Source organism: Lytechinus pictus, chromosome 8 (assembly GCF_037042905.1).
Source record: "Lytechinus pictus isolate F3 Inbred chromosome 8, Lp3.0, whole genome shotgun sequence".
NCBI lineage: Eukaryota > Metazoa > Echinodermata > Echinoidea > Temnopleuroida > Toxopneustidae > Lytechinus > Lytechinus pictus.
In genome coordinates, this window is record NC_087252.1 from 8423023 (window position 1) to 8567201 (window position 144179).

Consider the following 144179-nt stretch of genomic DNA (forward strand, 5'->3'; position numbering starts at 1 on the left):
ATTGATACCGCTAAAGAAGATTTCTTGAAAGATAAGTTAGGTTCGTGTTATGTCAAGGAGGTATATCAGATCATTCATTCACTTTTGAACAAGAAGTCAAATCAACTTCCCTTATATGAATCTGCAGCCAGATTAGCTCATCAATTCTCTTCGTTTTTTGTCAACAAGATAAGGAGAATAAGAGCTGAACTTGATGCATGTACTCTACCTGTTAACATTCAGTTTATTGATATTGAAAACCAAACTATTCCACTTTTCACAGAATTTCAGGTGCTTTCTCAGTCAAATGTATCCAGAATCATTATGTCTTCTGCTACTAAATCCTCTCGTCTTGACCCCATTCCTACATGGATTTTGAAAGAAAACATTGTTCATTTATTACCATTGCCCACAAATGTAATCAATCAATCTCTTTCCACAGTATTTTCCCTGATCAAGCACATTCAGCAATCATCAAACCTTTTTTGAAGAAATCAGGGCTGGATGTAAATGATATCAGTAATTATAGACCGGTCTCAAACTTATCATTTCTAGGTAAACTCATCGAGAAGGCAGCATGTACTCAACTAGCTGATCATATTGAATCTAATAATATTCTTGATCCTCTCCAATCTGCCTATAGGTCAGGTCACAGCAATGAGTCTGCTCTGATCAAAGTAAAAAATGACATCATGTTTTCTCTAGACTCTAATAATGTAGTTTTCATGGTGCTGTTAAATTTATCTGCCGCGTTTGATACAATAGATCATAACATTTTCATATCCCGGTTATTCAATAGAATAGGCATTAGGTCCACAGTCTTATCCTGGTTCCAATCATACCTGTCTGGATGGACTTCGCAAGTTGATATTGATGGCACATTGTCAAATCCCATAACTCTAGAATTTGGACTCCCTCAGGGGTCAATAGTCGGACCCATAGGTTACTCAATATATACTCTTCAGTTGGTGATATCATCCGAAATCACTGTATCAATTATCATTTTTACGCTGATGACATACAATTATATGTTTCTTTTGATCCGAAGACTCCTGGAGCTCTCAATAATGCACTGGTTAAACTCCAGAATTGTATATCAGATATAAGACAGTGGATGATAGTGAATAAACTAAAACTTAATGATAATAAAACTGATTTTTTTGTTGCGGCCTCTACTTATAACTTGCGCAATCTTCCAAATGTTCAACTTGATGTTGATGGTACACTCATTAGACCATCAGAAAAAATACGAAACCTTGGTGTCATATTTGATTCCCGCATGTCAATGTCGTACCATATATCTCATATCTGTAGCACAGTCACTTTTTATTTTAGGAATATTTCTAGAATCAGAAGGTTTATTGACCAGTCTGCCTGTCACAATGCTGTTCGTTCATTGGTTCTGTCTCGTATTGATTATTGCAATGGGCTCCTTTCTACAATTCCCTCTAATCAATTAGCCCGTGTTCAACGACTACAAAAATTGGGCGGCACGATTAATCTTACAGGTTTCCCGGGATCATCCTTCCCAACCACTCTTTAATTCTCTTCACTGGCTTCCTTTTAAACAGAGAATTACATTCAAATTACTCTTGATTGTCTACAAAACACTGAATAAACAGGCTCCACAGTATTTAAGTAACTGCTTGAATCTGTATACACCAACTAGAGCTCTTAGATCGGCCAGTGATCACCTTCGCCTCACATATTCATTAACTCGTACATTAGCTGGTGACAGAACTTTTACGGTGTCGGCTTCAAAATCCTGGAACAACCTGCCACTAATAATTAGACAGTCTCCATCAATAGCAATCTTCAAAAAGTCATTAAAAACACATCTCTTTCATACTTTGTAGTTTTTAGAATATTACATCTTATTAATTACACTTAATTTTTTCTTGTATTATGATCACAAATTATGTTATTTATGCATTGTAAGCGCTTTGGGCCTAATGGGAAAAACGCAGTACAAATGATAAGTAATAATAATAATAATAATAATGTGCTTAGGTGTAATTCTCACAAAATACGCAAGCGCTTGGCGCTCGCACGTACACACTTCATGAATTCCAAAAGATAGTCCTTAAAATGTCTCTTTTTAGGGTCAAGTGATACAAAAAATTTCAGCTCGCGCTTCGCGGTCGCATTGTTTGTTTTGTGAGACAGGTACGTATCATGATTACAAAACTTTGCTTATAATGTCCCTTTTTAGGACTGAATATCAAACATTTTCAGCTCGCGCTTCGCGGTCGCATTATTTGATCACTAAGATAAATATCTGTTTAATGGCACAGTCCTTTAAATGTCTCTATTAGGTCAGTATACCTGGCAATTGAGCGCGCGCCCACAATGACTCAACATTTTTGCTGGTGCCCCCCCCCCCCCATTGCCGTGACCCACGGTACGGCTCTGTTAGCAGTAGCACTCTTGAAATTTTAGTTGAGACATCTTGCACAGAAGGTCAATTAAAAATTCACAAGTCTTTGATTTTGATATTATTAATGCATAGGGTATATCTTTATACTGCAAGTTAGCAACTACGGCACACTAACCTTTCTATTTTGATCCAAAATGTTTATTTTTACAGTGAAAATATCTTTTTATATCTTTGTATAATTTACCTTAAAGTATTCGCCAAATGACACTTAGTTTTTCAATTCTAAAAAAATCAAAATCCTTTAGCATGTCATTATTGTGGGGGGGGGGGGGGACATCCCCCATCAGATTCCCCCTGTGCTCATTTTGGTGCTGTCACGCCAAATTTAGTTGGCAAATTCAGCTGGTACACCCCCAACAAAATGCTTCTGGCTACGGCCCTGGGATGGAAAGCTAACACAGTGTTTAAAAGGGGATAGAGTAGTGTATGTAGATCATCTATAGATGATACATACACTGTGTTAGCTTTCCATCCACTCTCAACCTGAAATGAACAGGACCGTGTATTTTGCATTTTCTATTTTCTAACTCTCCAAGAATAACACTTTCGTGTAATGATAATGGGATATCTTACCCGAGTTGCAGTCTCATTATCGTAAGCTAAGAATGGGTTTCTATCAAACACCTGCACTACCGATCCTCGAACTTCGAGGCCTTGGGTTATAAGTTTTTTTTTAATCTACACAAAAAAAAATACAAGCGCCTACCATTTCGGGATTATTAAGTGCATCATACCAGTCGTCTATAACACGATGGAGAAAAGTATCAATTTTTTTCATGATTTACAAAACGTGAATAGGGTGACCCGTTTTTAGGTCTAAATCTCTTTTATTTCCCGCTCTCACATTGTTTAGTTATATGCCTATCCTGCCCATGATTACAAAATATGCTTCAAATTTCCATTTCAATTTTTCGCTTTATTTGATTATTGATGGCTAACAGCAAACAGTCTTCAACAGGTCCCTTTTCGATCAATTATATACGTATTTTGTTCAGGATTACAAACATTGCCCAGAATGTTCGATTTTCAGGACAAGGTACATAATTAAAAAACATTAGCTCACGCTTCGCGCTCGAACTATCTAAATATGGCTTTTGAGATTACGATGTTTTATAAGAATAAAGCAAAGAAGTGACTGTTACGAAGAAACAAACAAAAATCATCTTTGAGTGGCCGATCGAGGAAAATATGGGTGAAAAACTTCTCCCCCCTTAATAGCGAAAGCTGGATCCACCCCTGAATTTAGGCCTACTTAGGCACCCCCAGCCAAAAAAATCGTTCCCAGGGCCCTGTCCGGTTTCGGATATTTATCCTTTTATGCTTTTTGTTATATCCGTCATAATAATGACACGTGATTGGTTTAAATCCCGTCATGTGACTAAAGATAGTACCAACTAACGACATAATGGGCCAAAAATGCGATGAATCCTCACATCTTCTGTCACGAGCCGGTGTCATAGGATTTTTGGCCCGGGTACCGGCGGTCCAAAACGGCTAGTTGATTAGTACCGCCAGTACAAAAAATGACTGGTTGAAATTTTTGCCGAAACGACAGGAGAGCCGCCGTTTCGTTCCGTATTCGTCAGAATGTAGTAAATGTAGTAAATATATTCTATAAATATCTGCTTTGGTGAAATGTTTCAATATATATATTGGTGTGATTTTTAATGTAATTTAATCCCAATTATTTACATAATTCGGTCTAAAATTAAAAATGTTGGTACATCTAGATAAGAGATACTTCAGCCTCGTACGTTAGGTACCGGTATCTTTTTTGCGCACGCGCAGCGCTGCACTGCTTGGACAGTTGATTGACACGATACGACGCGGCCCGGTACCGCACTGTACTGTGTTAACGAGTGCCTATCCCTTAAGTTACCCTTCTTAAATGCCCGACCAGTGCCCGATTTCCTCTTACTGTTCTGAGAACTCTTATACAAGTGCATGTTTTATTTTTAAAAAATAATTTCAAAATGTTATGCCCCCATCACTTGCCCCTTTTCATATGCAGAGTGCCCCTTTTTACCTTTGATCAAGCGCCCCATTTGAATATGTCGTTATTCTAATAAATGCCTCTTTTCTTTTCTAGATTGTTCAAAATGTGCAGTTTGTTAAGGTAAAGTATTTGCTATTAGCGCACTCCTATGCAGGGGCACCTGAACTGGGAAAAGGCCCCCCCCCTGTGTGTCTACAAGGGGCATTAGAATTTTGACCTTAGGGTGCCCTGGGGTAGGCAAGGTGTTGAACATAATCTGTTTTCACCCAACCCCTTTTGACAATTGAGCTTAATTAGAGCTTAATTTAAAAAAAGTGCACCATATCGCATTCCAAAATATTTTTGGAAGTTTGGCCAAAATTGAACACAAATTGAGGTTTTATTACAGAATGAGCTAAATCCAAAACAATTTTATTCTAAAAGGAGCTAAATCCACTATTTACCCATAGGGGTAAATTAAAAAAAAAACTTGATTTACTAAAAATCGCTTTATATGGATATAGCTCCTTTTGCAATAAACCAGGGATGTGTTAGGAATGGCATGGACCAACGAACGTAGAGGGCAGCAACACACAAGCGTGTTGCTCTAAGGAAGGTCAACTCGATACGCGCATGCAGCTGAGCTGCGCGCATATTTTATTGTTCATGCCAACGAAATCAAATGCCGATCAAATACAACAACAAATTAGTAGCGATCAAGAAACGAATATGAAAGAATATGACTACAACAATATTAAAGATAACTTTAAAAATATGTTGAGGAATATACATAAATATGAAAACATACTTTGATATTTAAAACTTTCCAAATATAAGTATCAGGAAACTAAAATCATTGCCAAATCGGTGATTGTTGTTATCAGCGATTTCACCAGACGGCTGTATTAGGTGATTTGCGTCGAGACGATTTTGTGACCACTCGCAAAGCATTTCGGGATTGAATATAACCACCTTATTTTCTCTGAGCTCTTCGCTGAACCCATCTACACAGTGCAGCTGCAGCGCAGCGCGCAGCCAATGCAATGCATCCGATGCATGGGTTGTTTTTTCGCCGTCCATGCCATGGTCTCGGACTCAGAGTTGAAATTTAGATCCGGATTTCGGGGATACAGCGCCTTTATTTCAGATTTATAGACTTAAAAGTCAAATGACATTTAAAATTTGAAATCTAACCTTGAACAATCATCGTTGATAAACATCAGCCCTGAAGCCATTACACTTCAAATCAGGCCAGGCAAATTAGACGTCATTGGGATAAGTTGCTAGATCTATGACGAGTCGCCTGAAGCCCCAGCGCATCATCAACGTCACTAGCTAGCTGCGCGACCGGCCCAGACTCGGCGCACCCAGGCCAGAAAATGACCTCGATTATTACGGTGGTTGTCTATGCATTTATTAGTGGTGCAGCGAAATTCAGCAGAAGAAAATAAGAGATATGAGGTATCCTCGTTACAGACTTAATATTCCAAAATTAGGAAAAATGTCAAAATCATGATTATTTAAGCTAAATATTTTCTTTAAAAATAAAAGTAATATTTTTAATATTTATACCCAGAATATCCGATCTAATAATTGTTCATTAAAAAATATTTGAAATTAACAAATGAAAAAAAATCAACTCGACAAATTTCCCAAAACCCCACCTTATTTTTTAAAGTGGTCACAAAATTCGAGCGGAGTTGACCTTCCTTAGAGCAACACGCTTGTGTGTTGCTGCCCTCTACGTTCGTTGGCATGGACCTATGAAGAGATGGACGATTAACGCGAGCAATTCTTTGGTCCAATGATAGTCACCGTCGCCTGGTTATGCGCATCTTAATGAGAACATACAGGTGTTGTAACAATAGTAATTACCATGACTACCAAGACGTATCTGATCACCCAAAGACGGAACAGTTTCCCGGGGACCGTTTCATCAACATTTTTGTCTGACAAGTTGTCAGATCTGACATCTTTTCTTGATTCTGATTGGCTGAGAGGCACTGTTACTATAGTAACTGTCGGATAAAATGGGAATTGTCGGATAAAACTTCCGACAAGTACTTTCATGAAACGCTCCCCAGGTCTTGATTTTTGTTGGCTCGATTCGAGCGGTAGAGAGCGGACGTGTTTCTTTGTGCTCCCGAAATTTGCCGATTTTTCTGCGGATTGGATTGTTCAATGATATTGATTTTGGAATCATCTTGTTCAGGATTTTCTAGTCAATCTACTCCATATAAATTTTCTTCATTAAAAGAGAGTCTTGGCAGGATTTATGTCGATTTTCTTGAATTTTTGGACATTTTCTCCGAAAAAGGTTTTTTGAACTTGCGTCTTCTTGGTCTGCGTATGTAAACAAGTGTAAACAAGTGTTACTGTGTACGCGACATCCTGCGCCCAACTTCTCTACGTGGTCCCACTCGTGCATTTAAGAGTTGGTCTATTGAGCCTGAAGCGGAACCTTTTATCAAGTCAATCAAGCACAAGTTCTTTGATGAATGAATTGGATCCCCACTTCTAGCCTTCATCAGACTCGAGTCCATCACATGAGTAAGACACAGGGGAGTGAGTACATAAAACAATATTAATATTAGCAAGTTTTGATTTTCAGTCTTACTTGGTCTAAGATTAATAAGAGTAAGACTTATGATTTTTGTCACCCTTCATCCTTCAAATCATTTGCTTATGCTAGTATTGTCTAACGTTACTCATCCTTTCTTTTCCTTCATCCTTAATCATCCTCCATCGCTTCAGTGTCATCCCTATCATCCTTTTCGTTTGCACTCATCGCTTATTTATTTTCGTCACACTGCTTATTAACTGTCTAACGTTACACCCTACTTCGCTAAACTTCATCTTGATAACATTTATTCTATCGCTGTCAGTGGGCTGGAAGATTTTTCAACATTCTCACCTTACATCCTTCAATTTTAATCTATGATTTTTTCATCACCATCGCCTTCATCCTATTATTTTGTTCATTATCCAGCCTTTCTCCTCACCTATCCTGCAGCTACAGCTCACTTGTTATTAGAAATAGAATCTTATTCTTAATCATAGTGATTATTGGTTTTGTTGTTGTCATTATTTTATTTCTTCCTACTTCGTTGAATTTCTTTCATTTGTTGAGATAAATTTGTTAATTTATGATATGACCATGGCTTCGTGTATATTAAGTGATGTAAATATGGGTAGTTTTAATAGGAAAGGTGAAAAACAAATTGCAGTTACCCTACCACACCCACTATTTGAGAATCTTCAGAATCTAGCCATCCTTGCTTCAACCCAGAAAGGGGGCATCAACCCACAACATATGTCTGTCCTAACACAAGGGGTTAATAGCAAAGGGATTGCAAAAATTACCATCGAAACTTACAATAAACTCGTTAATGGGAGGCGAGGCAAACAGAAGAAATTAACCATCACTTTCTTTGGAGCAACTAGCAGGTTACTAGTAAGAGGAAAGCAGACACAGCTGATTCCAGAGCTGTTATCAAAAATTATTAACATGGATGATTCTGACCTTCAAGTAGACATGACTGATGTGAAAACAACTCTAGAAGAGATTAAAAGGAGACTAGACCTGCTCTCCAAGATGACTCCCATGAAGCGGAATGGGTGCGATTGCAAAAGAAAAGGAAAGGCTACATGTACATGTCCAGTTTGCGATACTCATGCCTGTACAGAGACTATTCTTTGTGCCACCTGCAACAGATGGCTACATTTCGAATGCACTCTCTTGTCTCGACAAGACTTGACCCACCTTCTAGGTATGGATGATATTGATTACATCTGTGCAGATTGCAGATTCCAGGAAGATATACCTATGAAGCTGTCTACAACACCTACACCATCTCATGAAAGTCAGGTTTCTCAAGAAGCAAACTGTGCTATTTGCAATACACCAAACTCTGAAAACTCTGTTGAATGTCAAGATTGCTGCAAGTGGTTTCACCAACGTTGCCTCCCTACCAGAGCAGTTAATGACAACTCGATCATCTGCACCTCCTGTAGTATTGTGAATCCTCCAACCGTGAGCATGGAGACTCCAGAGGTTTTGGAAGAAGAATCTTCTTGTACTCCTGACTCAGTTCCTACTGCTGACCAGTCCCCCTCCATCATTTCTCCAGTAGAGCAGTTAGAGCCAGAAGGGGAAAAATTACTCAAGAAGAGTAATAATGCCAATCAAAGTCAAGACTCTTTGGATTCTACAAGACCTCAAAGTTCAGAGATCACTTACTAGCCTGACCATTAGCGAAAATGAGAGTCTTCACAGGCAGATGGGGGAGTCTACCAGAGAAATCAAGCAGTTACAAGATCTGCGTTTTAATGATCAGAATCTACTTAAACAGAAAGATCACTACATTCATAAATTAGAGAAGGCTATAAAGGATCGGGATGATACAGTGTATGACTTACAACTTCAACTCGACTTCATGTATGCACAGTGCCTGCAACAAGGAGTTGATCTTATGATGAACGGGAATCCTCCCTTGCAACATACTTCAAAGTCAACTTCAAGAGTCATAAATGAGCCTAAAGGTCTGATGAAAAGGAACACATCTAATACAAGAGATAGAATACCCACTAGGAACTCATTTTCTCCTTTGATTGATGAATGCTTCTTACCTGACTATACCAGCTCAGACAATGCTCCTAACTATGATACTAGTATTCAGGCTCAACCACCCTTCAGTGTGAAAAAGAAACACCCAGAATTTATCAGAAGGAAACCAAACCATTCATATGTCAGCAAAGGAATGAATAATAATAATAGGAAGAATCAAAACTCCAAGTTTCACTCAAATGAAAGAAGGCAAACTATAAACTGCTGTAAACTATAATGATCAATGGCCAGCCCGAACAAGCTATGTAACATCTAAAACTGAACGGGATACAGCAAGAGAGATAAATGACAAGCAGGCACAGTTTGTATCTTATGCAGACAAGGTTAAATGTGGTCAAGAGCAAAGTTACTTTCGTCATAATACTAATGATTCAGATCTACCTCAGAGAAGAAGAAATAGTAACAGCCAATACCACACCTCTAGGCCCCTCAGCCCAATTTCTCATCAAGAATGCCTTGAACTCCAACAACCCAGGAAACAACAGGATAACAGCACCACGAAAGATAGATCATCGGTCACTCAAGTACTGAATCAGGAGGCCTCCAAGCTTACACCTTGATTAAGCAACAGGATTTTCGACAGGGCCGAGCCTCCACCGCCGACCACAAAACTCTAATGGAGGACACTTACCAGGCAGTGATGTATACAATCAATCTTCTGGCACTACCCCTATCCACTACGGACCCTGTCATTCGCCAAGCACTGAGAGCCCAACACCAACAAATACTGCACTTAACCTCCACAAGCCTCCAATTACTAGAAAACAACAAGGAAAACAACTAAGAATGGGAACCTTCAACTGCAGGGGGCACAATTCAACATTGCTTTCATATCACGTCTTTTAGAAGAATTGGATATCCTATTAATTCAAGAACACTGGCTTTATCATTGGGACCTTAATGAGCTTACTATTATCAATGATAACTTCCAAGTCTTTAGTATATCACAGCAAAATAACTCATCATTACCACTACCAAGAAGGAGAGCAAAGGGAGGAGTAGCTACATTCATCAGAACATCAAGCTCTTGGAAAGCAACAAAGATAGAATCTCAATCGCAAAGATTAGTCATTCAATAAGCCTTCAAACTCGCATTTAATTATCTGCAATGGATACTTTCCGTGTGATGTTGATGCAAATAGTATTTCTGAGTATCATCATATGCTCTCTACCATATCCCACATCGAAACAACCCATAAAGAGGCCCCGATTATACTTGGTGGAGATCTGAATGCTGATCTGACAAATGCATCGTGTAAGAAACCTACAAAGCGTATTCTAAAGGAATTTCTAATTAGTGAGAACATGATTAACTTATCATCTCTCCAAAATAACAATGAGCTATACACCTTCCAATCAGATGATGGTTTACGACAATCATACATTGATGACTTCATAATTCCTGCAAAACTCGAAAACTGCTTATCTGACCTTCGTATTCAGCATGATGACCCTCTAAACACCTCTGACCACACACCGGTTAAAGTGACATTTTCACTACCACTTTTAGCCAATTATCAAGTAAATCATGATATACCTGATCGCAAAGCTGAAGGATCTGGAAAGTCTATACTTCGTCCTAAGATATCTTGGCATCAGTGCAGTGCTGACCAGCTGCACCTTCTCTATACTCTTCCTATGGAACAAATATCAAAGAACCTTTTCTATAATCTTCCTGCAATGTGTTTGGATCCGACTCAAATCGACTTACTGCTTGATCAACTTAGCGAAGAAATGTTGAAGGTATCACTAGCTCTACCACACTCAAAGGGCCGTCAGAAAAGAAAAAAGGAAAGGGAAAAGAGAGTGGACTAAAAAGGTAGAGGCATGTTATAAACAATCTCAATATTATTGGCGTCTCTGGAGGGCCAGCGGAAAACCAAAAGGCAAGGACCCTCTCTGGATCAAGCATGTATATACAAAACGTCTATTTAGAAGTAGCATCAGGCAAGCACGCAGGATGTATCACAATAACCTCCTTTCAGAAATTGAGGATGCTAAAGGTAGCAATGATAAACTCTTCTATAGGCTTGTCAAAAGCACTAAAGGATCTCGATCCACTGATACACTGTCCTATAGGGGTACAACGTATGAAGGAGAGGCAGTTTTAGATGGCTTCAACTCACATTTCTCAGATCTTGCTAAACCGGATTATATGAGTGCCTCTTCTCTGCCTGAAATGGATGAATCTATTCCCACTCGCCCGTTCCAGGACAATTTGAATCAACCACTTCAACCCTCGACTTAAAAAGATCTAGATGAAGTTATTAACTCTCTCAAGAAACAAAAAGCTGCAGGACCTGATAATATATATCCTGAGCATCTTATATATCTTGGCCCAATAGCTCGGAAATTACTTCTCGCCCTCTTCAATCGATGTATATCCCTAAAGTATATTCCTGAATCTTTGAAGTCCGGCCTTATAGTCCCAGTTCACAAAGGAAAGGGAAAAGATGTAAAAGATCCTTCTAACTACCGAGGCATAACAGTTTCTTCAACAATTGGTAAAGTTTTGGAAATGCTCATCAAAACTCAACTTCAAATTCCACTCGCAATAAATGATGTCCTAGACCAGTTACAATTTGGATTCCAGAAAGGCAAATCTTGCCTCCTTACTGCATCTTCACTGGAATTAATAGTCCAACTGAACTCTGCCAAGAAATGTACAACATATCTTGCTCTTCTCGACGCACAGAAAGCATTTGACATCGTTTGGCATAAAGGCCTATTTTCTAAGCTTCGAAACCTAGGCCTCCATGAATCCCTGTTATCTACACTGGAAGAGTTCTACAACGGAAGTACCAGTAGAGTCATGTGGGAAGGAAAAGTCAGCTCTCCTTTTCAAATCCTTCAAGGTGTAAAACAGGGAAGTGTGCTCTCTCCCACCTTATATAACGTTTTCATCGATGGCCTGATCAAATCACTAAGAAACGCTTGTCTTGGATGCTCTATTAATGGTTGCTACATGGGAGTGATAGTACTAGCAGATGACGTTGCTCTAATCAGTACATGCCCCCGAGAACTCCAATCAATGCTGGACCTCACCTTCTCTTATTCCCGTGCTTGGAGATATAAAATTAATCCACAAAAAAGTGCCGTAGTAGTAATAAACAAAAAAGCATCAACCAGTGTAAGTTCGGTCGAGTGGAAAATGGGAGGAATGACGATCAAGGAAAGCAGAGAGCACCCACACCTTGGCATAGTAAAAAGCAATTGTAATATTGATCATACCAATAACATCATTTCAAAGGGATATAACACCTTCTTCTCTCTCACTGGAACCAAGCAAGGAACTCTACGCCTGCTACCACCAATATGTACTCATCTTTGGAAAATGTTCTGCATTCCAAGAATGCTATATGGGATTCAGATTATTCAACTTACCAACTACATGCTGTCCCGTCTAAACAAGGCTCAAACATTTCTTTTCAAAAGAGTGCTTGGTTTGCCAAGGAGTGCGGCGGACGAAATTGTTTATTTATTGCTCGATATCCTCCCAATGGATAAGCAAATTGACTATGAAATTCTTCTCTTACTTGGGCAATATGCAAGCCTTTCAGACGAGCGCACCGATAGAAGAATCCTGTTGAATGGTATAGCATACAATACACCTTTGGTAAGCTGGATAAAAATCCTCAATAGTTATGAGCTTCCAAGTCTCACTAACATCCTTAGAGACCGCATTCCATATAAAGTATGGAAGAAGCTAGCACTGGGAAAAAATTATAAACAACACTATGCTGCCCTTGAAATTGCAATTGCTAAAAAATCTTCTCTAAGTCTATGGTCGGGCATGACCCAACGTGATAAAAATAATTATTAACCAAAGCAAGTCTCCAGCCCTCTTCTGATGGAAGCTATGTCCATCAGAGCTCAATTATCCTGCAGTACATACCCAACGAATAGAAGGTTATTCTCTCTGAATCAAAGTACCACAAAGTCCTGCAAGTTCTGCCACTCCGAACTGGAAAGTGTTGTACATTTTGTTGGAGAATGCCCAGTGTTTAGCACATACAGGAAAACACTTCTAAACTTAATAAAAGAAGACGAGGAACTGAAGTATTTTTCTGTGCATTTCAATGATCAAGAACCTCAACAATTCACCACTTCCGTCCTGTTTCTTCCTGACGTCGAATTAGCAGATTCCTCCAGAAACGACCTAAACCTACTTGTCTTAAATTTCTTGCATAAGATTCACCTCTCTCGGTCTACCTTACTCTCGACAAAATATGTAACGCTAATATTAATGCAGTATTAAACTGCGGATCTCCGATACAGCGGAGGAAGGATACAGAAGAAGAAGAAGATACCCTGTTTCAGCATGTGTCTTTCAGTCAACATGCTTCATATTTGGAGCAGCAAACTTGAAAAGCAGACGATCTTTATGATATAAAATATGATATTATTCGATCCGTTAACTACCGCTCACACATAAGGACCTCAATAACATTGAGCGATACACGATCTATAAATGTTGTGTACCACGTATATCTGGAATATTATGGAGAAACTTGGGGAAATTAAATTTTAAATGGCAAACAATCAATCACAATATTGCCTCTATATTACAATATGAAGACATTTCCCCAAATAAAACACATGGACCTAAGATTACCAAAGGTAAAAAAGCACTGCACATCGATTTTCCATGATTTAAGTGATTTGTTGTCTATTGCGCATATAATTTGTGAAATATAAATGTCCAGTCACGAACTGCTTCCGTCCCTTCTCACGGTGACGATCTTGGGACCAAAGAAGACTAGTATGAAGAGAATGTTATTCAGAGGACACTTACAGTCACCTGTTAGTGAATTCATTAAGTAAGCGATGAATGTCCATCTCTTCATAGGTCCATGATGAAACCCACGGGTGTTTTGTATTCAATGTGGCGTGCCGATGTTAACCCTTCGGATCATAATGGATTATGCCGGAGCGAAATATCATTTACGCTTTTTTTTCTCTAAAAGCATTGTTTTTCATCATCTCTTTTGAAAATTTCAAATTATTCCAACTTCTTCCAAAATTGATAAATTTCAGCATTTTCCGACAATTTGTGCTGTATTAAAGCTCACTCATTGTGAAAAATATATGATTGTAAACATATTTTGTATTACAATTTATCCGTGGTCATGTGTCATGTGTGTGTTTATGAGATAATTAGCTTTTAATATTACTCAAATTATGGTGATTTTTGTTCGCTGATGCCAATTATACGTTCTAATGCATTAAAGAACTGCACCAGCCAAATAAAAATCCGAATCTCTCTTGTTGCTAAGAGAAACTGTCGGTAAATGAAAATGCCTGTATTGTTGAAACACCTGAAAAGACATTCACATGTTTAAAGACAATATCCTGTCGTCGGCTCGTCAGATGGGGTTAAAGCAGGCTGGTACTAAAGCGAAAAGATAATTCCTATCCTTCCTAACACATCCTTGGTCTGAATATTACGTCAAAATGTATACATCACAATTATATATTTTTTAATTGAACAGTCAACATTTTGCTCGCAGCTTAAAAAAAATGCGTGGTACGCCATGTCTGGCCCAAACTTTTGCCTCATTGCGCCACTGGGGTAGATAGTATAATATTTTTTTTAAATTGTTCTTCATTTTTTAAGTGCGCTTTTTGCCTTTTTCCCCTGTGTCCCTCTCCCACTTTAAGATTCGCCCCGCCGCTCCTTATTTTTCCTCTGTCTTCACATTTCTATATTTTTGGTAAAATATATAGCGTGAAAAATGACTTGCGGACAGAACGTCGCTGGTGTTTCATACTTCATTGATCAGTGAAATGACAATACAAATCTTGTAGCTTCTTTCTTGTGCCAAGCTTTGATCGAAAGCTTAGTGCAATTAAAGTGATATTAAGAAGCTACATAGGCGACGGAAGCGGGGATGGGGGGGGGGGGGGTGGGGGAGCGAGGGTCCTGTCCCCCTAAATTTGAGTTTGTTTGTTTGTTTGTTTTTTTGCTTGTCAATTTCGTTTCTGGTGGACCGCCCTAAAATTGTTTAAAATCGTTATGGTCCCCCCTAAAATTTTGTTCACCTTTTTTTTGCTTGTCAAATTTTTTCCTGTGTCCAACCATAAATTCCAGGTAGACCCCCCCTAATTTTTTTTGGCTTCCGCCGCCAATGAGAAGCTATACGAGCAATTTTGAGTCATTCCTTCACTTCTAAATAATATATATATATATGTGTGAAGTTGTACATGTACTACAGCTTTGGCAACTCTTTTATTTAAATATTGTGTGAAAGAAATGGATGAAGAGAACAATGGTAGGCGTAGCTTAAATCAAGGTTCCCCAGAGCTATCTACCCTTTGGAAAAATTGGTGATGCCGAAAAAATGTCTCTGCCGGGAATCGAACCCGGGCCCCCAGCTTTGAACGCCGGTGCCTTAACCACTAGACCACAGAGACGGGTTAGTGGCTAGGGCGACCCCGATACGATTGACCGTCAGATAGACAGATTTTCGACACCATACCAATTATATTTTCCTTTGTCGGGTGAAGGTGGGTTATGAACAATGACAAGCCGCCATGCCTCAGCTGGATCAAAGCTATTGCTCTGATACAGTACACGTATGGGAGAAAGTATACAAATGTGTGAAGTTGTACATGTACTACAGCTTTGGCAACTCTTTTATTTAAATATTGTGTGAAAGAAATGGATGAAGAGAACAATGGTAGGCGTAGCTTAAATCAAGGTTCCCCAGAGCTATCTACCCTTTGGAAAAATTGGTGATGCCGAAAAAATGTCTCTGCCGGGAATCGAACCCGGGCCCCCAGCTTTGAACGCCGGTGCCTTAACCACTAGACCACAGAGGGCGACCCCGATACGATATTGGTATGGTGTCGAAAATCTGTCTATCTGACGGTCAATCGTATCGGGGTCGCCCTAGCCACTAACCCGTCTCTGTGGTCTAGTGGTTAAGGCACCGGCGTTCAAAGCTGGGGGCCCGGGTTCGATTCCCGGCAGAGACATTTTTTCGGCATCACCAATTTTTCCAAAGGGTAGATAGCTCTGGGGAACCTTGATTTAAGCTACGCCTACCATTGTTCTCTTCATCCATTTCTTTCACACTATATATATATATATATATATATATATATATATATATAGGGCCTACATGTGTGTTATAAAATGCCAGCCAGGTGCGGATCCAGGAATTTCCTGGGGGGCACTTTAGTCCAGAAAAAAATTGACAGGCAAAAATTAAAAAAAGGGTTAGCACTTGCACATATACGGTACTTTCGATTTTTTTGGCTCTCAAAAGGGGGGAGGCATGAGCCGGGTGTGCCCACCCCCCCCCCCCGGATCCGTGCCAAAGCACCCCCACCCTCGAGCTTAAGGTCAGTTTGGTGGCGCGCCCATACACGCTCTTTTATTATTTCATCTCCCCCTCTTTTCCCCCTTCATTCCCCCCTTATTCCCTCTTCCTTCTTTCCTTTTCTCATACAGGCTACGTTTCGGCCATTTTTTGCGATCTCTTCTTCCTACGTTTTTTTTTCTCCCTCTTATTTTCATATATTTTCTCCTTTCTTTACTACCCGGGTCCCGTGCCCCAACCACCCTCAAAAAAAAAAAAAAATATATATATATATATGCGCATAGTGTGTGTCTCATTGAGGTGTCACTGAGAGTTCCCTGTGTTTTTGGCAGCCTCATTGTTGGACTTAGTTTTCTTGTATTGATACATTCATTTTGATTTCTACTTGGTTACTTTGGGGGTTCGAATAGTATGCATCAGTGTTTACCCCCCCCCCATCACCATAGTCTCAAATCTCATCCTATTTCTTGCTTGGTTATGAAGACAAAGAGAAACCAGCCATATTGGTGGATATAAGTTCACACCCCGAATAGCCCAGGCGCACAAAGGGAGCACGCAATGTTAATTTTGGGCGTCATGGCTGCACAAAGCAGCCGTCCCCGGATGTTTAATTACATGTAATTGGAAGAGTGCTAAAAAATGCATACGACTCTTTAAATAACTTGAGATTCTCGAATCGGCAACTGTATCTGTTCTGTGGGTGTGTTTGACTTGGATGAGACAATTGGTTGAAAAGGACGACTGGAATATCACATTCTTGCTGTAGGGGTGATAATGGTGCATGAACAGCGTATCGGAACAAATCGCCTGGTCGGAACAAATCGACTATGACGATCGCATCACACAACAAAACCCGGTACCAATCGACGGATAATAGAGCCGTCGATTAGTACCTCCGGCCCCGATCGACTGGCCGGTCCAAATTTCGTATGAAACCGGCCCCGATCGACTGGCCGGTCCAAATTTTCTATGACACCGGATATTAGTAACATTTGATATCCACGTAAACGAAGTGATCAATCACCTTTATCAAATTTTATTATTTTATTTTTACTCGAAGACCGGGTCACCTTAATGTTATTCATTCTAGTCAAGTAGAACAACAACATGACCGTCAAGTTGGGTACATTATGCAATTTATTTTAAAGACAGTTGTAGTATAGGGTGTCTACTTCAATAATCCGAAGGGTGTGACTTGGGCACAATTTGACATTGTTTTTAAATTGACGTCATAAGCCACGTCCAATTTTTTACATATACCTCTTAAAATTGATTTTCATATTTTACGAAACAAACATGTCATGTTTAGTATCATATTAAAGCTAATGTAAGAATTAAATACAAATATATGGACCACTGGGCATTTAAATCACGCGTATGTCAGTTAAAGATCATAAAAAGTCAAAATGCATTGCAAATGTAAGTAATACATATAAGGCGAAAAATATCATGTTTTAGATAAAAAATAAGTTAGGTATCTTATGTATTTTTTTGCTGAAACTTCAGTTGAGGGTGCGCATATTAATAATCCGATTGGTGCGACCTTGGAATCTTGAGTAATGTTATTTATGTGACGTCATAAACCACTAACCTTCTTACATTCCTCTTAATGGTTAATTTTCTATTCAGCGGAATAAAAATATCATTTTTTATATCAAATTATAGCAAATGCAAAATCAAATCCATATACATGTATAGGAATCACAAGGCATTTATATTGCGTCCAGACCAATTAAAGGTCATTTAAGGTAATGAAAGTTCAAGTTAGGTCACAAATGTAAGCAATGCAATGTTTGAAATATCATGTTTGGAATACAAACAAGTTGAGTATTAAATGTATTCTTAGCTGATAGTTATGATGAGGATGTGTATATTCATAATCTGACAGGGGCTACTTTGGTACCCTTGGGGCAACGTCATTTTTTGACGTCATAAACCACACCATCCTTTTCACATATGTCAACCTCTTAATTATGATTTTCAGTATCTCGTTTCTAATGTAAGGAATATACATATCATGTTTGTATCAAATTAAAGCTTGACATTTTGTATAAATGTAAATTGAATTTACATTAATACATAAACAAAACACATTTCAAGGTCATCTTTAGGTCATTTTAGCTCATTGAAGGTCCAATGAAGGTGGGAGTTTATCAGTACTTAAAAAGTGTAATATTTTTTGTATATAAAACAAATTATGGAGGGGGGGATTCCTTTGTTTTTATTGAGTATAGATTGGAGAAAAAATGAAGCTAGTCTCACCACTTTCGAATTTCGTTTCAGAAAAACACAAAGGAGTGCATGAAATGGATCTTAGAACTGACGGACCCTTTTCTGAGTTAATGCTCTTCTTTAATGGCTGCATCTGAAATCCTGCCTCCACCAATCGCTGTTCTTTGGATTTTGCTTTGTACCTCTCCATTTCTTGTTTCAGTTCTTCCAAAATTTGTTCCAGTTTTATCTGGTTTTTCTCGTACTTTCCTGGTATAAAATGATAAGAGTACAATGAGAAATAATTTGAACTACAATACATACAACACCGTCGAGGTAAAATAGGAAATAAATTACACCCAATGGCTCAGAGATAGATCCCCTAGCTTATTGAAAAAAGTGATAGGTGTTAATACCTGCAGTGACAAATAAGACTTTCCTGACAGATGGTAGACGTTGATGCAGGGTCAGCCGAATTTTTGGCAAATTAGTGCCATGGCTACAATTAAGGAATTACAATTATTATTTTCACTAATATCAATATTTTTTATCATGGTATCCCTCGTAAGCTACAGGAGGATATTTCGGTCGTCACGGTTATAAGTCCGGAGGGTTGTGGAGGGGGTGGGGGAGGGCACTCAGGCCTATATGCATGTATGCGACCTCTATGGCCCATATTTCTCGTTCCAGCTGCTCTCAAATATATTCTTGTCTTCTTTTTCATAAGTCTACTTGGCGATATATCTCGCGATCTCAACAAGGCGACCGGGGGGGGGGGGGGGGGGGTCATCCTTCACATGGCCTCCTACGCACCCGCGTCCAGAAAAAGCGTCGAAAAGGGTCCCATTTCAGGCACTCGGGCGGCGTCGACGTCTTTGGCAAAAGGGTTGCATTTTAGCACCATTCGCTGGTAAATCGCCTGTAAGGGTAGCATTTTCTGTCTTTCTTCACGCCATTTTGGGTTGCTAATTTGGTTGTGAAAATTACGCCGGCGCGGCCAGCGCAGCACTTGATTTACCCCCGTACAGTCCTCCTGGCTCTATACTACTAGGCATGCACGCGTTACCCACAGGTATAACATCGATTTTGATGTTTGCGCCACTTATACCCTATTTACACTCACACGCTTTTGAATCGGCTCGCGGTTCTGAACCACGAGCCGATGCAGCATTGGCTTTTTCATAGCGTGTAAACGCGAGTAACTTTCATCGGCTCGCGGATCAGAACCGGCAAATTGCACCACCAAAGTAGCAGGTTGTGAACCGCGAGCCGATGCAGAACCGGCTTTTTTACTACGTGTAAACAGAAAGCCGATTCTGCATCGGCAATTAGTGCGCATTTCATTTACTTTACCATTGTGACGTAATTGTAAGCGCACTGATCCAGCGTTGTCTTTATTATGACGTATATCGTTGGTGTGCGTATCATTTCATGTTTTTGCATCGGCTCGCGGTTCTGAACCGCGAGCTGTAACAACGTGTAAACGCAAACCAAAACCGAACCAAAAGCCGATCAAGTGTAAACACGGTATACCGGTATGTAAAAAAAACGCGTGTGCCCGCGTCTTGCTAGATTCATATCGGGGGAGCGTTTCATCAACATTTATGTCCGACAAGTTGTCAGATCTGACAACTTTCCCCGATTCTGATTGGCTGAGAGGTACTGTTGCTATGGTAATTGTCGGATAAAACAGGACTTGTCGGATAAAATCCTTTCATGAAACGCTCCCCGGGCCAGCGCAAGCTAGCTGCGGGCGCGGGGAGCTTCGGCGGGGCAGCATAATGGCTCCGCACCGATCGAGCTCACAGGTCTGCCCGGCGGCTGCGCCGGCTGAGCATGCTGAGTAGATAACGACGGGCGCCCTCTGGAGCGAGAAATCACAAATTTGAGGGTCTCTGAAACGGGAAAAAATAAGAATGTCCATGGCTTTCTGAATTAGTGATGCTGTAGAAAATTAGGCTGAAAATGTGGGTCTCAACCGCGGCACGTACGTATCATACATTTATACTGAGTATCCCCCCGGGCACTCAAAAAGGGGAAAGGGTTGATGCAAGGATACTGAATACCCTCCCATTTTGTAAAACGAGAGCGGAAACAAGAATTTTGTTTATCAACTGTAATCTGCTTTTTTAAACCAGCTTTACATCGTCAGGATAAACTTCTCTTAGAGCATGCTTACCACGTGATAACCTGTAGCACATCCTGCACATTAGTAACACCAGTACTATAGTGATCATAATGAAGAGTACGAGGAGAACGTATGAAGCAACTGCGGCACTACTCAGAATTACCGACCCATCAGGCGCTAAACATGAAAGGGGAAAACATGGATTAGTTAAACCCGGGGGCCGTTTAAAAAAAGCTGTGCGTAAATTAAGAGTGACTTTGCTCAGAAGTGTGGTTTAACATTTTAGATTATGTGCTCATTGCTTTAAAGTCAGTATCCAAGTCCTCTCCTGCTTAATGGCACCAACTTTTAAAATCGGAGAAATCTTTGATTTCTTCATTTGAACTCTATTATACTATATAAACCCCTCAAAAGGGTTTGGAAATCTGAGTTTGGCCATTAATTTCTCCCAACTCCCAAGTTAACACAATTCATATTTGACATCATTTAAAATATCATTTAATTCTCTTTAGAATGGTACCATGCTTGTTATGACCATGCCATTACAAAAGAGCAGGATTCAAAAGTGTTGGATTAAGTCTGAATTGAAAAGCTGCAAAACGAGCAGAAATAGTCATGAAGGGTCAATACAGAACATGATTTTTTTGTCTGTGTCAATATATACAGTGCGTCCAAAAAAAAACTATATACTTTTGAAATAGCTGCCAAATAAAAAATGTAGCTCTTTGGGGGAAAAGATGGAAAGCCGATAAAGTCAACTTTCAAATGACACCAACAAGTTGGAAAACTATTTATGCTTAAGCGAGCACTGCCCACTGAAACAAAGGGTATGAAAATTAGGGTGGGCTGGAATTAGCCTTCCAATTTATGTCAGTTTTTGAGAGGCGAATCCTTTCGAATATGCAAAGTTAAGGGCGTTGTGATAAATTAATGATCGACCCTGACCAGTTTTGGTTGGTTAAGCAAATTTTATGAATTATTAAATTGAACTTTAATGCATGAGTGAACAAAAATTACACTTTTTTGGCAGCATTTCAACTTTATCATTTGGATCTCTTTTGGGGCAGCATTTCAACTTTATCATGTGGATCTCAGCAATGTGTTCATGGGAGTCGGGAGAATACGGGGTGAGATAGGATTTAAGTGGGAGAAGTAGGTTAATGGAATTAGGGTAAACAGAACATTCCGCCCCCGCCCCCGCCCCCTCCCTTTTTCCCGCCCCGCCCACCCCTCCTGTTTAGAGACTGATGGCTATTGTCATGTACGCAAAGTCGAGAGCAGAATGTTGATTTAATGATTAATTCTGAATTGGGGCATCAACTTTTCCCTATCATTTAATCAACAATTTATCAATAAATCAACTCATTCAATGTGCAATGTGTTCAATCAAACATTCAGTTTTTTCAATAAATTATTTCCTTAATCATCATAATCATAAAATTTCTTGGTAATCATTCAATAAAAAAACTGACCATCAGCCACCGGTCACTTGGCAATTAAGTTTTGAATAGGCTTTTTTCAATCCAGGAAGTGAGACAGAGAGAGGGGGGGGGGGGGGCGCTGGGAAATGGAGGTGGAGAGGAGAGGGTACATATGACTTTTAATTTGTAAAAAGACAAAAAGAAGAGGATTGCCCTTTTAACCAAGTCTTAGCATATCTCGCCCTCTTGCTTGTAAAATGTACCATTACATTACTCTGACTCTCACGAAGACACAAAATTTTCTGAGGTCCACAAGATGAAAATGCTACACTTAAATTACAAGTGCTGTTCACTCATGCATTACATTTCAATTTAGTAACTCCTGAAATTTGCCTAGAAAAACCAAATGTGATCTCACTCATTAATTTAGCTTAGCAAGTTCCAAAGGACTAACTACTCAAAACAAGTGGAATGCCTCTGGCCGTCTCACCTGCATCACGCGATTCAATATAGCAGCAGTGCTGATTTTGAAAACTACTGGAGCGTTGTGGCCCGGTGGATTAGTCTTCGGACTTTGAAACAGAGGGTCGTGGGTTCGAATCCCAGCCATGGCGTAATTTCCTTCGGCAAGAAACTGATCCACAATGTGCTGCACTCAACCCAGGTGAGGTAAATGGGTACCGGTAGGAAGTAATTCCTTAAAAAGCTGTGTGCGCTATGAACGCCTAGCTTAGCCGGGTAATATAGGAGCGCCTTGAGCACCTAACAAGGTGGATATGTGCGCAATATAAATACCCTATATTATTATTATTATAACTCGCACAAGATGTTCAGTGATACTTGGTTACTCTTATTTCCACGTTTTATGAACTAGACCAATACACTTATAGAGATATGATGGCAATTCAACAAATACTGTACCCCCAACGTGGCCAAAGTTCTTTGACCTTACATGACCTTTGACCTTGATCATGTGACCTGAAACTCGCACAGGATGTTCAGTGATACTTGATTACTATTATGTCCAAGTTTTATGAACTAGACTAACACACTTTCAAATTTATGGCTGTAATTCAACAAATACCCCAATTTGGCCAAAGTTCATTGACCCTAAATGACCTTTGACCTTGATCATGTGACCTGAAACTTGCACAGGATGTTCAGTAATACTTGATTACTATTATGTCCAAGTTTCATGAATCAGATCCATAAACTTTCAAAGTTATGATGGTAATTCAACAGATACCCCCAATTCGGCCAAAGTTCATTGACCCTAAATGACCTTTGACCTTGGTCATGTGACGTGAAACTCATGCAGGATGTTTAGTGATACTTGATTAACTTTATGTATAAGTTTCATGAACTAGGTCCATATATTTTCTAAGTTATGATGACATTTCAAAAACTTAACCTTAGGTTAAGATTTTGATGTTGATTCCCCCAACATGGTCTAAGTTCATTGACCCTAAATGACCTTTGACCTTGGTCATGTGACATGAAACTCAGGCAGGATGTTCAGTAATACTTGATTAACCTTATGGCCAAGTTTCATGAACTAGGTCCATATACTTTCTAAGTTATGCTGTCATTTCAAAAACTTAACCTCAGGTTAAGATTTGGTGTTGACGCCGCCGCCGCCGTCGCCGTCGCCGCCGCCGTCGCCGTCGGAAAAGCGGCGCCTATAGTCTCACTCTGCTATGCAGGTGAGACAAAAACTGTAAGGCTTATTCCTGCCCAGCCTAGCCGAGCTTAGTCTCTCAAGAAAAAGAGAAGCGGGGGAGGGGGGGGGTGGGGTGACATGGAGAGACGGGGTTGCTAAATGTTCTGCTGACCTTTATCCCACCAACGTTCTTCACATCCTGCTTCACCTACCTTAGTCATATTACCCCCTCTTCTCCTGACTGTCATGAACACATTGTTGAGATCCACATGATAAAGACAAAATGCTGCACAAAGAATTTCAATTCCTGATCACTCATGCATTAAATTTCAATTTAGTAATGCATTAAATTTACACAAACAACAAACTGATCACAACTGATCTTTAATTCACCAAATAACCCTCAACTTTGCAAGTACCAAACAAACAAACCTGAAAGAAATTAGAAGGCTAATTCCGGCCCACCCTAATTTCCATACCCTTTGTTTAAGTGGGCAGTGCTCACTCAAGCATGAATAGTTTTCCAACTTTTTGGTATCATTTGAATGTTGACTTTATTGGCTTTCCATATCTATAAGTCTTTTCCCCAAAAGTGCTACATTTCTTATTTGGCAGCCATTTCAAAAGTGTATAGTTTTTTTGGGGGACTCACTGTAGAGATGAGAATCCATTCAAGTCCCTGCTTCTTCATTTTTTATGTTTTGTCGTGGTTTATGTAGTGATGGTTTGTTTGTTTGTTTGTTATGTGTTTGATTGTGGAGAGGTGTGCTTGATTCCATGTTAATGTTAAGGTGCATGAAAACAAAAGAAACCGCTGAGAGACCCACTCATCACCACGGAAAAAAGAACAGTGACTTTCAATATTGTGTCATTTTGCAACTTTTGAATTTTGACCTTGCCCCACATTTCAAGGCACTGTTTGTACATGTGAATCATAATCATATCATGTAAAATACAATTTTAAAGATAATTAAATGATCTATTCATTGATATTAATTACAAATTGATATTTACTAAAACCGAGGAGGGATTATCGATCAAAGTCAGATTTCCAAACTTTTTTTGAGGAGTTTATGTGTAGCTTAGAAATGCATACGTTTTAATATTATATACACGTATTCAGAAGAATCTTGTTCTGTAATTTATCTAACTGTTACTCGTAATAACAACGAATAGAAAGGGTACACCACGTTGAATAATGTGATTTGAATACAGAAAAATGAGACAAACAGAATATTGACAATTTGATCAAAATCGGACAAGGAATAACAAAGTTATGGCATTTAAAAAATTTGCTTTATTTTGGTGAGAGTTCTAGCATGCCCTCATGAATATTCAGTGAGCAAAGTGATGATGTCATATCTCTACTTGTTATTTTTGTCTCGTCTGCATAGTACTCATTTTCACTTTGTAATTTTACCGGATTCTTTTTGAGATATCGAAAATTATACATTTTTGGAAAAGTTATTGTATAAGGAATCAGAAAAAAATATAATTTGCACCGATACCTATATGGCCGCCATCTTGGATTTTTTACAAAATGGCTGCTAAAAACAGGGTTTTCAAAAATATCTCGGCTCCTAAGTAACCTATAATAATGACTTGGCACCTAAACCACCATTTATGGGTTCATTATTTTTTAAATCATTTTAATGATATTTTTTGTCTTTCCCTGAGTATTTCCGGAATCAAACATACATGAAAGTCCAATTTAAGTGTTGCAAATTAAGCGACCTGAACATACCTTTCAGTAAGGGAAATGTTAAACCAAATTTTACACCAGCCCCCAACCCTCCTTTTCCTACGCTGTCTGCGCAGCCAGATATGCTTAGCTGTGTGTGTGATGATTTGGGCGGGGAGGTGCCTTCCAGTGTTAAGGAGAAGATTTGGAAAGGTGAATTTGTAGAGTTAGGTGGATTACTAAAAAGGGAAAGCTTAAGTGAGGAAAGTTCCCAGTTGCAGGCCTTCAGCCTTTGTGCCACCGGGTCCGCTTTAATGCTTCGCCCCCAAAGCAAGGCTCCGGTGATCGCCAGCATAGAACAGTGGACATCTGCGTTCATTATTTACGCGTCTATATACTTGGAGCGACACTGTATGCGTGCGCGCGAGCTCCTCAAGTATATGGATATCGTTCGCTCTATTGTGCGTTTTGGGGGTTTCAATTGGCGGGCCTATGACATTCAATTTCGGTTACGTCAGGCCCGTCATCCACATCGTTCCTGGGCTGTCATAGACACCGAGCTATGGCTGACAGTAGCTTCGACGCCCGGTCGAGCAGCGTTTTCGTCTTTTGGGGGTAACCAGCCCTTTCGGCCATACGACCGGTCGTTTCGGCGGGGTAGTTTCCCATCCTCAGGATATGCAAACAGACAAGGGGCAATTCGGGCCCCTGGCGCCGCGCCTGCCCCCTTCCGCTCCTCACCAGTCTGTTTCGCCTTTAACGCTGGATCATGCCAACGCACCGCCTGTCGTTATGCTCACCGGTGCGGAAAATGCTCCTCAGCAGCGCATGGCTCACACGCCTGCAACTCTGCCGCTGCAATCGCCAAACAGAAGCCTAGCTCCAACTCCAATTAAACTTGGCAGCATGCTCCCATTTCTTAGACGGCACCATAATCAACATAATGCAGCTTTTCTGATTTCTGGTTTTAGGTTGGGTTTTTCATTGGGTTTCACAGGCGAGCGTCGCTCTGTGTTCTCGCGTAATTTGAAATCTGCTAGGGAGCATAGGGACATGCTGTTGGAGAAAGTTGGTAAGGAAGTTAGTTTAGGGAGAATGTCAGGTCCTTTCCAAGACCCGCCTTTCGATAACTTTCGCTGCTCCCCGGTAGGGCTCGTCCCCAAGCGAAATCCGGGAGAATTCCGTCTAATTCAGCATCTATCTTCTCCTCGGGGGGCTTCGGTTAATGACCACATTGATTCCGATTTATGTTCCGTGAATTACACTTCATTTGACAAGGCGGTTGATCTCGTTGCTCGCTTGGGAGCTAGTGCTCTCATGGGAAAAACCGATATAAAATCCGCTTTTCGCTTACTACCAGTGAATCCCTCCGATTTTGACCTTCTGGGGTTTTGCATTGATGGCGCGTATTACTTTGATAAATGCTTGCCAATGGGCTGCTCAATTTCATGTGCCCATTTTGAGCGTTTTAGCACTTTTCTTGAGTCATGTTGCCGTGAAATTGCGAATTCAGAGCAAATTTTGCATTATTTGGATGATTTCTTTTTCGTTGGCGCAACACGGCAGGAATGTCGTTCCTTGATGTATCATTTTAAGGCGATGTGCGAGGTTTTTGGCGTCCCGATAGCGGAGGAGAAGACTGAGGGGCCCGTTCCCACTATCATATTTTTAGGGCTTGAAATCGACGCGGTTGAGCAGAGAGTTCGGGTACCCAAGGAGAAAGTAAACGTGTTACAGGCAATGCTCATTGATTTTGTTAAGAAAGATAAGCTCTCGTTGCGGCAGTTGCAGTCGCTAATTGGCAGCCTTAATTTCGTGTGTAAAGCCGTGGCTCCCGGAAGAGCCTTCCTAAGGAGACTTATCGATCTTACTAAAGGGGTCCGCACCCCAAACCACCGGATAAGGCTTTCACGCGGCGCAAAAGAGGACATGCAGGCCTGGCTTACGTTTCTGTCCGATTTCAATGGCACAGTTATGTTTTCACACTCAACATGGGTAACTAATGCTCATTTTCAGTTCTTTACTGACGCTGCGGGTAGCATTGGCTTTGGTATATCCTTCCAGGATAAGTGGGCTCAAGGGAAATGGCCAGCTGAAATACTGGAGAAGAATTATTCCATCGCTTTTCTAGAGCTTTTCCCAATAGTAGTCGGTATACGTATGTGGGGGGCTCTTCTAGCTAATTCTAAGGTCTTATTTTGGTCAGATAATCAAACAGTTGTTCATGTTGTTAATTCCTTAACTTCGAAATGTCCTAGTGTAATGAAACTGGTTCGCTTGCTTGTAGTTCTTTGTTTGGATCATAATATTATGTTCAAAGCACGTTACGTGCCAGGCTCTCGCAATGAAAAGGCTGATGCCCTCTCTCGTTTTCAGATGGACAGGTTTCGCAGGTTAGCACCAGGCGCAGATCTGGCTGGCAGCAAGCTTCCCGCCCATCTTTGGAGCAGCTTCATATAGAGAGAGAGCATCTGTTGTTTTCTTCGCGGGCGCCCGGCACTCATCATACTTATAGGAACGCTTGGTCTGTGTTTAAGCAGTTTCGGCTGCAATATCATTATGATATAAGTATACGTCCTGACGTTGAGCAGGTCGCTCAATTTATTGCTTATCTCTCCTGGAATGGGTATGCGGGGGCAACAATAAGTACATATATATCAGGCCTGGCTTTTACGATGCAAACATTGGGTTGGCCTGATGTGACTGACGCGTTTGTAATCCGGCGGCTGGTAGACGGGTGCAGGCGGAAAAATGCTCGCCGTGATACCCGGTGTCCCATAACCCTGCCTATTCTCAAATCCATCCTAAATTCATTGACTCACGTATGCGTTAATACGTATGATCTGGCATTGTTTCGGGCTGCCTTTCTAATCGCTTTCTTTGGTTTTCTTCGAGTAGGGGAGTTCACGTCTCGATCTAGACATGAACCCGTTCCTTTATCAGAAAAAGATGTTATTATTCAAGGGATGGGTAATCAAGCAAAATTGCGCATTGTGATTGCGAGGTCTAAAACAGATCAAACTGGACGTGGATGCTCGATTTTAATTCCACAGAATGTTGTTTCGTATTTATGCCCACTTCGCGCTGTAAATGATTACCTCGCTCTGCGGAGCTCGGTCGGCTCTGCCTTTTTCCGTCACTTTGACTCGTCACCCCTAACGAGGCACCAATTTGGCCAAGTTTTAAAGCGGGCCATTAGTTTTTGCGGGCTACCCGTTGCTCATTTCTCTTCCCATTCTTTCCGTATTGGGGCGGCAACTTCTGCAGCCATGGCAGGTGTTCCCGATGTTTGCATTCAAAATATGGGGCGCTGGGCTTCCAACACACACAGATTGTATATTCGACAACCTCTCCCCCCTTAATTTAAGCAATTTTGCCAGTTATTTATCACCCTTCTATGTTTAATACCAGTTTGTGCACAATTTAATATCGACCTAATGTTTATTTGTTTTTGTTTTTTGACAACCCCTAACGAGCAGTAAATATTAACCTTACTCTCTCTCTCTCTCTCGCTTGTTGCCATGGTGACGCAATGGTTATCTTACCCGTTAATAGTTCCATGGGCGCAGGCAGAATTGCTCGCCCACTGTTAGTAGATTGTGGTCTTTGCTACACTTATCGTGTTAATGGTAACTATGTACCCCCCCCCCCCTTTTTAGAATGTACAATTGGTGCCGCTGTTTCTTTCCTTTTCTCTCTTCCATGTGCAGTTATTTGGAGTCTCAACGTGGGTTGTGTCAGCATTCCACGGAATCGTAAGAGAGGAAGGGGACAATTCACGTTTCGCTGACGCGGGCAGTCCCGCTCTAGTTGGGGGCGGGCCCTCACTACTCGGCACGTGGCCGGGTCCTAAAACTCAATACATCCGCGAACAGGAGAACACTTGATTTCTTTGTCGCGGAGCGAAATCACTAGAGTAACAGCTGTTTTACCTCCGTCGAGGACTCGCTGGCTCGGACGTCGCGAACAGTTGGAACTTTTTTATGAGCAGATGTTATGACCCGAATACCTTATCCAGAACTCACACGTGGTATCATCAGATCTCACGTCCTTACTACAAACTTCACTATTTAGTTACTAAGCCCCCCCCCCCCCCGCCTCTCCTTTATCTTAGGGCACTAGACTCTTCGCAAGTGGACTGAATGAGCATGAATCCTCCTAGATGGTTTAATTGTGCGTCCCTGTTCGTTTAATGCACCCCCCCCTTTTCCCAGCTTCTTAGCGTGGACATTGTAAATACAGCATGGTTTGAACTATTGGCATCATATTGTGTTGTGGCGGCGGGCTGACGATGAGTCATCCCGTTTGGCGGCATTCCATTTTTTGCCACAACACATTATGATTCTTCACTTATTTTGGGCTTCCTGAGATAATATTTTTCATTTATTTAGACCAATTTCGTATATTCCACTCCTCATGTTATAATGTGAACGGGGCTTGGTTCGTCACCCGATTTGGATGAGGCCACCAGCGAATTCCATTTCGGACCGAACATTAACGTTGCCTCGTTCACATTCTAGTTCAGGGCCGTTGGTGGGGCTTCTGAGCACTAGTTTCTGTTTTAAAAGTTTTCCTGCATAAGCTCGTGTTGCAAACGGGAATCTTTGCTTCGTAGCTTTGCAGATGGAATTTTACGTTGCCCACATTTGGCCAACATGACAAACTGGTGTCTTTGTCATGAATGTGGATGGACTGTTTTAATTGTCAATTGAGGAGATTGGTTTAATAACTTTAATTTTTCGCATATGACACATCTCAGGAGGCTTTACGTTTATATTATTATGTTTTGATTGTTGCATTATATTATGTTGGCTTTATTTGACAACACATCATTTTACATTTTGGTATACATCATTTGGAAGATGCTTTTCAGAAACAATTTTTATTAAACTCCACGGAAAATGCATTTACTCGCCTCTCGTGTATTTTGTCTGGGTTGAGATAATACCTCTTAACGCGCGAAGCGAGTTAATGAGAGGTTATCTCAGGTCAGACTAGCTGGACAACAACATAGCCCGCCAGCGGTACGTAACAGGTGTTTTACAAGGAAGGGGTCTGGTCAGGCGAATTCCTTTGCCCTGGCGGAGATATGTTGCGATGCCAAATATGGTATTTTGTCGGACTTCACGAGGAGGCGTGGCCAAAAAATGTTGCGTTGCGAATTTTGGTATTTTTCGGACATTACAAGGAGGCGTGGCTAAAAATGCTACGTCGCGTTAGCTGACGTGGTAATTTCGGGAGGGGGCAAAAGCCAATTTCTAACAAGTTAGCATTCTTCTTCGTGGAGTCGATTTGAAAGCATCTTCCATCTCAATTCACCTGTCTTGTGCAACATACTTCCTGTATTTTTCCCTCCTCCATCCCCTTGTCACCCCCACTAATTTTCAACGTCAAGATGTTTTGTTTCATGTTATTCATTCTAACCTGAATGTGAGCTTCGGGCCTTAAGCCTGGTCGCACACCCAAAGTGGGCCGCAAGGTAATTCCATCCAACCTGTTCACCTAATTTTGGATACCTTTTTGTATTTTACTTTGGTTTACCAGTTTAGTTAATTTATCATCAGGTGTTCAGGGGGGTGTTTTCGCCCTTGCTGGAGCTCGGCCTTTTCCTATCACATTATGATTCTTCACTTATTTTGGGCTTCCTGAGATAATATTTTTCATTTATTTAGACCAATTTCGTATATTCCACTCCTCATGTTATAATGTGAACGGGGCTTGGTTCGTCACCCGATTTGGATGAGGCCACCAGCGAATTCCATTTCGGACCGAACATTAACGTTGCCTCGTTCACATTCTAGTTCAGGGCCGTTGGTGGGGCTTCTGAGCACTAGTTTCTGTTTTAAAAGTTTTCCTGCATAAGCTCGTGTTGCAAACGGGAATCTTTGCTTCGTAGCTTTGCAGATGGAATTTTACGTTGCCCACATTTGGCCAACATGACAAACTGGTGTCTTTGTCATGAATGTGGATGGACTGTTTTAATTGTCAATTGAGGAGATTGGTTTAATAACTTTAATTTTTCGCATATGACACATCTCAGGAGGCTTTACGTTTATATTATTATGTTTTGATTGTTGCATTATATTATGTTGGCTTTATTTGACAACACATCATTTTACATTTTGGTATACATCATTTGGAAGATGCTTTTCAGAAACAATTTTTATTAAACTCCACGGAAAATGCATTTACTCGCCTCTCGTGTATTTTGTCTGGGTTGAGATAAATACCTGTTAACGCTTCGAACGTAACTTTCGTTGATGATACATTGTTCACTGCGTCCCCTGTAGCTTGACATGAATAGTAATAGTCAAACCCGGACTTGGGAATCTGTCATACGACACAAGTAAAATAGAGTTCATTTCCTCACGTAGTATAATTATCACGATTATAAGAGTATGTTTTAAATTAATTGCAGAACTTGATAATATTCATGGGTAATAAACAAAATACAATATCAAGTTTTAGAATATCAAACAAAGTATCGTAAACAGGGAAACTATTTTAGGTCCTGAACTATAGTAAATGCGAAAAATTGCAAATTAGCAATACTATCCCAAGCTAATGTTTCGGTTTTTGCATTGGGTCGGCCGTACATAAAATTAACTTCTTTTAGGCTGCTACCCTTTCAGTATAATACTTCATTTATGTCCATGTCTGATTTATTTAATGTTTGTACTATTTATATTGTTTTTATACTGAGAAAAACAAATTGAATTGAATTGCATTGAATAATCAGTAAATGCTATATAGTTAGTGGAAAGAAATTTGAAATGAATGATATTTTAAAGAAATTTGAATTAAAGCCATGATGCTGAATAAAAAATTATCACTTTGAAACTCATTTTGTGTGTGAAAAAAAAACTCATGCAGTTTGTCAGGGCTCAAATTATTTCTAAAATTGGCCCTTGGCAAGCTTGAACTTACTTTAGAAACAAAATTACGCAACGATTATAAGTTCAATCTGGTAATTTGGTCCGATTTGCAAGTTTCAATTTATAAGGAACATTTGACATTATTAATTGCTCAAAGTTTCGTTTGCTATTTTTAAACCCTAGTCTTATAAATTTACCAAACGGTTAGGAAAAATCGCACACCATCCCTGAGTTTAAACGATCAAGGTATAAAACCGTAATTTGAGCATCTTCCCCGACCTCCATTTTCATGAATTGTATCTGTTCATGTCCATGAACATGATTACCTCGGACTGTCGGAGAAATGAATTCTTACGTCAATTTGGGTCCAGAAAATCGGAAACACTATAGAAAATATTGATCAGTCGATGCGACATCTAGACATGATCATAATTTGTCACCGTTGAAATAAATGTGAGGGGAAGATGAAAACTGTGTTAAAAAGGTTAAAAACCCGTGTTGTTATTACGCATACTATGCTTTGTTTGATTTAGTAATAATAATTCATTTTACAGACACTTCATTAAAGCCGCATAGCTTCTATCCGGATGAGCCTACTTCTATCTGTCAAACTTTTATCATGGACATAAACTACTTTAATTCTAGATCACAAACAACTGTCATGATAGAAAAGAGAATAACCTTAAGAATTGACGCAACATCGTACAGTCCGTCCTTCTCAACAATTAGTGGACCCAAAGCTTGTTCCATCACTCTGTCGTCACTCCTCACCCATGCCATGTTTACTAAAGGACGTACATCGGAAACTTCACAAGCGAACAGCACTTCTTCAGGAGGATCGGTAGGAACATTGTATGTACATTCTCCCGGTATAAAGGTGTTACAAGGGTAAATTCTTGGTCCAATGGAGTCTGCCAAAACTGTCAATAATCATGAAAATTACAAAGTATAGCAGAAATTTATTTGGGTTTATACGCATATCATGGTAATACAAGACCGTATGAATACAAAAATGAATTGATATAATTCAATCAAGTTTGTAGGCCTAACAATTGTTTTATCAGAAATATCATCTAAACAAAACAAAGTAATCGGAAGTACACGTTTAAGAAATGAGAATCTCCACACAAGCCCCATTATCATGATTTGGTCACACTGAAACTTTCATTCAGATTTACCTATGATTCTCAGGTCTGTGTAGCCCCGTGTCGTTTCCCCCGTCTGAGGAACAACGACACAAGAATAGGTGGTCTCGTCCGCAATGGAGACCTCACTTATCAGAAGTGTGTAGTCTTCCGTGATTCTGAACCTCTCTATCCCTGGCACAGGATCAGACATTCCCAGGTATTCCCTGGCAACAAGTTCGGCGTCATCATCAGGAGCTCCGGTGGAGTTGTGCTTGTACCAGTAGACGGCATGAGCAGAATCTGTGAAACTGCAGATCAGTGACGCATTTCTGCCACGCACTACATTCACTGATCTCTCAGTGTGAAGTTCGAATGCTATAAAAAAAGATAAAAACAATGCAACTTTGATAACAGGTTGTTTTTCGGAATATTCGTACAATGCACTGTGGAAAACCGTTTAAATTGTGAATACTGGCGCAGTCACATTGGTTGCAGGTTGTTGGTTATGAGTGGTTGGTTATTGGAAACATCCCTGGTTTTTAAACAAGATTATAGCATATGGTAGCAAACTTTTTTTTACCATAAAATAAATCAAGCACAATAGGTACACTACTGCTGTAAAGTACTTTTTTCATGAATTTCTTTAGTATGTTTTCTTATTTTTTTTTTTTACTTGTTGGGAGAATCCTTACTAGGCCTACGTGTAAGTCTTCATCTCTACTCCGATAAATTCTATTTCAATTTTTATGGGGCCTATTATGATTATTGAATCATACTTTTAAAGAAGTTTAACGGGGTCAAGTCCACCTTTTGAAAACAAAAAAATATTTGAATCAATAGAATAAAATAAATCAAGCCTAAAGCTGACAAATTAATCAAAATGGGATTAAAAAAATAAGTTATATTTAGATTTTCGCATATTTATCGCAAAAGAGTTACATGCACAACTTAAATATATGTAAATCCTAGGTAAATTACCGTTATAATATCGATACATAAATTAACCTAAGTGAAACTAAACAAATCCTTTATTTCTATAGACTACAGGATAAGTAGTGAAAAGCATTGTGGCATTAAAAATAATAAGAATAATATATTCATTAGTTTTACTATTATTACTATCATTAATATGTATATATATATATATATATATATATATATATATATATTATATATATAATAATAATGTGTGAAGTTATACATGTACAACAGCTTTGGCAACACTTTTATTTAATTATTGTGTGAAAGAAATGGATGAAGAGAACAATGGTAGGCGTAGCTTAAAATCAAGGTTCCCCGAAGCTATCTACCCTTTGAAAAAAATTGGGTGATGCCGAAAAAATGTCTCTGCCGGGAATCGAACCCGGGCCCCCAGCTTTGAACGCCGGTGCCTTAACCACTAGACCATATAATAATAATAGCATATATACTATATGAATGTATATATATATATATATATATATATATGTGTGTGTGTGTGTGTGTGTGTGTAAAGTTATTCATGTACAACAGCTTTTGGCAACTCTTTTTTAATTTAAATATTGTAAAGAAATGGATGAAGAGAACAAAGGTAAGCGTAGCTTAAATCAAGGTTCCCCAGAGCTATCTACCCTTTGGAAAAACTGGTGATGCCGAAAAAATGTCTCTGCCGGGAATCGAACCCGGGCTTCCAGCTTTGAACGCCGGTGCCTTAACCACTATACCACAGTCTATATATATATATATATATATATAGGGTTTAGTTGCAAAATGGGTTAGGTCCATATTGGACCATTCCGAGAAAAACCATGTATTTTATTATCACTTATTGCAATATTCTTATTTGAAACTTAATAATTGTCATGATGTACTACCCTTTTATGTGAACATAAAATTGGGTATAAAAGAAATCTACCTGTCTTCAATTTTTTTCTATATATTAAAAAAAAAATCATTGTGGGCCTAATCCCTTTTGCAAGCAAACTGAAATGAATCCAATCTCTTGATTAAAAAGGTGATTTTCCTCTACCATTTCATTCACGTTTTCATTTGAATTTCAAATTTTCTTTCAGAGTGACTAAAAACTTAGAGCTAAAGAGATAGAAAACAATGAAATCTATGAAAAATGGACTTAACCCTATTGACAAATGAGTTCTTCAGAAGAATTTGGTTGCAAAAGGGGTTAGGTCCACTCCAAGAAAAACATTTTTTGTTGTTGCATATTGCAATATTCTTATATTCTTCTTATTCTTATGCGAAAATGAATTTTCATGATACCCTACCATGAGAACATACAATTGGGTATAAAAGAAATCTAGTCTTTTCCAAAAGAAATATGTGTGGGTCTAACCCCTTTTGCAAGTAAACTGAAAAGGACCTAACCCCTTTTGAAAAAAAAGTTATTTTTCTTTGCCATTATAGTTTCTTTTTTTTAATAAGAATTTCATGTTTTCTTTGGTATCATCTTATAGAGCTTCTATATATATCTACAAATTGAGACATAAATTTCAAATTTCATGAAAAATGGACCTAAGTAAGTAACCCCTTTTGCAAGTGAGCTCTTCATATATATATATATATATATATATATATATATATATATATATATATATATACACACAGACATATATACTTTTTTGTGGGGGCGATTTAAACTCTTTAGGAAATTTTATGTTTTAATGTTTAATAAAAGTAATATTAATATTTGGCATTCATAGCGCCATCTAGTTTAACCTATAAAAATAGATAGATGGATAAATAAATTAGTAAAACTCACAAACATACATTCAGGCACAGTAGTTTTAAAACCTAAATTGAGCAACGATATACATAAAAACTACAATTATACATTAACAACATATTAAACATTATCAGCAAATGGAATTTGAAAAAGAAAATCCGATACATAGTCCTAAACGTTACAAAAAAGTGCTCATCTGTCGTTGCATACTTCACTTGGATATAAATAAGTATATATAAAAAAAAGCAGATGCGCACATGGACATCATCAAAATGTAATATTAACATAAACACAATCCCAAAAAGATCGGCCAATCTCACCTCATAAGGGCACACCTATCCCCGCACCCAGACACAAACACATACAATAAAAAGGCATGCTAAATAATGTGCATAGGGCTGCATAACATCGAACCGATATTTTACGCCATATACAAAAAAAAACCCAGAAAATAAAAGGTAATGTCCTGTATTAAGAATTGCACGCCATTGCTGGAATGAGTTTGAATGGAATAATATTTAAGGTAACGTAATTATTTCGTAATGAAAAGTTGCAGCATATTCTAATTGAATTGAATTGAATAGGATTGGTATGGTTTATTGAAACAAATATCAAACAGGCAGCTCGCAGGCTGAAAATGTTCAATTTACAAACAAAAATCAACAGAGATAGTAAAATTATACAATGGGGAGAGATATAACATAAATCAAATTAACATTGATAAAATGCCAAATGCAAATTATGGAAATAGCAATAAATCAACTTTCTAGTATAATGTTTGAATTAAAATAAAGAAACCAACAAATAGGGCTAAAAGAACAACAATGAACAAAAGCAGAAAAATAGTTGTGTCGTTGACGTAAAAGTCAAGTGATTGAAATTTAAATAAAGCAAGTCTGTTGCGTACACAAAACAATCAATATTTGTTCAGGCCAAAATAATATGAAAAGAAACAGTAAACCTATGTGCAGCAAGGTGTCAAGGTTAAAGAAAATTCGACAAATTTTAACTGTTTCGAAATATTGCAAATTAATTGACAGATAAATAGGATTGAACATGGGATGACAATTAACTTAAGTACAGTATAATTAAACAAAATAAGAAAATGTCCCAGGATGTAAATATGTTTTATACAGAAATCAACATAATATTTATTTTCAAATAATGAACGATGAATTATTAAAGTGACTGATATTGTGACAATATGTGTCAATTATTGCACAAATATAACAAAATTACGGAGAGAGTAATAGAAAGTTAAAACACACAAAAATAGAGTGGAAAGCATTATCAAATTTCATTGTCCAGACATCATATATTTCAAGATTTTCAAAGGTTTGCGTTGAGTAGTCTTATCGCAGATGGTATTGTCGACGAACGGTAACGGGCCGTCCTGCACAGAGGGGTATCCAAGTGGTGAGAATAACGTAGACATCGAGATGACACTCCGCTGCGCAGGGGCGGAAGGAAATATCGATGCCGAGGGGAGGTCAGCAAACCCTTGGCAAAGGTAAGCAGCAACTGTTCGTAACGCTCGGACAGACGACTGATACCAAGTCTATTCAAAGCGTGTTCGTAGCAGACATATTGATCTCTCAGGATGATACGACATACACGCTTTTGGATCTTTTCGATGTCATTAGCTTGATTCGTTGTTATGCGTGTGGACCACAATGGGGATGCATATTCTAATATCGGACGGATGTAAGTGGAATATATATTCACTAGGTCGTGCATCGAGACTGACGCTATTTTTGCGTGTGTCGGATGTTGCACCCCAATTTGTCGCCGCTCATAGTACACAGCTCCTCGTCATAATATTTAAGGTTACCAAAAATTTTCTGTAGAATCTGATTTTTTGTACTATTTCCCCTATTTTGAGGGTACTGAACATGAATCTGCTTGTTGCCAAATTTATAAATGCCGTCTTCGACCGTTGCCATGGCAACGGATTAATTTCTCAAAAATAGCATGTTTTCCCCTGTAAATGGTAGATAAACATGATATAAAATAGCAAATATATTAATTCAAGGTTCCAACTAGATACAAATGAAATTCAAAATATTTAGGATCATTAAAATGGTTTCAATTTGCCAGTTGCCATGGTAACGGCTCATTTTTCCTCCAAAAAATTTTGATTTAAAGTTGTAGAATGTTTTTTGTTTCATTTTCCCTGTGTTTAAGGTGTTAAACATAGGAGTGTTTTTTGCTAAATGTATAAATACACTCTCATTCCATTGCCATGTCAACCAAATAATACCTAATTTGGTAAAAAAAAAAAGAAATAATATGGTATAAAAAGACAATGGCGAGAAATACAATAAAAGCGACCTACATGTATTGTAAACTACATGCGTTGGGTTTTTCCCACTCATTTACTACAAAAACTACATAAGTGTTATGCATGAGTTTATTGGAATGATAGGAATTGATGTTGCCTTGACAATGCTTGAATTGAAAGATAAATATCAATATTGCAAATTGGCCGTTGCCATGGTAACAGCTTATTTTTTTTCTCAGAAAAGTATACAATTGATAACAAATATTGTAGAATCTGAATTTTCTTTCAATTCCCCTAATTATATGATGCTAGTTCTATATGTGCTTGTTGCTAAATGTATAAATACCATCTTAGGCAATTGCCATGGCAACCAAATAACATGGGGGAGATAATGGTGAAAATACCATGAAAATCACAATGTACATGCGCAAGGTTTGAACCATTAAATATTGAACAAAAAATACAATAAGTGGTCTGCATGAGTTCATTAGAAATAAAAGAACTGCTGTTGTCTTGGTATCACTTGCATTTAATATAAATATAAATATGAATGTTGCAAACCTCCCATTGCCATGGTAACATTTCCCCTAATTTTAGGGTGCTCAACATACGTATGCTTGTTAATGTAAAAATACTCTCTCTGGCCATTTTCAATTTAGAATTAAATCCAATCCACATAACATGTACTCAAATAAATTATCAAATTACACTCATTTTAATGCTGGACAATTTTTGAAGAAAAATTGTACTTATTCTGCATGAAATCCAGTATTGTAACTCCAAAATGACCGCAGATAGTCATTTTGAGTTTAGTGATTTTGGGGGATTTGTGCTTAAAAGTGTTCAATATAATAATAGGGGGGGGGGCATACACTTGATGAATGAAAATTTTAAATCTATGTCAGGAGGAAAAATGGTCGCGACCTCCTAATCTGAGATTATTGCCAGAACCAAATTGGCAGGTGGTGTCCATTTTGGAAAAGTAAATTTAGAAATGTTTTCATAATTTTGGAAATATATTTCAACAAAATATTTGATAATCATTAAATATAATTAATCATATTGCACAAGTTTCAGGTCATATGATTAAGGTCTGAGGTATTTTACGATCACCAAAATTTGACCATGTTGTATTATCATCCTTGAATCTCATCAAGTTTCTGAAAAGGCAAACCTTTCAGAGTGCGTACATAAATCTATTTCAAGAAAATTGGACATAAAGGTATTCAACTATCATATCATTGTGCATGAGTTTCAGGTTAAAGTTAATGAACTTTGACTGTACTGTGGTATCAGCATCAAAAACTTTACTTAGGTTTATTCATTTTCAAGATAATTAGATACCATGTCACTAGGTGTAGGTCAAGGGTTTTTTGAGGTAAAAAAAAAACCCTTAGGATTCTATTATTAAATGAATAGGTTTTTCATGAAAGTCCCACATTTAGTCTACATTAAAATAAATACATACATTTTAACATTTATAGCACTTCATGTAAACATGCTCAAAGCACTTTCCAATATAATTGTGGGGGGGGGGGGTGTCGTGGTCTAGTGGTTAAGACTCTTTTTAATCTGAGGGATATGGGTTCGATTCCCAGCCAGGGTGTGTTTTCCTTCAGTAAGAAATTTATCCATATTGTGCTGCACTCAAGCCAGATGAGGTAAATTGGTACCTGCAGGAAGTACATGTAAGTCCTTAAAAAGGTGTGAGCACCGGATGTGGTAGTCTAGCTTAGCCGGGGTAAAATAGGAGCACTATACAAATCCTATATTGTGTTATTTATTATTATAAAAATGAATAATTCTACTTTTCAAGTGCTTCAATACATAAAGTTGGTGTTACAAATAAAATGCATAGGTTTGTAAGCTTTAAAAAAACCAATTGTACAGAAGGACATGTACGGATTTTGAATATTGGGACCAGTGAAACTTATGCACTGTTGACCTAAGTTGGGGGATAGAAAAAGGTCTGTAAACAAAAACCCAGCATGAAATGTATTGTGGTGTCAGGTTATTAATGGACAAGTAAACAAAGCAATACTTTACTAATTCTGTTTTTGACCAGTAGCAAGTAAATCTCTTTGAACTAAGGAAACACATGATCTTACTCTCTGGCCGTTGAAATGGTACCAACTGCTCGATTCTGAATGTGCTGTAGTGACTATTATCTAGGCGGCTGAACACCAGTTCAAAGTCTCCCCAAGTGGTTATAAATATGAAGTAAAAAGTAAAGGTCCCAGTACAAAACCCTGAGGAACGCCATATTGCAACCCATGACCCTTTTTTTCTTAATGGCTACCGACCGCGATTCGTTTTATTAAAGGAAAGGTCAGTATGTCAAAGGTAGTTCAGATTTTGATTTCTTGACTCTAAAACCCCAAATAAATATTTTGAACAACCCTCTATCAAAATGGAATCACCCCCTAAAATTGTCATTTTTCAAAATGACAGACAGCTGTCAGTTTGAATTTTTCATGGCGGTAATCTCTGATTATGCGGTCAAGTTTAGGTCAGTTAACTGTGTGGACTTAAGATTTTAATTTCCTAACCTCAAAAATCCCCATGTTGCTATTTTAAAAAGCTCATTTATAGCACAAATCAACCCAAATTCCTTTTTTTTTCAAACTGGCCACCAGCAGCCACTCTGGATATTTTGATTATACTATAGTCAATCTCTGTTCAGGAGGTCAAGATCACTTCAACTCATCAAATAGACTTGAGATTTTGATTTTCTTTTCCCCTACAAAACTCATTATTTATATTTTTATCAGCTTTATAGCGAAATCCACCCAAATTTTTTTTTTTTAATGGTTTCCGGCAGCCATTTCAAAGTTTTTATACGAATTTCATGGTCAATTTTTCTTCATACAATTAATTGTCCAGAAACACATTATACATGAATGTGATTGGCAAATTTATTTTATCCCATTAACCTTTAGCTTTAAAATATAGACATTTGTGTCCCTTAAATTGGCAGCCACCTTGGAGTTTGAAGTTGGGGGTAATTCAATTCAGCAAATAGATGTCACATGTCAATCTCTTGAAAACTACCCCTAAATCAATATTTCTGTCAGATTACTAGGCCAAATGGCCCAAAATATTCTCAAAATGGTCTCTAGCTGAATTCTCCCTAATTTCACAAACCCTTAGAAAAATTGGCATACTGGTTATTTTTTTATAAAATTTATTAGAGCACAAATGGTCAAAAACAGATCTTTACACTCCAAATTCCTCACTTGAACCTAGGAAGTGATTCGCTAGGTCCATAGGAGAGCTTGTGCGTCACAGACTGTAGATGGTTGGACCATAGGGTGACCCTTTGATTGTGCGCAGAGCCATCAAGGGATTCAGTCGAGTGAAGGAAGCTACATCTTGTTTTGAGTCTCTTTTTGGCAGGTTCATTGTTAAAGAGTGGATGAAGAGGGTGATCTTCTTGCTTGTTTTTTCCACCTACATGTATCTGCTGATGTGTGGATGGGCAATACCACACAGTAGGTAGAGATCATCTGCTCTTGTTTTGTCGCAGCCAGTAATTGCTCTGCAAGCAGTATTCAGGTCTACATCAATCTTTGCAGCATGTGATGACCTAAAACGGATGGGGACTGCATACTCAGCAGTCAAGTAGCATACAGCAAGAGCTGTCGCACGGATGGTTTTGGCATCTGTTCCAATTTTATGTTGGCAAGCTTCTTCAGGATGCTGTTCCTTGCTCCAACTTCAGCCTTTGTATTGGAAACATGGTCTTTGTAGGTAAGGGAACTGTCTAGGGTGACATCAAGGTATATTGGCTTACTGGTGTGTTCCAACCATTTTCTATACCATCTATACCTTAATTACTGGTCTGCATCTCTGTTTTTTAGGTGAAAAGCACTGAGTTGGGTTTTTTCTGGATTTGCCCAGAGATGATTTGCAGTGTAGTAAGGAGTCAGGCCTACCAGAGCATTGCTGAGTGCTTTTTCATCTCTTCAAAGGACTACATTGTATTTATGTGAAGCAATGCAAATGTCATCAGCATACAGGTAGCTCTCATTATTTGCTAGATTGACTGGTCATTTGCGTAGATGCTAGAGAGTGGGACGATGATGCTTCCTTGTGGGAGACCTTTTGTGTGTCAGCCATCTGCTACTGGAACCACTGAGATTCACAAAAACTGCTGATTTGAGAGCATGATCTGAATCATCTGTGTCAGCTTAAGCCTTCCTTTGTCATCTCAAAGACTTTCCTTGTGAGTATTCGATGATTGTGTCATAAGCTGCAATGAGGTCAACAAAGGCTGCTCCAGTTATCAACCCTTTCTCGAAGCCATCTTCAATGTACTGTGCCAGATTCAGCAGTTGACTAGTACAGGACTTTCCTGGCCTCAATCATCCTGTTCTGGAATGAGGAGCTCATCCACCAAGGGAGCGATGTGGTTGAGTAGGAGCCTTTCAAAGATCTTGTATGTGTGACAAAGCAGAGATATGGGCCTGTGGCTCTTTGCGTTGGCTGGTTTTTTGCCTGGCTTAAGTAAGGCAACTACCCTTGATTTCCTCCATAAGTTTGGCATTGTGCTTTCACAGAGACAGTAGGTTAGCATGTCAAGCAGCCGTTGGCGTGCAACAGGTCCAAGATGTTTCATCTGCTCACAGATCGAGGACATCATCCAATCCAGCTGCCTTGCTGATCTTCATTACTTTGATAGCATTGCACAAGGCGTTCATGCTGAAAGGTCTTGTGAACTCAGATGACTCTTGGCAGACTGTCCGCACACTTTTAGGTTGGATCTTCGCGGGTGATTATGAGGGTTACCTTGGCTGTTCACTAGAAGCTGGTTGGCTACTTGGCCGGTGGTAACTTGGGACCTAGATTGGGACTTTGTAGAGTCATTCCCAAGGATCCAAATCTGGTGTTTCTGCCGGCCCTGAGTATAGCTTGTACGGCATTCTTGTGGAATATTCTTCCTTGATGATTTCTTCAGCAGCTCTAAAAATATGTCGAAATGAGTAGGGAGTGCAGGGAGGTTCTGAAGATATGTATCCAGATCGAAGGCAAACTGCTCACAGTTTACTTTCTTCAGGTCGAAAAGTCTGCAGAAGGGAACTTTGCGAGGAGTGATGTTTACCATGGCATCAGGCCATTTGCAACATTGATATTTATTCTATAAAATCAAATCAATTAACCACTACCAAAGCAGCAGCAACAAGAATATCAATGTTTAGCAACCTACGTGTATACTTTGGCGGAAATGAAAGAAAAATCGGACTGTACATATTTTTATTAAAACTTTTTTGGTGTAAAATGAGCCGTTACCATGACAACAGGCCATTTGCAACATTGATATTTATTAGTAAAATCAAGTGTTGCCAAGGGAACATCAATTTTTATTATTCTAATGAATTCATGCAGAATACTTACGTAATTTTGGTTTTGTTTTTGGTTTTGGTCATGTAGATTAGTTCATTTTTACTGTACATCGCACCATTACCTTTTTTAACATGTTATTTTTTACCAAATAAGCTGGTATTTGGTTGCCATGGCAATTGTCTGAGATGGTACTTACATATTTACCAACAATCATATTTATTATTAGCAACCAAAACTTAGCGGAAATGAACCAAAAAAAATGTGACTCTATATGTTTTTATCATTTTTTTTCTTTTCTGAGAAAAATAAGATGTTGCCATGGCAACGGGTCATTTGCAATATTGATATTTATCTTTAAATTCAAGCATTCTCAAGGCAACATCAATCCCTATCATTCCAATAAACTCATTCATTACACTTACTGTAGTTTTTGTTCTAAATGCGTGGGAAAGACCCAACGCATGTCGATTAGGTCACTTTTATTGTATTTCTCGCCATTGTCTTTTTTTACCATGTTATTTCTTTTCTTTTAAACCAAATTAGGTATTATTTGGTTGCCATGGCAATGGAATGAGAGTGTATTTATACATTGAGCAAAAACCACTCCCTATGTTTAACACCCTAAACGCAGGGAAAATGAAAAAAAAAGACAGATTCTACAACTTTAAATATTTTTTTAAACTTTTCTGGAGGAAATAAGAGCCGTTACCATGGCAACGGGCCAATTGGAACCAATTTGATGATCTTATATATTTTTGAATTTCATTTGTATTTAATTGGAACCTTGAAATCAATCTATTGGCTAATTCATATCATGTTTATCTACCATTTACAGGGGAACACATGCTATTTTTTTTTTCGAAATTAATCCGTTGCCATGGCAACGGTCGAAGGAGGCATTTATAAATTTGGCAACAAGCAGATTCGTATTCAGCACCCTAAAAATAGGGGGATAAGCAAAAAAAAATCAGGTTCTACAGAAAATTTTTGGAATTCTTACTACTTGCCGCCTACTATCAGTTTGTGCAAACAAACAAAATAGGTCATGCAATTAGACCATTTGGCTGTTAGACGAATTTCAGTGGCGGATCCAGGGGGTGGCGCAGGGGGCGCCCCCCCCCCAATATTTGAGCGGCGCCAAAGGCGCCGCCTAAAAATAAAAATTAAAAGAAAGAAAAGGCGCTGCTTGAAAAAATAAAAATAAAGGAAAGAAAAGAAAAGGCGCCGCTTAAAAAAAATTATACACTGATATAATATTAGCAACAGTAAGGAAAGACTATCCCCCACCAAAGCACAATCATATCATCTTCCTTTTTTTTTATACCCTTTTCCCAACAACTTCGCCGGTTAAAAATAGTCAGCAGTGCGCTGTCTGCATATAACTGGCGCCAATCAAGAATAATCAGCGTCACCTTAATCTAAATCGGCGCCGGACAAGAATAATCAGCGCCATTTGGTTATAAATCGGCGCTGCCAGAGTCTTAACCGGCGCCGATAAAGAATAATCAGCTCCACCTAATAAAATCTAAATAGGCGCCGGACAAGAATAATCAGCACCACCTGGTTAAAAATCGGCGCCAGTCGATTATGAATTGCCGCTGCCCGAATCTTACATGACGTCGGTAAAAATAATCAGCACTACTTGTTCTAAATCGGCGCCGGTCAAGAATAATCAGCGTCCCCTGGTTCCAATAAATTGGCGCCGGTAGAATAATGAAGAAGGTCCTATTGGCAACCAAATCTAGATCGGCGCCGGTCAAGAATGATCAGCGGCACCTGGTTATACATTTTATTGTTGAATGGTCATAACAAAGGCATGTCCTTACAGAGTGGACTGGGGCGGGGCAGTTGCCCACAGATGTCATGAAATCTATAATTTGATATTTAAAAAAATCCCAAAATCATACAAAAGCGTAGAGAAAATCCTTTAATTTTGATCTTATTTTCCAATGCTTTAATACAAAAAAAAGGTCAGTCACTTTTCTTCTTTACACATTCCACACTGTGCCACCTCTATGGCCTTTTGTGTAAGACAGTTACTATAGTGTTTTATGAAGATGATTCGATATTTTAGTCCAAAACTTTGCTAAAACCCGTTGCTAGTACCGGGAGTGTATAATTTCGCAACCAGACGTATATTCGTTAGACCTTAAACCACTAAATATCATTTCAATGTATAAATACAGTTTGTCAGTACCTTTGTTTCAACGTTTAAATGTTTACGCCACAAAATTTGATTTATTTTCATCTTCCATTATGTTAAAGGTCAAGTCCATTAAAAAAAAATGTTGATTTTAATCAATAGAGAAAAATCAGGCAAGCACAATGCTGAAAATTACATCAAAATCCGATGGAAAATAAGAAAGTTATGACATTTCAAAGTTTCGCTTATTTTGAACAAAATAGTTATGTGAACGAGCCAGTTACATCCAAATGAGAGAGTCGATGATGTCACTCACTCACTATTTCTTTTGTTTTTTATTGTTTGAATTATACAATATTTCAATTTTTACGAATTTGACGATTAGGACCTCCTTGCCTGAACCACAAAATGTTAAAATAATGGAATTCCACGTGTTCAGGGAGGAATGAAACTTCATTTCACATGACATATAGACGAGAAAATCAAAATATTTCATATTTCATATAATAAAATACAAAAGAAATAGTGAGTGAGTGATGTCATCAGCTCCCTCATTTGCATACTGACTGAGATGTGCATACAACTGTTTTGTGAAATGAAGCGAAACTTTAAAATGGCATAACTTTCTTATTTTACATCCGATTTTGATGAATTTTTCAGTGTTATGCTTGTTGAATTTTTCTCTTTTTACTCAAATCAAGTTTTTGTTGGGGTGGACTTGTCCTTTAAATATTATTCATCTGATCACTCAGGAAGAAGTTAAAAACAAAGATAACGATACTTGTAAAACTGGAGAACTATTTACAAAGCTCTGTCTTGAAGGATCTCTTTCTGAATTCAGGTCATGAACATCATATTCAGTTTCATCAAAGTAGTTAGATAAAAATTACTCATCATTACAAATTGCATTAGATTTAATGAAAAGCATCACAATATATACCAAATTATGTACATAGGTATATACATCATGTACATGAAAATTGAATGATAATTATATAAACCTGGATTGGTGATGTACTCCGAATGATTCATGACGGAGTATCATTGTATATACAGAGGCGTCGATCCTGGGGGGGGGGGCGATCGCCCCACCAATGAAAATATGGGGGGAGCAAACATATCGTTTTGTACCCCCCCAATAATTCCGCATGTGCAAAAATAAAATAAGATGGTAATATTACACAGAAATCAGCAAGCGAGATTGAGATACACGACTCGTTCTTTATTTAAAATCGTGCTCAAATTGTCCGCTTCTCAGATTGGAATATAAAAAATTTCAGCTCGCGCTTCGCACTCGCATCATTTCTGTAGCAAAACCCCATACTTTTCATGATTAAATAGGTGAATAGAATGTCCCGTTTTCAGTTCTAAACGTCAAAAGAACTCCCGCTTCGATTTTCAAAAATCTTTTGCTGGATATAATCTTGTTCTTTATTACAAACGTTCATTAAACTGTCATTTTTTTTCAGATCGAAATATCAAAATTTTAAGCTCGCGCTTCGCGCTCGCATCTATTGTTTTTTTTTAGATACCCATCTTAATCATTGGTACCAAAAATGCATAGAATATCAAGCTTTCTGGTCAGAATATAAAGAAATTTCAGCTCGCCCTCGGCACTCGCATTATCTGTGTAGTGAGATATGTATCCTCCTCATGACTTACTACAAACAGTCCTAAACAGGCACCTTTTTCCTGTTTTCAGGTCAGTATACTAACAAATTTCAGCTCGCGCTTCGCGCTCGCATTAATTTGTTGGTGAGATATGTGTCTCTATCTCATGAGTCATATATATATATATATATATATACACATATATGCATTATGTGTGTGTGTGTGTGTGTGAGTTTCTTTGTTTTGTGTGATATCGAGCGCCTTTGGAAAGTTGATTCATGATTTTGCCCCCCAAATCTGAAAATAAAAGGATCGACGCCCCTGTGTGTATATATATATATACATATAGTAAAAAAACCTTGTATCTCTATTAATATAGAAAAGTATTGGCCTCATCGCAATAAAAGGGTTAATACACGAGATTCTGAAATCACACACAACATGCATAAGTTGTGTTACTTTTGGCTTGTTTCTTTCTTTAATAAGATTTTCAATCTCTCTCTATATGTTTTAGAAAGATTTTATGTTTAAATTGATGTATATTTTCTGTTATAATGAGAAATAAGTGGACTTCAGGGAATGGTCGTGCGCAGCAAGGGGGTAGGGGGGGGGGCAAATTCGCGATCTGCTCTTGTGAAATACATTTTTGATTCCTTAACATTTCATGAAAACTATGAAAAATGTGCAAATGTGAGATGTGCACCAAATGATCGAGTCTTGCCCCCCCCCCCGGAAATATTATCTGCGTGTGGTCATGCAAAATTGCATGACTGGAAATCCTACATTTTGAAAAGAGCATTTGACAGGGTCAGACTTTACCGTCCTTTTTCAACATTTTCTTTTATGGCGCCGGTGAAGTGCAAAAATATGTGCGCCGCTCGGCAGTGCGCCCCGTCCCCTTTCGCCAAAAGCTGGATCCCCCTATGAATTGGTCATTAGACCAAGTCTATAATATACCAATTGCAAATTAGACCAAATTGTTAGTATATGTTATTTGGATTTTATTTCAATAAAAACTATCAAAATACAATCGACAGTCAAAGACTGAAAAGTGTGAATGTTTACAAGTAAAATAGTAACATAACAAAATATAAAGTAAACATTATAAATACATATTTAAATACAAAACAAATTCATACAGATGAAAAAGAATTGTATCATAAGTAAATACCAAAGGCTATATATAACATAATTACTACAAAGTGTCACCAATGAAAGAATAGGGGGAGTGAAAGATTAGGAAGAAAGAGGAGAAAGGAAAGGAAAAGTTATAGAAAAGGAAACATTCTTTAATTGGTGACACTTTGTAGTAATTATGTTATGGGTTAAGTCCATATGTTATTTGACAAACGGAGAATTAGTCCAACTGCTGTTAGACCAAGTGGATGAAAACCGAATTTTCCACGGGCTCTGCTGCTGTTCTCTATATTAGCCTCCATACAGGTAAATTGCCAGTTGGTCTAAACCCGATTTGACTAATGGCTGTTTAGCCTCATCCTATACATGGTCTAATTCCATTTCGTCTACAACCAGTTTACCTTTTGGTTTAATTGTCATTTTTCCATTTGGTCTGATTTTTATTTGGTCTAATATTTAATTGGTCCATAACACCACTTGGTGACAATTCCTGTAATAGACTTGGGATATTTACTTGGGATTTAGACGAAAAGGCGATTAGACCTTTTGGCTATTGGACGATTCGGCAATTATACCGACCAATTATATTCCTATACATAAGACCAAGTGCAAGTTAGACCAAACTGTTACTAGAACAAATGGGATTAGCTCGTATGGTATTAGACGATCAGAGAGTTTGACCTACTGCTAGACCTAAGACCTAGTGGATATACCCCCCCCAAAAAAAAACCACTAATAATAATACACATATGTACACACATACGCACACACACCCTTACCAACACAACACTTACCTCTAACAGAACGCACACAACCTTACCAAAAACAACGACACACATCAGGTGTGTGTTTCATAAAGCTGTTCGTAAAGTTACGCACAACTGGAGCATGATCTTAGGTGCGAAGTGAGCTACATAGGGATATTGTGGCGCAAGAAAGGTCACCAGTCGTTCGTAAAGTCTTGCGTAACTTGCGTAACGAACAGCTTTATGAAACTCCCACCAGGACACACATACACTACACGCCAGACTATGGGTGACAATTCGTGGTTCTAGCCCTTTTCTCAGTTTGCCGACCCAAATTGGCATAAAATGCTAAAAAATTGAGACCGGCACGTGCAGCACAAATTGTCGATGGGCGACAATTTGTGCAGGGGTGACAATTTGTGGTGCAACATCGGATCCGATTCCATAACTCCAGTTTGGAAGTAACGAATTGATGCAGATGTTCGAGGTTTCATTTGATCTCTGATCATGTCTTTAAATTGTGGTGACGTTAAAAGTCGGCCCGAGACGGCATATCTTGACAGTAACAACTAAAACACACGCACCAACACTCACACACACCCAATCACACGCGCACGCAATGTTATCATCTTAATTCCGCATATCGCTATCTTTCCTATTATTTCAAAGATGTTTATATTTTTCATTGAGGATTCAGTCAGACACAACTACTCATGATACATTCTTATGAGAAATACTCGTGCATAATGACTAGAAGAAACTTAAATAAACTAGTAACGACAAAACAGAGAAATACGAGTCCTGCATCTGACGAACATATGGATGGAACTCAATTACCTCTTGGTTGATTTTTGAACAGATGCCATTGAAAGGATGTTTGTCATTTACTGCGCATGTACGCCAAGTTGATCTGGGGAATTCCAATATGACGACACGGTCATGTGAACGCGGGTCAAATGTAACGTGGTTTTCCCCGTACAACCAATATTTTTTTTCCACACTACTGTTTTCTGTTTTTTTTTTTTTAGTTCCAGATAAAGGTAAAATTACAGGATTCATAAGTTTGGAATCTAGACCATGAGCAATTTCATGTTTAAAAGTGTACTAGGCTGCAAATAATATGATTTGAACAGAAAAGGCAAAATCAGTCAAACAAAACACTGAAATTTCATCAGAACTCTATTCATCCGTTAGATATTCTTTGCTGGAACTTATTTCAGTTATAAGGGAGACATATCATACACACATGTAGGCCTATCTATGAGAATATGACAAAAAAGTACGATTTCATGTAATAACATGTTGTTGAAAAAAAAATTGACCTTCGGAAAATTCCCTCATGAAATGCACCCCTTTTTATCGCTTGAGGATAACATTCTTTTAACATGTTTTAAACTGTAATTTGAGTTAAGCATATGGTTGGTATTATTGATAAAATGCTTCCACTACAACTATACCATTATATATAACATTTTTACACACTACCTTTTATATTTCATACACTGAATGCAGAAATAAAAGCAATCAATCAATCAATCAATCAATCATCGATCGATCAATCAATCAATCAATCAATCATTAAACAGAGCAATATGTTATCGTGGAAAAGGGATGAGAGCAGGCATTTTTCATCCCCCGAGGACACTGTAAGGTGGGAGTGAAATGCCTGTTTTAATGCTTCTTTGCTGAACAAAGTTCTCTATTAATTCTACGACGTGCTCCGTCAGGGGCAAAATTATAACCCCCAAAACACAATAATTTCTACAAAATTAAAAGAAAATCACCATCAGTGAACAGCGCGGATTTCAAAACAAGTTTCAATTCACTTCGAATATACGCTTGAATCAAGAAGAGGAAAATTTAACCTAAGAAAAACAAATATATTTGCCATTACAAATGGCGGGGGAGTATTATGTGGGGCATATTATAATATATGAAATGTGAAATATTGTACCATTTTTGTTGCCTTATGTGATTCAATGAAGAGTTTCCCTATTGTCAAATATCAGCAGAAATCCAATGAAGTTTGCAGTTTTTATTTACAAAATCTTCAAAACAGTTATGTTAGCTGCAAATATTTTCATGATCTTTGAAGCTCACCAACAATAAATGAATGGAATTTTTACATTTCTATATATAATAATACCCGGGGCGCTCGCAGATTTCTTTTCCAATTGAATTATAGCAATATTATTGAATTGCATGACCCAGACCATTCTATGTATTATTTATTCCCATATTCTTCCCATTTGCGTCCCCACAATATGAAATAGTGTTATCATTAACATTCTGTTTTGGACCATTTCCTCAATCATTGTATTCCCAGCCTGTAGACAATCTTACAAACATGACAAATGAGTTACCGGTAAAACATCCTTGTTTCGCTTTCAGTATATAATTTGTACGGGCAGCTCACACTCTCATAAAGCCATTTCGTTATAATTGAAAATTGTCGAACATTTGTAATTGCTAGATATTTTAATGAGGTTTGTTATGGAAATAATTGTTTATAAATTGGAGGCGTGTCCGGCTTAAGAGCGGAGTCGAAAAGAGATTAGGTCCATTTAAAGTTGAAATTCCCATTAAAAAGTGAAGAAAAAAAATTGGAAAGAAAAATCACTTTTTTCAAAAGGGGTTAGTTCCATTTCAGTTTGGTTGCAAAAGGGGTTAGGTCTAAAATTATATTTTTTGGGAAAATAATATTTTCTAAAAATACGAAGACAGGTAAAATTATTTTAGACCCATTTTTATGTTTACATGGTAGGGTATCAAGAAAATTTGGTTTCGCATAAGAATATTGCAGTATGGGAGAATAAAAAAAGTGATTTTATTGGAGTGGACCTAACCCCTTTTGCAAAAAAACTCTTCTAAAGAGCTAATTTGTCAAAGAGGGTTAGGTCCATTTTTTAATAAATTTTATTGTTTTCTGTCTCAAAACCTATAGATTTTTAGTCGCTCTGATGATACCAAAGAAAATTTGAAATTCACATTAAAACGTGAATAAAAGTGGCAAAGAAAAATCACTTTTATATTCAAAAGAGATTGGATTCAATTCAGTTTGCTTGCAAAAGGGGTTAGATCCACAATGAAAAGTTTTGAAAATAAATAGAAAAAAAATGAATACAGGTAAATTTCTTTTATACCCAATTTGATTTTCACGTGATAGGGTAGTACATCATGACAGTGGCTGAGCCAAAAGTGGGGGGGGGGGGGCTGACCATGCTAAAAATCACAATCATATGGTAATTTTTACGTTTTTGTACACGGTTCTGGAAAAAAGTGGGGGGGAGTGGGGGGGGGGGCTGAAGCCCCCCCAGCCCCCCGGTTCCGCGGCCCCTGAGTGAGAATAAAAAACATGATTTTTCTCGGAATGATCCAAAGTGGACCTAACCCCTTTTGCAACCAAACTCTTTAAATATTGATATATACGAGTAACGGAGTCTCGCCTGCATGACGCGATTCATTATAAATAGAAGCAACGCTAACTTTTAAACAAAAGCTATGATGAATAAATTTTCGAATTGGGAGAGGGGAAAAACAACATTTGTTTGATAATGAAGTGCTAAGGTTTATGGACCTCAAAGGTGTGGGAGATTATAGGGCCTCTAAACAAAAATGCATCTAATACTAATGACAGAGAATATAGTGAACATAATATCCTAAGTCGTTTTAAATCATGGTACAATCCGACATATCGGAAGAGGAAGGAAATGGGCACCTATACCCCCCCCCCAAAAAAAAAAAAACCACCTGGCACGTTAGACGGGAAGGGGTACTAAAAAAACGAGAAAAATGAAAACATTGAAAATGAATCAACACTCGATCCGGACCAGAGACGTGATTAACATAAATGGAAGAGTGACATTGATTAAAGTTAAACGAGGGGGTCTCAAACAGTAAAGTTTTATTTATAAATGAGTTAAATACGGGGCACTTCAATCATCAGGAAAAACAGTATCATTTTACAATATGAAGGCAGAGTGCGTCAATCGAAATAGACAAGCTGGATGGAGCTCGTGTAAGAGAAGAAGGGGATTTATTTTAAATGTAAAAGGGGAAAAAAAAATAAATGACTCTTCTTTAATGGAGCTGTGATATTTACTTGATGTAATGAAAGTACCTTAAAAGTAATATGAAGTTATATCAAGATGATTAAACAAATCATTTATTTTACTTACACCCCTTTACTAAATTATATTATTAGATTAAATTAAAATGATTAAACTGAATTAATGAGCAAATAGTAAGGGCGGGAGGTTTTAAGATTTTCAAGATTAAATCAAAATATAGTTCCAAAAATAACAAATCAATATTTAGCGGACATGCACCTGGTGTAAGAAATGAAATAATATTCAACATGGAAATGAATTTAAGGGTAAAACAAGGAGCGGATTTGTAATGAACTTGCCTGAGATGTACAAATACAAATATAAAAAAGTAATAAGTATATTGTAAAATGGTTTTTTTTTGTCTCCTTCAACATTTATCGTTCAAATGAAGGTGAAAAAAAATCAATGAAATCACACAATGTATGCCTACATAATTATACATGATGTAGTGACTATGCAAGATTTAGGCGCTCTCACCTATAATGCCATAAGCCGTACGTTATTCATTTACTCATTCGAGTAAGTGAATGATTTGTACGTATTTTACCATCTCTTACTCGGGAGCGTGAGTGATTGAACAATTTTATCCAATCAGAGAGCTGGAATCGTTGTCGAGACCCCGCTCACTGAGGGTGATCTCGACAACGATTCTCGACAACGATTCTCGACGACGATTCCAGTTCTCTCATTGGATCACTCACTCTCCCGAGTAAGAGATGGTAAAATACGTACAAATCATTCACTTACTCGACATGCCCGTGTGAGTGAAGGAATGACGACATGAGCGGTCCGTCATACTCATCCGCTATTTACTTGCTTGACTACTTACACGTTGCCTTGCCGAATAACCCCACGGAAATAATGAAGATAACCATGGCTTGATAAGTTATGGATGTTGTGCATTTGAGAGGCCTGACACCGACGTTGTCAGGTTTAGAGTTCTGTATTCCTTGTCTGAGTTTGCGACGCATGTTTGAATAAGAACGACTATATAGTCCAGTCAATATAGAGTTTGACCCACCACTAATTGCAACACGATATATTCCACTGCAATTATTTCAAGGAAGGTCCCCTAAACAACATACTAAAAGTCCCAAGAAATCCAAGCAGTGGAAATTTATGAAATTTGCATATTTTGCAAATTAGCCATAAAAAGTTAGAAAAATAAGGAAAATAGCCCAAAGATTACAAATTGAGTGTCCAAAACAATGTAATTTGAGCGAAAATCCATGATAAATAATTGTATTCAATGTTCTTTGTCAAAAGTGCAAAAAATCTACCTCATTTGCATAATATGCAAATAAGCATCCTTATATGGAAAAATGTCAAGGTATTGTGATTTTTCTCTCATTAACTGCTTGAAAATTTCATTAATATTGAAATTTACATGCTGCTATCACTAAGGACGTTGAATACATTTGCATTCAGCTTAGTGTCTGTAGTGTAATTTGCATATTATGCAAATAAAAGTATCTAACATGTTATAAATATTCAAGAAAACACACTGGTGATACATCCCTCAAAAATTGCAAGTAGATTATCTATTGAAATTGGAATATGGCAAAACATTACAGGAAGGTTTCCTAAACACCATATTAAAAGTCCTTAAATATACGAGCATATAGGAAAATCACAAAATTTGCATTTTATGCAAATTAGCCATAATAAATTACGAATAAGGAAAATAATCCAAATATTGGAAATCAAGTGCAGAAAACAATACGAATTGAAATGAAGCCCATGATAAGTTTTACAAATTTAGTTATTTTTAAAATAAGAAATCGTAAATAAATCTACCTCATTTGCATATATATGAGCATTTTTATATGGAAAAAAAAATCAAGAAATTTTGACTTTCTCACAAAAACAGTTATGAAAACATTTCAGTCTAGATCAATATGATGTGATCACTAATAATGGCAAAAACTTTAATAATCAGCTTAATATCTTAAGTGTAATTTACATATTATGCAAATAAGCATCCGACATGTTATAAATATTCAAGGAAACACATAGTGATACTTTCCTCTAAAATTTCATGTAGATTATGTGTATTAACCATGATGACCTTCCCTACACTTCTTGCTTGGTTGATATTGACTTTTGTCACGAGCAGTTACCCCACCCATATTGTACAATGATGAGTCCATTCTACATGGATCCCACCGCTTGAATGCTTCATTATTTCCATCCAAGTCTTGCTCTCTATTTGAATTTGTAGAGACTTTGCGTTTCTTGCGAGTATAGTCCACGCTAGCATGCTCCTGGATTGCCAAGTGATTAGCACAAGATGTCACACCCGTACAAATAAAAGCCCGTTAGCTTCGAATATTTGGTCCTTGTAGCACACCACTTGGCTTATAAACTTGGGGTCCTTGTATTTAAAGCGCTTAACGATAAATCTCCACCCTACACATCAGATCGAGCTCTTATCTCAGCAAAGACCAACACGCAGTCTCAGATCAGCAGATCAAGCATTGCTGAGGGAATCTCTCAGCCACACAACGTGGGGTGACAGAGCCTTCTACATCTCTGGACCAAAGCTGTGAAATAGCCTTCCCCAATTTATCAGGAGAGCAGAGACCCAATCAGTTTTGAGTCGTACCTTTCTGTTCCCCACTCCAACATTATCCCAAGAATAACTCAATTGTAGCATTACTAGAACAGTACTTGAACTGAATGATGATCCTAAGCACTGTAGTGACTGTTTGAAGACATTGAAATTTGTGAGATATTCCCTATTTTTGAGCAAGCGCCATGAGCGCCCAGCTGAGGCGGATACCGGCGCTTTACAAGAACCCACCATCATCATCATCATCATCACTTGTCTTGGTGGTGAATATGAGTACTTGCTTGGATCACAAGATCTCTGGGCATGCTTAATAAGAGTAACAATGGGCATTTGCCTATACGAGCGACATGAACATGATGAAAGCCATTCATAAATTCATGATGAAGGCTTAAAGTGCATTATAGGCATCTTTCTCAGATACAGGAATCGTGATTAGACGTTCTTGCTGAATCCATTTTCTGTTCTTTCCTATTTGATAAATCTCCTATGGCAACCATCTCCAAATATTAAAGCTATAGTTTCTAAGTAAATCGTATGCAAATAATAATATTAATGTCCTCATATTTATGGTAAACAGAAATTCCTCAGTGAGACAATGAACAAACCAGATGGAGGACTAAGCCAGATTATTGCCTTTCCAACAAGAGGACACAACACAATGGAACACCCTTAACATCACCATCAAATACCATCCAACATTGATCAGACAGTGTGTACCACTTCCAGGATACTGTGAGGTTATCCAGAGGAATAAACCTTTTAGTAATTATGGTACGACTAAGGATGTTCTTCTGGAGGAATGCTGACTTTAATAGTGTCATGCAGATGTACTTTGGACAATCATACAACTCTCTGTACTGAAATCCGACAAGTCGAGCATAGGAGACTGAATGCCAATGAAGAGGACTTTAACAAGAACACACCGTTAACCATGTCTTCTTCCGACACAAGTTTCCTCAATGGACAATGGACATAAGTTGTGTCGGAAGATGTCAAGAGTTTTAGAGAAAGGCTAGGAAGGCTTGCACATTTCAGAGCTCCAAGAGCATCAGTAAGGTAAAGCTCAGAATTGCTACAATGCATTAAAGAGGACCATAAGAGGGTTTGTAGACAGGCCTATAATACATAATTTGTTGACCGGATCGACAATGATCCAGGCTGTAACAATTAGCATGTTGGGAGCCCATAATATCAATAGCTATGACTACATTGGAATAGCATTATTAAAGGAAGGCAAAGATTTTTAGTCTTAGTATTCACCACTGATCATGATGATGATGATGATAACGCTGCTCTACAAGTCCTGGGACCCAGTCCTGACCCAGATATGGCCAGACAACATATTGTTTAGTCAAACAGGTGTAGCCAGACTACTGAAGAAATTGTTAAAGAAAACACCCTGCATGAAGCTATTAGGCCAGACGGAATCTCTGCTACACTTCTTAATGAGACTACTCATCAGATCTTACCTGCCATAAGTTTGCTTTTCCTGGCCTCCCTTTATCATGTTTATACGGTGAATTTTCAACAAAGTATAAGTCGTTCCCATCCAAGGTTGTCAACTCTAACAAACTACACACCAGTTCAAATACTGTGCTTTGTTCTTGCCGTATCCATCATCTTGTCAGACTAACAACGCGGCTTAGGAAGCGAAGAACATATTTCCAGCATTTTTCCTTGAATATAAATCATATTATGATAGATTTGAATGCTTAGTGATAGCAGCATATTAATTTGAAAAACTGATATGTTTTCACTGCAGTCAATGTGATAAAAATCAAAATTTCTTGACATTTTCCATATAAGGATACTTATTTGCATAATATGCAAATGAGGCAGATTTTCTAGCTTTTTTTAAATAAAGACATTGAACTTATAATTATTCATCATGAACTTTTGTTCAAAATTACTTGCTGTGGACATTTAATTTGTAATCTTTGGATTAATTTCCTCATTTTATATTTTTTTAATGGCTAATTTGCATAATATGCAAATCAATTTTCAGGCATTGGGATGAATTCTCATGCTTAGTGATTTAGTAGCATATTAATGTCAACATTAATGAAATGTTTTCAAGCAGTCTATATGAGAAAAATCACAATATCTTGAATTTTTTCATATAAGAATGCTTATTTGCATAATATGCAAATGAGGTAGAAATTTTTGCACTTTTGATTAAAAACATTGAATTCAGTTATTTATCATGAATTTCCATTCAAATTAAATTGTTTTGGACATTTATTTTATAATATTTGGATTATTTCCCTTCTTTTTCTAATTTTTCATGGCTAATTTGCATAATATGCAAATTTCATAAATTTCCACTGCTTGGATTTCTTGGGACTTATAGTATGTTGTTTAGGGGACCTTCCTGGAAAGCATTTCAGTGGAATATATCGTGTTGCAATTAGTGGTGGGTTACCCCCCTATTCTGGCTAGATTGACTGGACTAATAGGGGAGAATTTCTCAATTCCATGATGGTGCTCCCATTGTGAGGATTAAATCAACTGGTCATTCACCGTTGAGACCCTTAAGCTTGAAATATGACCATTATGGTATTATCATTTACCAGTGAAACTGTTCTTTCTTGTACCATCGAAAATAAAGTTCAGGAAATGCAGCCTGAGAATTAGCTACATGCAAATATTGGAACAAATGTGGTCAATGGTACGATGTTAATGGCGCGAAATAAAAAGCATCGATGCATTTGAATAGATTCCCGATCACAGGCGTTTACGTGTCGTATCATGGAAACGCCCAGCACTAGTCTTGTCCTAAAGCTAATGTAGTTTTCTTCATTTGACAATGCACACAATTTATCAAAATTATTCTCATGGATTTCTTACATGGGCGGAGATCTCTCCTCAAAGGCGGGGGGGGGGCACAATCGAGTTTTCAAATGTTCTTATACACCCTCACACACACACACCCACACACACACACACACGAATATACCATATATATATAACAGGCACTTCTTAGCATGATTCTTATAAAACAAGATATATATAAATAACTAGTGCGAAGCGCGAGCTATTTTTTTTTTTTAATGTATTTTGTCCTGAAAATATAACATTTTGAGCAAAGTTTGTGATCCTCAACAAGATGCGTATAGTAAAAATGACAATTTTGATATTCAGACCATATTAAAGACCAGACCATACAGATTTGTAAATCGAACAAAATAATGGAAGCTTGATTTCGAGATATGTTGTGCATAACGATTTAAAAATTGATATGTTAAGTTCTATATTAGCCTATTGAGCAAGATAAATAGGCATATCTCATAGAATAAGATTTCCGGACCTTTATATGTATTTCTGTTAAATGTAAACATATTTTCATGATGAATGTGCAGTGTGTTTCGGGTGAGAGGTGATCAATTATTGTTGGAGTGGCCTTGTTCGGTGCTCATTTGTTCTTTGCTGCTGCAAGTGTCGGCGGCGGAACGGATGGGTGTAGAACATGGCCACTCTAGTATCGGTTGCCTTTTGCTTGAAACGCCCTGTAGGCCTATACTTTGTACAAAATTATGCTATGTGTGTATGATATGTTATGTCATTTATATCATTGTTAAAATGTTTATGCAAATATATGCCCTATCGGAGGGAAATAAATAAAAGCTTTAAAAAAAATAATCTCATAGAACAGGCAATGCAATTAAGCACGAAGCGTGAGCGAAAATTTTATAGGACATGAAAGATGTTTTCCCCTCACCATATTTTATTTACTTGTCTTCCTCCACTTGTTTTTCCTCTTCCATTTTCCTTCTCTCTTTCTTTCTTTCTTTCTTTCTTTCTTTCTTTCTTTCTTTCTTTCTTTCTTTCTTTCTTTCTCCCTTTTTTTTGTTGTAGCTCCTACCACTAGTAAAGGGGGGGGGGGGGGACATTGCTTTTGTGTCCTCATTTCAATGGGGGGGGGGGGGAGTCGCGTCCCCCCCGGGATTTCCGTCCATGATTCCATATAGGGCCTGTATATGCTATTGGGGATATGTGATGCCATACATGCAATCTGACCTATGGATTTTATGGATTTTCAAGCCTTGGTGATGTATTTGTTTTTATTAGACTATAACCACTTTAGATATGCATTCAGAAATACATGATTTGATCAACCGTCTGGAGAGATTTACTCTGACCGAGATACGGGCCGAGATACATCTGGAAACCAGTATAGGAGTAGGCCTATTTATTGTCGGAGGAAGGTCGGAGTAATTATGTCCAGACGGGCACTACTCCGACCTTTCCACCGGTCCTTCCTCCAGTGTTGTAGTCAAGGCTCAATCCTCCAAGGCCAAGGACAAGACCAATGCTTTAATACCCAAGGCCAAGGCTTCAATACTCAAGGCCGAGGCCAAGGCATGCAAACCCAAGGCCAAGGCCAAGGCATGAAAACCTCAAGGCCAATGCCAAGGCATTTCAAACTTTCAATACATGTATATGGAACAATGAGACAACAATGCTTAGGCGGTGGACATGACACACGGGGCAAAATGTATTAAAGGTGTGAGCGAGCGAAAATTTTGACCCTTGTACATGTAAAACAAAAATAATTTCATGATAGATTTAGACATTATTAAAATAATAATGTAGTTACCTTTGTACATTTAATACATTATTTTTCTAGGTGATTTACATTGCAATTATCATTACCACGGTCATCTGATCCTGGCATGCCCATTATCAACGTATGTCTTTCTCCACTCCCTGGGACAGGGGAGGCAGAACGTTTTTTTTTTTGAGGGGGGGGGGGTGTCAAAGCCTAAAAATACATTTATAAGTCAAAATTAAAGCCTTTTTAAAGTTATTTCTAATTGATAAGACAGATATTTTGATTTAGGCTTTACTTTTCTGCCAGAAAGCGTAGCGAGCGAGCGGTTTTGAAAAAAAAATCTGAAGTTGTAAAACTCGATTTTCGGTCAATTATGGCGCTAATCACTGTTAAAAGGGCATCTTTGCGAGATGATGCCAGCACGAACCGCAAGCTCAAACTTCTGGACATTTCGTGTAATGAGAAATGAAAATTAAATATTCCAAGCTGTTTTTGTAATCATGAAAAAGTGCATCTTACTAAAGAATTAATGCGAACGCGAAGCACGAGCTAAAATTTTACTGACCAGAAAAGGAAGCTGTTCTGGACTCAATTTAGTGACTCATAAATAGGATACATTAAACTCACCAATCAAATAATGCGAGCGCAAAGCGCGAGCTCAAAAATTTGTGATATTCTAACCTGATAACTGGACATTCTACGCATTTTTTTTGTAAATGGGAACAGAATGAGTACCTTACTTAACAATAATTTATGCGAGCGCAATCAAAAATTTGGTGATTTTTTTTATCTAAAATGTATTATGTTTTACTATAAAAAATGTATTTCTTTTAAAAAAAGGGCACATTTGATTTGGAAAAAAGGGCATTTTCGATTTCGGAAAACGGGAATTTTTTCCTACAGGGAATTTGTCGGGGGGGGGGGGGGGGGGGGGGGTAAGAGAGCACAAAGCGCAAGTTGAAATTTTCAAATGCTGACCTGAAAATGAGTCATTTTTAGGACTCTTGTCAGTCCTCATGTTTTTTTTCTTCTGCTTACAACCAATATTAAATTTCAATTCTCTTTTCTTGTATCTTCTATTAATTTACCTCAAAAACTGGATTAAAGAATACTAAAAAATAAAGTTATATTCAAAAGGATATAAAATAAACGGGGCACACCCCACACCATTAATTGGGGAGGTCAAATCTTAATTATTTCTTAAAACAATAAAATAGAGTTTTCTATGAAACCACACTGACACAAAAACAAATATTTTGTTTCCTTGAAACTGTAGTGAAATGAAATTCACCGTCGAACCATATGATTAAAAACAAGTAATCTTTTTTTTTACTCTGTTTTGTCAATCTGAGACACTATACCCCCCAAAAAAAAAATTAGATGTACTGCCTATCAACATATTAACTGATTTAGCAGTATATTCTGCCAAACCAGCCTCCCCCTTCTCTCTGTCTCTCTTCCCATTCCTCTGTCTTGCATGTTGTGTTCAAGTTTACCAAATCTTTTCAGAATATCATTAAGACTTAAAACATTCTTGTTGGTCAAAGATAATACGAGGAAAATCCTAATGGAATAGAAATCAACCTTTTTATCATTCTTTGGAGTTACATGTAGCTATTCTGAAAGTATGAAATTGTTGTCAAAATTGCAGTCAGATCTGTCAGAATTATTCCTGTCATAAAATCACTATAATCTTCATCATTATCATTATTATTGATTGTGCCATTATCATCATTTTTAAACAACATATTACCAATAAATAATGTTATTTTTCATCACTTCTGTTTTCTTTGTTACTTAAGTATGTGATGATAATTCTTGATAATTAAAATCGATGGTACTGCTAAGTACACTTACTACTGCTGCTGCTACTGCTACTGCTGACTGGTAGTATTGACCATTAGTGTCATTAGATATACAGAACAATTTAAACACGTAACTACTTATATAAAAACAAATAAAAGTACAAAATATAAAATGCCTTGAAAAAGCATTGAAAAAGCCTTGAAAATGCCTTGAAATTTCAAGGCTCAAAATCCTCAAGGCCAAGGCCAAGGCCCTCTCAAGGCCAAGGCTCGAATGTTCAAGGCCAAGGCTTTGAAAAAGTAGGCCTTAATGCGCCTTAAGGCCAATGCCGAGCATCAAGGCACTACAACACTGCCTTCCTCCAACCACAACAGCCAACGTATGGGTCATGATAAGATACATGTCTTTGGAATTTTGTTCCATGCATAATAGAACTTTACTCCGACTATATTGTATTGTATTCTCTTTTATTCATTCAATCAAGGTTTATGAAATATGAGAAATAAAGACTAAAACGAGATAATATATAAAGTTATATCAAAATCAAACATAAATATGAACAAAAATGAGTTAATAAACTAGGATCCAATGCATGTGAACTAGGCTAAAGACTTGTTGGTTGTGCTTTGTCCTGAAGTACATTTGACAATACATATTATTTCTTTTTGAATTCGTCATACGCTCCCTTTTCTCCATTGTTTGACAATAATAGTTGACAGTTTGTTGTGAGGCGGCTAACTATGACTACCGCAGATGTTATTATGTCTATACACTATGTTGAAGAGAAAAATCTTCTTCTCACCTTTTTCTTGTTTTCTTTCGGGTCGGGCCAGCCGTCAAAAGGCTGTAAATTACACATCATTGGTATAATACCTCTTTCTTACTTTTCTTTCTTTTTTATCGTTTCTATCAGGTTTAAAGAGTGCACTTTTTCCCGCAGGTTGCCAAAGGGGGGGGGGGGGGGGCGGGGCCGGCTCGGCCCCCTCCTGGATCCGCGCCTGCACACGCATGCAATGTTATCATCCTAATTCCGCATATCGCTATCTTTCCTATTATTTCAAAGATGTTTATTTTTTTCATTGAGGATTCATTCAGACACAACTACTCATGATACATTTTTGTATGGGAAAGAAATACTCGTGCTTAATTCACTCAAAGAAGAAACTTAAATAGACTAGTAATGACAAAAAAGTAGAAAATACGAGTCCTGCCATTGGCGTAACAGGTGGGGCAGGGGGGGGGGGAAGCTGCCCCCTTGGCGGATATTTGAGAAAGAACAATTCATTCCGAAATAGGCAAATGTAATGCAATAGCACGGTGGGAAATAAATTAAAAGATGACAAATGGCAAACAATAGCGGGAAATGAAGGTAGAATGAAATAAGTCAAAAGCTAATTTGGAAAACAAAGAAAAGGGACAAGAAAAAAGATAACACGACCGGGCTGCATGCCGATGATTGAAATTAAAGAGCGGGAAGAAAGATGGACTGCATACAACATTGTGCTATAAGCTTGCTAAATTTTATGCAAATAAGCTACCGGGGCTTTGCCCCAGACCGCATGCAGTAGGGGCTCTTCATTTATAACCTTCAAATGGCTCTATAACGCCCCCCGTTCAGTCACTGGCATACAGGCGCGGAAGGGGGGGGGGGGGCTTGGTTCTACACCCAAGAGGAAATAAAAGAAATTATAGGAGACAACGTATAATGATATAAATGGTAACAATGAAATGTGTTATTTGCTGAATATAATGGAAGAATCTACCCCATGATTAGAATTTAATTTCAATAGGCAGGGATAGGCAATTTTTTTTCCCAGCTCGCTCCGCACGCCGGCGACTTTTTACAAAATTTTCCGACATTGCTATGTTTTGCCCCCTCAAAATATTTGGTTCAATACGCTACTGGGTTGAATGAATGTCTTGTGTAAAAGCTATATTCTGTATATGCCCGCGATTTGATAAAAATAGCGGCAATCTGCGAGGTTTAAATGGCTTTGATATCAAGAAGTTCTTGGGGCTCTGCCCCGGACCCCAACCGCACAGCACTGCGTATGGAAAGGTTGAACCATGGCCCCAAAAAGTTCTACAGACAAGAACAAAAAAGGAGGAAAGAAAGGCAAAGGAAAAGTGTAGGATATGATTTTATTTACTGAATATAATGTCAAAAAATAGCTCAAAGTTAGATTCTCATGAAAAGGTGATTTTTTTCTCGCTCGCTTCGCTCGCTCGTGTCTTATATAAAGCAGCTTTTTAGCACATTTGCTATACTGCGCCCCTCGTTTTTTTACTCATCACGCTACTGCCGCAAAGAATCCTGTTCACAGTGGCGTACAGACCACAAAAAGGAATCTAAAGAGAGAGGAGTAAAGTCTATTATTCTCTGGATATCGTGTCCAAATCTATCACAAAATTTGATTTTTGTATTAAAAATATCAAATTTTTTGCTTGCTCGCTTCGCTCGCTCGCAACTTTTATTTAAGATAAATTCTGCCCGATACGCAATATCTGGCCTTCTCAAAACATTCGCCTTATTACACCATTACGCCTGTTCATACCAAAATATGACCGGGAAATTTTTGGCTCTTGCCCCCCCCCCCCCCCCCTGGCCACCGACCCCTGTTACGCCGCTGGCGGGAAGAAAGATGAACTGCATACAACATTGTGCTATACGCTTTCTAAATTTTACGCAAATAAGCTAACGGGGCTTTGCCCTGGACTCCACGCAGTAAGGGCTCTTTATCTATAACCATCAAATGGCTCTATAAGGGTCTTGGTTCCACACCCAAGAGCAAAAAAAAAAAATTATAGGAGACAACGTAAAATGAAATGAATGGAAAAAATGAAATGTGTTTTTTGCTGAATATAATGGAAAAATATTCCAATAGGCATTTTTTTACAGGTCGCTTTGCACGCTGGCGACTTTAAACAAATTTAATTCTATTCAATTTACTTTGTTCCCATCCATTAAAAAGGTACAATAAACAATATTATATGAACAATAAAAAACAACATGCAGTGGATGTAGGAAGTAAATTTTCCCACATTGCTATGTTTTCCCCCCTCAAATGGGTCGAATAAATGTGTTGTGTAAAAGCTATATTCTGTATATACCCGCGATTTGATTAAAATAGAGGCAATCTGCGAGGTTTAAATGGCTTCGATATCAAGAAGTTCCGGGGCTCGGCACCGGACCCCACCCGCAAAGCACTGCCGTATATGAGTATGGAAGGGTTGGGCCATTGGCCACCAAAACTTCTACAAACAACAACAAAAAAAGGAGGAAAGAAAAGCAAACGAAAAGTGTAGGATATCATTTTATTTTATCAATATAATTTCAAATATATCTCAAAGCTAGATTCTCATGAAAAGGTTATTTTGTTCTCGCTCGCTTCGCTCGCTCGGGACTTATATTTAGCCGCTTTTTATCGCATGTGTCATCTGCGCCCCTCGTTTTTTTTTGTTACTCTTCACGCTACTGTCGCAAAGAATCCTGTTCTCAGTGGCGTACAGACCACAAAAAAGGAATGGAAAGAGAAAAGAGTGAAATATATTATTTTCTGGATATCATGTAAAAATCTATCACAAAATTTGATTTTTGTATTAAGATATAAGATCAAAATTTTGGCTTGCTCGCAACTTTTTTTAAAAGATAAATTCTGCCGGATACGCAATATCTGGCCCTCTCAAAATAGTCGCCTCATTACACCATTACGCCTGTTCATACTATGATATGACCGGGAAATTTTTGGCTCTTGCCCCCCCCCCCCACTCGCCACATTCTCTCTTTATTGATTTTTTAACAGATGCTTGTCATTTACGGAGCATATACGCCACGTTGATAATTTGGGGAATTCCAATATGACGACACGGTCATGTGAACGCGGGTCAAATGTTACGTGGTTTTCCCCGTAGAAATGATAGTTTTCTTCCAGACTACTGCTATTATTATAGGTTTCCTACATTTCATATTTAAAAGTGTAGTATAGGCTGCAAATGATATGATTTGAAGAAAAAGGGCAAATCAGTCAAACAAAACACTGAAATTTCATCAGAATCGGACAGAATCATAAGTAAAAGAGTGCTGATATATGAAAACTTATTTCATATTTCGGTCAAACCGTTCTATATGCATGTCTTCATGTATATGCAATGAGCAAGCTGATGATGTCATACCCCACCTATTCTTTTGTATCATATTACATGAAATTATATTTAGTCATTTTTCCACCAAGAATTAAAACAATGACAACTCTACTAATCGTTTTGATATTCATTGCTGCAACTTAGATCAGTCATAAGGAATACATATCACACACACAAGTATGAAAATATGAGAAAATTTACGATTTTATGTAATAACATGTTGTTGAAAATAATTGACCTTCGGAAAATTCCCTCATGAAATGCACCCTTTTTATTGCTTGAAGAGAACGTTCTTTTAAACATTTCGTTTAATGAGTAAAACATTTTGTTGATATTATTGATCCAATACTTGCACTACAACCAGTAGCGTACACGGGAGGGGGGGGGGGATACAGGGGTTCGACCCCCTGAATTTATTTTTGGAACCCTTTTTGTAAGCAGGGAGGTGGTTACATTGGTTCACCCCCCTAATTTTTTTTCGAAACCATTTATTTGTCAAATTTGTCTGGTACGAAAACTTCCTTCAATTTTTGTTGAAAACACTTTTTACTTTGCTCGTCAACTTTTCGTTCAGCTTGAAACGCCCCTTTTAAAAATCCTGCGTATACTACCGACTACAACTTTATTATTGGGGACATCCCGATAGTCTGCGGGTCCGATTGTCCGGAGTGTGTGTAAAATTATGATCAGATATATCAAATGTCATCGAGAGGTCCAAAGGCCAAATGATACGAGACCATGGGGTTCTATCCAGGTGCTGATCCATGGGGGGCCGAGGGGGAACTGCCTCACCCCCCACCCCCAGCTCAAAAAAGGGGGGAAGAGGGGAAAAGGGAGAGAATGAAAAGAGAGAGAGGAAGATGGGAAAAGAAGAGAATAGAAAAGAGAGTAAGAGGGAGAAACGAAGAGAAGAAAAAAAAAGAGGGAAAAGGGGGAAAGGAAAGACAAAGAAAAGGGGAGAAAAAAGGGAGAAAGAAGAGAAAAAAAGAGAGGAGGGAAAAGTAAGAGAATAAAAGAAAGGAGAAAGGAAAAGGAGGAAAAAGAAGAAAAAAGAGGAAGGAAGAGAAGAATATTTAAATAGAGAGGAAGATGGGAAGAAAGATAAGAAAAAGAGAGAGAGAGGAAGAGGGGAAAAGAAGAGAAGAAAAAGAGAGAGGGGGAAGGAGAGGGAGAGAAGAAAAAAGAGAAAATAAAGGAAAGGTGAGAAAGAAAAGACGGAAAAAAGAGAAGAAAATAGAAAAAGGAAAGATGGGGAAAAAGAGAAGAAAAGGGGGAAAGGAAGACAAGAACAAATAGAAGAAAAGGAGAAAATAAAGAGAAGAAAAAGAGAAAGAGAGGAGGAAGGAAAAGAAGAGAAGAAGAAAAGGGGAGAGGAAGAGGGGGAAAGAAAGAAAGAGAAAGTAAGGGGAATGAGGATAAGATAGAAAAAAGAATAGGAGATGGGAAACGAAAGAGGGAGATGTTGACCCGGACGTCGATTTGATGTTCGAACTAGGCGGCGCCAAAATGACGTTCGATCTATCAGGCGCCGATCTGATGTTTGAACTGGGAGGGGGCGCCAAATTGATGCTCGAACTATGGGAGCGCCGAATTGATGTTCGAGATAGCGGGACACCAAATAGATGTTCGAACTAGGGGAGCGCTAATTTGAATTTTGACCATAATGCGACAAATACATGTTTCAGAGGGAGGGGGGGGGACGGCAAATTGACCTTGAACTTAGGGGGCTTCATGCAAATTCATTTTCGACCGGGGGCGCAACATTGCTCGTATTGCCTGTTCATAGTGAAATATATGTCCTGCCCCAAAAGCTTAAATTAATGCGGCTGAATTAAAATATCCCGTGTTTACGATAATAAACAAAAACAATGTTTTCGAGTTTTAAGTCTTTTTAGCGAGATCCTGTTCAGGGTCACAAAAAGGGTTTTTATCAAATTCAGCTCGCGCTACGCGCTCGCAATATTTCATCAATGAGGTATGCATCCTCTGCCTCAATCCCACATGTAAGTGTTAGTGTTTTTCAAGTCAACATACATAGGTCGATCCAAGGGGCAAAGATTTTGCCCCCCCCCCCCCCATGGTGGCGGAAAAAAGGGGTAAGAAACAGAAAAAAGAATAGAAAAAGGACAAGCAATTGAAATAGGAATTATTCCTTAGTCCTTCTTAAGTCAGTATATATAAAAATTGAGCTCGCGCTTCGCGCTGGTATCAATAAATTGTTTATATATATACGCATCCCGACCTCACAGTTTTTTTTAATGCGAACGAAAAGCACAAGCTGAAAATATATGATATTCTAACCCGACAACTGAAAATGTATTTTTCATTTCATCATTATAAAATTTTTCAGCTAGCGCTTCGCGCTCGCATTCATTTCTTAATATATATATGCATCGTGTTCATCATAACAACTACTAACATAGGCGGATCCAGGGGGCCCGAGGGCCCCTCCCCCTATTGACGGAGCAAATAAATTGGGAAAAACGGGGAAAGAAAGAAAAAAGAAGGGGAACGATAGGAAAAAAAACCCCGAAACATAAAAGGAGGAAGACGGGTAAATAAAATAAGGTCAGGAGAAGACTTGGAAAATAATTTTTGAAAATATTTAATGTCACTATATTAAAATTTCGCTCGCGCATCACGCTCGCATTGCCTGTTCGATGAGATACATATCTCGGTCAATATAGGCTGATATATAGTTCAAAATATCAAGTTTTGAAGTCAATATACAAAACATAATTCAGCTCGGACATCAACCTTTCATTTTTGTTTGTTTTATTTACCAATTTATTTTTTTAAGTGCTCTGGAAAATGTCCGTTTCATGGTGTGAATCAACATTTGCAACATTTTGTGCGCTAGCATTATTTGCTAAGTAGGCCTAACTATTGTCTTTTTGTATTTCATATAAAAAGGCCTATGCTAACGCTGTGCTCTCGCATTTTGGTGAGTTATGTACACCTATATATTAATTTTATAACAAACTACTTAAATTCCCCCCCATTTAAAAATTTCAGATCGCGATTTGCGCTCGCGTTATTTGCTAAAAACATATCAACCAATGAATCCTATTCATGATTACAAAAATACTTAAAATTTCCAGTTTTCATGCCTCATACACTGTCAACACATTTCACTTATTTATTAGGCGTATTAGATTAATAAATGTGAAACAAAATTTTTATGAATTCATAATAACTAAATTGTCCCTTTTTCATAAATAAATATCGACAAGTTATAGGAAAAGAAATATAAGATAGTCATCATTCTTATATGATGACAAAATATTCTTAGGCCTAAAATGTCTCGATGCTAGGTTAAAATAATAATAAAATATCAGCTCACGCTTCGCGCTCGCATCATTTATTTAGTGCTATCCACATCGACGTCACAATTTCCCTATATACACAGTGCTGTAAGTAGTGCTTAAATTTACTCATTTCATATCGGAATTTCAAATATTATTTTCAACTCGCGCTCTGCGCTCGCATTATTGATTTTCATGATGAAAAATGAAATGTATTCAGAATGAAGATTCTGTCCAACTCTAAAACACGCGCACTCATGTTTTTTTTAGATACGCAGCATGATCTTATTGAAAACGTACTAAAATTTTCCAGTTTCAAATCAGAATATCAAAAATTTTCTGCTCGCGCTTTGCGCTCGCATTATGAAAATACCAAAAATTACCCATCCTTTTTCATAATTGACAAAACATGACTCGAGTGTCCCGTTGGGGGTTTGACATTTATTTATTTTATTTTATTTTATTTTTTTAGATTTTATTCTATTGTAACATATTTAATCAGGATAAAGATAAAACATGATCAGCCGAGGCTGTTTTACATCATGGTCCTGTCAACACACACAAAATATATACAATGTATAAACATTATTTCTAAAAAGGAGTAAATTACAATGGCTCACAATATAAAAAGATTTATAAGTGGTCTTACCTAGAAGAAGATCAGGATAAAAGAAAGAAGAGAGAGGAAGGTAAGAGAAAGAGGGGGAGGGGGGGGGGATAGGTAGGAGAAGGAAATAAAAGAAGGTCGGTCAATTAGAAAACAATACATATCATTTCATTAAACGACAGCTTTAAAATAATGGCATTTATACATACGTTTAAAAACTTCAAGAGAATTTGCATTTTGAATATCAGATGGAAGGCTATTCCAAACCAAGCCACCAGCATATTTAAAACATTCTAGAGTAGGCTTTGGTAAAACTACGTTCAACGTATTGGCAAGTCTAGTATTAACAGAGTGTCTTTCAAAAACCATTTCCACTTCATTGCACATTCGGACTGGGGTCTTTCCATGAATACAGTTATACATTATACAAGCTAAAAAGTAATCAAGTCTGATATCAAGAGTTTGCCATTTAAGAGAATTAATTATATTAAGGCCATTATAATCAAATTGCCTGTTACTATGCGTGCAGCCCTTTTCTGTAATCGTAAAAGTGTATTTCTATAATATAAAGAACAGTTTCCCCATACGGAACAAGAATAATCAAAGTTTGGTTGTATGGTGCATTTATATATTTTATTCAAAACATCCTTGCTTAAAAATTTACTAATTTTCATTACTGTGAATATCTTGTAACTTAAAGATTTAATTAAATATTTTATATGAGCATCCCAGCATAGTTTACAATCTAACATGATGCCTAGGATTCTTATGATTTGTACTTGTTTAATGATATCATTATTAATATACACCTTAAATTTAAGATCATTATTATTCCTTAAGTTATTGGCCAAAATAATAACATTACTTTTCTTCGCTTTAATCCTTAATCTGTTATACTTATACCATTCATTAATAGAAATAAAATCTTCTTGAAGCTTGGATGTTATAACATTAATATCTTTATCAGACACATATATTACCACATATATCAGACAATTCCATATATTCATCTTTTTAGGTTGGAATATCAAAAATGTTCAGCTCGCGCTTCGCGCTCACATTACTTAATAGTTGAAATATGTATCGTCTTAATGGATAACTGCAAAACTTCCTTTACAGGTCCCTTTTCGACTAGGCCATAATGCATATTCAACACTTCTGATCGCGCTTCGCGCTCAAGCTAATTATTTAGTTACATAACGCGTTCTGTTCAGGTTCACAAACATTGCCCAGAATTTTCAATTTTCAGGACAAAATACATGAAATTTCATTTTTTAAGCTTGCATAAGGTTTATGAGATTATTACACATTCATGTTGTTTATAAAGTAAAGCTAGGAAATGACTGTTAGGACATGGGCGTTTTACCCCCCCCAAAAAAAAAAAAATAATAATAATAATAAATAAATAAAATAAAAAAGAATCACGACCAAGAAAAAAAGAAAGTAAAAGAAAGGGATTACGATGAAATATGATATTATTTTCCAAATATGTCAAAATCTATCACAACCTTTATTTTTGTAATAAAAATGTCAGCATATTTGCTTGCTCGCTTCGCTCACTGGAAACTTCTTATTGATTTTATGCGATACGCCATATCGAGCCCCCTCAAAATTGTTGGCTCATTACGCCACTGGAACAACCCCTTCACAGAAACCAAACAAAAAAAATCAACATTGAGCGGCCGATCGGGAAAAATATGGGTGAAAAAATTCGCTCCCCCCTTGCTTATTTGCGGAAGCTGCGCCCCCGGAATTAGGCTTTCAGGATAAAAATACATGAAAAATAAAAGAAAATCAGATCGTGCTTAGCGTTCTCATTATTTATCTAGGCCTTGTGAAATACCTCAATGTGTTTTTGAAAATAAAATCTTAGATATTCTTTAACTTCTACCCCCCTCCTCCCCCATTTCATTTATTTTTTTAAATCTTGGTGCCCTCTACAAAAGTTCAACAAGACCCCCCACCCCCGTGCACCCATGCTGAATAAATACGCCACTAATGAGGAGAATGAGTCGATTGCTTCAAGATTGCATTATTCCAAAGAAGTTATCATTAATATTATTGAAGGCTATTCTAAAACAACTAGTAACACACAATATTCTAGTAGGGCCTACTCTGGAGAGAAGTTAAACCAAAATGTCTATCATTATTCACAACTTTCAGCCCCTACTTTTTTGCAATTGCTCATATACTGTATGTAATAAGGTTATACGTATGCCTACCCTTCTTATCCATGTAGACCTATCTATTTTTTACCATTAATAATAAGGTGATCAATAGTGTTTCCATGTTTTTGTATTACGCTGATATTCTTATGTCTTACCCTGTTTTTCGATATATGCCTATTATTATATGCCCATTATTGTAATTACCATTTGATCATGTTTTTATACACCAGGACCAAGATGCAAAACAGTAATTTTATCTCTGATCTTGTGAACCTGTTTAAACATTTGTGAATAAATGAATAAATAATCGAAAGTTGTTCGTAAATTTACCCACAACTTTACGCACAACTAGAGCATGATCTTATGTGCGAAGTGAGCTACATAGGGATATTGTGGCACAAGAAAAGTCACCAGTCGTGCGTAAAGTCTTGCGTAACTTTACGAACAGCTTTAGGAAACACCAACCAGGACACACATACACCTCACTCCAGACTGGTGGTTGAAGACAATTTGTGTAATGGGTGACAATGTGTGGTTCTAGGGGTTCGAGTCTGAGGGTGAACATGATTTTTTTTCACTATCTTTTTTTACGATCAATTATAATAATTCTAGTAAATAATAGTTAAAATATTGCAAAATAAACAGATTATAATTACTTTTTTCATATTATCTCTATCTAATCATATCCGACTATCTATCCGCTATCTATGTTATAAATCTATCTGTATGTCTATCTGTCTACCTACATGACATATCTACATGTATCTATCTATCTCTCTGTCTAATATATATATCTGTTTGAATATGTCTCTCTCTCCCCATTCTATCTATCTATCCGCATAGGCGGCGGAAGCGGGGGACGTGTCCCCCCTAAATTTGAGGTGGGGGGACGATCCCCCCTAAATTTTTCGTTGATGACCTTTTTTTTTGCTTGTCAAAAAATTTTGGTGGTCCCCCCTAAATTGTTTGGCTTCCGCCGCCAATGTCTATCCGTATGTCTGTATGTCTGTCTATCTACCTACATTGTACAGTATATCTATCTATCTGCCTATCTATCTGTCTGTCTCATCTCTCTCTATCTATTTATCTATCTATCTATATATCTGTCTGTCTATATATCTGTCTATCTATGTTTTATCAATATAACCAACTATCATTTATCTCTCCATCCATCAATCCGTCCATCCATCTATATATATAATTATCTATCTTATATGTATCTGTTTGAATGTATATGTCTGTTTCTCTATCTATCTTTCAATCTAATATTTATTTAAATATTTTTTATATTTATCTATCTATACGACAGACGACCTAATTCGTCCGTATGACGAATTAAAATCTAGTTATTATTATTATACATTTTGTATGAGAAATACTCGTGCATAATGACTAGATGAAACTTAAATAGACTAGTAACGACAAAACAGAGAAATACGAGTCCTGCATCTGACGAACATATGGATGGAACTCAATTTTCTCTTTGTTGATTTTTGAACAGATGACATTGAAAGGATGTTTGTCATTTACTGCGCACGTACGCCACGTTGATCTGGGGAATTCCAATATGACGACACGGTCATGTGAACGCGGGTCAAATGTAACGTGGTTTTCCCCGTACAACCAATATTTTTCTTCCAGACTACTGTTTTCTGTTTTTTTTTTTTAGTTCCAGATAAAGGTAAAATTACAGGATTCATAAGTTTGGAATCTAGACCATGAGCAATTTCATGTTTAAAAGTGTACTAGGCTGCAAATAATATGATTTGAACAGAAAAGGCAAAATCAGTCAAACAAAACACTGAAATTTCATCAGAACTCTATTCATCCGTTATATATTCTTTGCTGGAACTTATTTCAGTTATAAGGGAGACATATCATATACACATGTAGGCCTATATATGATAATATGAGAAAAAAGTACGATTTCATGCAATAACATGTTGTTGAAAAAAATTGACCTTCGGAAAATTCCTCATGAAATGCACCCCTTTTTATCGCTTGAAGATAACATTCTTTTAAACTGTCATTTGAGTTAAGCATATGGTTGGTATTATTGATAAAATGCTTCCACTACAACTATATTATTATATATTACATTTTTACACACTACCTTTTATATTTCATACACTGAATGCAGAAATAAAAGCAAGCAATAAACCAATCAATCAATCAATCAATCAGTTTGCTTGAGTCCACGACGGCATGTGTTCTAACTACGTACAGCAGCACCCATCCATCTTCTCAGGGCATTCTCCCCCCTTTTTTTTTCTTCTCTTTTTCTGGGGGGGGGGGATGGGAAGGGTATATATTTTTAGGACGGGTTGTTTTGTCCTTCACCAAACTATATATTTTTGATTAACTTTGTATTTATTTTGTGAGTATTTCCCTCACATTTATTCATTCTTTTCTCATTTGATTATCCGTATTTATACTTTGTTATTTTGTTATTTGTTGTGTTATCTATTTCTTAAGGGGCCCACATTGTACAAGCATTGCTTTTTAGTGGGTCCCTCCATTTCCATCTTAATTTAATTTCTATTGAAAAATAGTATACATATTTAAAATCTACAATGTGTTGCCCAAATTGTCTAAGTGTTTTTTTTTTTCACAACATATGTATTATTAATTTTGTTTGCAACGGATACAAATATTTATGTTTATATATGGTATACAATTTGTTTTTGTTTTGACGGAAGTGAATAAATAAATTTGAATTTGAATTTGAATCAATCAATCAATCATTAAACAGAGCGATATGTTATCATGGAAATGGGATGAGAGCAGGAATTTTTCCATCCCCAAGGACACTGTAAGGTGAGAGTGAAATGCATCTTTTAGTGCTTCTTTGCTGAACAAAGTTTTCTATTAATTCTACGACGTACTCCGTCATGGGCAAACTTAGATCAAACACAATAATTTCTACAAAAAGTAAAAGAAAATCACCATCAGTGACTAATGTGCATGGATTTCACAACCAGGCGCGGATCCAGGAGGGGGCCGAGCCGGCCCCGGCCCCCCCCCTATTTTTTGACAACCTGCAGAAAAAGTGTACTCTTTAACTTAATAGAAACTATGAAAAACAGAAAGAAAAGTAAGAAAGAGGTATCATACCCATGATGTGTAATTTACAACCTCGTAACGGCCGGCCCGACCCCGAAAGGAAACAATAAAAGGGTGAGGGTAAGAATTGGAAAATAAACTTTATATAAAAAATTTCGCTCGCGCTTCGCGCTCGCATTGCTTGTGTAATGAATCCCATTCAAGAGGATTAAATGGCACTTATATATCCAGATCTGAAATCAATTTGCACACAATATTTTAGCTCGCACATCAAGCTTTATTATTTTGTCTGTTTTACACAAATTGTTTATATCAAAATTTTCAGCTCGCGCTGCGCGCTCGGATTGTTTGATTTGTGAGTTACCTATCCTCTTTAGAAATTCTTACCAAAATATGTCAAAATGCTCCTTTATCATGTCAGTATATAAAAAAATGAGCTCGTGCTTCGCGCTCGCATTTAATTGTTTGAGACACACAGCTTTTTCTGTATTTAAATAAAAACCCGCTTAGACTGTCCAGTTTTCAGGTCGGAATATCAAAAAATTTGAGCTCGCACTTCGCACTCTCATTATTTAATTGGTGATACATGTATCATTTTCATTAATCACTAAAAACAGTCCTAATTGAGTCCCTTTTCACGTTACTATGATAAAATTTCGGCTCGCGCTTCACGCTCGCATTGTTTAGTTGGATACTTATCTTTTTCATAATTATAATTCTCTTCAGAATCTTCAGGTCTAATGACATGAAATATCAAAGAATTTGAGCTCGCGCTTCGCGCTCGCATTATATATTAAGACCACACTAGATACCTTATCTTGTTTATAACAATAAAAACTAACATATACTTAAAACTTCAGTGTCTCGTTAGGACTACCCCCTAAAAACCGAAAAAAATCAGATTATAGCGGCCAATCGAGAAAAACGTTGATGAAAATATTTTTCGGCCCCCCTATTGGCGAAAGCTGGATCCGCCCCTGACAACAAGTTTCAATTTACTACGAATATACGCTTGAATCAAAGAAGAGGAAAATTTAACCTAGGAAAAAATATTTGCCTTTACAAAAGGCGGGGGAGTATTATGTGGGCCATATTATATGGAATGTGGTGAAATATTATTCCATTGTTGTTGCCTTATGTGATTCAATTAAGAGTTTCCATAATGTCAAATATCAGCAGAAATCCAATGAAGTTTGCAGTTCTTATTTACAAAATCTTTAAAACAGTTATGTTGGCTGCAAATAATTTCATGATCTTTGAAGCTCACCAACAAGAAATGAATGGAATTTTTACATTTCTTTATACAGTGCGTCCCACAAAAAACGAAACCGAGATTTATCATTACCTAATCACAAATACAATAGACAAATGACCTACCATTTAAAAGCTTAAAATCTCCTCTTTCATCTGAAATTACTTAGAGTATTTCTCATTCACGCATGAGTGAGCAAAACCAATTTGAAGAGGGGATACCAAAAACTCATTTGGCGGGGTGTATCAGGGTATCAAAAGGAAAACCACATTCTTAAAAAGTTTAATATCTGCTCTTTAATTTGATACCTCAATTACAGAAAATGGTCAAGAAATAACAAAGTTCTGGTTCTTTGAAATAAGGCTTGAATTTCAATAATTTCATAAAAATAAGAGGTTCTGCAGGCTAGCCTTCAAACTCACAAGACACTCCGTTTTGCTGACGATCAGCCATGCATTAAGTTTTCTGTTAACCATGCGATAGCTTCTGTGGGAAACCGGTGAAAACACGTTTATTTAATGCAATTATGGAAATACAAGCACTGTTTCGAGGGAACATTACTTTTTTACTTCTTGACCATTTTTTGTGATTAAGGTATCAAATAAAAGAGCAGATAATGAAAATTTTAGGCATGTGATTTTCTTTTTGAAATTCAAATACCCCAAGTCAAATGAGTTTTTGGTATCCTTTCTTCAAATTGTTTTTGTTCACTCATGCGTGAACGGGGAACAATGTAAGTAATATCAGATGAAAGAGGAGATTCTAAGCTTTACATTGGTAGGTTTGACTATTGTATTTGTGATAAAGTTATGATAAATCATCGCTCAATCTCGGTTTCGTTTTTTTCTGGGACGCACTGTATAATAATACCCGGGGCGCTCCCAAATTTCTTTCCAATTGAATTAAAGCAGTATTATTGAATTGCATGACCCAGACCATTCAATGTAATATGTATTTCCATATTCTTCCCATTGGCGTCTCCACAATATGAAATAGTTTTATCATTAACATTCTGTTTTGGACCATTTCCTCAATCACATGTATTCCCAGCCTGTAGAAAACCTTACAAATGAGTTACTGGTAATACATCCTTGTTTCGCTTTCACTATATAATTTGTACGGGCAGCTCACACACTCCTAAATCCATTTCGTTATAATAAAATTTTTTCGAACATTTGTAATTGCTAGACATTTCAATGAGGTTTGTTATGGAAATAATTGTTTATAAATTGGAGGCGTGTCCGGCTTAAGATTTTGACTATGTTCCAAACCAAGTGTGAAAATCATCCCATTTCATGCTATGTAATATGTTTTAAACCGTTTTTATAAATGAAGAGCTGTGTTGCAAAAGGGATAAGGTACATTTTCATCAAATGTATAGAATTTTAGTAGTTCTATAAGATGATACCAAAGAAAACTTGAAATTCCCATTAAAAAGTGAACAAAAATGGCAAAGAAAATCACTTGTTTAAAAGGGGTTAGGTCCATTTCAGTTTGGTTGCAAAAGGGGATAGGTCCACAATGATATGTTTTTGGAAAAGAATATTTTCTAAAAATATGAAGACAGGTAGAATTATTTTAGACCCATTTTTATGTTTCCATGGTAGGGTATCAAGAAAATTTGTTTTCGTATAATAATATTGCAGTATGGGATTAGGCCCATTTTTAAAAATAAATTTTATTGTTTTCTGTCTCAAAACCTATAGATTTTTAGTCACTCTGATGATACCAAAGAAAATTTGAAATTCACATCAAAACGTAAAAAGTGACAAAGAAAAATCACTTTTATATTCAAAAGAGATTGGATTTATTTAAGTTTGCTTGCAAAAGAGGTTAGATCCACAATGAAATGTTTTTAAAAAATATAGGAAAAAAAAGGAATACAGGTAGATTTCTTTTATACCCAATTTTATTTTTGACATGATAGGGTAGTACATCATGACAATTTAGCTTCTCGTAAGAATATAGCAATAAGAGAGAATAAAAAACGTGATTTTTCTCGGTCTGATCCAAAGTGGACCTAACCCCTTTTGCAACCAAACTCTTTAAATATTGATATATACGAGTAACGGAGTCTCGCCTGCATTACGCGATTCATTATAGATAGAAGCAACGCTAACTTTTAAACAAGCTATGATGAATAAATTTTCGAATTGGGAGAGGGGAAAAAACAACATTTGTTTGATAATGAAGTGCTAAGGTTTATGGACCTCAAAGTTATGGGAGAATATAAGGCCTATAAACAACAAGTGAAACGCCACTGGCAGTCTCGCCTGCATTACGCAATGCCTTTGACCTTGGCCATGTTTCTGAAACACACACAGGGTATTCAGTGATACATTGCTGCTCTTATGTCCAAGTTTCATGAACTAAATCCATAGACTTTTAAAGTTATGATGACAATTCCACAAATATCCCCAACATTACCCAAGTTTGTTGACCCTAAATGACCTTTGACCTTGGTCATGGGGCCTAAAATTAGCACAGGATATTCAAGGATACTTGATTGCTCTTGTGTCCAAGTTTCTTGAATTAGATCCATAAACTTTCAAAGTTATGATGACAATTACTCAAATACCCCAATATAGCCAAAGTTCGTTGACCCTAAGTGACCTTTGACCTTGGTCATGTGACCTGAAACTCGCACATGATATTCAGGGATACATGGTTGCTCTTATGTCCAAGTTTCATGAACTAGATCCATAAACTTTTAAAGTTATGATGACAATTCTTCAAATAACCCCAACATGGCCAAAGTTTGTTGACCCTAAGTGACCTTTGACCTTAATCATGTGACATGAAACTCAGGCAGGATATTTAGTGATACACTATTACCCTTATGTCTAAGTATTATGAACTAGGTTCGTATACTTTTGAAGTTATGACATTTCAAAAACTTAACCTTGGTAAAGATTTCGATATTGATTCCCCCAACATGGTCTAAGTTCATTGACCCTAAATGACCTTTGACCTTTGACCATGGTCATGTGACCTGAAACTCAGGCAAAATGCTCGGTACTACTAGATTACCCTTATGTCCAAGTTTCATGAACTAGGTTCATATACTTTTTAAGTTATGATGACATTTCATAAACTTAACCTTGGTTAAGATTTCAATGTTGACGACGCCGCCATCGCCGCCGTCGGAAAAGCGGCGCCTATAGTCTCGCTCTGCTATGCAGGCGAGACAAAAATCCATCTAATACTAATGACAGAGAATATAGTGAACATAATATCCTAAGTCGTTTTAAATCATGGTACAATCTGACACGTTGGAAGAGGAAGGAAATGGGCACATATACCCCAAAAAAAAAAAAAAAAAAAAAAACACCTGGCACGTTAGAAGGGAAGGGGTACTAAAATAAAACGAGGAAATGAAAACATTGAAAATGAATCAACACTCGATCCGGACCAGAGACGTGATTAAGATAAATGGAAGAGTGACATTGATTAAAGTTAAACGAGGCGGTCTCAAGCAGTAAAGTTTTATTTATAAATGAGTTAAATACGGGGCACTTCAATCATCAGGAAAAACAATATCATTTTACAATATGAAGGTAAAGTGCGTCAATCGAAATAGACAAGCTGGATGGAGCTCGTATAAGAGAAGAAGGGGATTTGTTTTAAATGCAAAAGGGGGATATAAAAAGGATAAAAGACTCTTCTTTAATGGAGCTGTGAAGAAATATCGTGATATTTACTTGATGTAATGAAAGTACCTTAAAAGTAATATGAAGTTATATCAAGGTGATTAAACAAATCATTTATCTTACTTACACCCCCTTTACTAAATTATATTAGATTAACTTAAAATGATTAAACTGAATTAATGAGCAAATAGTTCATGTGTGCAAAATTGAGGAAGGGCGGGAGGTTTTAAGATTTTCAAGATTAAAACAAAATATAGTTACAAAATAACAAATCAATATTTAGCGGACATGCACCTCGTGTAAGACATGAACAAATATTCAACATGAAAATGAGTTTAAGGGTAAAACAAGGAGCGGATTTGTAAAGAACTTGTCTGAGATTTACAAATACACATATAAAGAAAAAAAGGTAATAAGTATATTGTAAAATGTTTTTTTCTCATCTTCAACATTTATCGTTCAAATGAAGGTGAAAAAAAAATCAATGAAATCACACAATGTATGCCTACATAATTATACATGATGTAGTGACTATGCAAGATTTAGGCGCTCTCACCTATAACGGGCCAGTAATGCCATAAGCCGTTATTCATTTACTCATTCGAGTAAGTGAATGATTTGTACGTAGAGTACGAGAGTGAGTGATTGAACAATTATATCCAATCAGACAGCTGGAATCGTTGTCGAGACCCCGCTCACTGGGGTGATCTCGACAACGATTCTCGACAACGATTCTCAACAACGATTCTCGACAACGATTCTCGACGACGGTTCAAGTTCTCTGATTGGATCACTTACTCTCCCGAGTAAGAGATGGTAAAATACGTACAAACCATTCACCTTCTCGACATGCTCGTGTGAGTGAAGGAATGACGACATGAACGGTCCGTCATACCCATCCGCTATTTACTTGCTTGACTATACTTACACGTTGCCTTGCCGAATAACCCCATGGAAATAATGAAGATAACCATGACTTGATAAGTTATGGATGATGTGCATTTGAGAGGCCTGACATCGACGTTGTCAGGTTTAGCATTCTGTAATCCTTGTCTGAGTTTGCGACGCATGTATGAAGAACGACTATCGGGGAGAATTTCTCCATTCCATGACGGTGCTGCCATTGTAAGGTTTATATCAAATGAACATTCACCGTTGAGAATGTGATCCTTAAGCTTGATAGGTGACCATTATGGTGTTATCATTTACCAGTGAAACGGTTCTTTCTTGTACCATCGAAAATAAAGTTCAGGAAATGCAGCCTGAGAATTAGCTACATGCAAATATTGGAACAAATGTGGTCAATGGTACGATATTAATGGCGCGAAATAAAAAGCATCGATGCATTTGAATAGATTCACGATCACAGGCGTTTACGTGTCATATCTAGTCTTGTCCTAAAGCTGATGTATTTTTCCTCATTTGACAATGCACACAATTTATCAAAATTATTCTCATGGATTTCCTACATGGGCGGAAATCTCTCCTCAAAGGCGAGGACACAATCGAGTTTTCAAATGTTCTTATACACCCTCACACACACACCCACACACCCACACACACACACACACACACACACGAATATACCATATATATATAACAGGCACTTCTTAGCATGATTCTTATAAAACAAGAGATATATAAATAACTAGTGCGAAGCGCGAGCTTTTTTTAATTTTATTTTATGTATTTTGTCCTGAAAATATAACATTTTGAGCAAAGTTTGTGATCCTCAACAAGATGCGTATATAAAAAATGGCAATTTTGATATTTAGACCATATTAAAGACCAGACCATACAGATTTGTAAATCGAACAAAATAAAGGAAGCTTGATTTCGAGATATGTTGTGCATAACGATTTAAAAATTGATATGTTAAGTTATATATTAGCCTATTGAGCAAGATAAATAGGCATATCTCATAGAATAAGATTTCCGGACCTTTATATGTATTTCTGTTAAATGTAAACATATTTTCATGATGAATGTGCAGTGTGTTTCGGGTGAGAGGTGATCAATTATTGTTGGAGTGGCCTTGTTCGGTGCTCATTTGTTCTTTGCTGCTGCAAGTGTCGGCGGCGGAACGGATGGGTGTAGGACATGGCCACTCTAGTATCGGTTGCCTTTTGCTTGAAACGCCCTGTAGGCCTATACTTTGTACAAAATTATGCTATGTGTGTATGATATGTTATGTCATTTATATCATTGTTAAAATGTTTATGCAAATATATGCCCTATCGGAGGGAAATAAATAAAAGCTTTAAAAAAAAATATCATAGAACAGGCAATGCAAGCACGAAGCGTGAGCAAAAATTTGAAACATGAAAGATGTTTTCCCCTCACCATATTTTATTTACTTGTCTTCCTTCACTTGTTTTTCCTCTTCTATTTTCCTTCTCTCTTTCTCTCTTTCTTTCTTTCTTTCTTTCTCCCTTTTTGTTGTTGTAGCTCCTACCACTAGTGAAGGGGGGGGGGGGGGGGGGGACATTGCTTTTGTGTCCTCATTTCAAGGGGGGGGGGGGGAGTCGCGTCCCCCCGGGATTTCCGTCCATGATTCCATATAGGGCCTGTATATGCTATTGGGGATATGTGATGCCATACATGCAATCTGACCTATGGATTTTATGGATTTTCAAGCCTTGATGATGTATTTGTTTTTATTAGACTATGACCACTTTAGATATGCATTCAGAAGTACATGATTTGATCAACCGTCTGGAGAGATTTACTCTGACCGAGATACGGGCCGAGATACATCTGGAAACCAGTATAGGAGTAGGCCTATTTATTGTCGGAGGAAGGTCGGAGTAATTATGTCCAGACGGGCACTACTCCGACCTTTCCACCGGTCCTTCCTCCAGTGTTGTAGTCAAGGCTCAATCCTCCAAGGCCAAGGACAAGGCCAATGCTTTAATACCCAATGCCAAGGCTTCAATACTCAAGGCCGAGGCCAAGGCATGCAAACCCAAGGCCAAGGCCAAGGCATGAAAACCTCAAGGCCAATGCCAAGGCATTTCAAACTTTCAATACATGTATATGGAACAATGAGACAACAATGCTTAGGCGGCGGACATGACACACAGGGCAAAATGTATTAAAGGTGTGAGCGAGCGAAAATTTTGACCCTTGTACATGTAAAACAAAAATAATTTCATGATAGATTTAGACATTATTAAAATAATAATGTAGTTACCTTTGTACATTTAATACATTATTTTTCTAGGTGATTTACATTGCAATTATCATTACCACGGTCATCTGATCCTGGCATGCCCATTATCAACGTATGTCTTTCTCCACTCCCTGGGACAGGGGAGGCAGAACGGTTTTTTTTTTTTTGGGGGGTGTCAAAGCCTAAAAATACATTTACAAGTCAAAATTAAAGCCTTTTTAAAGTTATTTCTAATTGATAAGACAGATATTTTGATTTAGGCTTTACTTTTCTGCCAGAAAGCGTAGCGAGCGAGCGGTTTTGAAAAAAAAAATCTGAAGTTGTAAAACTCGATTTTCGGTCAATTATGGCGCTAATCACTGTTAAAAGGGCATCTTTGCGAGACGTTGCCAGCACGAACCGCAAGCTCAGACTTCTGGACATTTCGTGTAATGAGAAATGAAAATTAAATATTCCAAGCTGTTTTTGTAATCATGAAACAGTACATCTTACTAAAGAATTAATGCGAACGCGAAGCACGAGCTAAAATTTTACTGACCAGAAAAGGAAGCTGTTCTGGACTGCATTTAGTGACTCATAAATAAGATACATTAAACTCACCAATCAAATAATGTGAGCGCAAAGCGCGAGCTCAAAAATTTGTGATATTCTAACCTGATAACTGGACATTCTACGCATTTTTTTTGTAAATGGGAACAGAATGAGTACCTTACTTAACAATAATTTATGCGAGCGCGATCCAAAATTTTGTGATTTTTTAATCTAAAATGTATTATGTTTTACTATAAAAAATGTATTTCTTTTTAAAAAAAGGACACATTTGATTTGGAAAAAAGGGCATTTTTGATTTCGGAAAACGGGCATTTTTTCCTACAGGAAATTTGTCAGGGGGGGGGGGGGATAAGAGAGCACAAAACGCAAGTTGAAATTTTCAAATGCTGACCTGAAAATGAGTCATTTTTAGGACTCTTGTCAGTCCTCATGTTTTTTTTTTCTGCTTACAACCAATATTAAATTTCAATTCTCTTTTCTTGTATCTTCTATTAATTTACCTCAAAAACTTGAATAAAGAATACTCAAAATAAAGTTATATTCAAAAGGATATAAAATAAACGGGGCACACCCCACACCATTAATTGGTGGAGGTTAAATCTTAATTATTTCTTAAAACAATAAAATAGAGTTTTCTATGAAACCACACTGACACAAAAACAAATATTTTGTTTCCTTGAAACTGTAGTGAAATGAAATTCACCGTCGAACCATATGATTAAAAACAAGTAATCTTTTTTTTTTACTCTGTTTTGTCAATCTGAGACACTATACCCCCCCAAAAAAAAAATTAGATGTACTGCCTATCAACATATTAACTGATTTAGCAGTATATTCTGCCAAACTAGCCTCCCCCTTCTCTCTGTCTCTCTTCCCATTCCTCTGTCTTGCATGTTGTGTTCAAGTTTACCAAATCTTTTCAGAATATCATTAAGACTTAAAACATTCTTGTTGGTTAAAGATAATACAAGGAAAATCCTAATGGAATAGAAATCAACCTTGTTATCATTCTTTGGAGTTACATGTAGCTATTCTGAAAGTATGAAATTGTTGTCAAAATTACAGTCAGATCTGTCAGAATTATTCCTGTCATAAAATCACTATAATCTTCATCATTATCATTATTATTGATTGTGCCATTATCATCATTTTTAAACAACATATTACCAATAAATAATGTTATTTTTCATCACTTCTGTTTTCTTTGTTACTTAAGTATGTGATGATAATTTTTGATAATTAAAATTGATGGCACTGCTAAGTACACTTACTACTGCTGCTGCTACTGCTACTGCTGACTGGTAGTATTGACCATTAGTGTCATTAGATATACAGAACAATTTAAACATTTGTAACTACTTATATAAAAACAAATGAAAGTACAAAATATAGAATGCCTTGAAAAAGCCTTGAAAAAGCCTTGAAAATGCCTTGAAATTTCAAGGCTCAAAATCCTCAAGGCCAAGGCCAAGGCCCTCTCAAGGCCAAGGCTTGAATGTTCAAGGCCAAGGCTTTGAAAAAGTAGGCCTTAATGCGCCTTAAGGCCAATGCCGAGCATCAAGGCACTACAACACTGCCTTCCTCCAACCACAACAGCCAACGTATGGGTCATGATAAGATAAATGTCTTTGGAATTTTGTTCCATGCATAATAGAACTTTACTCCGACTATATTGTATTGTATTCTCTTTTATTCATTCAATCAAGGTTTATGAAATATGAGAAATAAAGACTAAAACGAGATAATATATAAAGTTATATCAAAATCAAACATAAATATGAACAAAAATGAGTTAATATAATAGGATCCAATGCATGTGAACTAGGCTAAAGACTTGTTGGTTGTGCTTTGTCCTGAAGTACATTTGACAATACGTATTATTTCTTTTTGAATTCGTCATACGCTCCCTTTTCTCCATTGTTTGACAATAATAGTTGACAGTTTGTTGTGAGGCGGCTAACTATGACTACCGCAGATGTTATTATGTCTATACACTACATGTATGTTGAAGAGAAAAATCTTCTCCTCACCTTTTTCTTGTTTTCTTTCGGGTCGGGCCGGCCGTCAAAAGGCTGTAAATTACACATCATTGTTAAAATACCTCTTTCTTACTTTTCTTTCTCTTTTATCGTTTCTATCAGGTTAAAGAGTGCACTTTTTTTTTCTGCAGGTTGCCAATAGATAATATAGATACATTAGAGCGCCTCACAGGCAGCACTTGTATTTTGCTCTGCAAGTTTTGGTTTATTTGTGTGTTTATCTCTATCTCTATTGTTTATAAATTATGACATCCTGTTTATTATATATCACTGATCTTACAGGACCACTTTGGTAAGGTTTTGTGCTCTAGAATCGATGTATTTGATAGATATTTAGGGTTTGTAGGTCTAGTTTGGTTTAATTTACTATGCCCATGGCTTCCATGTATGCATTGTACACATGTTCTATTGAGAAGCCTTTGGCTTATACCAGAACACTTTTATTGTATATATCCCTGTTAATCTTGTTTCTTTGTTATACATGGTCAAGTAAACCTATTCATCCATTGTTCTCAGTGGATACTAACATAATGGGTCTTACTCGATCTCAAATTCTTGAATTGAACTGTGATTTTAAGCTGCCTTATGATGTATGGTCACATATCAAGGAATTGGGAATACACAGGAAGCCTATTACTAGGCGTGGAACAAGGGCTGGTAGGAGGAAGGACAAGAACAAGGCTGAGCATCGTTCAGAGAGAGCCGCCGGAAATCATCGAGGTAATACGAGTAGGTGTGGATCTGTGAAAGCATGCCTTTGGAATAGTCAGTCAGTTCGCAACAAGAGTGTTCTACTGTGCGACTTGATCATCGACAATGACTTTGACATCGCCTTCCTAACAGAGACTTGGCTTCAACAGGATAACCGGGTCATCTTAGGTGAGATTTGTCCACCTGGCTTCTCCGTTCTTAGTGTTCCTCGAAAAACTTCTTGTCGTGGTGGAGGTATCGCTGCAGTGTATGACAGCAATGTAAAGCTGCAGGATTGTTCTGATGCCCTCCCTGAAGTAAGCTCTTTTGAGTTTGCTCTATTCAGAAACCCACAAGTCAATTTTCTTGTTATCTACAGGCCTCCTTCTGGATCTCTGCCATCATCAACATTTTTTGAAGAATTCGAGGAAGTACTCAGCTGTGCAGATCTGCTACCGAACAGACTTGTGGTCATGGGAGATTTTAACTTTCACATGGACTGTCCAAGCAAGCCTGAGGTCAGAAACTTCAACTTGTTGCTTACCTCACTTAACTTCAAGCAGCTAGTTCAAGGATCCACTCATCGTTTTGGACATACCCTTGACCTCCTCATCGTTAAGGACAGTGACACTATCATCCAGACATGCTTCGTTGATCAGATCATCCACTCTGATCACTCTATGATAACGTTTGATCTTGATCTAAAGAAGCCAGTTACTTCTAGTGACGTTCGTGTTCTCAGAAAGTTTAAGTCCATAGATCATGATCTGTTCTCCAAGGATCTTTCTAAAAGGATGAACTCAATCATGGAATGTGATAGTAGTGACATAGATGATCTTGTGCTACAGTACAACAAAGCTTGTCGTGAAGTCCTGGACACCCATGCCCCTGCATCAACAAGGTCAATGTCTGTTCGGGTGAAGCCTAGCTGGTACACCAATGAAGTGAATGAAGCCCGACGTACCAGACGACGTGCTGAGAGACGCTGGCGCAAAGCAAAGTCAGATGCTAATTACAGACTTTATATTGAGGCCCAGCAGAATGTAGTCGATGTTGTTGTTTCCGCTAAGAAAGACTATTATCGTAACAAGCTTTCTTCGTGTAATACTAAGGACATGTATAAGACTGTCAACGAATTGCTCAATGCCAGTAGTAATGTCCTTCCTGTGTCTCCCAGCTCTTCAGATCTTGCTGAAAGTTTCTCAGATCATTTTGCCAGTAAAGTTTCTAAAATTAGGGATGATATAGAGGGCACTGTTTCAACTGATTGTAGTGTATCTAACGTATCTTCAAATGCATGTAAACTTGATTTAACTCTTGATAAATTTGATACTGTGAGTGAAAATGTCTTACAACGTATGATTTCTAAGTGTTCCTCAAAATCTTGCATTTTGGATCCCATGCCTACATGGCTGGTTAAGAAGCATTCGTCTGTTTTACTCCCAGTACTTACACGTATCCTGAATATGTCAATGTCCACTGGTGTTTTCCCAGAGAGTCTTAGATCGTCCATTATAACACCGGTTTTCAAGAAGTCTACTCTGGACAAAGATAGTTTAGGTAGTTATAGACTTGTTTCTAACATGCAATTTGTAGGCAAAGTGATTGAAAAGGCTGTTTCCAAACAGGTATCTACTTTTGTTACACAGAATAATTTACTGGATCCAATGCAGTCTGCATATCGTGAGGCACATAGCACTGAAACTACATTGGTTAGTCTACAGAATGATATGAATTGTGCAATTGACAATAAGCAAGCTGTTTTCTTATTAATGCTTGACCTCTCATCTGCCTTTGATACGGTAGATCACAAAATCCTTTTGCAAAGGTTGGCTGATGACTTTGGCCTAGGTAATAATGCTCTTTCCTGGTTCAAGTCATATCTTAGTAACAGGTCTAGTCGAGTACACATAAAAGGGTCACTTTCAAGTGAGAAACCATCGGAATATGGTATACCGCAAGGGTCAATTATCGGGCCTCAGTTGTTTACTTACTACATCGGTAATATTGGGAAGATCATCAGTCGGCACTCAATTCAGTATCATGTTTATGCCGATGACATTCAGATGTTCACCACTTTTGATCCTACCAAGCCTGGAGATGCAGCCTGCGCGTATTTTCGGATTTCAAAATGTTTGTCTGACATTCAATCGTGGCTTGTTGACAATAAATTGAAATTAAATTCTTGTAAAACAGAGTTCTTTGTTGCTGCATCTCCTGCACACCTTAATAGGTTCCTTGACTTTTCTTTTTCTTTTAATGACATAGATATTCCATTATCTTCAACCATTAAGGATTTAGGAGTTGTTTTTGATAGTGAAATGAAAATGACCGAACATGTAACATACTTGTGTCGCACTCTCAACTGGCAAATATATAATCTCAATCGCATTAGAAGTTTCCTGGATAAGGACACGTGTCATAATGTTGTTAGGGCTCTTGTGCTCTCCAGGCTCGACTATGGTGGTTGCTTGCTTGGGGGTATAAGTAAACAGGATCTTGGAAGACTTCAACGCCTTCAGAACAAATGTGCACGATTAATCTGTCAAAAACCTAAATGGTGTCATGCTACCCCTCTTCTAAATGAACTACATTGGCTACCTGTTTCTGATAGAATACACTATCGAATACTTGTTCAAACCTATAAATCTCTGTCAACCACACTACCTTCTTACATTTCTTCGTTATTTCATCAACAAAGATCTACATACTCTCTTCGTTCTGCAGCTGCTCCTTCCTATGTCATTCCAAAATCCAGAAAACAGGCCGGTTTCAACTCCTTTCAATCTCTTGCCCCCCGTCTGTGGAACAAACTCCCTCCATCTCTTCGAAACCTCTCTTCTCTTGACCTCTTCAAAAAACATCTCAAAACACACTTATATAACCATAAACCTTAACTTGTCTTATGCAACCAACAGCGCTTTGTATCCTCTGGAAAAAGCGCTATATAAATCCAATTATTATTATTATTATTATTAAAAGGGGGGGGGGGCGGGGCCGGCTCGGCTTCCTCCTGGATCCGCGCCTGCACACGCACGCAATGTTATCATCCTAATTCCGCATATCGCTATCTTTCCTATTATTTCAAAGATGTTTATTTTTCTCATTGAGGATTCATTCAGACACAACTACTCATGATACATATTTGTATGAGAAAGAAATACTCGTGCTTAATTCACTCAAAGAAGAAACTTAAATAGACTAGTAATGACAAAAAGTAGAAAAAAAACGGGAAAAAATAAAGGTAGGGAGAAAGGAGGAAAGGGAAAGGGTAAGTGAAAAGTGAAAAGAAAACGATGATTTTTTTAAATGGAAAAGGAAAAAAAGTGGGAAAAGGTACGAGAGAAGAACATTTGAGAAAGAACAATTCATTCCGAAATAGGCCTATGTAATACAATAGCACGGTGGGAAATAAATTAAAAGATGACGAATGGCAAACAATAGGGGGAAACGAAGGTAGAATGTAATAAGTCAAAAGCTAATTTGGAAAACAAAGAAAAGGGACAAGAAAAAAAAAATAACACGACCGGGCTGCATGCCGATGATTGAAATTAAAGAGCGGGAAGAAAGATGGACTGCATACAACATTGTGCTATAAGCTTGCTAAACTTTATGCAAATAAGCTACCGGGGCTTTGCCCCAGACCGCACGCAGTAGGGGCTCTTCATTTATAACCTTCAAATGGCTCTATAACGCCCCCCCCCCCCCCGTTCAGTCACTGGCATACAGGCGCGGAGGGGTGGGGGGAGGGTCTTGGTTCCACACCCAAGAGGAAATAAAAGAAAATATAGGAGACAACGTATAATGAAATGAATGGAAACAATGAAATGTGTTATTTGCTGAATATAATGGAAAAATCTACCACATGATTAGAATTTAATTTCAATAGGCAATTTTTTTTTGCCAAGCTCGCTCCGCACGCCGGCGACTTTTTATAAAATTTTCCCACATGGCTATGTTTTGCCCCCTCAAAATACTTGGTTCATTTATACGCTACTGGGTTGAATGAATGTTTTGTGTAAAAGCTATATTCTGTATATGCCCGCGATTTGATAAAAATAGCGGCAATCTGCGAGGTTTAAATGGCTTTGATATCAAGAAGTTCTGGGGGCTATGCCCCAGACCCCAACCGCACAGCACTGTGTATGGAAGGGTTGAACCATGGCCCCAAAAAGTTTTACAGACAAGAACAAAAAAGGAGGAAAGAAAGGCAAAGGAAAAGTGTAGGATATGATTTTATTTACTGAATATAATGTCAAAAATAGCTCAAAGTTAGATTCTCATGAAAAGGTGATTTTTTTCTCGCTCGCTTCGCTCGATCGTGTCTTATATAAAGCAGCTTTTTAGCACATGTGCTATACTGCGCCCCTCGTTTTTTTTACTCATCACGCTACTGCCGCAAAGAATCCTGTTCACAGTGGCTTACAGACCACAAAAAGGAATCTAAAGAGAGAGGAGTAAAGTATATTATTCTCTGGATATCGTGTCCAAATCTATCACAAAATTGGATTTTTGTATTAAAAATATCAAAATTTCTGCCCGATACGCAATATCTGGCCTCAAAACATTCGCCTTATTACACCATTACGCCTGTTCATACCAAAATATGACCGGGAAATTTTTGGCTCTTGCCCCCCCCCCCCCCTGGCCACCGACCCCTGTTACGCCGCTGGCGGGAAGAAAGATGAACTGCATACAAGATTGTGCTATACGCTTGCTAAATTTTACGCAAATAAGCTAACGGGGCTTTGCCCTGGACCCCACGTAGTAGGGGCTCTTTATCTATAACCATCAAATGGCTCTATAACGCCCCCGTTCAATCACTGGCATACAGGCGGGGGGGGGGGGGGGGTGGGGTCTTGGTTCCACACCCAAGAGCAAATAAAATAAATTATAGGAGACAACGTAAAATTAAATGAATGGAAACAATGAAATGTGTTTTTTGCTGAATAAAATGGAAACATATTTCAATCGGCATTTTTTTTACAGGTCGCTTTGCGCGCTGGCGACTTTAAACAAATTTAATTCTATTCAATTTACTTTATTCCCATCCATTTAAAAAGTACAATAAACAATATTATAAGAACAATAAAAAACCAACATGCAGTGGATGTAGGAAGTAAATTTTCCCACATTGCTATGTTTTCCCCCCTCAAATGGGTTGAATAAATGTGTTGTGTAAAAGCTATATTCTGTATATACCAGCGATTTGATTAAAAAAGAGGCAATCTGCGAGGTTTAAATGGCTTCGATATCAAGAAGTTCCGGGGCTCGGCACCGGACCCCACCCGCAAAGCACTGCCGTATATGAGTATGGAAGGGTTGGGCCATTGGCCACCAAAACTTCTACAAACAAGAACAAAAAAAGGAGGAAAGAAAAGCAAACGAAAAGTGTAGGATATCATTTTATTTTATCAATATAATTTCAAATATATCTCAAAGCTAGATTCTCATGAAAAAGTTATTTTGTTCTCGCTCGCTTCGCTCGCTCGGGACTTATATTTAGCCGCTTTTTATCGCATGTGTCATTCTGCGCCCCTCGTTTTTTTTTAACTCTTCACGCTACTGTCGCAAAGAATCCTGTTCACAGTGGCGTACAGACCACAAAAAAAAAAGGAATGGAAAGAGAAAAGAGTGGAATATATTATTTTCTGGATATCATGTAAAAATCTATCACAAAATTTGATTTTTGTATTAAGATATAAGATCAAAATTTTGGCTCGGTCGCAACTTTTTTTAAAAGATAAATTCTGCCCGATACGCAATATCTGGCCCTCTCAAAATAGTCGCCTCATTACACCATTACGCCCGTTCATACTATGATATGACCGGGAAATTTTTGGCTCTTGCCCCCCCCCCCCCCCACTCGCCACATTCTCTCTTTATTGATTTTTGAACAGATGCTTGTCATTTACGGAGCATATACGCCACGTTGATAATTTGGGGAATTCCAATATGACGACACGGTCATGTGAACGCGGGTCAAATGTTCCGTGGTTTTCCCCGTAGAAATGATAGTTTTCTTCCAGACTACTGCTATTATTATAGGTTTTATACATTTCATATTTAAAAGTGTAGTATAGGCTGCAAATGATATGATTTGAAGAAAAAGGGCAAATCAGTCAAACAAAACACTGAAATTTCATCAGAATCGGACAGAATCATAAGTAAAAGAGTGCTGATATATGAAAACTTATTTCATATTTCGGTCAAACCGTTCTCTATGCATGTCTTCATGAATATGCAATGAGCAAGCTGATCATACCCCACCTATTTTTTTGTATCATATTACATGAAATTATATTTAGTCATTTTTCCACCAAGAATTAAAACAATGACAACTCTACTAATCGTTTAGATATTCATTGCTGCAACTTATATCAGTCATAAGGAATACACATCACACACACATGTATGAAAATATGAGAAAATTTACGATTTTATGTAATAAATGTTGTTGAAAATAATTGACCTTCGGAAAATTCCCTCATGAAACGCACCCTTTCTATTGCTTGAAGAGAACGTTCTTTTAAACATTTCGTTTAATGAGTAAAACATTTTGTTGATAGTATTGATCCAATACTTGCACTACAACCAGTAGCGTACACGGAGGGGGGGGGGGGGATACAGGGGTTCGACCCCCTGAATTTATTTTTTGAACCCTTTTTGTACGCAGGGAGGTGGTTACATTGGTTTACCCACCTAATTTTTTTTTCGAAACCATTTGTTTGTCAAATTTGTCTGGTGCGAAAACTTCCTTCAATTTTTGTTGAAAACACTTTTTACTTTGCTTTTCAACTTTTCGTTCAGCTTGAAACGCCCCTTTTAAAAATCCTGCGTATACTACCGACTACAACAACCTTATTGGGGACATCCCGATAGTCCGCGGGTCCGATAGTCCGCGGGTCCGATAGACCGCGGGTCCGATAGACCGCGGGTCCGATAGTCCGCGGGTCCGATAGACCGCGGGTCCGATAGTCCGCGGGTCCGATAGACCGCGGGTCCGATAGTCCGCGGGTCCGATAGTCCGCAGTGTGTGTAAAATTATGATCAGATATATCAAATGTCATCGAGAGGTCCAAAGGCCAAATGATACGAGGCCATGGGGTTCTATCAGGTGCGGATCTATGGGGGGCCGAGGGGGAACTGCCTCACCCCCCACCCCCAGCTCAAAAAAAAGGGGGAAGAGGGGAAAAGGGAGAGAATGAAAAGAGAGAGAGGAAGATGGGAAAAGAAGAGAATAGACAAGAGAGTAAGAGGGAGAAAGGAAGAGAAGAAAAAAAAGAGAAGAAAAAGGGGGAAAGGAAAGACAAAGAAAAGGGGAGCAGAAAAGGGGGAAAGAAGAGAAAAAAAAAGAGAGGAGGGAAAAGGAAGAGAAGAAAAGAAAGGAGAAAGGAAAAGGAGGAAAAAGAAGAAGAAAAAAAGAGGAAGAAAAAGAAGAATATTTAAATAGAGAGGAAGATGGGAAGAAAAATAAGAAAAAAGAGAGAGAGAGAGAGGAAGTTTTTTGCTCTTAGAATTGTTTATTCCTCTTAAGATTGGTCTTGTTATATAGATAAAAGTTTGAATTTACTGAACAGTGAAAAAAAGTGCACATTTAACGTATTTTGGTAACCGATATTTAGCTTAGAATTTTTTTTTTCTTCAAGAAATATATGTGAATAAACAAAGCATATTTTCACGTAGATATCACACTTGCGTCACATTAATGTTATAATCAATATAAAGCATAGACATTCTTCTTTATGACTGAATAAAAATTATGAAATTTCATTAAGTAGCAAAGTCAGGAACCACAAAAAAAACACGGCAATATCCATCGCGAAATGACTGAAATTGCAGTTGAATTGCCGAAGCATTATTAGGAAACAGCGGCGAGCGGACTTTCTTTCATATATTTAAAAAATGACATCACGTTAGGTCGATGGTCTGTGGCCAAATGCGTTGGCCATTGTTTTGTCATGTGCGAGGACCCTGGTTCGAAACTCGGTTTTTTTTTTCTGGGTATTTTTTTTTTATTCCTTCCCCGTCCCTACCCATCTTTTTTTCTCTTTTTATTTTCGTGTGAAATTCTATTCAGACCTGTATTTATCAAATCTTGCTTCTTAATTGCTGCTTTTGATTTTCAAGTTCTTGATTACATTATTTCTACTCTTATTTGGGATGGGAGGGGTAGAGTTAAAAGTCAAGTCCACATCAACTAAAAATTATTTGAATAGAGTAATTTCCCTTGTTGTTTTTACTCAAAACAGTCATATACACAAAACAATGATATGCAAATTAGAGTTGTCACTCACATCACATTCGTTTCTATTTTTTGTGGCATTTTGTTTTTTATTCTTTGCAGATTTTACGATAGGAAACTCTTCATCTGATCACAATAGGTTATATTTACGGAACTGTTAAAATAGTAATTATATAAATTTGAATCAAAGTTTTTATGAAATTTCCTGCAATATCTTGGTATTTTTCTTTAAATTCAAATGAATTTTTGATTGCGTGGACTTCTCCTTTACTCTAAATGTAGGGAATGCATAGCAAAATTTATCCAGAAACAAAATTGTCTTAGAATATGCAAATCAGTAATTGGACACATGTTCACTTTTCTTTCATCCAGGCCACTTCCTCACATCCACCAGGCTTTCAGTCTTATAACAAAAATGATGAACCATCACACAACAGCACACAACATTCACAGTGCTTCACAATAAATATTTCACTTCTGTTCATACATGCAATAAATATTGTGGAAAACAAATAAAAGGCGTACCCATATTCAAATACCGTTTAAAAGGACAAATATATTATACCTTTCGAGAAAAATCAGCACGTTAAATATCTGATAACAAAACATAATTATGGGGCACTGCAAGAAACTTATGTTCAATTGCAAATCAAGCGTAAGTCTTAAATTCAAATTCAAGCGTAATAAGGTCGAGTTGCAATCGCAATTCAACTACATGTTTAATCAAAGGACTTACCCTTGATTCGGGACGTGTGATTGAGTATAACATTTCTCGCAAAATGCCCTAGTAACATTAAAATTGTTCTTTCGTTTAAATTGTGTGTTATTATTTTTGACAAGCTGTATTCCTGTCCAAGTCAAATTTCTTAGTTCTCTCCAAAACTGTGCTCAAAATTGTTTCCAAGATTGATAAAGAAAAATTTTCTTTTGTATCATTATCAGTCCACAACTTGCAAACCGTAGGTCCTGGAAAGAGTGAAGAAAAAAATGGCTATATCCAAATCATAGTAAAAGGACATGATGGAATCTCCCAGATTGAGGTAGCAAGCAGAGACCAGAAGTCACCAGAGTCAGCAAGTGTGCAGATCTGTGTGTAGAAGAGAGAAAAAAAAATAGTTTAAATAATCAAATCAAAGTATGAATTTAATTATCGTGATGATTGATGACGTGCGGTGGCATGTAATTCCCGGTCAACAACAAATGATAGTAGGTTTAGACACCTGAAAAGTTCCACTCAGAACACTGGTGCTCTACCTCAAGTGATGTTTGTGTAGGCCCCACTCCACTTCACTACCGCTACACTACCGTACATGTACGCCACACCTACCCGGGTAGGTGTGTAGCGTAGTGTAGGCTGTAGCAGGAGTGAAGTGGAGACTACACGAACATCACTTGAGGTACGGTGCTCTCTGAGTCTCTGTGTCATTACAAATATTGCATTTATCTTCATTGTTGAAGGCATTACGCATACATATATGCAGCAACACTCTAATCAGAAAGAAACACCATACTCTAATGTTGGCCCACCTAAGGGTTCATTACATGCCGCCGCGCACAGAAAATTCAAGCCATAGAAGTCGTGGACCCAAGAAGTGAGATCCCAGCACGCGCGACCCACTAGTTAGAAATCCACTGCCAAACGCGGTTCGTGGTGCGAGGTTAGTATACTAATACTAACCTCGCAATACGTGTGAGTGATTTCGGCCAGGAATCAGGGTAATCACCACTCACACGTATTGCGAGGTAAGTATTAGTATACTAACATCGCACCATGAACCGCGTTTGGCAGTGGATTTCTAACTAGTGGGTCGCGCGTGCTGGGATCTCACTTCTTGGGTCCACAACACACGACTTCTATGGCTTGATTTTTCTGTGCGCGGCGGCATGTAATGAACCCTTGGGTGGGTAATCACTGCTGAAAATTTGTCTGGCTTCATGACATCGGCATCATGGTGATATAATTCTGTGTATAATAAAAACTTAAACATTCCTCCGAAATAGCAGATTTTCAGCCATTGTCCATACCAGTGCTCCTAAATAATTTAATCGCCTGCCTGAGTCCTGACCAGTTTTAGAAATCTGAAGAAAAAATCTGCTGGAATTGTGCAAAAACATTATTTCTAAAATAAAAACTTTTTAATTTTAATAGTAGTTATGCCAAAATGCATGATTCTAAACTTATATCAGATCTGTATCTGTCATCTGACCTGAATGCATCGTCAGAACAAGTACAGTTTCCAAACATGCTTACCTTGTCCTTGACTTTTGACTGGATCAAACAGCGTAGCCTGCAACATGCATCGGGAGCAAGTGAATGGGACCGTGCAGCTTGGAGTTTTTCAATAGTTAGTAGAGCAACACAACGAAGACTGTCGAGTGGACAAAATCGATCTTTCCAGTTCACAATTCAATAAAAAACGGGCAAAATAACACAGTTCTGGTTCCCTTATAGTCTGAAGTTGTCGAAAACAGAATTCGGATATCACAATACATGAAGAAAACGGTAAATTCGAAGAAAAATAGAGACCAGGAAGGTGAATCAGCTATCAGTGTACTGCTGCACAGAGTGCCCTAGTCGATCATGTGACGTCATTATTCTCGACTGATTTTGATCGCGTGACTGTCTGTCTGGGGGCGGCTGGGGGGCTGAGAAGGGTCTCTAATAATTTCATTTCTTGCATTTCCACGACATCAATAAGACTTTTTAGTGACATATTTGTGTATAAAAAGACAAGACCTTTCCATTCATATATAATTTGTCTATAATCATCACTTTCGTGAATTTTCTTTGGATGTATACTTTAAATTGACTCATTTCATATCGGAATTTCAAATATTATTTTCAACTCGCGCTCTGCGCTCGCATTATTGATTTTCGTGATGAAAAATGAAATGTGTTCAGAATGAAGATTCTGTCCAACTTTAAAACACGCGCACGCATATATATTTTAGATACGCAGCTTGATCTTATTGAAAACGTACTAAAATTATCCAGTTTCAAATCAGAATATCAAAAGTTTTCTGCTCGCGCTATGCGCTCGCATTATGAAAATACCAAAAATTACCCATCCTTTTTCATGATTGACAAAACATGACTCGAGTGTCCCGTTGAGGGTTTGAAATTTATTCATTTTGTTTTATTTTTTTAGATTTTACTTTATTATGACATATTTAATCAGGATAAAGATAAAACATGATCAGCCGAGGCTGTTTTACATCATGGTCCTGTCAACACACACAAAATATATACAATGCATAAAAATTATTTCTAAAAAGGAGTAAATTACAATGGCTCACAATATAAAAAGATGTATAATTGGTCTGACCTAGAAGGAGATCAGGATAAAAGAAAGAAGAAAGAAGAGAGAGGAAGGTAAGAGAAAGAGGGGGGGGGGGATAGGTGGGAGAAGGAAATAAAAGAAGGTCGGTCAATTAGAAAACAATACATATCATTTCATTAAACAACAGCTTTAAAATAATGGCATTTATACATACGTTTAAAAACTTCAAGAGAATTTGCATTTTGAATATCAGATGGAAGGCTATTCCAAACCAAGCCACCAGCATATTTAAAACAACTTTTAAAACATTCCAGAGTAGGCTTTGGTAAAACGACGTTCAATGTATTGGCAAGTCTAGTATTAGCAGAGTGTCTTTCAAAAACCATTTCCACTTCATTGCACATTCGGACTGGGGTCTTTCCATGAATACAGTTATACATTATACAAGCTAAAAAGTAATCACGTCTGATATCAAGAGTTTGCCATTTAAGAGAATTAATTATATTAAGGCCATTATAATCAAATTGCCTGTTACTATGCGTGCAGCCCTTTTATGTAATCTTAAAAGTGTATTTCTATGATATAAAGAACAGTTTCCCCATACGGAACAAGAATAATCAAAGGTTGGTTGTATGGTGCATTTATATATTTTATTCAAAACATCCTTGCTTAAAAATTTACTAATTTTCATTAGTGTGAATATCTTGTAACTTAAAGATTTAATTAAATATTTAATATGAGCATCCCAGCATACTTTACAATCTAACATGATGCCTAGGTATCTTATGCTTTGTACTTGTTCAATGATATAATTATTAATATACACCTTCAATTTAAGATCATTATTATTCCTTAAGTTATTGGCCAAAATCATAACATTACTTTTCTTCGCATTAATCCTTAATCTGTTATAATTATACCATTCATTAATAGAATTAAAATCTTCTTGAAGCTTGGATGTTATAACATTAATATCTTTATCAGACACATATACATGTATTACCACATATATTATTCCACATATATCAGACAATTCCACATATTCATCTTTTTAGGTTGGAATATCAAAAATGTTCAGCTCGCGCTTCGCGCTCACATTATTTAATCGTTGAAACATGTATCGTCTTAATGGATAACTGCAAAACTTCCTTTACAGGTCCCTTTTCGACTAGGCCATAATGCATATTTAACACTTCTGATCGCGCTTCGCGCTCATGCTAATTATTTAGTTACATAACGCGTTCTGTTCAGGTTCACAAACATTTCCCAGAATTTTCAATTTTCAGGACAAAATACATGAAATTTCATTTTGTTTAAGCTTGCATAAGGCTTATGAGATTATTACACATTTATGTTGTTTATAAAGTAAAGCTAGGAAATGACGGTTAGGACATGGGCGTTTTACCCCCCCCCCCTAAAAAAAAAAAAATATTAATAATAATAAATAAATATATAAAATAAAAAAAAATCAAGACCAAGAAAAAAAGAGAGAAAAGGAAAGGGATTAGGATGAAATATGATATTATTTTCCAAATATGTCAAAATCTATCACAACCTTTAGTTTTGTAATAAAAATGTCAGCATATTTGCTTGCTCGCTTCGCTCACTGGAAACTTCTTATTAATTTTATGCGATACGCCATATCGAGCCCCCTCAAAATGGTTGGCTCATTACGCCACTGGAACAACCCCTTCAAAGAAACCAAAAATAAAAAATAAACATTGAGCTGCCGATGGGGAAAAATGTGGGTGAAAAAATTTGCTCCCCCCCCCCCTTCCTTATTTGCAGAAGCTGGGTCCGCCCCCGGAATTAGGCTTTCAGGATAAAAATACATGAAAAATAAAAGAAAATCAGATCGCGCTTAGCGTTCTCATTATTTATCTAGGCCTTGTGAAATACCTCAATGTGTTTTTGAAAATAAAATCTTAGATATTCTTTAACTTCTACCCCCCTCCCCCATGTCATTTATTTTTTTTTTATCTTGGTGCCCTCTACAAAAGTTCAACAAGACCCCCCCAACCCCCGTGCACCCATGCTGAATAAATACGCCACTAATGAGGAGAATGAGTCGATTGCTTCAAGATTGCATTATTCCCAAGAAGTTATCATTAATATTATTGAAGGCTATTCTAAAACAACTAGTAAAGAAACAACAGCTCCCGTTCACACAATATTCTAGTAGGGCCTACTCTGGAGAGAAGTTAAACCAAATTGAAACCCCCAAAAGTCGCTCGCGCTTCGCGCTCACATTGATACTTCATTATATATTCATGGATTTGTTTTCAAGAACACATTAAAAGAGTGGTCTTTAATTGCCTTTTTAAAAATATGATTATAAGATAATTCAAAATCCATTTAAGGCACTTAAGTTAGCCCGGCTGGGAGGGAGTGGGCGCCATTTTTCAAAAAGTACACATGGGCGCAAAGAATCAGGTCAAATTTGGGCCCCCCTCCCCCCTTCTCACGAAATCCTGGACCCGCACCTGGGTTTTATAACAATAACCCAATTAGGGCAATCATCCCCTGACAAGTACTTCAAGGAAAATATGATCCCCATATTTTTACCGCCGGGGACTGTTACCCCCGGAAATTTCCCCTCCAGACAATTTTTACCCGGGATAATTACCCTTAGTACGGAGCCTTTAAAATGCCATCGACGTATCGACATGGCGTGATACTTTATCTTACCATGTATAATTAATAAGCTTATTATTTCGACATGGCGATATATTCTATCTTGTCAAGTCGATATGTCGACATGGCGAGATATGAAGTGTACAAGTCCCGGTGAGAATCCCGATATATCGCCATGTTGACATATAACTTGTTACAAGTCGACTTGGCAAGATAAAATATCTCACCATGTTGACATATAACTTTTTATATGTGGACTTGGCAGGATAACGTATCTCGCCATGTCGTCAAGTCTATGGCATTTGAAAGGCTCCGTACTAGGGGTAATTGGCGTCTAGAGGGTAAATTTCCGGGGGGGGGGGGGGTATCAGTCCCCGACGATAAAAATATGGGGATAATATTTCCTTCAAGTAGTTGTCAGGGGGCGATTGTCCTTTGGGTCATCGTTATAGAACCCCATGGACTCGTATCATTGACCTTTTGACCACTTGATGACATTGGATCTCACTATATACTGATCATAATTTTACACACACCGCGGACTATCGGACCCGCGGACTATCGGACCCGCGGTCTATCGGACCCGCGGTCTATCGGACCCGCGGTCTATCGGACCCGCGGACTATCGGACCCGCGGTCTATCGGACCCGCGGTCTATCGGGCTGTAACCATATTATTAATTTGTTACATATTACATTTTAAATATTACCTTTTCGTATGCACTGAATGCAGAAATAAACGCAATTAATGAATCAATCAATTGATCGATCGATCAATCAATCAATCCATCAATCAATAAACAGAGTGCGAAAGGGATGAGAGGGTGCATTTTTCCAACCCCTAAGACCATGAAGACACTATAAAGGTGGGAGTGAAATACCCAATAGTGCTTTTTTGCTGAACAAATTTTCATATCTATTCTACGTCGTGCTCCGTCACGGGCAAAATTACAAAAAAAAAAAATGATTTCTACAATATTAACGAAAATCACAATCAGTGACTAATGTGCAGGGATTTCAAAACAAGTTTCAATTCACTTAGAATTGGGCTTGGATCAAATAAGATGAATTACATTTAACCTAGGAAAAAAATTATTTGCCTTTTAAAAATTGCGGGGGAGTATTATGTAAAATATTATGCCATTGTTGTGACCTTATTCATTGAAGAGTTTCGTTATTGTCAAATATCAGCAGAAGTCAACTGAAATTTGCAGTTCTTATTAAAAAAGTCTTCCAAACATATCATTTGTTGACTTCAAATATTTTCATGATTGTTGAGCCCACCAACAATAAGTAAATGAAATGTCTACATTTGTTTGATATAATAATACCCAGGGGCCGCGGAACGGTTTTCAAAGTGGGGGGGGGGGGGGTTGACCATGCAAAAAATCATAATCATATGGTAATTTTTAGGTTTTTTTGTACACGGTTTTGGAAACTAAGTGGGGTGGGGGTGAAGCCCCCCCCCCCTCCCCCTGCTTCCGCGGCCCCTGATACCTTGGGCGGTCCCATATTTCTTTGCCACTTGAATAATAGTGGTTTCATAAATTAACAAACCAACGCCATTGTATGTATCATTCCTTCCCATATTCGTTTGACGTATATATGTTGTCTTCCCTAATTCTCTCCAGTCACCCCATTATTGACAGCATTACAATGGTTACCTGTCTGGCAAAGAGTCACATTTAAGATCCTAATGATATAAGAAATGACCTATATCTCCTAGTGTTGCTTTTGTTTCAATGGTCAGCACTAGCGTACCTAAGGGGGGGGGGGCAGGGGGGCAGACTGCCCTCCCTGACGAGTCACAACTCATGCAGGGGACGTATCCCTGCCCCCCTAATGAGTCACAACTGATACAGGGGACGTGCCCCCCTTTGAGAAGCCAAATTAATAATGTGTAATGTAAAAATGCAATAAAAACAAACGTGTATCCCCTCTTTTGAACCTCAAGACCTTTTTTTTTTGCTTGTCAATTTTTTTCGTGGTAAGAAATCCTTTATTATTATAGTTATATCTCAATTCTCTTGAAATTGAAATCCCGATCTCATGATTATCACCTTCGTAGCTCACAAGAGACACTCACGCTGCAAGTATCCACACACAAGACCAAAGCAACATTAGGTTATATCTTATACCAGCCCCACAGCTATGGAACAAACCTCCCCTTGACATTAAGAATTCAACAAATTTATATAATTTCAAACTATAATTAAAAACCTATTTATTCCTATAGTATATACAGTATCTGGGAAGCTCCTGCCGCGCAATAGAATATATAGAAATAGTTTTTGCGCTACATTTATATAAATGCATATCATTATTATTATTTCTTTCGTCCCCACAATATTAAGTATTAACATTCTGTTTGGACCATTTCCTCAATCATGGTATATATTCCCAGCATATAGATACATCATTCAAATGAGTAATGGGTATACGATCCTTTGTTTCGCTTTCTCTTTCACGAATATATAATTTGTGCGGGTTGCTCATAGGTTTACGCGTAAAGCCATTTCGTTAGAATGAAAATTTGGTCTGTATTTGTAATTGCTACAGTATATATTTCATGAGCTTTGTAATGGAAATAATGGCTACTTGATGGGGGCGTGTCCGGCTTGCGAAATTATTTTTCCAACAGGAGTTCTGGACCCCAATGTGAATATTTATGACTTGCGTCTTCAGAATAAGAGTACGCATGTGCATGAACTTATCTTTACAGAACTGTGGTCGTTCGCGTCGCATGCCATGAATGAATCAGCACCCTCAAATTGCCGGTACCCTTCTAGGCTTTCGGCTTAGATCTATATATCTAGATCCAATTCTTAAACACTTATCAAATTGCCATTAATGACAAGACAAATTGCTTCACTATGGCTAGCGTAGGCTAGATACGCTAGGGCATTAACTTTATTTCATTGGTTTAAAGTAAGTAAACGTAAAAAGTTCGGAATTGTCCCACATATGTGACTCGTCACGTCAAAAGCAGACAGAACTAGATTTTTTCAAACATGATTTTTTTATGATTATGATTCTCCATTTCTCAAGCTTTAATTTGGTATATAGCACATGCTAAGGGACGGACACAGTATTTGCAGAGAAAATAGTTTTTAAATGTCCCAGGTACGAGAGTTTATAAAAAGTATTTTTACGAGAAAATCGCTTCTGAAGTTTCGCCCGCTTTCAGACTTCTCGTAGCCCTTTTCACATGTTTCACGCGGAAACTCCTTTCATTGGCTGAAAGTGCTTAGCAACCGTCTATGATTTACAATAAAATTGGGTTTTCCTGAATTCTCGAGATCTCTTCTCAAAGAAAATAAGCTTTTGTAATCGTTTCAACCATTAATTATATGGTTTTTTTAAGAAAGAAACACAATCTATTTTATTGGACCGTGAGGCATTTTGCGTGGCTTTTGCCGCGTCTGGTATCGTTTCTCTGTCTATTGTCAGATTGTGTATCGCCGGACTTTCAGGTGCGATTGTGTGTGGCGTGCATGTTGAATGCCGACTGAACCTTTTGAGTCTTTTCCAGTCACGCCTGTATCGGCCCTATATGAATAGCCAATCAACAATGGCGTACGTTGCTAGGGGCGGAGCTTAGTACAGCGCGAAGATTAGAGCTTGCTGAACGAGCAGAGTGTCAGAAAAGTTCGAACTGACCGAAAAAAAAACACTCGTAAAAAACTGCTTTTTCGACACTATCCCGTTATCATTTTCGATTGATTTTTTGACAGAGTATACTTTAAACATTAAACATCCCCAAAATATAAAAATAAAAATTTCGCCATTTTTTGAAAAATTTGAGCATTTTACCCATTTTCTCAAGTTGGTATCGAGCGAGTTCTGTCTGATTTGGACATGACGCGTCACATATGCTTTTCTGTGTAAATAATCATCAGAATTCTCGATTTTGAGCTAATATATCATGAGTTTATAAAGATAAGTCTACATTAATGTACCAGATCTATATTGATGATATTATTTGGACAATTAGCCTTAATTTATAAGACTTTCTCATGAAATAGAAAGTCTAACTGTTTGGTGCAACTAGATCTACTGTTTTTCTCTTTAACCATGTCATATTCGGCTGCAGGCATTAGACAGATCCAGATTTGAGATAAAGTTAATGCCCTAGCCTAGGCAAGCCATAGCCTATCCTAGCCTAGCCTATATAGCGTTTTGTCTTGTCATTAATGGCAATTCGATAAGTGTTTACGAATTGGATCCGATCTAAGCCTAAGGCCTATATGGGCCAGGGTGCTGATTCATCCATTGCATGCAACGCGAACGACCACAATTTTGTAAAGTCCACGTGTACAGGCGTATGCGTACTCTTATTCCGAGGACACAAGTCACGAATATTCATATTGGGGTCAGGAACTCCTGTGGGAAAAATAATTTCGCGTCCGGCTCAAGATTATGATTAGTGTGAAATTCAGTCCAGTCCATGCTTTGTAATACGTTTTTAACGGTTTTTTTTTACTTATGTAGATAACAGGAACACCTCTGCAGTCTAGCATGGATTACGCAATGCTGACTTTGCAAAACCAAAAATATGATGATTAATTTCAAATTGGGAGAGAGAGAGAAACAAAAATCACATTCGTTGGATGGAGAAATACTAAGTTTATTGACCTCAAGTGTATGGGAGATTATAATACTACTGCGATCAACAAAATAGTCGTTTTAAATCAAGGAACAATCTGATATGTCTGAAGAGGAAGGAAATGGGCACTTACAGTGTGTCCAACAAAAAATGTTAATGGAACTTTAAATGAGTATAATGTAAAAAATACTAAATCATATTGTATGTACATACATATAGTTTTATAATCTTTAACTGGCATTCGTTTTGTAAAACTGGCTCAAATTGTATGCAATATGGCCCATTTCAGCCTGAGCAATCGTCAAAAAACCTCTCAATCCAATTTTGTTGTTACGTTGATTGAAGTGTGTAATCCAATTAAGTCTGTATTCACTCTTATTTTATTTCCCTTTTTTTAGATTTTGGACCCACAACTTGCGGGCCCATACTTAAATTCAAAAGAAAATTAAGGTTTCAGAAACTCATACAACATATATAGATTTTATATAAATTAACCATTAATTTCAAGGAAATGAATAAAAACATATTTTTTAATCCATGATCTCGCCTTGAAAAGTTTTGTTGTTATTTCCATGCCTAATCTGTTTGTAGGGATGAAAGTTTAGGTCTTTATGTGCATTTCGGTTGAATGTTGATTCAGATATTAGTGGAGAACATTGTTCAACCTGCAAGTTTGTTGAGGTGCTGGAAGGGAGGCTCTAAGCTCAAGATATAAATAGAGTAAAATTCACAAAGCAAAATGCTGAAAATTTGATCCAAATCGGATAACAAATGACTAAATTATTGAATTTTAAAGATTTGCGTTATTCTGGCGAAACACTTCTAGGCATGTCTTCATGAATATTCATTAGGGGGCTGATGATGTCATATCCCCACTTGTTCTTTTTTATTTCATATTATTAAATTTAGGTTTATTCAGAATTTTTCTACCAAGGACTAAAACAGATTGACAACTGATTCAGTGCAGTAGTTATTCGTTGCTGCAACTTATTTCATCATAATAGAGACGCATCATTTACAAACAGTGGTGTAACTACGGGGGGCAGGGGGGGGGGGGGCACGTGCCCCCCCCCCCCCCAATCGGCTGGCAAAAAAAAAACGGGGAAAAGGAGAAAAAAGGGAGAAAGGAAGAGAAACGCAGTGAGGAAAGAAGAAATTATTGTTCATTATAATATTATATAATATTATGCTATGTTATATTAAATAAGAAGCATTTTTTCATAACTTTATGAAATATTATTTGCCCAGGGCCTATATGTCTGCATTGTTCCTGGTGCTCGCATAGACCGTTTAATGAGATATATAATCCTGTTGTACTAAAACCTCCCGTTTTCAAATCAATATACACCAAATATATTTCCACGCAATTCGAGTTATTATTGTTTTATATAGTGACATTTGCCTCTTTTCATGACTACTTAAAGTGATTGCCCAATTTTAAGGTCTTAATATAAAACTATAAAATATTTCCTGTCCGTGCTAACGTTCGCATTAGTTAATTGATGAGATGTCTGCTCTTCATGAATTCCTAAAATCAGTCCTTAAAATGTCAATTTTTCTGATCTGAATATCAAAAATTTTCAGCTTGCGCTTCGCATCATTTGGTAAGTGAAATACGTACGGTCTTAATGAATTCCTATTAACAAGCCTTAGAATCCCACTCTTCAGGTCTGAATTTCATAGATTTTCAGCTCGCGCTTCGCGCTCGCAATATTTGATTAGTGAGATGCGTATGATAATCATGATTACAATGACTACAAAAAGTGCTTCATGTGTTTAGATGTAATTCTAACAAAATCAGCAAAGGATGGCACTAGCATTAGTTGACTATGCTAAGATATTTATACTCTTAATGGATATAGTCCTTAAAATGTCCCTGTTTGGGGTCAATATATACAAAAATTTCAGCTCACGCTTCGCGCTCGCATTGTTTGTTTAGCGAGACAGGAACGTATCACGATTACAAAAAAATTGCATATAATGTCCCTTTTAGGTCTCAATATCAAAAATGTTCAGCTCGCGCTTCGCGCTCGCATTATTTAATCAGTGAGATACACATCCGTTTAATGGCATTACATGTACTTAAAATGTATCTATTAGGTCAATATACCTGGCAACTGAGCGCGCTTCGCGCGCTCCCTAAGTGACTCGACATTTGTGCTGGTGCCCCCCCCCAATGCCGTGACCCACGGTACGCCATTGTTTACACATGTACGAATAAATGAAAAAGTTACGATTCCATGTAACAACATAAGAAAAAGGAGAGTGGGGATGTGACATCATGAGCCCACTTAATGAATATTCATGATGACGAGCATATAACTGTTTTCACAAATTATTGCCAAACTTTAAATTCAATAACTTCGTTATTTGTTATCCGATTCGAATGAAATTATTAGCATTTTGCTCTGTGAAATTACTCTAAAATTATTTAGATAAAAATATTCTTGACCCGGAGTATCCTTGTAAAGGGGGATTTGGCTCACCATGTCAATGTTTTCTTGTGTTCGAAATGTTACTCTTCTCCCCAATCTGCCCTTGTTAAAGTTTTTGTCATCACTTTTCCCTGTATTTTGAGCACATTTCTGAGTATCGTAATCTTGAATTCTGCTTTGAACTCATCGTGTACCCAATTCACATTTCTATTTGTTTGAGCCTATCTGAGAACCACAAATGCCCTCTGCGCGGGGGTGAACTGATGCCCTACCATACATTTAACTATCATGAATGATTGAGAATGCAGTTTTCTTTTGAACAAAGATGCAATGAAAATGTTGGTATGTTATGAGATGTGGTTACACGGGCCTAATTACAACTGGCAGGCAAAATACATTCATTCGAGCCAACCCATTCTCAATTTTTACATTTGATATTGCTGATTGACAAAAATGAATGAATATGATTGACAATCTAAAACTGATTCTAGGGAGGGCACCTACTGAACTTCCTTTTTCCAAATTGGGAAGATACATCACTACTTTGGAACTATTTTTTTTACTGGCAAAAGAATTAGGGCCATTTTACTCTCTCAAGTGATGAATTTGATCCCGTCAGGTGTAGTCTTCATAAATGTCGATTTATTTTTAAAATAAGACGGTTGAGGTACCCTTTTCTGGTCAGATATGGAATCTCAGACATATATCTTATCCACTGGTAGTAAAAATTCAACCCTCAAATTTCCTCCGTATTTTTTAAGATTTGTTTTTAAGTGCCACTTTAACACACGAGTCTATGGGAAATTTGTTAGGCCTGTGATACCATGTGTCCTGGTGAAGATGATAACTTACACTGGTAAGAACCCCTGTTTCAACATTTTTCTCTCTAGTATTCGTCATGTATTCAATAATTTATGTTAGATGAAAGAATAGGTCATATTCAGTATCTAAAAAAGAAAATCCTTGATGATTCACGCCTGTGACTGAACGAAATAGATTTTAAAATCATGTTACCTGAACCCGACTGCACATACTTCTTAATAAAAAAAAACTTGGAGAGGTTTCCGGATAACTGAAAAAATGCTCGTATTTTTGTTATTATTAAACCAAATCACATAAAATGTCAGTCACTTGTACAAAATAAATTGTAGTTTATGGCTGTGAAGAAATAAATCATATGATATTGTAATTGTCATGTTATACCCATCTAAAGTGCCATACATTTAACGCAGTATAGCACTTTAGACAGGAAGGGGTATTAAAGGAAGTAAACGAGAGAGAAAAAAAAAGAATCAACACTCGAACAGATCAAAGAAGGTAAAAACAGAAATGGAAGAGTACACATTGCTTAAACGGGACCCCCTCATTCAGAGGCGTCGATCCTGGGGGGGGGGGGGGCAGGGGGGGGGCGATCGCCCCACAAATGAAAATATTGGGGGGCAAACATATCATTTTGCTCCCCCCCCCCCAATAATTCCGGATATGCATAAAAAAAACAAGATTGTAATGTTCAGCAAGCGAGATTGAGATACACAACTCGTTCTTGATTTAAAATCGTGCTCAAAATGTCCGCTTTTTTGTTTAGCAATGTCACTCTTCCATTTCTGTTTTTAAACGAGGAGATCTCAAAATAGCACAGTTTTATATTCAAAAGTTAAGGTAATAGGGGCATTTCAGGCATCAGGTAAATTTTCAGACAATAAGTCAGTCACATTAACACCTGTAAATAAGATCATTTAATTTTAAAAAAAAAATGTACAGTAATACATAACGTGTAAATCGTAAGAAATGGGGAAAAAGGGCTACCCTAGCATTTCAAGGACACGAACTGATGTATTACGAATGATATTAGTTTGCACAGACCACCCTCTGCTCCCCGAAGTTGCTATGACGCCCCTCTCCTCATCTTCCCATTGCTAGTGTGTTTCAACCATTTTTTCAATGTTGTTATCAATCACTTATTTCAAATTTCGTAGAATTATTATTAACTTTAGCCATATAAATTACTTTAATGATGGATACAGTTTGTAAATATGGTCATACACTGTTGAAAAAATACCCGTGATATTTATTTGATGTGCATGTTTAAGGAACTGTATTTGTATCAAGTTTAAGAAAAGAAAAAGAGGGGTCAGAGGGCCAGACATGGCAAAATTACACTATGTATGTAATTTTGCAAGGTTTAAGCGCTCTCATCCGATAATGAATAGAATACTTACACGTTGACTGGCAAAATAACCCAATGAAAATAATGGATAGAATCATGACTCGATGAGTATTAGATGGTGAGCACTTGAGAGGCGTAGCACCGACATTGTGAGGTTTAGCATGTTGTATTCCTTGTCTGATTTTGCGACGCATGTATGAATAAGAACGACTAGCGGGTAGAACCACTCCCTTGCGTGAGAGTTGCACCGCCATATTGTCAGGTTTATGATCGGTCATTCACTGATGAGAAATTCTCAACCTTGAAAGGTGACTATTTTGTAATTTTATCGATTATACCGACATGATTCTTTCTTGTACAATCCAAACCGCAACATCAAGTTAAGGAAATATGCATCCCGAGAATGAGCCACTGGTACAATTTCGGGAACAAACATGTATGACGAAAGGGCGCAAAATACACGCATCAATGCATTATTCGTGATCGCACCTCTCCCGCATTGCTAGTCTTGTCTTAAAGCTAATATGATATTTTTATCAATGCATAACATTGTAAAATTATCCTCATGGATTCCCTAAACATGCTATCGTGTTATGCCATAGGCTGATAGGTGCGAACTTCACGATAGTATGGATATTCATGCCTTGCAATGTTGTATTTGTTTTCATTAGACTATATGACCACTTTAGATATGCATTCAGAAATACATGATTTGATCAACCGTCTGGAGAGAGTTACTCCGACCGAGATACTCCTGGAAACCAGTAGGAGTAGGCCTATTTTTGTCGGAGGAAGATCGGAGTAACTCTGTCCAGACGGGCACTCCTGCGACCTTTCCACCGACCCTTCCTAACACCAAAACATCCTTCGTCTGGGTCGTAATAAGATGTCTTTGGAATTTTGTTCCATGAATAATAGAACTTTACCCCGACTGTATTGTATTGTATTGTATTCTATTTTATTTATTCAATCAAGGTTTAAGAAGCCTGCTTTCAGCTAGAAGCTGCTTTTTAGTAAGGCCGTGAACAATTGATAATAATAAATAATACAAATATGAAAGCGAATGAGCTTACAATCTAAAAACAACGAAAACATAACATAAAAATATAAATAAAATACAATTAGCAAAAGCAGAATTGAAGTAAACAAAATTGAAAAGTAAAGACTGAAACGATATAATATATAAAGTAATATCAAACATAAATATAAACAAAAATGAGTGTAAGTTAATAAAATAGGATCCAATGCATGTGAACTAGGCTAAAGACTTGTTGGTTGTGCTTTGTCCTGAAGTATATTTGACAATACATATTATTTCTTTTTGAATTCGTCATACACTCCCTTCTCTCCATTGTTTGGCAATAATAGTTGACAGTTTGTTGTGAGGCGGCTAACTATGACTACCGCAGATGTTATTATGTCTATACACTATGTTGAAGAGAAAAATCGGACTTTGGACTTCGGTGGTACGTGATAGCAAATACAGTGGGTCTCCTAAAAAGGAAACCCATATCTGTCGATCATGAAATTAACCCAAATTAACATGACTAGTAAGAATGAAATCTTTTCTTTGATTAGATCCAAAATACATAGCGAAATGTTCATACATTGCGAAGTAAAATATGATGAATACTGAGCCGATTTGCGCAGAAACTCTATATTTGTCTGCATCAGCACTTATTTATAGACACATTAATGCAAATAAGCCATCCATTTCTTGCACAATAGGTATTCACATTCGCAACAAACCTCGACTAATTTCTTTGCGCAATTTCGTTTAGTCATGGAATTTTTCTAAATCTTCTTGGTCATCTATGCGGGAACTATTCATTTTATATTTTGTTACAAAATGAAGAACAACTTAATTTTGTGACTATGTAAAAGTATCGTTAATCGAATGGTTTAAAAAAGAATCCTCGCCAAGCCTGGTTTCCTTTTTGTGGGACGCACTGTATAGTATAATACCAGGAACTATTGTGCATTTTCTAAACATGTTTTGCAGAAACCCTGGTATCAATTAGAATATCCCTGTACTGTTGAGCGAAGCAGACCTGATTGCATATTGATTGTGCTGCCCAATATGTACATTCATATCATTATTATGAATTGCGACACAAATGTAATATTCCGTGATATGCACTGCCTTTCAGACTAGTTTCCAAAGGACTGTCATAACGAAGTTATCAGAGCCTTTGTACGTGCGTTATAAAGCACCATTTTACTTTAAATACAGATTATGAAAAAAAAAAAATCTTATATTTATAATGAATTATTAGTATATAAAGTGGAAGAATGTAGTGCTCAGTCTCATGAAATGGAAAATAGAGTTTTGAGATTAAAAAAACCAAACAAACCAAAACAAATCAAATCAAAACATGTTATTCATGTCTTTTATGGTACCCGTTCAGCAAATTCAGTCAGCTCTAAAATACAGTAGTGTGATAATTATGTTATAGAATAATGTGTATGAAAGATTTTCTGTTTAGATTTCATCTAATTGAAAAAATATGTTTTTTCTTTTTGCCCCCCCCCCCCCGTGTTTTGAAATTAAATTGTATTTAATCACCATGGACATACCACATGATACGATACGGACTAAACTATATAGTTTAATTATCGAGAATAATATTTCAATATTTAACAATTATTTCCAAGTAAGTTTATGATATCAACTTTTTGATCCCACTGCTTTGATTTTTTTCCGGTGGATGTTTTCTTTATGGCAAAGTCAAATACGCAATTCAGAATGGGTATTTATTAGAAAATGTGTTTCTTATACATATACAGTACCAGTCAAAAGTTTGGGTACACCTGTAATCAGAACTGATTTTTTATTACAATCATTTACAATTTATTCATTTGATTTCTTCAAACACAGAGACAATTTAGTATCAAATTAAAGGGTAATAATCAGGCTTCCAACCGGTTTTATTTTGAAGATGAGAAATCGTTTCAGAAAGCACTCACGCGTGTCCAAGACCCCTCTCTCTCAAACTGTCAATTTAAGGCAAATGAGGATTTGTGTCATTTTGTGTTCTTAGTGTTGACTCTGTGCGTTTCATAATATTTCATTGGTTTTTAGTGAAGAATCTTTCAATATTACCTGATCAGTATACAACAAACATCACTTCTGAAGCAAACTAAGATACCCTAGTGGTGAAATAATTGAGCATTTTCATATTTTCAGAACTTACCGGTAAAAGGTTTGATGTCTCTTTTTCTTTAATTTTTTTGCATTTTATCTTTAATAATACCATTCAAATGTTCCTGGAGTTAAACATATCTTTTTCGTGAATACAAAAAATTGAGATGAGACCAGACATAGAGTACAAACACAGTACCTTGTAAAAAAAAATGCTATTTCTGTATCTGCAATATCTGACATTCTTTTACAAGTTCCAAAAAAAAACCTTCCTTAAATCTTTGATTCCTTAAAGAAGCCACCTCTGGCTTTTATGATGGCATGGCAGACATGTGGCCTTCGATTGAGTAGTTTCTTGAGGAAGTCTGGTGAGATATTCTTCCGGGCCTCTTAGAGAAATTCCCAAGGATGCTCTGCTGAAGTTGGCCGCTTTGTGTTTGCGATTCTGTCAAGTTCATCCCACACCATATCGATATGATACAGATCGGGTAGCTGCGAAGGCCATGTAATAATCTTCAATTTACTCTCACGTTCTATTTTTTTCATATTTCTTACACAGCTTAGAACTATGCTTAGGGTCGCTGAAAGGTAAACTGGGGGCCGACCAACCCAGATGGAATAGCATGTCTCTGTCTCTGCGTGTCTCTGATCACCAGCAAATCATGTTGGTGATCTGTTTAGAGTGCTTGGTACACTAGACCAACATGGTTATCACAGTACCATCCAGATCAATTAAAACATACTATATAAGTACGGTATCATAGGAGTCTGCGAACGAATAAGAGGGGGGGGGGGCAGGTAATTGAAATCCAGCCTTTGAGTTATAGCGTAAATTAGCATAATTGATTTTCCAATTTGTCTACAGCCCAAAACTTAGGACGAAAGGGCTCAGTTCCGGTTCACCAATTTTGGACAAAGACCCATAGCCGATCACTGTGAAATGACTTGCATTTTCAATAGATTTACTATGTTCTTGCCTTGATTGGTTAGAAGTTTGAAATGAGCATGAACTTCGTAGACTCTTGTGGCGCTCTCTGGGTGACCTACCATATCCATGTACAATGGTCAACAAAACGTGTAACAATTTCATCAGGTATTGATGACATGATTTATACAATTACGTTCTTATTCTTCATGAAAAGTTACAGTGGTATGTTCTGAGTGATCGGGGGGGGGGGGGGGATACCAGATTTAACAACCCCTAAGCGGGATATAATTGGTGTTGTGCTGGTCAGAGTATGAGAACTCATCCATTATCATGATTATGTGAAACAATGAGATTAGAATGTAAGTGCTTTCGATACCCTGACCTTTTAAAATTAAAACTCAAATTTGTTAGATTTTGATATGATGTATTCAGAATATAATATCATACCTCTCCCCATTTCTCTTTTTTTTCTTTAATCGTGATTTTTTTTGGGCGGAGTGGACATGTCCCCAAGGCCCCCACCCTCTAAACTGTACGCCAGTGATTATCACATAGACGTTATATGCCTATAAAGCTAGATTCTTTCGTTGGCAGTTTCACCCTTGTTTCATTTACCGTGTTTACACTTAATCGGCAATTGGTTCTGAACCAAATGCCGATGCAGAATCGGCATTTGGATTGCGTTTACACGTTGTTACAGCTCGCGGTTCAGAACCGCGAGCCGATGCAAAAACCTGAAATGATACGCATACCTACAATATACGTCATAATAAAGACAACGCTGGATCAGTGCGCTTACAATTACGTCACAATGGTAAAGTAATTGAAATGCGCACAAATTGCCGGTGCAGAATCGGCTTTCTGTTTACACGTAGTAAAAAAGCCGATTCTGCATCGGCTCGCGGTTCAGAACCTACTACTTTGGTGGTGCAAATTGCCGGTTCTGAACCGCGAGCCGATTCAAGTTGCTCGCGTTTACACGCTATGAAAAAGCCGATGCTGAATCGGCTCGCGGTTCAGAACCGCGAGCCGATTCAAATGCCGATTAAGTGTAAACACGGTAGCACCGCAGTAACCACGCCGCGGCGCGCCGGTGTCGAAGCGTGGTAGCATTGGCGATTGTAGCATTTTAACATTATTATTATTATTATCTATTATCATTACAGTATTATTATTTGTTTGGCGCCACCTGTGTCCGCAAGGCGAAAAGCGAACTGAATCACTATGACCCACGGGTTTCTTATTCCAGTTCCGGTTGTGACTTTATTAGACTGTTAGAAACAATATATAAACTAATGCATCTTTACCAAAAAAAATAATTTTAAAGTTTTAGTTGTGACTTTATTACAGTGTGAGAAACCATTCGTAAACTAATGCATCTTTACCAAAATAAATCCCTTTAAGGTCTTAGTTAAGACTTTATTAGAATTTTAGAAACCATTCATAAACTAATGGCGAGATGATTTATTTGTTTCTTTTTTAGGCTTCATACTGCATATCGAACGAAAATAATAATGGATAAACAGATCATTAACTTTCGTACACAAATGAGTTCATGTACATGAATACTACATCGGTTAGTAATCCAGTCATTTTATTATATTATTTTGATGGGTTATAATTACAAACAAATATCGATATATGGCAATTTATTTTAAAATGAGCTGGCTACGATACCCTTTCCTGGTCAGATATGGAATCTCAGATATATATCCTATCCAATGGCTGTAAACATTCGACCAAAAGTGCCATTTTCATATACAAGTCATGTTGGATGCGCGTGACACCAATGGTCGCCAAAATAGCTCGTCTTTGTTTAGTACACTTATTACTATAACCTCTCCATAGGCTCACGCGCAAAAATGATATTTGATAAAATTACTAAAAGATAAGTTTTAATAATTACACAATTCACTTTTCGTTCATACTGCAATTCTCTGTAATGTCTTATTAAATAAAGTACGTTCAAAATACATTAATGTGTACAACTCAAGCTTTCATCCATTAACAATACACATTGGTAACGAAAGAGAAGTAGAACCATACAACACTTTTCATTTCATTTCGTTTATTTCCATTTTCAACAATTACAGTTTTTTTGTACATTTTGACATATAAATAACATAACATATTTCAAGTATCCTTGTACAAAAATTATATTCAAGATTATTACATATCAGGTTGGAAATGGAGGAGGCTGCTAAAAAGCGGAGCTTAAGTTGTAGAGTGCAGCTTCCTAATAAATATTCTTGTTACATAGCATATATACAAATACTTGAGCATAAACCAGTTGAATTAAAAAGAAATAGGGGGAATTAAATTAGAAAAGGAAATACGAAAAAGAGGGATTAAAGCACCTTACACAACGTATCTTTGCTCTGCATTGAGCTATGCCGTGGCCAAACCGTTGACATTTGAAGCATCTTGAAGCACGGGGTACAAAGATCTTAACTGGGAAAATTTGAAAACATAAGTTTACTTGTTGGGGGAGATTTGTTTTATTGAATGTTAGAATCACACTTTTGAGGGGTACCTCTTCGATGGGACCATTTTCATTTTGTTTTGTTTTGTTAGTAATTCTCTTTGCAAAAGAAACTCCTTGTGTCTTTAGCTCTTGCTTGATTTCCCTTTCTGAGATAGCTGTAGAGACCCCATTAATAACGCCCTTCACTCCGGCTCGCTTTTCTTCTATTTTTACTGGGATGTTGCCAATTTGGGTTATTTGTTGAAGAGCGGTCATTAGCTTTTGGTTTTTGCACTTGACAATAATGCAATGAGGGAGAGAGATAATATTGTCAATTGGATTGGGACAAGTGCATTTAATTGCTCTTGCTATTTCTATGGGATTTACGTTATTGAAATTCTTGTTTTTTTTCTATTGGGCTAATATACAGAGTAAAATTGACCCTTCTGTTTGTGGATGGGGTGCTGTGTATCGTAAAAGTTGTGTTGCTTGTACTATCTGACGAAGATTCCGACCTGGGCGTGATATTTTCCACGTCCAAGTTTCCTTCACGTCTTCGTTTGCCGCGACATTTGATTTTAGGTGATCGTGCGTACGTGACAGTCCGGAATTCATCGTCAGTGGTATCTTGCAATGGCGGTCCCGTTTTCGCGTGACCTTCTGCTATGATAGGTCCGCCGCTACGGGGCGGGGTATTTAAAAGAATACGTGTTAGCCTATGCGTTAGTGTGTGCGGAATGGGAATTAGTTGAAGGCCAACAAATCCTGCTTACCTTTGCTTTCTCTTTGAAGAAGAAATCCAAATATTGGTCCGAAAAGATCCGTAAAAGATGCGGTTCGATTAAAAATAGCAATTCTGATAAAGAACACCAAAAATTGGAAGGAAAGAAAGAGCTCCGCGAGAACCCTAAGTTCCTAAGTGCTGTGTATCGTAAAAGTTGTGTTGCTTGTACTATCTGACGAAGATTCCGCACTGGGCGTGATATTTTCCACGTCCAAGCTTCCTTCACGTCTTCGTTTGCCGCGAAATTTGATTTTAGGTGATCGTGCGTACGTGACAGTCCGGAATTCATCGTCAGTGGTATCTTGCAATGGCGGTCCCGTTTTCGCGTGACCCTCTGCCATGATAGGTCCGCCGCTACAGGGCGGGGTATTTAAAAGAATACGTGTTAGCCTATGCGTTAGTGTGTGCGGAATGGGAATTAGTTGAAGGCCAACAAATCCTGCTTACCTTTGCTTTCTCTTTGCAGAAGAAATCCAAATATTGGTCCGAAAAGATCCGTAAAAGATGCGGTTCGATTAAAAATAGCAATTCTGATAAAGATTGGAAAATCTTGGAAGGAAAGGAAGAGCTCCGCGAGAACCCTAAGTTCCTCTTCCGCGCGCGCCAGCCGTCACCTCTAATCACACCACCGCATTGCTAGTCTTGTCTTAAGGCTAACATGATATTTTCATCAATGCACAACATTGTATTCTCATGGATTCCCTAAACACGCTATGGGGGATATGCTATTCAATAGGCATATAGGTGCGAGCTTTACGATAGTATGGACATTCATGCCTTGATGTTGTATTTGTTTAAGTAGACTATGACCACTTAAGATAATAATGCATTCAGAAATACATGATTTAATCAACCGTCTGGAGAGAGTTACTCCGACCTTCATCCGGCCGAGATACTCCTGGAAACCACTAGGAGTAGGCCTATTTATTGTCGGAGGAAGGTCGGAGTAATTATGTCCAGACGGGCACTACCCCGACCTTTCAACCGACAATTCCTCCGACCAGAACAGCCTTCGTCTCGGTCGTAATAAGATATCTTTGGAATTTGTTCATGTATAATAGAACTTTACTCCGACTATATTGTATTGTGTTTTTTTTTATTTATTCAATCAAGGTTTAAGAAGCCTGCTTTCAGCTAGAAGCTGCTTTTCAGCAAGGCCGTGAACAATTGATACTAATAAATAATACAAATATGAAAGAGAATGAGCTTACAAAAAAAAACGAAAACATAACATAAAAAATATGAATAAAATACAATTAGCAAAAGAAGAATTGAAGTAAACAAATATGAAAAGTAAAGACTGAAACGAGATAATATATAAAGTAATATCAAAATCAAACAAAAATGAGTGTTATTTAATATAATAGGATCCAATGCATGTGAACTAGACTAAGACGTGTTGGTTGTCCCGGTTTGGTTGTGCTTTGTCCTGAAGTATATTTGACAATACATTTTATTTCCTTTTGAATTTGTCATACGCTCCCTTTTCTATATTTTTTTTACGACAGTTTGTTTTTGAGGCGGCTATGACTACCGCAGACGTTATTATTTTCATATCTTGAAAATAATGATCCATAATGTCAATACACTATGTTGAAAAGAAAAATCGGACTTTGGACTTTGGTGGCATGTGACAGCAAATACCGTGTGTCCCCAAAAAAGGAAACCCGTATGTTTCGATCATGAAATTAACATGAATGTAAGAATGAAACCTTTCTTTGATCAGATACCTAATACATGGCGACATGTTCATACATTGCGAAGTAAAAATTGATGAATACTGAGCCGATTTGCGCAGAAACTCTATATTTGTCTACATCAGCACTCATTTATAGACACATTAATGCAAATGAGCCATCCATTTCTTGCACAATAGGCCGTCGCATTCGCAACAAATCTCGACTAATTTGTTTGCGCAATTTCGTTTAGTCATGGAATTTTTCTAAATCTTCTTGCTCATCTATGCGGGAACTATTCATTTTATATTTTGTTACAAAATGAAGAACAACTTAATTCTGTGACTATGTAAAAGTATCGTTAATCGATGATTGGTTTAAAAAAGAATCCTCGCCAAGCTTGGTTTCCTTTTTGTGGGACGCACTGTATAGTATAATACCAGGAACTATTGTGCATTTTCTAAACATGTTTTGCAGAAACCCTGGTATCAATTTCAATATCCCTGTACTGCTGAGCGAAGCAGACCTGATTGCACATTTATTGTGCTGCCGAATAAGAACATTCATCTCATTATTATGAATTGCGACACAAATGTAATAACCCGTGATATGCACTGCTATTGAAACTGATTTCCAAAGGTCTTTTATAATAACCGTTCAGCAAATTCAGTCAACTCTAAAATACATAAGTGTGATAATTATGGTTATAGAATACTGTGTATGAAAGATTCCCTGTTTACATTTCATCTAATTGAAAAAAAATACATGGTTATTTTTGCCCCCCTCCCTGTGTTTTAAAATTAAATTGTATTTAATCACCATTGACATACCATACGATACGATACGGATTGAAAACTATATAGCTTAATTATCAAGAATAATATTTCAATATTTAAAAATTATTTCCAAGTAAATTTATGAAATCAACTTTTTGATCCCACTGCTTTGGTTCTTTTTTTCTGCTGGATGTTTCCTTTGTGACAAAGTCAAATACGCAATTCAGAGAGGGTATTTATTAGAAAATATATTTTTAATACATATACAGTACCAGTCAAAAGTTTGGGTACACTGTAATCAGAACTGATTTTTTACAATCATTTATAATTTATTCACTTATTTTTTTAACACGATTCCCAAAGATGCTCTGCTGAAGTTGGCCGCTTTGTGTTTGCGATTCTGTCAAGTTCATCCCAAACCATCTCGATATGATACAGATCGGGTGACTGTGAAGGCCATGTCATAATCTTCAGTTTACTCTCATGTTCTATTTTTTAAGACATTTTTTTACACAGCTTAGAACTATGTATGGGGTCATTGTCTTGCTGGAAGGTGAACTGAGGGCCGACCAACCCAGATGGAATAGCATGTCTCTGTCTCTGCATGTCTCTGATCACCAGCAAATCATGTTGGTGATCTGTTTAGAGTGCGTGGTACACTAGACCAACATGGTTATCACAGTATCATCCAGATAAATTAAGACATACTACATAAATACGGTATCATAGGAGTCTGTGAAAAAATAATGGGGGGGGGGGTAATTGGAATCCAGCCTTTGAGTTATTGCGTAAACTAGCATAATTATTTTTCCAATTTTTCTTCAGCCCGAAACTTAGGACGAAACTGCTACTCCGATTTACCAATTTGGACAAAAAAAACCCAGCCGATCACTGTGAAATGACTTGCATTTTCAATAGATTTACTATGTTCTGAATTCGTTCTGCATCGCGGAGCAAACTGTTGTTGTTTGTTGGTATATAATAGCGACAAGCCATATTTGACTAGCTCTTCTCTCTCTCTATTTTTGGTTTAATTTTTTCCTTTCCTCCTTTTCCCCTCCTCGTTTTTTCGTTACTCTCCCTTTTTAAGAATATATATATTTTTTTCGTTTTTTTATCAAAAATTCCCCATGTTTCGCCTTGATTGGTCAGAAGTTTGAAATGGGCGTGAACTCCGTAGACTCTTGTGGCGCTCTATGGGTGACCTACCATATCGACGTTCAATGGTCAACAAAACATAACAATTACGTTCTCATTCTTCATGAAAAAGTTACAATGTTATGTTCTGAGTGACCGGGGGGGGGGGGATACCAGAGTTCACAACCCCTAATCTGTCCCGAAAGTTCAAAGCGGGATATAATTGATGCTGTGCTGGTCAGAGTATGTAAACACATCCATTATCATGATTATATGAAACAATAAAATTAGAATGTAAGTGCTTTCGATACTCTGACCTTTTAAACACAAAACTCAAATTTGTCAGATTTTGACATGATATTCAGAAAATAATATCATACCTCGACCCGTTTCATTTTTTCCTTTGCTTTTTTTTTTTTTTTTTTTTTTTTTGGGGGGGGGGGCATGTCCCTAAGGCCCCCACCCTCTAAACTGTACGCCTGTGATTATCACGTAGACGTAAAAGCTAGGTACTCATTTTCGTTGGTAGTTTCGCCCTTGCACCGCAGTCACCACGCCGGTGTCGATTGAAACACTTGGTCATTATAGCATTTTAACATTTTTAAAAATTATTATCATTTATTATCATTACAGTATTATTATTGGTTTGGCGCCACCTGTGTCTGCAAGGCGAAAAGCGAACTGAATCACTATGACCCACAGGTTTCTTATTCCAGTTCAGGTTGTGACTTTATTAAACTGTTAGAAACAATATATAAACTAATGCATCTTTACACACACAAAAAAAAAACCCTGTAACGTTTTAGTTGTGACTTTATTACAATGTGAGAAACCATTCATAAACTAATGCATCTTTACAACGAAATAAAAATCTATTTAAAGTTTTAGTTGTGACTTTATTACAATGTGAGAAACCATTCATAAACTTATGCATATTTACCCAAAAAAATCCCTTTAATGTTTTAGTTGTGACTTTATTACAATGTGAGAAACCATTCATAAACTAATGCATATTTACAAAAAAAAAATCCCTTTAATGTTTTACTTGTGACTCTATTACAATTTTAGAAACCATTCATTAACTAATGCATATTAAAAAAAATCCCTTTAATGTTTTAGTTGTGACTTTATTAGAATTTTAGAAACCATTCATAAACTAATGGCGAGATGATTGATTTATTTATTTTTTTTTCGGCGACATACTGCATATCGAGCGAAAAATAATGGATATACAGATCAGATCATTCTATTTCATTATTTTGATGTGTAATAACTACAAAAAATATTGAGATATGAGTTTCAGAAGTTCAAAAGAAAAAAACCTTTACTAAGAAAAAAATGCGGGCTTGTACATAGGTAGCAAATACTCAACAGAGCGCGCGAGTTACGGTCGTCTCTTTTTGACGGCGACAATGACGTAATCACTGGAATCTTAACAAAGGTATGTCTGATATGTCATTAACCTAGCAAATGTATGGACATAAGGGTAATCAAGTAAAATTAATCACCCTGAATGAGTTTAAAATCAAATGATGGAGGTCAAAGTTTATTTAGGGTCAATGATCTTTGAACATGTTGGGATGTCAACATTGATATCTTAACCAAGTTTAAATTTTTGATGTGCCATAATTTCGAAAGTATATGGATCCCCTTACTGAAACGTAATCATAATTACAATCAAGTCTGATCATTTTCATAAGTTTCAGGTAACAGGATTAAGGTCAAATGCGATGTAGAGTCAATTAACTTTGACCATGCGGTTTATAAACATTTAAACCTTACTAAGATTGAATTTTTGACATGTTATAACTTCGAAAGTATATCAAACTACAGTATTTCGAGAAATTTGGACATAAGAGCAACTAGGTATCACTGATAATCTGACAAGAGTTTCAAGTCACATGGTCAAAATCAAATGTCATTTAAGGTCAAAGAAGATTTTAAAATGCGAAGATAATTTTGCAAACATAAGGTTCTCTTACATTAAACTTATATTATGCTATCAGGTATCGCCATATATATTAATAGAATTTGAGGTTACAAAGCGAAGGTCAGAGGTCACTTGAGGGCCAATAAATTTAAACAACTTAGAGTTAAGGTTTAGATCTATTCAGGATTGTAATATTAAAGTTATGAGTCTTTATAACTAGGATTTAAACTAAGATTTTTTTTTCAATTTGTTTCCCCTCCACAGGGATTTTATTATTATTCAAACATAACAAGATATCTTTTCAATGACAAATCAAATTAATAACAACGAAATACAGTACAACAGTAGTTGCAACAAATATATAAATTGAATTTTCAGGTTCACATAATAGTAAACAATTTAAGGAACAAGCGAGGAGTAAATGAGCAATAATATTCATATGTATCATTGTACATGGAAAGGGAACTGAACAGATCACTTCATGTAAACATGGCGCGTAATTGAAACCATTTCTTTGTAAACTTTACCATTTTACAATTTGACTCTGCGATATATTTTTAATTCTTGAAATAATTCTGAAGTACAAATTTGATATTATCAAAAACAGGTAATTGATGTTTTACTCTGGAGGTGTAAATCATCTGTCGTATCACTATCAATAAACAATTTAATGCATAATTACTTGAACCTCTTAAACCAAATATTTTTTCTTTATTAGAGAAAAATATTCTATTTCCAGTTGTAAGAAATATCCATTGTTCAAACCTGTCCCATATATGTTTAATACATGTACATTCACAAAGTAGATGAGTAACTGTTTCACGGTGTACATTACAAAAAGTACATTTTTTTTGTTGAGCTGAATTAATTTTAAACAATATTTCATTTGTATATAAAATACGTTGCATTATTTTGAACTGGAACCAACGTAAGTTCACATCGGTAGTACAACTGAATCCAATAGAGCAATACGGCTGCCATTGCTTGTCATTCATATCGAAACTTTTACATTCCACTTTTCTTTTCTTTTTAAGAATCGTATAGATGTGTGAACAACCTTTATAATATTTCATAACAAGTGCTATTGTATCAGGGATAATATGTTCTTGGAACTTGCTAAAGTGTGTGCCATTGCTAAAACCGTCTCTTATAGCATCACATGATCCACGGTAAAAAAGAAAATTTATTTGAACATTGTATTTTTCCTGAAGGTAATTAAAAGAGAGGAAATTGCCATGTACATCTAAAATATCATTAACAAAACGAACACCCCTATTATTTAGAGATCTACTGTGAATTGAGCTATTACCTATTTTGATAAAATCATTGTTCCATAAGGGTTGGCAAGGTATATCATTATAGTCCATAAATAACAGTGTGCTATACGCTAAAAACATTTCCTTCCAAAAAGGATTTTTAATTTCGTGTGCCAGTCTAAAAAATTGCTATTTTCCATATCAAGATCCAAGTTTTGCGTTTTATGCAAAAAAAGACTAAAGAAGACAAATAATATTACCGTCAATGGAACCGTTTATCATTTTTTTCATCCAAGAAATTTCCAATGACAGGCAATGCAGATTTATGTCTATCATTTTTACTCCACCTTCAGAATAACTCTGAGACATTTGATTTCTACTTACTTTATCTGGTATCTCTCCCCATATGAATCTATGAAATTGGGAATTTACATCTTTTAGAAATAACTCACTTGGATTCGGGAGAGAAAGAATTAAGTAGTTCAATTTAGACACAATGACTTGACAACCGTAACTCTTCCAAGGACCGTCAGGTAACGTCTTAACCATGAAGTCATTTGAATTTTGATCACTTTAAACTTTTCATTGTAATTATGCACTGTCATTTTCTGAAGATCTGTACAAAAATATATACCTAAATATCTGAAGTATTCATCAAATAGCCAATTCAAATTCCTATTGGCAAGAATACAGTCTTTCTTGTTCTTGTATCCTCCAATCCATATTGCATGTGTCTTGGTTATATTAACTGTCAAACCTGATATTGTTTTATATTTTTCCAAGATGTCAAAAGCACTACTCAATTCCCTCTCTGAACCGTTTAATGTCAGAAGAGTGTCATCTGCATACTGTAATATTTTATGAGATTTGCCAGAGGGCATCCTCAAACCATCTCTTGACGTTGATTGTCGAAACAAAACAATGTCAGCACATAATAGAAAAATATATGGAGACAATGGATCTCCTTGGCGACAGCCTCGCTCTATTGAAATTTTGGGAGAAGGTGTCCATTGATTAAAACACAACATTGAGCATTTTCATAAAACACATCAAACCATTTAACAATGGTCGGACCGAATTTAAAGAACTGTAGTACATTGCGAATAAAGTCATGAGAAATTGAATCGAATGCCTTCTCAAAATCTATAAGTAACAATAAACCGGGAATATCGTTTAATTCAGTATATAATAATATATCATATAACAAGCGGATGTTTTCTCCGATAAAGCGTCCGGACATAAACCCTTTCTGATTCTCATGAATAAGAAGAGGGAGTACATTCTTCAATCTATTAGCTATACAAGTAGATCCTATTTTGCATACGACATTTAATAATGATATGGGTCTCCAATTTTTTAAATACTGTCTATCTTTACTTCCTTTGGGGATTAAAGTAATAACTCCCAACTTATGTATGTAAGGCATACCAGATACAAATGAAGAGTTTAAATATCTAACTAAAAATATATGGATTTCCTTCCAAAAATGTTTAAAAAATTCAACAGTGAATCCATCTAGACCAGGAGATTTATTGTTTTTCATATTTGTTAGGGCATAATAAACCTCGACGGTGGAGAGCTCTCCTTCTAAATTCCGTGACATAGCATTTGTTAATTTATTTAGTTCATCTTTGTTTATCATTGCATTTAAATCAATATTTATAACAGGGTGCCTTTCATATAGTAGTGAATAGAAATAAACAATTTCTGATGTAATGTCCTCATGTGTTGTTACTTCCTAATTTTCATTGGTAATCAATTTGCATATTCTTTTATTAACAACATTTTTCTTTTCTAAATTTAAAAAATATTTGGATGTTTTTTTTTAATTTAAACTAAGATGAATATAATTTGAAATTACTGGGTCAAGGTCAAATGTCATTTCAAATCAATTGTCTTGGAAACAAATTAGTTTCGGCAGTTATTGATAAAACAATATTTAGATATCCCATATGCATCAAATTTGTATACTTGCTCAGTCTGTGGGTATCTGAACACGAAAGAGCTTGCAAGAAAATTTCAATTTCAATCTGTTAATTAGAACGAAATATGACCATTAAATTTGAGGAATAGCTAATTGAAAGAATTTGCCTTCTTAAAAAAACCCAGGCATATTAAAAACCCATGACCGTTTCTCTAAAAAAAAAGTTGATAGGGATAAAACTACCTTTAATAGGTCTACTAATTTTCAATTCAACTGATGCACGCACTAAATATCACAATTCATTTGCAAATTACCAATTACATGATGACTCACAATGACATTTTTTGTAAGCAGAATCCGTGTAAAAGAACTCAAAGCCGAACTACAGAAACGTGGACTCAATAAAAGAAATAAAGGAACACTAGAGTGACAAAGAATATTCGGATCTATTCAAACTATTTAGTGTTACATTGTGTGCATGAACTTGCTGAAAGGATTTCGGAGCTGGAATCAAAGATCGAGGAAGAATAACTTGTGAAAGAGAAAGAAAACCTCAATGCAAATACCCCATCTCTCATGTAACATCTTTTCCGTTTTAATAGACGTATTGCCAAACTATTCCTTTAACTTGTTTTTAATTTATAAATTTATAGGCCTATAGTTGGCAAACGTCCGGACAAACGTTCAAGCTGCTCTGACGGAGCTTGAAAAACCGAAAAAGCAAATGCGTGAACGCACAAGTAAAAGGCATTTGTTTACTCATTTTTATGCATACTGAATCAATCGAAAGCCAACCAAAAGCCTAGAAAAAGCAATTAAATTGCTACTTTTTATGCATCTAACCCCATTTTTCCCTCACACAAAGCGCCCCCTACGCTGGAATGTCATATTATAATAGTCGCCAAAATAGTTCGTCGTCCTTCAGTACACTATTACTTACTTCTCCATAGGCTCACGCGCAAAAATGATATTTGATAAAATGAATAAGAATAAGTTTTAATGACACAATTCACTTTTCTTTCATACTGCAATTCTCTGTAATGTCTTAATACACGTTCAAAATACATTAATGTGTACAACTCAAGCTTTCATCCATTAACAATACACAATCTTAACGAAAGAGACGGAGAACTATACAACTCTTTTCATTTCATTTCGTTTATTTTGTACATTTTGACATACAAATAACAAAACATAATATTTCACGTTTCCCTGTTCAATAACCATTTTCAAGATTATTACATATAAGGTTGGAAATGGAGGAGGCTGCTAAAAAGCGGAGCTTAAGTTGTAGAGTGCAGCTTCCTAATAAATATTCTTGTTACATAGCATATACAAATACTTGAGCATAAACCAGTTGAATTAAAAAGAAACAGGGGGAATTAAATTAGAAAGGGAAATACAAAAAGAGAGATTAAAGGTCTCCAGAATCCAGCCCCAGTACTCAAAGACGGACCTCGCTGATCAAAAGGAAAACGGAATAGATGGAATAGTGTACGTCACATTAAAAACTTTCCCTTCTTACTCCTTAAGGTAGTTTTATATTTGCCTCTCCCTCCCCTTTATTCGTCTTTAACTTTCTGTTGCTTTGTCTGGGGTTTTGAGGTCAAGTATTTTTTTTCATATGTACTTTATGTATTCCATTTTTATTTTTTGCTCATTGGGGATTGACCTTGATAGATCAATATAGCCTTTGTCATGCAATCCCCTCCACATTTTGATCTTGTATGTCTTTTTTATGTAATATATATTGTAACTATTTATACTTGTATTGTTAATATCTATTGTATGTATTCAATATTACTGATATTGTATGTTTTTATTCAATATGTGGAAAATAAGTTGAATTGAAAGGCCATTTTAATGCCGCAATGTTAGGATATGCCAGACATGTTCTTTGGATTTCTCTTGGAGATTGCGAAAGATTCATTAAGTACAGACTTACTGGCCAGATACAATAGGAAATATGCTTTTATAATGATAATTACTTTTCGTTGTCACTGGGAGCACACACAATTGCTAATTCTTTCGAGGGAAAGCAAAATAAATGTTGCAATATTGGTTGAAATATGATTTCAAACTGATGATTCCACTAGTCGCATGTGGCCGCAGCTGCATGAGACACATAACACAGCATAACAGGTATATATATATTTCTCGAAACTAATGTTATATATTTTTTCATAATTAATAAGTGTGTGGAAATTTGTAAAATGATGAATTAAGAATTGTCAAATTCTGAGAGTATTTTACATTCTGACACTGTTATCATGCAATATTTCGCCAAATTTTAGGACATAATAAATGCTATGAGATGTATTTCATATTATACTGTCCACATTTTGAGATCAAATAAAATTGGAAATATTCAATTGTCTATTTCCAACACAAATCACTTTTCAGTTTTCCCATGAATCTGGCGGCATCACAGGGCGCCACCAAAGACTACAGTCCACCTGTGCATTCATTTGTACTTCTTAAAAAATCGGAAGCAACATGAATTGATTCATCTTTTGTTGTCACTCTCTTTTTTAAATATCCTTGTTTGGATGCACTATAATGCCCATTCCACATATTTTCGCTAGTAAATTGCTTCGCTCACTCAACCGCATCCCGCCAAATTAAATGCTCATGGCTACGCTAGGGAGTTAGGCCGCAGGTTTTCACACGAAAGCACAGTTGTCATGGTTGTCCATCCTGAGCTCATTCCAATAAAAATAATTTCGCTATTTTCGAGGGTCTTCCACTTTTAAACATGCACAGTCATAAACTCGAATAAAACAATACAGTGGTCAATAGCAATTCGAATGGGATGCATAACACTACAGTGTATTTAGATTTATTCAATTCAATTCAAGTCAAATAAATATTTTCTTTCTTCCATTTCACAATTTCTATATTTTTCGTAACCATAAATTCATACAAAAATCAGTTTGTTATGGAAAATATAAAATGTGCATGTTAGGTTTAAAGAAGGCGTATACCCTAAAAGCTGAGGCTTGTGGTGGGATACGCCTATAGACATAAATTCAATACGATAAACAATACAAATGAAAGGGTAGAGAAAATCTCAATTTATACAATAGTGTATAAGCAATAAACATGACATAAATCACTAAACTCAACTCTTTTCACTCTATTCTTCTTAGCATACGAGTAAAACATATACGAAAAATAGCACAGATAAAAGAAAAATCACAGACACCAATACAATACAACAAAGAGGTTCCCGAGAGGTAGTAGAAAAAGCAAAAATATCATAAACGAATCCAACTAATTAACAGCAAAGCTATGTTACATAGATACATAATTAGGTGATCAACTACTTATCTGATAATGAATTCTACACTAACCGTTGGTGATAAAAATAGTATTTGTTCCTGCTTTGCCAATATACATGTTATTGCTGTCTCCGATTGTATGATAATGTACGTTACGATTCTAAAAACAAAATGAATATTGATTGATTGCTTTTTTTTCCCTGCATTCAGTATATCAGATACAAGTTTACAAGATAATATGTACAAATGTAAATATATAACAAATTTATGATACAGTTACAGTATAAGCATTGGATCAATGATATTTTTGAAATGTATTACTCATTTAAACAAAATGACAGATTAAAAGAATGCAGGAGACCGCCATGGTGAGCGTTAAGGCTTGATAATGATGGCGGCCTCGTAAACTAAGGTATATGTATTTCTTCATTGATCAAGTGTGAAATTGTAATTTAAATATGGTAAAAATATATCAATAGCATTCACACACAAAAAAAACGGTTTAATAATCATGAATATAATAAAATTTTAAAGTTTTGTAAGCCTTGAAAGACTGCTCGGAACGAGCATAAAATAGCAATTGGTTTATATTGCTTATTCCAGTTTTCGTAGTACTATCTTTCTTTCCTTCTTTCTCTTACCAGCCTTCTTTTTCAAATTTCCTTTTGTATTTCCTTCATTTTTTTTGCTTCCTTCTACCTTTCTCTCCTTTTTCTTTTCGTTCTTTCTCTCGATCCTTCCATTATTTTCTTTTTTTTTTCATTCTCTCCTCCCTTCATTCTTTCCTCCCTCTTTTCCTCCTTTCTTTCATTCTTTATTTTATTTTTCGTTTATTCTTTTCCCTTATTCTTTCTTTCTTTCCCTACCTTCCTTCCCTCCTTCCCCCCTTCCTGTTTTTCTTCTTTCTTTGTTTCTTACTTTCAAAGAATGAAGGAAACGTAACTTTCCTTCATTTTTTCGTTCCTTCTCCTTTTTTCTCACTGTTTTTCTCTCCTTTATTTTGTCTTTGAATTCACACATTTATTTATCTTCCTTTCCTTTCTCTCTATATTCAATTCAAAGAATGACGGTAACCCTTTTCTCTCTTTTATTCTTTCTTTCATCCTTCTATTATTCTAACTTTCTTTTATTATTTTTCCCCTTCATTTTTTCGTTCTTCTCAATTCATCTCTTTTCTTTCGTCTTTTCTTTCTCTTCTTCATTCTTTCGTTCACACTCCCTTCCAATTCCTTATATATTTGTTCACAAGTCTAACACTGTGTAGCCTTCTCATTTGATCTTTTTTGGTCGATTGTCCCGTATTTCATTTTGTGAAATCTGGTCACCCTGCTGTTATCTTACAATATTTCGCCAATTTTAGGACATAATAAATGCTTTGAGATCTATTTCGTATTATAATATCTACATTTGTGATCAAATAAGATTTGAAATATTCAATTCTCTATTTCCAACACAAATCACTTTTCAGTTTTCCCATGAAACTGGCGGCATCACAGTTCGCCATCAAAGACTGTGTACAGTGCACGTGTGCATTCTTTTGTACTTCTTTAAAAATCAGAAGCAACATGAATTGATTCATCTTTTGTTGTCACTCTCTTTTCTAAATCTCCTTGTTTGGATGCACTATAATGCCCATTCCACACATTTTCGCTAGTAAATTGCTTCGCTCACTCAACCGCATCCCGCCAAATTAAATGCTTATGGCTACGCTTGGGAGTTAGGCCGCCGATTGTCACACGAAAGCACAGTTGTCATGGTTGTCTATCCTGAGCTCATTCCAATAAAACTAATTTCGCTATTTTCGAGGGTCTTCCACTTGTAAACATGCACAGTCATAAACTCGAATAAAACAATCCAGTGGTCAATAGCAATTCGAATGGGATGCATGACACTACAGTGTATTTAGATTTATTCAATTCAATTCAAGTCAAATAAATATTTTCTTTCTTCCATTTCACAATTTCTATATTTTTCGTAACCATAAATTCATACAAAAATCAGTTTGTTATGAATATATAAAATGTGCATGTTAAGTTTGAGGACAAAGGCGTATACCCTAAAAGCTGAGGCTTGTGGTGGGATACGCCTATAGACATAAATACAATACGATAAACAATACAAATGAAAGGGTAGAGAAAATCTCAATTCATACAATAGTGTATAAGCAATAAACATGACATAAAACACTAAACTCAACTCTTTTCACTCTATTCTTCTTAGCATACGAGTAAAACATATACGAAAAATAGCACAGATAAAATAAAAATCACACACACCAATACAATACAACAAAGGGGTTCCCGAGAGGTAGTAGAAAAAGCAAAAATATCATAAACGAATCCAACTAATTAACAGCAAAGCTATGTTACATAGATGAATAATTAAGTGATCAACTACTTATCTGATAATGAATAATACACTAACTGTTGGTGATAAAACTAGTATTTGTTCCTGCTTTGCCAATGTACATGTTATTGCTGTCTCCGATTGTATGAGAATGTACGTTACGATTCTAAAAACAAAATGAATATTGATTGATTGCTTTTTTTTCCTGCATTCAGTATATCAGATACAAGTTTACAAGATAATATGTACGAATGTAAATATATAACAAATTTATGATACAGTTACAGTATAAGCATTGGATCAATGATATTTTTGAAATGTATTACTCATTAAACAAAATGACAGATTAAAAGAATGCAGGAGACCGCCATGGTGAGCGTTAAGGCTTGATAATGATGGCGGCCACGTAAACTAAGGTATATGTATTTCTTCATTGATCAAGTGTGAAATTGTAATTTAAATATGGTAAAAAGATATCAATAGCATTCACACACAAAAAAAAAACGGTTTAATAATCATGAATATAATAACATTTTAAAATCTTGTAAGCCTTGAAAGTCTGCTCGGAACGAGCATAAAATAGCAATTGGTTTATATTGCTTATTGCACGTTTTCGTAGTACTATCGAGTTCAACGTGAATCACTATGTCAGGCAAGAATATCACGTTAAGTGCACGGTCTTCGATTCTAAAGTGTATCTTAAAAACCATTACCAATATTTGGCAACTTTTATAAGATCAAAGCTTAACCATATGTAATATTTTGTTAGGCAAAAGGGCAGACAAAGTATCTAGATAAAGGACATTCCAGGTAAATGTTATCAGTTTAAACTCCGGCAATTGGCGATGTGAACCAAACAGGAGTAGAAGCGCTTTTCAATTCGTAGTTCCTTTTTTTATTTAAAAAATTAAAATAGTTTTGCCCCGATGGACAATTTTATTTACATTAAAAGAAAACTTGCACCGTTACAAAAGTAAAATGATTATGTAAATTATACAAACAAATGCTTAAACATACTACATTTAAAAAAAAGTATCTTCCCATTCATATCATAAATGTAACATTCATCTAAATAATATGTTTTCATTGACTTTTGTAATCAGGTATATTCCTGTTCAGCATCTAAGAAACTGTTTTACTAAAATATGATTCACAGCATCATTTCGCTTTCCTTTGTATCCAAACAATACATTCTGTGGAGTAAATTTAATAGTAAACATGATATCCACGACTCTACTCTTCTCCAAATATTTCTACATAACTGAAATTACAGAAGTAGAAAAAAAATTCAATTGTTTTCTTCAAAATGAACAGTTATCAGAATCTGTGATCATCAGTTTAAATATAATTTCATTTAAAAACACAATTCTATTGAAACCTTGTATTGGAAATATTTTAGCCCAACATCCATTGTGAATCTCAAAATCACCCTATTGAAATCAGGTATTTTAGTGTGATCTAAAAGGCTTGATTTCCTTTCCCATTTGTTGCGATAGTTTTGGCAATATTTGTATTTCCTATCGGTATATATTTTTACATCCTTTTTATCATGCATGATATAGAAGAAATAAACGGCATTACAATAGGCTCACATATTATATGACTTAAGTTTAGGAAGTTTCGATAAAATGTACATCTAAAACCTGACATATTGAAAAAATATTGCAAAACATCAACCTTTTTTACGATACTGCAACAAATAACAATGACAATTTAGTTTAAAATTTGATTTCCTTTTCTTTTATTACAGGAAAAAGAACATCCATACAGTAAAACAAAATTAATATTGATCTTACATCTCTTGAAGTGTCAGTTCTGATTATAATCCAAAGTTATGATAGTCCTGTATTGAAGCCAGATAAAATCCAAGTTGGTTGGCGAAGATTCCTTAAAAAGTTCACAATAATGGCGATGATGAAATTGATGTTGAAGCACGAAGAATAACAAGAGTCACTGTAACGAGTTGAAATGTCTGTGAAGACGATGTTGATGATGATTAACAGTCAATTTCAGCAATCCATGTGTTGAAAAGCGTTCATTAAAACAGGTTGATGATATCGATGAGAACTGAGAATTTCTCTCTCAAAGTAACTGCAAACAGTTAATCAATGGCGTGCAAATAATTCAACAGAAGATAAATGTTGTATTCCAGTTGGAAATAAACTATGCTCTGACATAAAGTCTGCTGTGAAACTCTGAGTTCTGATCTGATATGATGATATCCTTGAAGAAACGGCCAGCTTTTATTCATAAATATTCATCATTCTGGAAGCTTCTAGTATTGTCTTTGAAAAGAACATTATCCTTCTTTCTAGAAAAGTCCACTTCTAGAAGACTCTTGAACGACCTCAGTGAAATAAACAATGTAAAGAACATAGCTAATCATTTTGACCTTTTCCACTTCCACTAGGAGTCTATTGTGTAGCAATCTCTTTTGTTTGTACATTCCAGAAATAACAAACATTACTCCATCTCATTAAAATGCATGCCCAACAAAGCTTTATACTGAGACATTCTGGAATATTCTTAATCATTATATGCTATGAAAATCCTTAAAGAGGAAATGACTAAATAAATGAATGTAATTGCTCTTACAATTCTACTTATATGTAACAGTATATATTTTTACATCCTTTTTATCATGCATAATATAGAAGAAATAAACGGCATTACAATAGGCTCACATATTATATGACTTAAGTTTAGGAAGTTTCGATAAAATGTACATCTAAAGCCTGACATATTGAAAAATATTGCAAAACACCAACCTTTGAATTAAACTTTGATTCACATTGGGTTAAATATATAATATTTCCTTCTTGATCTATATCAAATCATTAATAAATCTTATACCCTTATCTTGCCATTGTTTGAAATAAACAGACTTTTCATCTTTTTCCATTTGCTATTTTTCCATAAAGGTTTTGCTGACCAATTAATGTTTTCAGATTTCTTAAATATGAAAAATAGCATGAAAAAAATCTTTCCAAAGTGGATTATTAATCCTTTCTGATATGTTATGAAAATATTCGTCTCCGTAAAAGAGGTGGAAAGGCTGTCCAAAAATAAATGTCATCACAATTTCTTAAAAGAAATCTTCTCAACCATGTCAATTTTAATGCTTTTTTAATGCTATCATTTTCTATCCCCCGTCTTCGTATGAACCAACTATTTGTTTCCTACTAACTTTTTTTGGTTTTCTATTTCATACGAATTGTTTTTTTTTCATAAGTTGAGCAGATAGACTGGGGATTGATAGAAGATGGGAAATTATGGCAATAAAAGAGATTTAGCCAGTTATTCTTCCCAGAGTAATATTTCTCTTTGACCATGAAATCATACGTCTTTCTAATTTATCAAAAACATTTATCGTAATTGGAAATCCGGCATCTTATCAATATTCACATGAAAATCTGTACCAAGATAACGAAAATGAGTATTAAGTTTAGTTCTTCTTCAATGTCTTAAACTGTCTTTTTCATGTTACCTCCCAAAATAACTTGCGTCTATTGTGAATTTAGTGTAAGTCCAGTAAATTGAGCGAACTAAGAAATCATGTCCAACGCTTTTTTGAAAAGTCGTATTAGAGCCAGAAATGAATAAAGCCGTATCATCGGCATATTGAAGTATTTTGAATCATCTATTGTTAACGATGATTCCTTCAAACTGGTTTGAATTTCTTATCCATAGTGCGAGAACTTCAACACACATAAGGAAAATGCAATTAGTTCTTACATGTTGTAACGTGATGTGTTAATACGATCAGCAATAAAGGGTGGAACTCGGTAGTTGAATATTTTTATATCTTTCGCCAGCTTCTTGTAGAGAGATTCTAACTGTGTCGAACTAACTTGAGAATAGTATTTCACCAAGACTTCCGAGCTACTGCTTTTAGTAGGATTCGATGATTTGGGTATTTCTATATCAACACCTTTCGCAATTTCCTGGAGTCCTTCGCGCACATCTTCGTAGAAGGTTTCAAAGTGGCCAATGACATCGTAAGGGACCCGGCATGGATGGCAAAGACGATGAAATTCCCGCCAATGCTCTTCTTGTGGAAGAGCTAGCGTATGCGATGGATTACCAACGTAATCGACAAAATTGCCGAATGTTATGTTGAGATCTTTATTTCTCGCATTCCCGTTTATTATACGAGACCAATATTCATTCCTGAAGGCTCCATTTGAATCCAGCTTATCCCGATATGCTGAGAGAATACGTGAAAACGGTTCGCGAACAAATATCAGTTTACGGTAAGTTTTTATTTTATCTTTAGCATCTTCCAGACTGAACTTACCCAATGATGGAAAGTGCCTTTCAGCAAGTATATGAACTGTTTCATGGTCTATGTTGGTTGAATTGATATTACCATTAAGCAAGAGCAGCATTCGTTTCATTGTTGTGCAGCCAGTTTTAGGTACATAACAGTAAAGAGTTTTTAATTTGTCTAACACGAAAATGTGATTCATTTTCTTTAAGATGTCAGCGGTCAGGCCATCAATGGTGTCTCGACGTTCCTTGGAGTTTAAACGCTCACATGCCTCCAGAAGATTTGAGTGACGCTGTTGCTGAACATCTTTGAAAGAGAGAGATTTGGATATCTGGAGTGAAATACAAATAAGATAGACTTGATTTAAAGACCCTAGCTCAATCTAGAACTGTAAAATTGAAAGTGGGCATTTCTATAAAATTTTTGTACGTCCGACCCCCTATATGTGGGAGCTTCATAATTTTTTTCTGTCTCAGACTTGTTTGTTCTTTTGACAGTCTGTAGGGTTCTCAAGGTCCATGACTTGGTCAGCTTATGAAGTAACGTAAGAAAATACGTCCGACCCCCTATATGTGGGACCTTCATAATTTTTTTCTGTCTCAGACTTGTTTGTTCTTTTGACAGTCTGTAGGGTTCTCAAGGTCCATGACTTGGTCTGCTTATGAAGTAACGTAAGAATTGAGAAAAATGAGGGTTTTACATAAAAAAAGAATGATTATTTAAAAGAATTGCCCACCTAATTAATCGAAAGTCTATATCTACAAAGCAAAAATACAAGTTTCATGCATATTCAACTTTTTCCAGCTAGTCATTTTGCTAAGGAAAAATCTAATTAATGGGTTTCGATATTAGCCTTCATCGTGCTCGGAATATTAAATTTTCAGGTATGAAAAATGATAAAATTTGAGCTCGCGTTAGCTTTATTTATTTCTGTTAACGAGACCCAATGGTTCAGATGCATAAAAAAGTAGCAGATGATCAATTGCTAGCGACCAAATGCTTTTACTAGTAAGTTCAAACTATGGCTAACTGCCTGCTAGCATTTGCTTGATCATTAGGTGTACTTTCCCCTGGTAAATGCAAACCAAATCAATTAATTAGAAACAAGATAAAGTAATAGTTTGACATCACGTCTGAGGGTAAGAAGTGTTTTACATAACGTCAATCAATATGCCAACTGAAATTAAAAGTGACACTAATTAGTCAAAAATCTAGCTATAATCTACAAAGCACAACAATGCAAATTTCATGAATCTTTCACCGTATACTTTGCACTGCCATGTCAGGAAACCCTTTGCCCACGAGTTCCGCCTTTGTTCTGCTAGTCATGTTAGCACCGGCGTGACGTTGCCTTAACAGGGGTTAAAGTTTTACGGCTAGGGGTAGGTACTATAGCAGCACCCCAAGGGGTGCTAAGGGGTGCAATTATGCTCATTTTTAAGTGTGCAGCTAACTATATGAAGCACCATAACAGGGTACAGAGATGAACCATATAGTAAAAATTAAGGTGCACATTTGAACCTTTTTAATTCCAATATGCACCGTCAAATTCGAAAAGTTGCACCTTGTAGGGTGCAAAGTAGCATTTTTTGGTGCACTTAATGAGAAAAGGTGCATTTTAACACCTTGCATTTCTTGAAGCATTTATTGAGAAAAGGTGCATTTTAACACCCTTGCATTTATTGGTGCACTCAATGATAAAAGGTGCATTTATGCACCCTCTCCCACTAAGAGTGCAATATTACACAAAATGAAGAGGTTGTTGCAAATGCTGCATTTTGGGTTGAAACAAAGTTAGTGTGTAGCTAATGCTTGCTGAAGGCAAGGGAAGGGTTTAAGCACAAGCAAAGGGTAAAACCAATTGCCCAGGCTTGATTTTTTGTTTGGCTGGCAATTGATTTTGCTCAAAGCAATAATATTGCTTGCAAGCAATTGTTATTTTTTTACGCATCTAACCTTTATTTTTTTTTGTAAAAATAAAGTTAAGATGAACTTTAAACTTCAATCTTTAGTTAACTTTTAGTGGCCGATTGGGGAAAATTTGGATGAAAATATTTTTCAGGCCCCATATTGGTGAAAGCTGGATCCGCCAATGGAAGTAAAGGAAGCGAGCCTAAACGAGAAACGTCCCCTTGTTTATAATTCAGAACCCCCCCCCAAAAAAAAAAATAATAATAATAATAATAAATAAATAAATAAATAAATAAATAAATAAATAAATAAATAAATAAATAAATAAATAAATAAATAAATAAATAAATAAATAAATAAAACTGGCTAGACTACGTGGCCTTCCGAAAAATCTCGTCTGCAATATTATGGAATTCAACCAGCTCTGTTTCACAGAGAGCTGCATGATCGGCGACGGTCACTGTAGGTTCTAATGAAGAAATGTCGTATTTGCTGCATTTAACATAATGAATGTGCTTAAAATGATTGTAGGGAAGAGAAAGTGGAGTTGACAGTTTCAAAATACCAATGTCGCCTGCCTTATTTCGTTCTCAGTTTATTTGTAGTATAGTTCAAAGTAAGGTAACTTTGAAAATTTCCACATTTGCTTTTATTGACACAGTCCTAAACTTTACTTTACAGTATTGCCTCATAATTGCTTGTGTTACCATAATAAACAGTCAAATCAGGATTGTGTAACATAAAGAGATTGCTTAGCATTTACGATTTTCGTACTGTAGCTATTTATACATAAATTTTCATAGACTTAAAAGATATAGTTACGCTTAATTATACATTTGATCGTAATTTTCAAATTATGATTCACCATTGAATCCTCCAAATAATAATGATGATAATAGTAGTAATAATAATGAGGATGATGATGATAATACTGATAATAATAATAATGATGATGGTGGTGATAATAATAATAGTTCAGCGGTTTCGTATGATTTAGAAGCATGGCATTGTTCCTGAATGCATGCAAGTTAGTGTTCTGTATAAAAAGGAAAAATATTCAGAAAAACATGATGCCCATTTTAAGGCTGTTTCTTTTTTTGGGTAAATAGCACCATTAAACCATCTAATCGCTAACATTCATTCTATTCTTAGATAACCGCCACTAAACAAACCTGAAAATGTTGAAGAGAAATTGGGCGTAAATTTATAGCATTATCTTCATTTCGATTTGACATAGAATTTTGCCCAAATGTTAGGTTTTGAGATTAAAGAAAGTCATATCGAGATACAATTACAAGCCTGACACTTTCAAAATACACAATAATTTAAACAAAGGACTCCAATATTCTTGTATAGGACACCAAATGTGTTATGAAAGATGAAAGTACAAACATTTTAGATGACATTATACAGGTTCTATTCTTTACGAATTGGCCCATGGACAATTATTGAACCTTTTTATTAAGAAAAAGAGGGTATATGTTTGTGTTCATGTGTGGGGAGAGAGCGAGAGAGAGAGAGAGAGGGGGAGAGGGGGGAGGGGGAAAGTTAGGCAGAGAGACAGGGAGAGAGAGAGAGATGTTAAAATATACTCACATTTTTAGTTGTATCCTTGGAAACAGTGTATTGAGTCGTACCAGTTGACATTCGGGTCCATTTCTCAATGGAGGTACTTTTAACTGTTAAATACCAATTATAATTATCTGAAAGAAGGGGAATAAATTCGGAGAATAATCATTCAGCATGCGTTTCATTAATTCCAGGAGAAATTGACCCTTGTTATCGGAGGCTTGTTAATACGAGTGCTTACACTTCTACGATTACTACTACTTCTATTACTATACTACCACTATTATTACTACTATTACTACTACTACTACTGCTACTACTACTACTACTACTACTACTTCTACTACCACCATGACTACTTCTTCTACTTCCACTATTACCACCACCAATACTACTACTACCACTACTACTACTACTACTTCTGCTGCTGCTGCTACTACTACTACTACTACAACTACTACTTCTACTTCTACTACTACTAATAATAATAATGAAACTACTACTAGGCCCACTACTAATACTTCTCCTATTTCTACCACTACTATTACTAATACTACTACTAGTAGTAGTCGTACTACCATGACTACTACTATGTTGGCAGCTGCCGCTGCTGTTACTACTACTACTACTACTACTATTACTATTACTGCTACTTCTTCTTGTAATAATAATAATAAACAGTTCTTGTATAGCGCATATCACGATTATGAATAATGTCTCTATGCGCTTCCAAAGGACTTTGATATTATTACCCCAGCTGTAGCTTGGCAGCCGTAATTACTAAGATTACAGCGCACACGCATTTCAAGGAATAAATTCCTGCCAGGTACCCATTCACCTCACCTGGGTTGAGTGCAGCACAATGTGGATAAATTTCTTGCCGAAGGAAATTACGCCATGGCTGGGATTCGAACCCACAACCCTCTGTTTCAAAGTCCGGAGACTAATCCACTGGGCCACAACGCTCCACATAATAATTGTAATAACAATATCAATAATAATGAATGCAATTTATATGCCGCTATATCCATCTCATTAGAGACTGATGCTCAAGGTGCACAAGTGAAGGGGGAGCAAACAAAATAACAATGGAACAGGAAAATAGAAATCATTGATGATAATGATAATAAAGGTAAGTTTTTAGTTTAATCCTAAACATGCTAAATTTTACGACAGATTGGCTATCACGGACCTGTTTTGGGAAGGAATTCAATGGCGATGGGCCCCGTGAACAAGAACCCCACACTTTGATTTGCTGAGAGGAGTCCGCGAGAGCATAAAAGTATAGATGAATTGATTGACATTTGTCGAAATTAAATATTTCGCAAGTGTAGTATGTAAAATAATAATTCAAAAGATGGTAAAAATTTTACCACCTCTGAAAGCCATCATTGATAGTTAACTTAAAAAAAGTTTATATCACAATACAATTAAAATAAAGAAAATGATCGTAAGTATTAAAGTATGCATACAACTAAACACAACCATGGCAACAAAAACTTATAATGGTTCCTGTATACACGGTACACATGGTACATGCAACTGCAAATAGATGGGGGTTCGGGGATCAAATTATAATATCAAACACACTTTATGATAAATCTAGCCGCAAATCTTTGTCATGTATCTTGAACAAAACATTTATTGACATTAATGTTGAATCGGGGCATTTAAAGCAGGGGAAAAGTGCACAGCAATTGATTTTAACAAGGACGGAGGGGGGGGGGGGCGAGAGATCGAGAAAGGGCGAAAATAGAAGATTGTATAAAAGAAAGAGTTTGTGCTGAGGAAGGGTATCTAGGCCCTCTTGGCGCCCCTATTCCTGCACCCACACCCTTCCCCTGAGTTATCATCTAGTATTTACAAAAACATAACTTTGGAGATTAGATTACATATTGTTCTTGATTACAAATTGAAAACAAAAACATAGAATGCACATGAAAAAGTAGGTGGGTCTATTTATCAAGTTATTGAGAACTACTTAGGCCTACTAAGATATATCATTATCACTTTCTAATTGTTCACACACTACAAGCATTTGCTTTTTAGTGGATCCCTCCATTTTTAAGATCTTTATAATGTTATTGATAATATGCATTTATCTGATATTTTGTTTTAGTTAGGAAAAATATCGTATATTGTTCCTACCTCAATTTATATTGCTTGAATAAGTTTCATTTGCAAATGATATTATAATCATTTACGACCATTTTATTTGAAATGTTGAAATTAAATAAATCAGTTTGAATTAAAGTAGTATGTAAAATTTTGTTATGTTTTGGCCCTTTGCCTCAAGATACTTCAAGGGTAACCTAGCAATTTTGTTTGATGAATGATACATTATATTGTGCTAGATTTGCTAGAGTTTTTATGGTTGAATTAAATAATCTTTTTATTTACTTATGAGTAAAACATACATGTAAAACTTATCAAGGGATACACTGAAAGATTTGAAAACCCCGTACAAGATTACATCCCCGATAAAAATATAAATTACAATACAATTGTTTAAAAAAAACACACACAAAATAGAAGCATTGCATTTATCATGCTCTTCCTTTGAATAATTTTGAATGACTTCACAAAAAAGTACAAACAGGTTATTTCTAAATCATGTAAACACAAAGGGTAGGTTGAAAATATATACTTACCTCTGACGACGAATATGATCGAAAGTGATGTTGCAGCAAACATACAGACAACAAATGGTTTTATAATCCTAGACATGATGGAATATTGCAGTGTCGATTTATATTGTGAAAAAATATATATACATATATTGGTTTTATCAGTTCCAGAGAGTTAAATATAGGTTAGGGGTATCTTTAAAACGAGACCACACCCTATTCCTACTGCAAGTGCTATAGCAAATATAGTGTGTAGGTTATCTAATGGATGGAAGAAAGGGACATAGTGGCATCGCTAAGCTCAAATCATATCACCGGATAGTGAAACGGTGTTTCGTTGCCTTGGTAACAATGGAGTAATTACTTAGGGAGAGGGGGCACGTGCTATCTCCTGATCGATTGGACCAAAAAAAAGGAATGAGAAAAGGAGGGTAAAAAGGTATATATAGTAGCAAAAGGTGAACGGAAATGTAAGAAAAATATCGTTTTTAAAAATTTTATGAAATAATTTGTTTAGGGGAAATTGTACTTCTCCAAGCGCACGAATTGACTGTGTAATGGATTACATGTACATAATCCCGTTTAAAGAGGATGAAATGGCGCTTAAACTTTTAAAAGTCAATGTACGACAAATATTTATATACGCTTTCAACTTTCATTATTTTCGTACGAATCTTTTTCATGATAACTAAAAATCCTTATGAACAATTCATAAAACAGTCCTTAATTAAATGTCCATTTTCAGTTCTAAATATACTAAACTTTCCAGCTCCTGCTTTGCGCTGGAAATATTTGATTAGTCAAGTACGTCCCCTGTTCATGATTACAAAAATTGCTTAATAATTTCCTGGTTTTGGCTCTCATTATTATTATTAATATTATTAGAGATGCATCATCTTCATCAACTTCCTACATGTCAAACAGAAACGCCCATTTTCGGGTCAATATGTAATACAACAAATCAGCTCGCGCTTCGCGCTTGCACTGTTTATTTAGCGTGACGCGTGACATATTTACAAAAAAAAAAGATAGCAGGCGCGGATCCAGGGAGGGGGGCACAGGGGGAACTGCCCCCCCCCCCCCTTTGAGAAGAAAAATTAAGATTTTTGATGTAATTGTCATTGAAACCGAGGTGTTCCCCCTCTTTTGAAAATGAATACCTTTGAATTTTTTTTTTTTGGTACGAAACATCCTTAATTTGTGGTTGAAAACCTTTTTTTTTTCCTCCGAAAAATTTGCCCCCCCCCCTTTTGGAAATCCTGGATCCGCCCCTGGATAGTACTAAGATTGTCCTGTTTCCAAGTCTGAATATCAAAGAAAAATTCAGTAACCCTAACCCTGTGCTCGCATTATTTGTTTAGTAAGAACCGTTTACTCTCCATGAATCTCTACAAACTGTCCTTAAAACGTCTCTTTATGGGTTAGTGTACTTTACTTTTTAAGGGCACTTTGCGCGTTATATAGTCCGGCAGCCCAGGAGATTTATTCAACCGAAAGCCGGACAAGCAAATGACCTCATAGCTGGATGGCATGGACCCTGAATTTTACAAAAATTGCATTGCTGCCAGGTTTTATCCGTGGTCTTCCCGCCGAAATGACGTAATCTATGACGTCACTACAAAATGGCCCTATTTCACAATTTTTTTGACATTCTACACATAGCATGAAGTCAAGGGAGAATATCT

The 144179-nt window shown here is 36.8% G+C and overlaps 2 protein-coding genes across 2 annotated transcripts; both read right to left on the reverse strand.

Annotated features, from left to right (window-relative positions):
• Positions 1-29438: 29438 nt before the first annotated feature.
• LOC135155049 (uncharacterized) lies at positions 29439-110933 on the reverse strand. Its single transcript, XM_064103528.1, has 4 exons — positions 110526-110933; positions 33498-33821; positions 33001-33239; positions 29439-31774 (listed from the first exon to the last, which is right to left on the reverse strand). The coding sequence occupies exons 1-4, from the start codon at positions 110749-110751 to the stop codon at positions 31595-31597; spliced, it is 969 nt and encodes a 322-aa protein (XP_063959598.1). The 5' UTR covers positions 110752-110933; the 3' UTR covers positions 29439-31594.
• A 23254-nt stretch (positions 110934-134187) lies between these two features.
• Positions 134188-142696, reverse strand: LOC129267269 (carbohydrate sulfotransferase 11-like). Its single transcript, XM_054904995.2, has 3 exons — positions 142519-142696; positions 139895-140001; positions 134188-136718 (listed from the first exon to the last, which is right to left on the reverse strand). The coding sequence occupies exons 1-3, from the start codon at positions 142592-142594 to the stop codon at positions 135849-135851; spliced, it is 1053 nt and encodes a 350-aa protein (XP_054760970.2). The 5' UTR covers positions 142595-142696; the 3' UTR covers positions 134188-135848.
• Between the last annotated feature and the right edge of the window lie 1483 nt (positions 142697-144179).

Bases quoted from the DNA above. Each gene is read 5' to 3' on its own strand.
- LOC129267269 (XM_054904995.2), bottom strand. From the start codon at position 142,594: ATGTCTAGGATTATAAAACCATTTGTTGTCTGTATGTTTGCTGCAACA. The intron at 140,002-142,518 runs GTAAGTATATAT...CCCTTCTTTCAG, and splicing joins GATCATATTCGTCGTCAGAG to ATAATTATAATTGGTATTTA. The intron at 136,719-139,894 runs GTGAGTATATTT...ATTTCACTCCAG, and splicing joins CCAAGGATACAACTAAAAAT to ATATCCAAATCTCTCTCTTT.
- LOC135155049 (XM_064103528.1), bottom strand. From the start codon at position 110,751: ATGACCGATCATAAACCTGACAATATGGCGGTGCAACTCTCACGCAAG. The intron at 33,822-110,525 runs GTAAGTATTCTA...CTTTTTTTATAG, and splicing joins GTTATTTTGCCAGTCAACGT to CATTCGAACTTCACACTGAG. The intron at 31,775-33,000 runs GTTATTCTCTTT...GTCGTATGACAG, and splicing joins ATGTTGCGTCAATTCTTAAG to ATTCCCAAGTCCGGGTTTGA.